Here is a 144179-nt window from a genome sequence, read left to right on the forward strand (position 1 = left end):
TGTCATTGCAACAGGAGCCAAATATAGCTCAGTAGGTAACTTTTAAGTGACTCAAGTTGAATTCACTATACAGCATTAAGGACTGGGGCATTATGATGCAGGATTATTAGAAAACAAGAAATAATGAGAACAAAACTTTTCAAGTGTTTATACCCTAAGTACACTATAACCAACAGGCTACATAGCCCCTAGGCCTATGGGTTTCTGATTATGTGACCCACCAGTGAAAAAAACAAAAATAATCTTGAAATTCCCAGTAAGTGCTGATGGCCTAAACACCATTGAGAAGTAATACAAGTAAGTAGGGCCCTCATCCTCACTCTTTCTTCACCAAAGTTCTGGGTTGTTGGCCTGGACAAGCCCCAGGAGGAAGCATGCACCGCCATGGTGGGCCCCTCTTCCCTTGGTGGATCTGGAATGAAGGCTCAGGGCAGAGCCTTCTTCTCAATGGACACCAGAGGCAGAGCTGAGCTGGAAAATTCAAGCAGGTACACCCTTTCCAGGTCGAAGAAGAAAAACAGCAATTTGGCAACAAAAAAATTAGAAAAGTTTCAGAGTAAGGAACAGAGAAATCGAAGACAGCCAAGAAAGAATGCTTAGAGGCCCTGTGTGAAGGGGCCAATATGGCATATATGCGCCCATCTTAAGGGGCTACTGTGGTTACCCCATCTTAACGTTTTTGTAGTGGAAGGCATTACTCACATGTTTGCGGTGATACTGGCGTAAACAAACCTACTGCCCTGCCAGTTATTAAAGGTATAGCACATTTAATTATGTATAGTACATAATACTTGATAATAAATTCCTGAAACGGGTTGATGTGTTTACTATATTATTTTTATCATTATTTTAGAGAGTACTCTTTGCATTTACTAAAAATAAGTTTGCTATAAAACAGTATGCTGTGTGATGTCAGTAGTAGCCCCATACATCTTCTGTTCACCGAGTCTCTCTTGAGCATCATCTTCTCTTGCGCTTGATTTAATCTCTTGTTGTTTTGTACAGTAACATGTTGTACAGGCTAGTAGTTTCGGAGTGAGAGCCTATCCCATACAGCCTAGCTGCCTAGCAGGCTGTATCTTCCTGGTGTGTGTTAGTAGTGCACTCTATGATGTGCTCACAATGATGAAATATCTCATGACACATTTCTCAGAGTGTATCCCCATCACTAAGCTGCACATGATTGTATTAGTATATACAGGCGTAGAGTATTTAGGGCATGGTTCCAGACCACTGCAATAAAGTGAGCCCATATCTTTTACTGGTGGGAAGCCATGCCCTCAATTTATATATTTTAAAAATGCAACATTATTACAATCAAGTGAAGTACAATAAAATGAGGTATGCCTTATGTTACATTTATATTTACTAAAAATATCTGCATACCTACATATTTGCCATTTTCCTCAATAAATGGCAGCAAAGATTAAGAAGTCTAGGCAAGCATGAAAATATGTATAATGCAATGTCCAATTTTAAGAGCGTGAAATATCAGGCTAAATGTAATTTTAAGTAAAACATGTATCTATTCCTATGTCACAGACTTCAAGAAAAAATATAAATGAAATGGTTTTCTGTTGCTGTGTTGAGGCTTAGTTTATTGTTAAATTGATTAAATGATGCTGTGTCAGGCATGGTATTATACAGGACTGTTCCCATGCACTGAGAGAGAAAAAAAAGTGTTCTCTTTATTTCCTATCATTGAAGTCAACTTTGAAGTCCTTCCCACCTGCATTTCCTCTAAGTCTGAGGCAGGAGGGAAGGAGCCTGAACAAGCCTGCTAGTTAAAAGTCACACAGTCTCCTCTGTTTAAGCAGCCTGTAAGTTAATTATCACATCTCTTCAAAAGCCACCTTCCCATCAGAGCAATTTACCCCTCTCCTTCTGCCTCTTTAAGAAATGCTTACATGTCATCAGGTGATGGGGGAGGCCCCTGATCCCATCCAGGAACTCCTCTGGGTCTGACTAATCCCCAGGTGAAGAACTTCTCTAACTTGGTCTAGATATTAGCACCAGGTGCCATTGTGGAGTGCTGGCCCTGCCTCCTGGTTCTTCTGGGGGACTGTGGAGTTCTCTGTGCTGGAGTGTCTGCTCAGCGTGTACCTGGATCAGTGCTAGGGGGCCACACACAGGAGGGCTGACTCTCAGCTTCTAGGGCTGCAGATCCTCTGAGTTCCAGGCATGTTCACTTTCAGTCCCTGCTTGAAATCTTTACCAAATAGCCTCTGACAGAGGGTCCCTCCACTCCTTACCCTGCAACCCATAGCGGGCAAGATACACCGAGTGGCCAGATTATTATGATCTCTGAACACATAACAATCTGGTTACTCAGTGTATATCCTATATAATAAAAGGCTAATATGCAAATTGTCCTCTCAACCAGGAGTTAAACCAGCAGGTAAGTGGGCCAACTGCCCATGACCCCTCCTTCTGGCCAGGCTGGTCTGACCCAACCTATGCATGAATTCAAAACCAGGCAGATTATTATGCATTCAGAGATCATAATTATCTGGCCACTCAGTGTAGATCTCATGACTATGCACCTGCCCCTGGAATGCCTGGCTACCTTCCTTCCATGGAGGCAGAGAAGGAAGATGAAACAGTCAATCAGGACCCTCCACCCCAGTCCCACTTGCTTTCATTCTATTCTACAGCTGTTCTCCCACAATGGAAAAAAAAGAAGCATTCAGCCGGATATCTTTGAAAGGTCAGCAAACATCTCCTGGATATTTTCATACTCGTCCCTCATGTCTTTCTCCAAAACTTGCCTTTCAAATTATTTCCTTGCTATGTATTCAAGATAGAGAACTTTGAACTCCAAAGCCAGTTAATTGCCATTTTATTCTTGACTTTTGATGCTCAGACTGGTCTCCACCATGGTAGGTCAGCATTGCTTAGAAGCTCATCAAAACACAGATCCTCTGGCCTCCATAGACCTTCTAAATCAAAATCTTTCTTTGAGTAAGACCGCCTCTCCTCCTCCCAACTCCTCCCCCCATTCCCGTTGACTTGTGTGCACAGTAAAGTTTAAGTAGCATTAGTTTAGAACAAAACTCTTCAGTCCTTTCCCCCAGGTTCACTTTCACAGTTGATGGATTTAAAGAGAATGTGATTTACAAGGGCATTAAAAAGGCACTGGTTTAATATCCATACTAATAAAATGGTAATATGCTAATTAGACCAGATGACTTCCAGAGGACCTTCTGGATGTACTTCCTGACAAAGCAACCTACCCACAGTCCTGGGCAATAGCAACTGCAACTGCAGTCCAGGAAGGGGAGGGAAACCCAGATTCTGGTTGCCTATGCCTGGCTGGAGGAGGGAATCCTGGGTTCTGGATTTTGGGCTGAGGCAGAGGCGGTTAGGGGCAATCAGGCCAGCAGGGAAGAAGATAGGGGTGATCAGGCTGACAGGGGAACAGTTAGGGGTGATCAGGCAGGCAGGCAGGCAAGTGGTTAGGAACTAGGGGGGCCAGATTGCAAGAGGCATGTCCCACTGCCAGTTTAAGCCCAAAGGGATTGGGCCTAAACCAGCATTCAGACATCCCCCAAGGGGCCCCAGATTGGAGAGGGTGCAGGCCAGGCTGAGGGTCCCAGCCACCCCTGTGCACAAATTTTGTGCACCAGACCTCTAGTTTTCAATAATAACGTTTACTCCTAGTCAATATTAATAGGTGTGTATCTTTGTAAAAACAAAAATTAAAATTAAAAACCCCTGGGGAGAACCAAATCCTTTCCATGCCCTGACAAACTGTAACTGGTTTATGGGAGGAATTCTCAGAGCCTTTCAGCTTGCATTCCCTATGTCTCTGAAAACCAGGTTGTGGGCCAAAGCCTCTGTCCTCCCACAATATCATATCACCTTTCCAACCTCTGATGATAAAAACAGGTTCTGTTCCTGAGGCTCAATGACATTAACAACTCACTCAGGATCACCAGTCTCCCAAGAGGCAGAGCTGGGGACAGGGCTGAATCATTCAAGTCTATTTTCAATATCTTTTCCAAGTTGTTTAAAAGAAAAATGCCAGTAAAAAGCCTGTTTCTTTGATTTTAGAAATAACCACAAAAATAAGGAAAATGCTTGCCTTGAGTTAGAACAATTCAGTTCTTCTGTGTAACCTTCTTTGAGAGAATAGAATGTGCCTCTAAGATATCAACCTAAAACATTAGGATTCCCACACTCCCATAATGAAGAGGAAGAGGAGGGAGAGAAAGAAGAGGGGAAATAACTAAGTACCCAGTTTTATTGGAGGAAGCATCAACCACCCTCAACATAAACATATACTTGCCATCCTGGGACTCTCAGAACTCTACAAAGGGATTTTCTCAGGCACCATGCAGCCTGTGTGGTAAGTGAGACCACTTCAAAATTCAGTGACAATCTATTCAGCTGTTTCCACAACATGCAATAACCATTGTATAGAGAAATTTTATTGTGTGTTTATAGGTCATAATTAATACACCCAGCAGGCTTACTATGAGCCATCATTGGGTACATGCCAGGCATGAGGTCTACGATGCTTAGAGAAAGGAATAACCATTATCTTCTTCAATAAATTAGGAAATTGAGTCTTGGGAAGGCTAAGTAACCTAACCAAAGATACCCACCTCTTAAGTGGCAGAAACAGAAACTGAAATCAGGGTCTTTATTCTTTAGCACTACCATCCATCAACTTAATCTTCTCAACCAATGAAAACCTTTGGTCTAGACTGCCTGTTAGACTGGATGATGAACCTCAGGGAGAAGCAATCACTGGCAGGGTCCTAAAGGAAAAGAATGATCAGCATGGGGGTGATGAAGGACCTGTGGAAGTAGAGAGGCAGGAATCCCCAGGCATCAAAGGTAATGACTAACTGAGAAAGTCCTGCCTACATGTTGACACAGTTGCAGAGAAAAGGTGGTGCTGATGACTAAGGCTAAATAGCAAAGCTGAGGTTTTTCCCAGACCCCATTCCAGCTCCTTTTCATACAACCCTTTGAGAAACAGAGATTTCAATTCATGCTAGTGGTGTGCCTTTATCTTTTCTTGAAAGTTTTTAAGTAAACTCAAACATAGCTATTTGAGGTACTGGAATACTACAGTTTTAGTACAGACAATGCACCATTTTGTTGTTGTTAGTCATCACACAAAGATATTTTCCCATTATTTTTTTTTAGAGAGAGACAGAGAGAAACATCAATATGAGAGACACATCTATTGGTTGCCTCCCACATGCACCCCTAAGGGGCCAGAGATAAAAACTGCAACTTAAGCATGTGCCCTTGACCAGAAATTGAACATGTGACCCTTTAGTGTTCAGGCTGGTACTCTAACCACTGGCCAGAGCCAGACCATTGAACATTTTAATGTAGAATTTCCTACCAATTTGATGGCCAAAGTTTCCCTCCCCAGTCCATTTTCCAGCACATTTTCCCACAAAATATGAAAAGCAGTGATTCATGCAATTGCCTACATAAAACCAAGAAAGGAAACTCTAGGAATGAGAATGTCCCCTGCTAAAAAGATTGTTTCATAAAAGGAATCATCCCCACCACCCACCTCTCAGCAACTGCACACACATCCTGCTGGCCACTCAATTCACCCTTTGCCTGCCTTCCCAAGACTAGTCAAAATGGAGGCCTCCATTCTGATGCCTATGGTTGGCTGCTATTGAGCACTGATGTCCAATCACTATGCTTGGAGAACACAGACCCTGCAACAGACACCAGCCATTGGGATGAATACCAATATTTCTGCAAAGACCCCTGGAGAATTCAATATGAGGGTTGTTCTTCTGAACGCTCCTTTAAACATGCAAATCCCTTCAGCACTGCTGTACTGCTGATTGAATAGAATATGAATCGAAGGCTCAGCCTTTTCTGTTATGCTCAGACCATAAAGTATGTAATGTTTCGTGGTGTGTGTGTGTGTGTGTGTGTGTGTGTGTGTGTGTGTGTGTGACAGAGAGAGAGAGAGAGAGAGAGAGAGAGAGAGAGAGAGAGAGAGAGAGAGATTTTGTAACCAAGGAACAAAGGCCTTTTGTATTATTCAGTACTGTTCCAAATAAGACTAGGAAATGAGAAGTAGTCCTTCAGATGTTATCTAGATTCAAAAATCTAGATAACATCCAGATGATTAATGTCTAGAACATAAAATTCAATTATAGGAAGACTATTGGGATGGTGATAAAAAAAAATAAAGAGAGGGTGGAAATTCCAGATAAATTCTGAAGGATCTTGTGATTGATTTAAGGTCCCATTAACTGCATAGGACTCTAATCAAAGGCTTTTTGTTAAACGTAAATCTGAAATTTAGGGAATGAGAGTTTAATATAGGATGGGAGAAAATCCATCCGTACTTTGTAGAAATTGTCCTGAAAATGGGATGTCCTTCCTCACACATGTTGGGAATTATCACAGTTCAGGTATTTGCACAAAAGTGCTAAGGGTCAAATTATAAGAACTTTTCCTCTGTAATCTACACTCTATTTGAGCCCCCAGTGAGTTGTACTTTCCGGCCTCCAGTAGCAGCTAGAGATTCAGCATTTACTATGAGGATTTTCCATGGAGATATAATTTTATCATGTGTCCCCTTTCACTACAAATGATTCATCTCACCAGGAAGCAAGGCAATAGTTTACCTTCTATTTAATAGGGAACAAAGTTCAACATTACTCAATATTTCAGCTGACTCTTTCACACTGAGTGCTGGAAATGCATAGTTTTAGAAATTTCTGCTCAAACTGGATATTTCCATCCACCTTCCTTCAAGTAACACAAAGGACTTATGGTTCAATGAGTATTGTGGGGGAGACAGAAGGACTCTAAATCCCATTAACTCTCTAGTTGACATGGACCTCGCTGTTCCTAGATGTTATCTCTAAAAGGTGGGAAATAACATTACTAAATTCTGAGGTATTTTCCTGAATAGTTCATTTACTATTTCTAGAGAGAGTTGGCAAAATATAACTTTTGGCGAATGCAGGTGATTCAAATTTGAAAGGTTGATTCTATCTTGTAGATGATGGAGGGGAATCATGGCCTCTCCACATGTGGGAATGCAATTCTGGGGTCCAAGGCATGTGATAACTATTAACATTATTATAGAGCTACTTGTCTCTTTCCTCCACATCACTCATTCTTAAATATATTATTGGAGAGCTAAAGCAAAGTCACATCTAAAGCTCACAACAATTATGTGATACTCATTATCTTTGCTTTATCATCAAAGGGCTGAAGCTCATGGGGCATTAGGCCTCTAAGCTCTTGCCATTAGAAAATGGAGACACTAGAACTTAAACAAAAGATATCAGAGCCCTAAATATGTCCCCTAACCCCAATTTCCATCTTCTAATTTGTGTTTGAGATGTTTTCTGGCAGAAGAATTCTACCCTTCCCACCCAGGATTAGTAAGGCCTAGAGAAATAATACTTCCCAACAGTAGCTGTCAGTCAACAACTGACAGGAACCAGTGGATAAATACCTCAGCTCCTTCCCCATTTAATAGGAATATTTCTGAGGTGCAAGCTCTACTTTTCCTCCTGAGGCCCCAGCAGGTGAAGACTTGGTTGCCTATGGTAGAAACTAATTTGATGACCTGTCCTTTGGTAGCTGCTTTCCATTCCTGGAGAAACTTCCCAACCTTTTCAGTGCAAGTGATCCAAATTCCCAGCTTGCACTCAAATCCTTGGAGGTACTTCTGAGGAAGCCCAAACTAAGACACAGACCTTTTGAAACCCAGGTCTATGTTTTCCTTTTGAGTCCAGATAGAAAGAAATTAGGGGAAATTCCTGGTGAGTGGAATGAGGAAGTAGGAGGAGACTTCACAGGGTGATAAGTTTCTAGGTCCTCTGACTAGGGCCTCTAAGTATGATCAAAAGAAACAGTTTAGGGCAGAAAACTCCCCTGGTGGTCACATAAGTGAATAATAGCAAGAACTGGCTAAAACCAGATCAAACCAAGGTGGAGGAAAAAACTGTCCAGAGAAGAATCTGAAACCTCATTATACCATCATTATAATAAAAACTGACACTACAAGTATATAGAAGAGGAGCCAAGGGAGATGAAGGCCATGACACTTAAGCACCCCCTTAAGGCCCTACTTCTGGGGAGCTCACCTGAGATACTGACAATAGTAGATTGACGAAAGAACAGTGAAATTTTGCAATGCCATGAAAAATAAGGTCATTCTGCATGTGTCAACATGGGAAGATCTCAAAAACAAATTAAAATATAATATGAATATATGTGAAAAATTGTGTTGATGAAAAAGAATACCACTGAGCAGTGCTATTGGAAATATTCCCCTCTGCCAACCCCCAGACACCCCTGCACTGCTGTTTGTTATCTACCTGACTTCTGTGTTTCTAACCAGTGAGAAAATTGGCTGCTGATCATGGGGACCTCTGCTCTCACTTGCCAACTTACCTGGTCCCATGGAATAGGGGAGGATTTTCCATCTCTGAAAACAAGGTTCCTATTTTCTTATAGAACAGATGGTTACATTAGTCATCTTAAGAGTATGAGATCTTCAAGTTACCTTAAAGAAATCCAAGCAGTTGTTTGCTTGCTTGTTTTTGTTTTGTCTGTTTGGTTGTTTATCTAATGTGTGAAACTTGGAAAATGTTCCCGAAGGTGATCTGAAGCAGCCATTGGGGGAAGAGGGCAGGCTGCCTCTCACAGCGAAGGGTCCTTCTGTTGAAGGAAGCTTCTGTGGGATTTGGGACTTGGAGGAAATCACTTGGGTGGGAGGTGGCTTTATGAGTGAGAGAGAAGAGGAGTATAGAGACTATTAAGAGAATAGAATGGGAATCAGAAAGAAAAATCTATAATATTGGAAAGCACAAAATGGGGAGTTGCAAAATTATTGGAAATCTGAGGCTTTCTGGACCAACTGACTTCAGGAAGAGAACAGAAAAAAAAAATAAAAAAGGAGAGATGGTTTTAGCATGTAGTAAAGGGTTTAGAAAGAATTCAGAGCAGGGAGAGGTTGGGGGTTATTATCAGTATAAAAAATGAAATGCTGAATTTAGCCTTCAATGGAAGGAAAGGCCATGGAGTTGAAGCCATGTCTAGTTCTTGGCTAAGAAAAGTCACAAGTGGGTAGAACACATTTGCTAATCCTGGAGCAGTCCCTGGCCCAGAGCTCAGTGCAGCTCTCATATCACGCAAAGAGAGGAGAATGGTCTTTTCAAATATGTGGTGTCATTTTGAGCAAGTTTAGTTGTCTTTTAGGAGGGTTGTTTTGGTTAGAGCTGAGAGGAAATATAAAATGTAGGACTAGAGTGCATGTCTCTGTGCAAAGCATTGAGATCTTCCTCTGCCATGCTGAGAAACTGCCCAGGATGCAGGGGAGGAAAAGCAACCTTGATCAGATGTATGCCAGGTGCCTCAACCCATTCTGTCCTCACCCAGTCCAGGGAGGTGGCTCCTGCTATTACCCTGGGTAACAGATGAGAAATTTAGAGCTGCTTTGCAGGAGAGCTAAAGAGCCCTTAGTCCCCAGCATACCTGGTCTTTTGGGCTTTTTAGATGAGAGCTCAGAATAAAGGATGCATTTTCCCTCCTGATGCAGATAGACACACTTTTATAATGGAAACAGATTTTTCTAAACTGCACAAGCCTTTTTATGCGAGATGCACTGGTTCTCTCCCTTTCCTTTATTTAGTAATCTACACTAATAAAAAAGGAAAATGCTAATTGACCGTACCTTTGTCACACCCACAGCCAATCAGAGCAAGTATGCAAATTAACCCAAACAAGATGGTAGTTAATTTGCATAAGCTGATGGAAGGAGTAAAGACTGACATGGCATAGAAGGAAGAGGGAGGGAAAGTGGAAAGCAACGCAGCTGTTGGAGGGAAAGCGCGGGCGGGGCATGCAGCCACAGCAGCCGGCAGGGCAGGAGAGGTGGGGGGTGGGAGCAGTGCAGTGGCAGGAGGGAAGCCCACTGGACATCCTGTTCTTGCAGGAATCTTCCTGCATCGGGCCCCTAGTAGTTTTAATAAAGTACTAGGAAATTGCAGCCACACCATATTAATGAGACATCAATTGAAGTTTGAAAAACACTCAACTAAGATTTGATATAATCTGATGTTACTCCTCCAAAACCAGTCCTTGCAAGTAAACTATGAGGTTTGTTTTTTTGTTTTTTTTAAATATATTTTATTGATTTTTTACAGAGAGGAAGGGAGAGAGATAGAGAGCTAGAAACGTAGATGAGAGAGAAACATCGACCAGCTGCCTCTTGCACACCCCCTACTGGGGATTTGCCCGCAACCAATGTACATGCCCTTGACCGGAATCAAACCTGGGACCTTTCAGTCCGCAGACTGACGCTATACCACTGAGCCAAACTTGTTTTGGCTAAACTATGAGTTTTTAAATCAAAGTCCTATGGCTCCAGGGGTTTGAGGGCATGAGTTGGGGGGGGGGGGGGGATGCAATGGGGAGATAAGGAGACATTTGTAATACCTTAATCAATAAAGAAAAAGGTAAAAATAAAAATCCTATGGCATCTTTCCTCTATTCCTCCATTCACCCATCCATCCATCCACCAATAAATAGCTATTAGTATGCAGAAGTTGAACTAAGTTTGTGGACTGGGGTCCCATTGCAGCAATTGATGCTGTCTCATTAATCTTCAGCTCCCAAAATGAAAAACAAAAAACAAAAACAAAACAAAACAAAACAAAACAAAACAAAACAAAACACTGGAATGATTGGGCCATGCAAAAATCAGTAAATGGCAGGCATACACCATAGAAACACCCAGCAGAGCAATTATAGATGGCTCTAGAGCTAACATCTTTGAGCATAAACCATGCCCCTTCAACAATAAAACCTTCCTTCAGACAACCAGTCACAAAGAAAAAGAAAACGCAAATAAAAGATAAGAGAAGCAGTCACTGTAGCATTCTGAGGTGTCAGTATTAAAAGCCTCATACAGCATTAAAAAAATGGATGGGGAAACGAAGAAAACTGAAACCACACCATCCGTCCACACAGCACTCTCACTTCTTTCTCGCTTCTGAATTTGTGTGAGTCCTGCTAACCGTGACCACAGGCTGCTTAAAATTACACCATTTACCTTATTTAATTTTCTCCTGCAGTCATAAATATTAATTAAGCTCAACCACAGAGAGGCTGTATTTCAATCCATTCACCGCCTGAGGACCATGAGCAATTAAGAACCACAGCAATTTAAGTACTATCTGGTTCTATAAGAGTGCCCTGTGACATCCACTTATTTATTTTTAAAATAGGTCAGATTTATTAAATCCTAGTGGTTTCTTTTCCTACCTAACTTCTCCTGCCTTGTGAGTGTTCTCAATTTGATTCTTCTCTTGCAAATATGATGTATGCTCCTCCAGAGGAATTGCTCATTTCTCTCTAAAACAAGATGCCTCAACTCGTATATTTTGATTAATAGGGTCCAGAAATATTTTTTGTGCAGTCCATTAGCTAGCTATTCAGTGGAAAGAACATACTGTACAATGTTTGCTTATTTACTGTTATTTAATGACAAAACCATTAGCAGCAATTGTAAAAATGAGGGATATAGGAAGTGGAAAATGAAAGACTTCTCCCAACTTCTTCCTCCCAGTTTCTGGGGTTTAGTTTGTGAACAGCTTTGTGTGTGACCTTCAGGTATTTTCTATGCATGCACAAATAGTCAGAGCTTATTTTTATAAAAATCAAATTGCTCATATATGCAACTAACCCTTCATCATGAAATGAATATCCTTTCTATATTATTCCATCTATAATAATAAAAGCATAATATGCAAATTGACCAAAGGGCTGAACAGCAGACCATCTGGACAACCTTCCGGATGATCTTCTGGACGAAGCTGGTGCTGCAAAGACCAAGCCCCTTGCATGAATTTCATGCATTGGGCTTCTAGTAGAGATTTATATAATTCTTTATAACAGCTGTGCAACATTCCACAATAAAGTTGGGTTATTGTTTATTTTTTAAGTTTTTTGATAATTTTTAGTCTTGCAATTACAGTTGACATACAGTATTACTTAGTTTCAGGTCTACAACCCAGTATTAGAAATTCATATAACTTAGAAAGTGATCACCCATCTGGCACCATACAGTTATTACAACATTATTGATTACATTCTCTATGCTGTACTTTGCATCCCTATTACTATTCCCTAAGTACCAATTTGATTTCTTAATTCCTTCACTTTTATCACCCACTAGAGGCCCAGTGCACAAATTAATGCAATGGTGGGGTCCCTCCACCTGGCCAGTGATCTAGGCCAATTAGTGCCATCTTGCCTAGTCCTGATAAGAGTTGATCAAGGCCAGTGGCCCAGATGGGACCAAGGGAGGGTCAGGGAGGACTCCAGGGCATGTCCAGCCCTGTCTTACCCAGTCCTGATCAGCCAGACCTCAGCAGCAACCTAACCTACCAGTCAGATCATCTGCCCCCTGGTGGTCAATGCATATCATAGCAAGCAGTTGAGCAGCCAAGCAGCCTTAGCATATCATTAGCATATTATGCTTTTATTGGTTGAACAGATGACTAGAAGACTGGACACTTAGCATATTAGGCTTTTATTATATAGGATCGCCCCCTAAACCTCCTCTCATCTGGCAACTGTCAAAATGTTCTCTGTATCTATGAGTCCGGTTCTGTTCTGCTTGATAATTTGTTTTTTAGATTCCATGTATAAGTGAAATCATATAGCATTTGTCTTTCTCTGACTTGTTTCACTCAGCACAGTACCTCTAAGTCCATCCATGTTTGTGCAAATGGCAAGATTTCATTCTTACTTATGGCCAAGTTATATTATAATTCATAATAATAATTCATCTATTATTCATGAACACTTAGGTTGCTTCCATACCTTGACTATGTAAATAATGCTGCAATGAACATATGGATATATATGTCTTTTCTATTTAGTGTTTGGGGTTTCCTTGGATAATACACAAAGTAGAATTTGTGGGTCCTTTGTCTCTTGTTATATCCTTTGTTTTAAGATCTATTTGGAGGAACATTTGAGATCTTACTACCTGGCATATGTCCTCAGTTTGGCTCAAATAAACTCTTAAAAAAATTTTTTTAAAAAGTCTATTTCATCTGTTGTAAGTATTGCCACCCAAACTTTTCTTAAATTCTCATTGTCATGAAATATCTTTTTCCATCCCTTTATTTGAATGTGTGTGTGTCTATTACTCTGAACATATATAAGGGTCATGTTTTCTTATCCCTTCAGACATCCTATGTTTTTTATTAGAGCATTTAATTTATTTTCACTTAAAGTAATTGTTAATAGATATATATTTATTGCCATTTTATTATTCATATTTTTTATCCTTTTTTCTATTTTCTTCTTAAAGATCCTTTACCATGTCTTTTAATATTAGTATGATGGTGATAACTTCTTTAGGTTTTTTTTGTCTGGGGAAATTTATTTGTCCTTTGATTCTAAATGATAATTTTGCTGGGTAAAGTAATCTTGGTTGTAGGTCATTGCTTTTCATCACTTTAAATATTATGTGTCAATTCTGGCCTGCAAAGTTTCTGTTGAGAGATCAGCTGATAGTCCTTATAGATAACTAACTACTTTGTTCTTGCTGCTTTTAAGATTATCTCTTTGTCTTTAACCTTTGGCATTTGATTACAATGTGTCTTTGTATGGGCCTCTTTGGGTTTAACTTATTTGGGACTTGTCTTTGCTTCCTGGGCTTGTACATCTATTTCCTTCTCCAGGTTAGGAGAGTTTTCTGTCATTTTTCCAACTAGGTTTTCAATCCCTCATTCTCTCTCTTCTCTTTCTGCCACCTCTATAAGTGTGAATATTGGTACACTTTAAATTGTCCCAAAGGCTCCTTATATTATCCTCATTTTTCTGGGTTCTTTTTTTCATTTTGCTGTTCTGATTGGGTGTTGTCTGCCATCTTGTCTTTCAAATCGTTCATTTGATCCTCTTCTTTACTGTTGGTTCCTTGTAATGTATTCTGCATTTTAGTTATTGTATTCTTCATTTTCAAGTGGCTCCTTTTTTGTTTTCCATCTCCATTTTTATGTTTTCTGCCTCTTTGTAGAAGTTCTCACTAAATTCATCTACTCTTCCCCTAAGTTCATTGAGCATCATGATAACCATTGTTTTGGATTCTGCATCTGATAGGTGGCTTGTTTCCATTTTGTTTAGTTATTTTTCTGGAATTTTGTTCTGTTCTTTCATTTAGGACATGTTTCTTTGTCTCCTCATTTTGGCTGCCTCTCTGTGTTTGTTTCTATGTATTAAGTAAGCTGCTATGTCTTCCAGTCTTTGTAGAATGCCTTTTATAGTAGGTATCCTGTGGAGCTCAGTGACAACTTCTTTGATCACTGAAGCTGTGTGCTTCAGGTGCTCTCTCATGAGGGCTATGCATTGTCAATCTCCTGTTGTACAATAGTTGAGCCTTGCTTGCTGTTGGCACATCAATGGGAGGGATTTACCCCCAAGCTGATAGCCTTTGAGGACTGGCTGCTTACATGGTATAAGAGATACTATGCAGGGCTGACTCCATGGAGCATGACTCACTTCAATAGGTCTCCAGGGCATGCAGAGTCTGCCTCTTGAGTGTGTTGCTCATAGAGGTGAATGGACAGTGTTCTAGTGTGGTCTTGAAACTGTATACCAGGTGCACTGGCTCTGAGGTTTCCCAGGAGCTCAGGCCAAGATCAGCTGCCACCTATGCCCTGCCATGGGTGACCTGGCACAAGCTACAAAGCTACTTGTACTGGTCTTGGAGGTGCCTGAGAGAGGCCATGCTGCAAACCAAGGCTGGCTGCTGCTACTGTCAGGATTGGGCCACTTAGCAAGAGGTATGGGATATGGCAAGGCCAGATGTTACTTGTTTGGGGTTTGTAAATCTTTGAGAGATTTTTTTTAAAAAGTCCACAGCATGAGCCAAGACAGGGCTTTTATATGAAAAAGCTACTGGAAGCGGCATAGGTGGGCCTACAAGTTAGGTGTAGTGTAGTCTGCAGGTTGATGGAGACTCAGATATGCAGCTGCCTGTACCTGCAGGAGGAGGTCTCAACAAAGGAACAATGGCCTCTGCCAGCATTTCTGCCTGGGAGAAAGCTATTCCTCCAGCTCTTGCCCTAAAGAGACAATTCAGACAATTCAGTTCCTCCCATTATGTATCATTGCACGTTTGGAGCTGCTGCCCTTTTCGAACACCAGGCACTCAGCAGCCTTCTGTCTCCTCAGCCACACTCCCTGCTGAGTCACCAGAACTTCTGGCAGTTTTCACAGCCAGAAGTTCTGGTGACTTCTCTTCAGGACACTGGACCCCTAAGAATGGGAGCCCAGTGTGAGGATGGAACTCCTCAATCCTCCAGGGAGCCCTCCACAGCTGAGCTATCTCTCCCCATTTCTGCCACATGTGGGGGTGGGGCAAGCTTTTTCCTCATTGCTGCCCCTCCTATCAGTTTTTAGGTAGCTTCTTCTGTATACCCTTAATTATAGGACTTCTGTTCAACCAGGTTTCAGACAGTTCCAAACCATGATTGTTCTGCAGTTTAGTTATAAATTTGATATTGGGTTATTATTTATTTAACCATACACTTCATGAACTTGGGCATATTGTTGATAAACTACACATATACATCCCGACCACAGTGGCTCAGTGATTGAGTGTCAACGTATGAACCAGAAAGTCAGGGTTCTATTCTTTGTCAGGTTGTGGGTTCAATCCCCAGTGTGGGGCACTGCAGGAGGCAGCAGAGCAATGATTCTCTCTCATCATTGATGTATCTATCTCTCTCCCACCCTCTTCCTCTCCAAAATAAATAAAAATATATTTTAAAAACTTTTAAATAAATAAGCTACACACATACACACACACACACACACACACACACACACACACACCATACCAATAATTGAAAACTTCCTGTGAGTATGTTCTTTTCTCCTCTTCTGATGTCTTCTCCATCTCACTAAAGGAATGTCTGTTGGGAAGGAAGAGAATTTAAGACAGAAACAGGTCAATATTTGGGTTAGAGAACTTGGACTGGACTTGAAGGGCTGAGTGACCTGAGGAAGGCCCCATTCCTGTGGCAACAAAGAGAACAAGCTCCCAGATGGGAAAGACTGGTTTGAAGCATCAAGTCTGAGGCTGCTTTTAGCTCCTTCCACAACTTCTCTTTATTTCCCAAGATCCAAGACACCAGGGGGGCAGGGAACTCCAGGAGTGAACATAAAGAAAAATGTTCTGTATTTCTAAATGCAACATGCTAAAAAGGAGAACAAAAATGAAAGAAACAGGGAAGTAGAGACAGGATTTCTCTTTCCACTTTCTATGTAATTCTAAGGATTGGGAAGTAGATCTCAGGTCTGAGACACAGAACTCCCACCAGGACCAGATGTTCCTCTTCATTAGCATTTAATTAGCACTTTATTCTGAAGACTTAGAGGAATGAATTTACGAAGTTTTGTTCTTAAATGTAAAAGCTAAAATCGGGATTTTGAAAGGTATAGACTTATTAAGCAGCTTAATACAATCTCTTCATCAGCTTTCTTATCCCCAATCCACATTGCTTTAACATCAAACATGGATTAAGTACTTGGGCCAAAATTCTCATTGTGTTTACATTAATTCTTCATGTGCTTATATAAATATGGTAGAAAGAAGAAGAATTTGCCCACAGGAACAAAAAAATGTTCCCAACCTTTCAGCAATTCCTACCTGATAAAAAGGAACTCTTTTCAGAAGGCATGCCTTACAAGTAGGATAAGATGATCTTAGCACTAATTATTAGTGCGTATTGCAAATAGAATAACCTTTAAGAAAACAACCTAAGGTTTTAAATTCTTCTCACCTTTGAGATACAAATTTTAATTCTTAAATGTTTCCTGTTATGTATATTGGAAGATATTTGGGTGACAAAGCAAGGGAAAAGGTGTGTTTCTCAATGGGGGTGGGGGTGGGGTAACTTGGGTATTGTCTGTGGGTTGTCTTCATGAGCCGGTCATGTTATTTTTTTTATGTGTTGGTAGGCAGTGCCACTTCGACATCAGGTCAAATTCTCGGGTGGGGGGAGGGGAGGGGTACCATTCCCACTGGCTATCACAAGAGGCCCAGGTCTTTCCCAGGAGGAGGACATACAAACCCCACTCAAAACTCAATCAAAACTCAATAAACAGGCATCTCCTTGTCACTTTCTCTTCTTTTTTATCTTTCTATTTTGCTTCTTAAAATGCACATTAGGGTCAAGAGGTTGGAAATGTTTAGGACCAGTCAGTCCTGTCTTTTCTTTTTCAGAACGAGCCCAGCGTCAGAGGTTCACAGAAAGGCAGGATAAACTGGGTTCCCTGAGGCCTCTGCCTTGAGGAGAAAAGTTAAGGGGGGCTCGGTGGACCTTAGATGGCACAGTGTGATTGCTGAAACTTTGATTAGACCGTCTTCCATGCTGGAAAATGTCAGCTTCCATATTGCAAACTAATAATTGCTATAATCCCCTCCTCCCCAGGCAACCATGGGTGTTAAGGTCCCTGTTTAGGAAAAATGCAGCCCAGGAAAAGAGGTATAGTGGGTGCTGGGGGAGCTAACTATTTGTGGCGGGGTTGGGGGAGAACTTTGCTTGGAGTGACTTTACCCCACTACTTGGGCTTCTGGCAGAGATGGATTCTGAGTCCTGGGGGCTGGGAAGGTGGATCCTGGCATCCTGGCAGTGGGGAGAGTTAGTGTGGCTGGTGGGAATGAGAGGAGAGAACTGTCAGCAGATGACGAATTTAACACTGTTCATTTTATCAAATCACATCTCAACACCAGCTCCAGACAAGATGAGAGAAACAGTATTTTAAGGCAGGGCTAGTCCACCTGTGGTCCAAAACCTCAGGCAGCAGTAGTGACTAGGAAGCTTGTTAGAATGCAAACTCCTGACCACCTCCCCAGACCTGCTGGATCTGAATCTGCATTTTAACAAGATCCCCAGGGAGTTCCTATGCACATACAGATTGGAGGGGTGGTCCCAGGCCTGATTGGTTACCTCAGTCCCAGTGAGTCACTGTTGCTGTGTAGTATGCTACCCCTGCCTGTAAAATAAAGCTCTGGGATTTTCCCAGAAACTCTAGGATTCTTCCTTTGAAATTACTTTTGGAAGTAAAGTTGACTAAGGGTGAATACAGACACCTACATTAGAAACACTTGAGCGCGCCCTGTGTGCCAAGTCCGGAGTTCTCACACAGGCAGCACAGGGTTCTCCAGCCAACACCCACCACCAGCAGGAGCACTTCCCTGCTATTTCCTCCTTCTTTTAAAAGCTAGAACCCCTAACTCCCCTTTGGTGAAAAACTGATACTCTAGCTAGGCTACAAGTGGTAGTGGGACAGGATTTGCGTACCTAGTGCTCCTGCGTGACTGACTACACTCTGGCCAGACTTATTCTGCTGATGTCACGCTGACTGCTTCAAAGGACTGAGACCTTGATTTTCCTATCAATTCTAAGTCAACACAGGCAGAAAACTTCTTGGGTTTTAATGCATCCCCGCCAGCAGATAGTCTACTTCTGAAGGTTGAAATGCAGATTCCTTTTGAGATGGGATTTTGACACTTGAAAATTCCTGAATCGTGGCTGAAAAGAAACATGAAAACAGGGAAAAACAAGTTCTGCTGGAACCTGTGGCAGAAAGAAGGGAGGAAGTGGAAGAAGGAAACCATCTCTCTATGCTCATGGCTTTGCCTACCTTATTCAAAGCTGTGTTTCCACTACCTGGAATATAGTAAATACTCATTAAAACAGTGGCTGAATGGACCAGAAAGATATAAACTTGTCTTCATTATCACTTCGTAATGTTAGTGCAAGCTATACGTTATTCTTTTATGTTTACAAAGAGCCCTCAGCCTCATCACTTTGAAATGGAAACAAGAAGCAAACAACTGCTTCATACTCTTAAGATTCAAAATCCAAGTCTGGCTAAACTTTCTGATCCCCACATCTGTCATATGCTTCAACCTTTCATGCTTATTAAAAGTGTGTTTATCCAAGTAAGTAATCAGAGTCTAATGAAGCCACATCTGAACCCTCTCCCTGACTAAGGTAAAGGCTTCCTCAGAAGCAATGCTGGGAGCCTGATTCTCCAGGTCTGTGACTGACTCACCATGGGCTCCTGTTCTTAATGAAGTTCAGTGCTTGCCTTTTCAGCAGGAATAACTGAGACTTCCTCCAAGAATAACATCCAAATGTATGAAATAGCTCACAGGGCCACAAATGCAGATGCATCTAATTTAGGCATCCCTCAAAGGGCCATTTATTCTCATTCACATTGAGTGCTATTATGGCTCCTAAAAGTTGCTGTTTCTTTATTTTTATCTCTTCCAATTATTTTAATTACCTGTTATAATAGTCCCACATACCAGAAATATGCTTAAAAACTCAAGAATGGTGGACAGAATGTCAAATATATACCAGAAATATTTGTCAAACCCTGGACCCGAGTGGGCACAGTACCAGCCTCCCCACAGGCCCACACAGATGAAGTAGAGTCAACCCAACCAAGAGAAAACCCATAAAAGGTGAACAATCCATAACTGCACCCAACCTTCCAAACAGCTATCCAGTTCTACATCCACAGAGAATAATCCACGTGCCAAATTCCTCCTCACAGTATCTTGAGGACAGAGTCTCCCTTTTTTCCTGTACCATGTTAAGAAATCACTATCTGTTGTTGGCATGAATATATCACTTTCTTTTCTTCCTCAACTCAAGAAAGAGTAGAGTTGTCCTAGCTGGTTTGGCTTAGTGGATGGAGTGTCAGTCTGTGGACTGAAGGGTCCTGGGTTTGATTCCGATCAAAGGCAAATGCCGGGGTTGTGGCTTGATCCCTGGTCGGGGCCTGCAGGAGGCAGCCAATCAATGATTCTCTCTCATCTAAAATCAATATATATATATATATATAAGAAAGAGTAGAGTTCATTTTCTGACATAAGTAAGGAAAAATCACTGATTTGTTTTTCGGAAGTCAAATTCTTGGTCTGTTGAATGGTGGCTTCACTGATCTTCTTTCAAGTGTAAGAACTGAACAAAAATCTGTACAAGTTATTTTTGCTCAAGTTTCCATGTCATCAGGTCTAATATTTTAATTACACATTTCTCCATAAAATAATAAACATGTAACAATAAAGCATGTTAGTTTATTATATATCACTATACATTACCACTATACTGCTCAAAAAAAAAAAAAACAAGTAGATTGAAGATATAATTCTACCACCAAAAACAATTAGGGCAGTTAGTATTGTGTTGATTTTACATTTATATTGATTATCAAATTTTATTATTGCTAATTTCCCATCTTTCCCTGTGAATCTTGCCCAGAAGAGCTAGAATGTACGTAGGTGCATTGTGCACTAAATTTGCAATGTTGGTCCTGGCCCATGTGGCTCAGTTGGTTGAGCTTTGTTCTAGACACCAAGAGGTCCAGGCTCCATTCCCTGTCAGGGCACATGCCCGGGTTTTGAGACCCCATTCCTGGAAGTAGGGGGGATTCCCTCTCCCTCCCTCTTTCTAAAATGAATAAAAACATATATTTTTTAAAATCTTGTTTCCCCCACACACACTTTTATCAGCACTTTCCTATATTTTTGCAGAAGACTGAGACCTGCTGAGTCTTTGCTAACCTCACTCTGACAGGCAGCTCTTAGCTCACCTTTTCAGTTGTTCTCTTCATAAACAACTAGTGTTTGGCCAGCCAAGAACTATGAAAGCCAGAAAAAGAGTATCTGAGGGTGTGCTCAAGTAGACTCCTTTTAATTGTCTGATTTTTTAAAAACAGAATTTCAGAAATAACAACCCATCCACAGAACGTGAAAGATTGATTATAACCTTTGAAAGAATTCTCTCTCTCTCCCTCTCTCTCTCTCTCTCTCTCTCTCTCTATCTGTGTGTGTGTGTGTGTGTGTGTGTGTGTGTGTGTGTGTGTGTGACCTGGGATGGAGGTGTGCGTTATTTCTGATTTTTGCCCCGAGAAAAGCTTATTTGAAAGTGAAATGTATATTTTAACAAGACTTTTTCTGTCTCCTCCTGTTAACCTCACCTGCAGACCTGCCTGATCATGCCCTAAAGCCAGGCCTGCCCTGGGTATGAATTCTCTGAATGGCTTCAGGGGCTGAAGTATTGATCAATGGAATGCAGCTTTCCGCACATCTGATATCTGACTGGTTATTGCGCAGAGAAGTTCTGTTTATTGATGCCCCCTTCCCCGGACTAGTTTCCTATTCCAGAGGGCTATGAGCGGAAGGACCTGGGATGCAGGACCATAACGTCCTCTTCTCAGGAACACAGAGGAGACCCAGATTTGTGCCCAAGTCAAACCCGCTGGTACAGCGTCCAGAATAAAAACAGCGCGTTAACCCCAAGTACAGTCATCATCAGTTATAAGGCAGCTTTATTCATAGCCTAGGAAAGGAAAAGAAGGGGAACACTGGCCAACGAAAGCTTTGTGGGTCTCAGTCCTACTAGGTGGGTTTCAACTGAAGGGGACCGGGGAAAATATCTGTTTTCAGCCACAGTTTTCGTTTTCCTGGAGAGAAGCTCCTGGAGCAATTTACAGCATTCCAGCCCAGGCCGCTGTGCCAGACGCTCTGAATAAACCTTCACAGAGCCACCGAAGCTGCCGGGAAAGACCTGCTTGTGTAGGGAGGTGTGTAGGGAGGTGGCTCCTCCAAAGACTCGGGCGCTGGGGAAGGAAAGGAGCCCTAAGCTGGGTGCAAGTCCGGGATTCCTGCAAAGCCACTGGGTCTGGGTTCCCAGCAGTTCGCCTCTCCCTACCCCACCCCAGCCTTGAGGCCCAGCGGGGAGAGGGTCCCGGACTCAAGGCAGTGCCTGGACCCAACGGGGCCCTAGGAGCCTTCGGAGGCGGGAGGAGGCCGGTTTCAGTTTGTGCAGAACTTGGGGGACTCGGAAGAAATGCCAACCTACTGGAGGCGTGTTCCGGGAGACTGTGAGAGGCTGGAGCCCCGGGTTTTGGGGTGAGGAGCGCGCGGGTAAATGAGGTGCTCTGGGCGGTCTCAAGGGCCGTGCAGCCGACAGGGGGCGCGCTGTCACTGCGGACGTCGGTGCGGAGCGCTCCCAGGTGCCCATGGAGGCCCGCAAGGAAGGATGGGGGAACTTTTAAGGGTCGCACTTTTAAAAAGGTAGCTCCCTTCCCTCCCGTGGACCTCCTCTCCCCGCCCTGGTCGCTCCTTTTACTCCAGGAATAATTTCTAGACCTAGATTTAGACCAGGAGCCAAAAGAGAAAAGGACTGGACTCTGCTATACATGTGCGCACCAGAGTATTATTCTTTTTAGTTTTCATTTTCATACACACTAGAAAGCTGTCTGTTTGTCGTTGCTTCGTGGGATTTATCTATTTGGCATCTTTTCCCCCTTCTACTGAATGTGAGAAGCACCAGTAGGAAGGAGGGAGGGAACTTAAGGTGGTGTGTGCGCGCACCTTTCTGCCTTAGGTCTGCCTGCGCATAAAGTTTTAAAAAGCAGGCAACTGTGCCCGCCCGTGAGTACCCTTCTTTCCCAAGTCCTGGGAACTCTGTGATAGATGCTGGTGCTCTGGTCCCGGTGCCTCCCCTTTGCACACCTACACTACCTGTGCATATACTCACTCCCAGGGGACACTGCCCTGCTGGGAGCCCTCAGCGCTCTGCATGGCTCCGGGGAGACATAGACTTTGGCTTTGGGGGAATCCTGCCTAGGAACTTGCTCAAAGTGCTCATTAATGCCCTAGGTATCAGTGCGTCAACTCGTCCTGGCTTTTCAGCTCTAAGAAGGCAGCCAAGGGGCTCCATCTTTGGTTCAAAGCGATGCTGGGCCGGCCTAGAGACCCGGGGTACAGGGAGGGCTGGAAGTAACCTGCACCCCCTTGCCTTCTACTCTGACCCTCAGGGTCCTTCCCTTCCCTGTGTTCACCCCCCTGCCTGCCACTCACTTGTCTTCTGCCACCACCTTTACCCACAGCTTCGGAGAAGTGAGCCAGGTGCCCCTAATTTCTAGATTTGCCTCTGTCTTCGAGGTGGTGGTCTCAGGCTGGGATCCACAGGCCCAGGATGGGTTTTTAGAACCAAGAAAGGGCATCCACATCTGAACATCTGCAGTCTGGGCTCACTGGGGTTTAGGGGCCATTGCAGGGCAGGTGATCCTTTGCACCCAGAAGCTGGAGCGGATATTAAAAGGGAGTCTATGGTTGCTGGGGTTTCCAATTCTTACAAAACAGACCCCTCGGGAAAGCGGAAAGGACAGAGACCCTCCTGAAGGGACTCCACGCGCTGCCTGCTATTGATTCTTTTATTCCTTTCTCTCTCCTCCCGCTTCACTCCCAGCCCACCTCCCGCCCTGTTTGTTTTAGTTACGAAATTCTGTGGTCACCTCCGTTGTGACTGAAAAGTAACCTTGAAACAGGGCGTCCTGAATGTCAGAGACAAATTGCAGCCTCCCAACCGTCGGCTGCAGCTGGCGGGGCCGCGCGCGCGCTGCGCCCGGGACGGCGTTCCTCCCGCCGGCCGCCCCCCTGCGGGTCGCCGGAGGCCGGGCTCCGGGCGGGGAGGCGGGGAGCCTGGGCGGCCGGCCCGCCGCGCCCCGCGCCTGCCTTCCGGGCCGCTCGGCGTCTTAACTGTAACGGGGAGGGGCCTCCGGGGAGCCGCGGCGGGCGAGCTGAAGGTGTGTACACAGTTTTTCTAAATGCGACGGCGCTTTGCAAATTGGCTCGGTCGCCGCCGCCTTGTTGTTTTGACAGGGAACGGACGCCGAGGGCGAAGAAACCGGGATACATGGATAAATGCGGCTTTTATAGGCTCTGCGGGGGAAAACGGGGCGCCCAGGCCGCGCGCGCCCTCCGACCGGCCGGAGCCTTAGGAGCCAGGCGCTATGGGACGGGGAGGGGGTCGGAGCCCCGGGCCTCTCCGGGGATGGCTTCCCCCCAAGAGCTCTCCTCCCGCGGTCGCTCGGGGTGAACTCGGAAGGAAGGGGGCCGATCTGGGGAGCCCTGGCGCCCACTCACTCGCCTGGATCGCGGGTCCCGGCCCTGCACGGGCAGTGGGGCGCGGCGGGCTGTGGCCGCCGGGGGGCCGTGGCCGCCGCGGGGCAGGTGCGGGGCGCTGGCCGCGCTCCCTCTCACCTAGGTGTGAGCTGATTATTCAAATGCGCTGCCCGGGGTCTGGGGATTGGAGGCCCGCGCCCCGCGCCGCGCTATATCACCAGCCGCCCACGTCACTGCGGCACTTGTCCGCGGCTCCGCGGTCCACACCTCCGCCTGCTCCTCCTCCCCCTCCTCCTCCTCCTCCTCCTCCTCCTCCTCCTCCTCCTCCTCCTCCTCCTCCTCTCTCCACCCCCACCCGCCCCCGCGCCACGCTTCCCGCCGCCGCCCCGCAGCTCCGCACTGCCAGCCTCGGGCTCCGCCGGGCAGCCCGCGAGCGAGCGCGAAGGCGGCCTCCGGGCGCCGGGCGGCGGGCTCTGCGGGCCCCCGGGCTCCTCCGGGCGGGCCCCCTCCGACCCTCAGCCCCCTCCTCGGGCCACTCATCTCCCCCCTCCCGCCCCCCCTTCCCGCCCACTTCCAACTACCGCCTCCGGCCAGCCCTGGGAGAGAGAGAGAGAAAGAGAGAGAGAGAGAGAGAGAGAGAGAGAGAGAGAGAGAGAGAGAGAGAGAGAGAGAGAGAGAGAGAGAGAGAGAGAGAGAGAGAGAGAGAGAGAAGCCCAGAGAGAGGGAGCAAAAGAGAGGGAGGGAGGGGACAGTGCCTTCGCTGAGTTTTTTTTTTTTTTTTTTAAGAGGGTGGGGGTGGGGGGTGATTGCCGGTCGTTTGTTGTGGCTGTTAAATTTTAAACTGCCATGCACTCGGCTTCCAGTATGCTGGGAGCGGTGAAGATGGAAGGGCACGAGCCGTCCGACTGGAGCAGCTACTATGCGGAGCCGGAGGTAGGCACCCGCCTTTTCCGGGGGGACGCGGGGCGGCGGCGGCCGCCGCTCTCTCTTCCCAGACCTGGGACCGCTCTCCCCGCCTGCACCCGCACCCCCACCCACCCCACCCGCCGCCGCCGCTCCGGGCAGCCACCTTGTCCACCCTCCTTCCACTCAAACGGGTCTCTTTTTTATACGACACACTGTTAGCCTTGAGATAATATTAACTTTGTGATCAAATATTGACTTGCGGCGCCTCCAAATCCTCTTCGTGGCCGCGCCACGCACTCTCCTAACAGAGTTCTGTTTGGCGGCGCGCGGCTGGGGAGGGGGGAGAGCTCGGCGGCCGCAAGAGGGGGTGGGGAGCTAGAGGGGAGACGGTGGCCGCGAGTTGGGGTCCCCCCCCCCAGGTGGAGACGAAGAGTTAAAGACGGGAGGACAAAGAGAAAGTTTGTGGCTGCATACCTCGGCCAGCCGCCCCTAGTTCAGTTTGCCGTGCCCACCCCCGCCCCCCATCCTTTCATTCAATGCGGCCGGCCGGTCCCCCACTCCGCTCAGGGTTCCCCTGGGGCCCAGAATGGGCTTCCGAGAGGAGAGCCGGACCCAGAGGGACTTGGGACAGTCCTCTCCGGACGCCACCCATGTCGCCCTGCGCGGGGTCCCACAGGTGGCCCGCTATGGCCTTGGCGGCTTCTCACTGCGCTGTCCAGAGTTGGGGAGACTCTGGGCAGGGCAGAGATTTTGAGGCGCCTAGCTCGGGGTGCACCGGGGAACCCTTGTTTTAGAATCCCGAGCCCGGTGGTGGAGAGAAGGGCTGGGAGCTAGGCACACTCAGAGCAGCAGCTATCCTCTGAACAACCCTTCCAAGGCGATCAGGGCACTCTCTGCGGGAACCGGGTGCGGGGTGCTGGAGGGGGACAAAGTGGGGTACCAGGGATGGGCTCCCCAGAGGGTCCGAGCTCAACCGGTGGGTGGCTGGGAGGTCAGGGTGCTAACGCGTGTGCCCCCGCCCGGTCTGTCTGTCCCCCTCGCAGGGCTACTCCTCGGTGAGCAACATGAACGCCGGCCTGGGCATGAACGGCATGAACACCTACATGAGCATGTCGGCGGCCGCCATGGGCAGCGGTTCGGGCAACATGAGCGCCGGCTCCATGAACATGTCGTCGTACGTGGGAGCCGCGGGCATGAGCCCGTCCCTGGCCGGCATGTCCCCGGGGGCGGGCGCCATGGCCGGCATGGGCGGCTCGGCGGCCGGGGCGGCGGGCGTGGCGGGCATGGGCGCGCACCTGAGCCCCAGCCTGAGCCCGCTCGGGGGGCAGGCTGCGGGCGCCATGGGCGGCCTGGGCCCCTATGCCAACATGAACTCCATGAGCCCCATGTACGGGCAGGCGGGCCTGGGCCGCGCCGCGCGGGACCCCAAGACCTACCGGCGCAGCTACACGCACGCCAAGCCGCCCTACTCCTACATCTCGCTCATCACCATGGCCATCCAGCAGAGCCCCAACAAGATGCTCACGCTGAGCGAGATCTACCAGTGGATCATGGACCTCTTCCCCTTCTACCGGCAGAACCAGCAGCGCTGGCAGAACTCCATCCGCCACTCGCTCTCCTTCAATGACTGCTTCCTCAAGGTGCCCCGCTCGCCCGACAAGCCGGGCAAGGGCTCCTTCTGGACCCTGCACCCCGACTCGGGCAACATGTTCGAGAACGGCTGCTACCTGCGCCGCCAGAAGCGCTTCAAGTGCGAGAAGCAGCTGGCCCTGAAGGAGGCCGGGGGCGCCGCCGCCGCGGGCGGGGGCAAGAAGGTGGCCTCCGGGGCGCAGGCCTCGCAGGGGCAGCTCGGGGAGGCCTCCGGGCCGGCCTCTGAGACTCCGGGAGGCACCGACTCGCCCCACTCGAGCTCCTCTCCGTGCCAGGAGCACAAGCGAGGGGGCCTGGGCGAGCTGAAGGGGACGCAAGCCGCGGCGCTGAGCCCCCCGGAGCAGGAGCCTTCGCCTGGGCAGCAGCAGCAGCAGGCCGCCGCCGCGCACCTGCTGGGTCCGCCCCACCACCCTGGCCTGCCCCCAGAGGCGCACCTGAAGCCCGAGCACCACTACGCCTTCAACCACCCCTTCTCCATCAACAACCTCATGTCCTCCGAGCAGCAGCACCACCACAGCCACCACCACCACCACCAGCCCCACAAAATGGACCTCAAGGCCTATGAACAGGTGATGCACTACCCGGGCTACGGGTCCTCGATGCCGGGGAGCCTGGCCATGGGCCCCATCACGAACAAAGCGGGCCTGGAAGCCTCGCCCCTGGCAGCGGACACCTCCTATTACCAGGGGGTGTACTCCCGGCCCATTATGAACTCCTCTTAAGAGGGCTGCGGTGGTCCAGGCTGGCCCAGACAAGAGAGAGAAAGTGGGGGGCGTGGGGGGAGACTTTGAGGTAGGGGTGTTGGAGAGATGCAAGGGAGAAGACACCCAAGACACTCCCACCCCCAGGGACAGCAGTCTCCCCTCGCCCTCTGCAGCTCTTTCCTCTCAGATGGGCCACCCTGATGAGTATCATTCGTTCTATAGAAGGAGAGAGAGGGGCCAAAAAGATAAAAGTCGAAAAAGACAAAACGAAAAAAAGGCCCCGGTTTCCACTACTGTGTATATGCCTGCTTCCTGAAGCACCCTAGAATTCTGATTTTTGTTCTCACTCTCCTCCATTGCTGTTGTTGCAGGGAAGTCTTACTTTATTTAAAAACAAACAAACAAACAAACAAACAAACCCACACACAAAAAAAACCCTCCATAAAAAAACAAAACAAAAAAAATCCAACGAACTTTTGTGACTCAGTGTAAAATAATGTAGTTTTAACAAAGAACCAGAGAGTTGTGCTATTGTTTAAAAAGAGATAAAAAAAAAATGATGTAAGGGTCTGTTGTTCATGACCAAGGGAGAAAAATGCATTCCTGTTCTCGAAACAGTGAAATCCAGGTCTCGGGTCTGATTAATTTATGCTTTCTGAGTGCTTTATTTATGGCCTATAAATATGTGTTCTGGCTGCAAGGATCATCAGAGTTCCCCAAATCTATATTAAAGTGTTATTGCCGGTTTTATTCCTTGAATCATCAAGATTATTTTTGTCTGCCTGGCTCAAAAAATATTCAGGTCCGGGAATTATTTCAAAGTGGAGGGAGGGAGTTCCTGGCTGGTGGCAGATTTTATTTTATTGGAGGAGGGGTTGTTGCTTTACCAACAGTTTATTACAATTTTCAGAATACTGAATTTGAATGGATTTTACAGAAAGTACACGTGTACCCATTGCCCAGATTTTACAGTTATTTCACTGTTCTTGTTATATTGCTTATCTGCCCACCTATCTAGATGCCATTGGCCAGTTTGGCTTGTAGTCTAAGGGCATTTCAAAGTACATTTCAGACATTAGTGCATTTCCTCTAAGCACTTAAACAAGCACACCATTAAATAGAACACAATATTGTTTATGGTTACTTTGGGAGTTTTCAGTTTATCTTTACACACAATGAAACGCAGGCCCCAGGTCGACCATTCCACGGGTTTGATGAAGGTTTATCTTTCAAGCCCGGAGCAATCCACGTATCTTGATTTTCCACCTGAGCCATGTGAAGGTTCAATGTTGCTGACATCTCTTGGGCTCTAGTGCAGGCTTCTCTGGGAAGAAGCCTGGATTTTACCTGTTTTGCTGCATTTCCTATATTAGCTCCCTAGACCCTTTAAGGAAGTGAGCCCAGGTGGAATTTGCAGATTCCTGGTGCAGGAGTTGCCCTTGTCATGGCTGCATCTCTGTGTTATCCCTTACCTTCCTGTGAAATCAGAGCTCTGCCTACCCCCCACCTCCCTATCCCAGCCTCCTCCTTCATTAGGTGTTGTGCACAGCACTGGTAGACCTAGCTGAAGCCCGGGACCAGTGAGGGGTCTGGGGAAACAGATGCCTTTCTCTTGGGATTGGTTACAAAGGGAATGCTCAGTGTGATGCTCCAAGCCTCCTTTTGTATTGGGCCCTGGCTGGGTGGCTCAGTTGGTGGAGCATCCAGTACCTCTGAGAGGTTGCAGGTTCCATTCCCAGTCAGGGCACATACCTAGGTTATGGGGCCAATCACCAGTGTGGGTGTGAATAGGAAGCAACTGATGGATGTTTCTCTTTCACATTGATGTTTCCCTCCTCCTCCTCTCTCTAAAGTCAGTAAAAACATAACCTGGGTGAGGGATTTAAAAAAATAAAATTAGGTGCATTTAGAGTGAGGCCGAGATAAGGAGGAGTCTGGCTGGGCTTGCCAAGTGACAGTGGCCGGTGGAGAGACCCCAGCCTGCACATCCTCCTCTCAACACCCTAACACAGCATTCAGTTAGCGGGATTTGGCAAGCTAAGATTGCCGGGCACAGAGGATGAGGGTTTTGGGTTTTTTTTGTTTTGTTTTGTTTTGTTTGTGAGCCTAAAAGGAAAATCCAAACTTATAAAGAAATACCCAGAATAAATTCTTACAATCTCTCCCCACAGACACCCTAAATCAATGGCCAATCATAGTGGGTACCCTGGAGGTGAAGCACAAAGGCACCCCCCACTCTTCTACCCCCGCACCGCCCTCCCCAACTTGGCTTTGCCCAGGGCACCTACAGGCCTGCAAGCTGGCATGGGAGGTCAGGAGCCAGTGTCTCTGAGGGCCCCGCGGACTGGGGGCCAGCCGGAGCACCGCTTAGCCAGCTTGTGGGTAAGAAACGCAGGTTTCCAAGACCAGGACTTTTTCTGAAGCCCAGGATCCCACTTCTCGGACTATAATCTTAGGGCTTCCTGACCATCTAAATGTGGAGCGTCCCAGCTTCGGCCCAACCTTGGAGAACTGCCTCTCCTTGCACTCTCTGCTACCTTGAGAGGTCTCTGTCACCTCCAGTCCAGGCCTTCCCACCGCTGAGGGAGTTCGCCCTGGCCTCCTCCACCCTCTCCCGCCTCGGAATCCCGGTTTTAAACGTGCCTCATTGTCCCCAGGAGCACAGGGAAGAGAAGAGACATCGGGGCGGGGTAGCCGTGGTATCCGGAGGCAGAATCCAGTTATCAGGGCCGTCTCTCCCCCTGGCCAGGACACACACATCGCGGGCCGGGCCTGAAATGTGTTTCATTATCACATAAAAGGCTCCTGTGGCGAAGGAGCGGAGGGGCCGGGCGGGAGGCCGAGTGGGGGACAATGGGGGCTGAAAGCGCTGCCCTAACATGCTATGTTTCCTATCGCACGCCCATTGTGCGAGGGTCGTTTTAAACTACTTAGAGCGCCCCCACGCCCCCTCCCCTACTGATCCCGGCTGATGAGATAGAGTTCTGTCCCCATACTTAAAAAGCAGATCGGGAGTGGGCGCTTTCGGAGTCTCAGCGCTTCTCTCGTTCCTTTCACACCCCACCCGCTCCGGCCACCGCCTCCTTCCCCCGTCCAGGTTCCCAGCTTGCTAGCTCCCAGCTCGCCCTCCGCCTGCCTCCCCCCAACTCTAAATAGTGCAGGGTGCAGCGATTCTTTTTTCCTACCCCCCCCACCTCTTCTTTCTTTCCTCCCTCTCCCCGCTCCCCCCCCCCCCCCCCCGCCCACTGCACCGACCGAACGCCAGATTTAAGCAACCGTGATCTGTGAATAAACAAAGTCAGTAAACAACCGCAAAAAACACTCTAGATCCGAATTCCAGGAGGGTAAACTTTCCGTGCCACGTCAGACTTCAGCAAATTTGCACAGATATTATATTGCCTCTCCCCCCCAACCCCACCCCGGCCTATATTATTCTTTTTCTCTCTCTCTCTCTCCAGGATCCCATTGTACTTAACTGAATTTTATAACGCTGATCGATATCTTGGTAAAATATTCATTTTTAAACTAGCGGGCAGTGAAATCTTTGCTTTGTGTGCTAAAGTCAACAGTCGCCGGGTTTGAGCTCAAATAAATGCGGGGATGCCTGGGCTGGGAGCAGTCGGCCGCTGCCCTCCGCGCGCCGGACGCCCCGCCGCCCGCCCGCAGCCCGAGCCCAGCAGGTAGGCAGCGCGCCCGTCGGGGGCCGCGCCCCGGGTCCTCCGCGCGTTCGACCCCCCCCCCCCCCACACACACACCCCACTCCTAGCGGCGTGTCTCCCTCCTTTCCCCCCCCACCCCTTAGTACTCATCCCTTCTGAGACCTCCGATCCCAGGGAAGGAGGGTGAGGATGGGAGGGGAAGGCAGTGGGAAACTAAATCCGTAGACCCAGGAGTTTGTAAGGTGGCCTTGGGGGGCGGGGGGTGTTTTTTCCGGGTTTTTCTAAGAATGCACGGTGCGGGAGGATGAGGAGTGGAAGGGTTGCAAACTCGGACTACATCGGGGCTCTGAGCTCAGGTCGGTGTGGCCCCAGGCTCTGGGAAGCCAAGGCCGGCCCCCGCCGCGCCCTGGGGTCTGTTTCCCAAGGACAGTGGGAAGGTGAGGGCGGGGTAGCCCCTTGGCCTCAGAGTCAGGGTGGGGGGCAGAGGAAAGGGGCGTCCTGGTAGTGAGGTGGTGGCGGAGACAGGGGCTGGAGAGCAGCGATGGAGGCTGAAGAGTAGCGACACCCTCCCCAGCGCGCCAGAGTTCGAATCCAGCCCGGGCGTCTCCCCAGAAGCCCCGGGGCCTGGGCTGTGGCTGGGGTCAAAACCCAGAAGCAGAGGGGAGGAGCGATGTCTCTGCCAGCAGCCGGACCTTTTTGTTCCGAGATCTGGAGCCGCAGCGGCCTTTACGCACAGGCGCGCGGCGAGCGCCTGGGAATCTGGAGCGTTGCGAGTCCGGTCCTGGAAGAAAAGGCAGAAACTCACGGCGGGGCCATTGGCCACCCCACTGTCCCCGTACAGGGCTGGGCAGGGGCGCGCTGCGGTGCCTAGGGAAGCGAGTTTTAAGGATCAAATAGAATTGATCGCATCTTTATGGCAATCCTCACCCCCCCTTCCCTGGGATCGGAGTTCTCAGGAAACCAGGAGTTCGTTCAAATGCTGCCAGTTGAAACCCTCCGTTTCCAGGGAACAGAAAAAGGTGTCCTTCCTCTGGGGTCTCACGGGGTATCCCCTCGGGAGATTTATTTTTAAAAGCAACGTATCGGGCCTTGTAAGAGGCCCAGGCAGGCGCGCGTACTCTGGACACCTCGCCAGTGAGAAGCGCTAGGCACCAGCCCACAGACATTGTCCTCCACCCCAATTGGGAAGCCCTCCTGCTCTGTGCCAGAATCCCCAGATCTGGAAGGCAAACGGGCAGAAATCGATCCCGGTCATGGACAGCGTCAGTGATGCGGGCCCTGTCTTGGGTGGCAATCTTGGCCCCCCCCCCCTCCTTCCCTTTGTCCAGCTGAGTTGCTCGCCCCGCTGCCCTCCGAATCCGGTCTGGCTCACGTGGCTGGTTATCTGCGCTGAGCACCGGGGAAAGTCTGCAGGACACCGGGCCAGGCTAATGGTTTTTAAATAATTGATGCCTCCCCATTTGGCTGGTAATGCGGGGCCTCGAATTCGTCAATTACTTGTCATTAGCCGCGTGTGCTCCGTGGCCTTCCCGGGTCCTTGGATGGCGCCAGGTCACCTACCTAGCTTAACCGCAGCCCAGTGAAATGTGCGGGCTTGGGAGAGCCAGGTGGGAGCAGCCACGACCCTTCTTTCCTTGGGGCGAGTTTGGAAAGAAAGCCCCTCGCTGAAAAGATGTCATCTTCCAAAGGGACGATTTAAACGCTTCATCTTTTGTGACCCGCCTATTGCCTTTTCCCGGCTTTAAAAAGAGAAGCCGGTTCTCATTTTGGGGGAGCGGGGGCTTTTAATGTGGAGATGGGGAGAAGGGAAGAGAGAGATGGGGTTTATTAGGGCAGGGGTAGGGCTGTTTGCTCAAGACGGTACCTGAAGACACCTGAGGTAATGGTTTTGTTTGGGATAGTGCCTCCTAGATGCCTGGATAATATCTTCTGGAATGTGTAGGTTGGGACTGTCCCGGAAAGCAGCAGGAGGGGATGTAGGAAAGGGAAGCTTCGCTGAAACCGCACCCATCCTTGGACTGGCATTGCAGAACAGTCCGTGCTGGCTATTGCCCACAGACTTGTAGGCAGCGAGTCCTGCCACACAGAAGACCCCGCCCCAACACCCACATTAGAGCCCCGAATCCCAACCTGTTGTCCCTGCTGTAGCAGAACAATATTTTGAAATGTCTTTGCTGGGTGAGAGAAGCTGAAGACACTAGCACCATGGCAACCCAGGGCAGCCAAGGATTTGTGGAGTGAAATTAAAAAAAAAAAAAAATTCCTGAAAGCTTGCAGCTCCAGGTGATTACAGTTCTGCTTCTTCTTTCCCATCAAAGTGCTCTTTTCCCAGTCGATAAATATCGGAGGGTCTCAGAACCCTCTATGCCCCATTGTGAGCCCAAACAATGTGCAGGGTCCACAGCTCTGCTTTCTGCAAAGGCATGTCTGGTCCCCGTTTTACAACAGACTTCAAATCACAGTGTCTTATAGCCTCTACCCCCAGGGACTGGCTTTCCTCTGAGCAGAGGAGACACAAAGATATTGGAGATGGATCCAAAGATTGTGGGGCAGTTGGGGAACGGGTTTTAAAATCGAATGGAGAGAGACTGCCTGAAACTTGCCTGTGTGCTTGGCCGGCCCTGGTGCCTGGGCCTTTGGTGTCACTCTCACATCCTTTCTAGGGCATGTCACAGTGAGTGGGATTTTTTTTTTTAATTTCTTTTTGATGAGGTGCTCCGGATATGGAGAGGAAGTTACAGGCACCTCCAGAGATGCGCAAACAAAGATCGCACGGAGTCCATAATTCCATGGGGTAGTTGCAGGTCCTCAGGGAGGCTCTGCGGGGTCCCAGCTCCTGCTCCCTCTGACAAAGCTCCCAGGGAGTGCCCTACCTCTGAGCGCTTCAGGGGTTGCCACGGAAGCCTAAATCCTGGGGCATCTTCCCCATTCTCTTCACAGCCTTCCTGCCCACTCTCTTATCCTTTTTCTCCTTTCTTCTTTAAAACAATCATGTGTGTACCCCACCCCCGCCCCCTCCTGCCATTGTATTTGCTGATGACCTAACACGCTCACACCAAAAGCCACACACAGAAAACCAACAACGTGGGATGGGAGGAGAGACCAATTATGATGGAGGCTAACAAGCCCGGAACACCCAAGTTGAAGCTGGCTGTCTCCTGGGAGACTGATGGAGGCTTATTTTACAAGCTGTCATTCCACCCTGGTCCCTATTGCCAGACTGGAGGTGGTTTCTATGCTCCCCTCCCCCTGAATCCTCGGGGCTTATCCCCTGCAGCAGCAGCTGCCACCACAGCCCCTTTCATGCACAGGTAGAGAGGACAGGGGTGTTTCACACGCACATCTTCAATGCAGTGTGCGTATTATTATTATTAATATTATTACATTAGTGGCTGTTTGTCAGAGAGCTCCAAGCTCACTGCCAACAAGATATGGACTGGTCAGTTGTCACTGTCACACTCGCCCTCCCTCTCTGCCAGGTTCCCCTGAAAAGGCATTGACTTTTCCTTTACACTACTCTTTCCCCTCTCTCTCTCTCTCTCTCTCTCTCTCTCTCTCTCTCTCTCTCTCTCTCTCTCTCAACTTATAGCTGGGAATGCTAAAAGAACCAACCCAAATTAAGTTGCATTCACTCATTCATTCATTCACACTGAATTAGAGTTCTCACGTTCTCATTAAGGCAAGTGCCTAAGATGTGCTCTCCCCTGAAGCTGGCTGGGCGCCATGCCAGCAATATCATACCTATATTTTTAAACTTAAAAACATCAAATTTAACCGAAAGGGAACAGCCATATGCATGTGAAGAAAACATACTGGCATTATGCATATTGCAATTTTGCAAGGAGAATTGTTTGCTGTGTTTTTGTTCTACCTGCTCAAGCGGTTTCACTTCTATTTGATAAAATGATTGAGGACTAGATTATTTTCATAGGCAAATTAGCTTTTCCTTTATTTCATTTATCTGAAAAGAATAAAACAGGCTTTAAGAATAAGCAGGAAGGTTTCAGGTCAGGGCTGGTAATAACCCCAGCAAATTAAAATAGCATCAGATGCAAGTCAATTTTGACTTGCTGTTTCCTTAGAAATATGATCTTAATTAATTATTTCTCCTTTCACAAAAGCAGACCTGGTTGTATAATGAGTTGTGTTGGAAAGTTTTTGTTCACATCAAGAAAAGCATGTTTCCTAATTTGAAGACATAAATGTTAAAAGCTTTAATCTGCAAAATGTGATCTTGGGAAGTGTTCAGAGGAGAGGGTTTGTGAGGGGCTAAGGCATGATGTAGATGGCTGGAGAACCAGGAAGAAAACATAATGATCATGTGACATTTTTAAATTTTATTTTTTATTTTTTGTGAAGGAACAGGGTAAAGTGTTAGCCAGAGCAGGATTTGGGTCATAGGGATCTCTGTATGGAGGGTGAGGCATCTTTAGAAAAGAAATCAGGAGATCAATATGTGCATACTCTGGTATGAAATATGTAGCCCTATACTCAAGCTTTCTGCTTGCTATGTGTTCAAAAACCCAGTTTAAGAAATTTAAAATAAAAGAGACCAGTTCCACTCTATAGTTTCAATTTAGTCTGCAACTCTCAACTCCATTAAACTGGGCTGTTCACACATAGAAGTTCTAACTTCAAAGACGTGCTGGTTGAGAAAATCCACCCTCTACCCAGATAAGTGAGTCTATTTCTCAGCAAAACTTTGCCTTTTACTGTACCAGTTTAGTGTTTCTTAACTTGAATTCTCCCTTTTCCTTCATCACAACTATATTTAATCCAACCGCCACAGAGTGGGGTAACCTGTAACATGCAGGTTGTCTCAGGAACATGACCTCATTTAAGCTTCCCCATGCCCCACAGGTAGAAGTCAGAATTGTGGGTGATGGGCCTGGCTGAGAGAGAAATTAGGGCACCTGTTTCAATTCCAGCACTGAACTCAAGTCTTTCAGCTCCGTGCCCTTACAATTTCTTTGACTTCGTATCACCTTGAACACAGATCTCTCTGCTTCATCTTCTGTAGGAAGCATGTCTTCACCAGGAACCCCAGTTTCAAAGTGAGCTGCTTTTGGTACAGAGTGAAGCCGGAAATGTTAGAGGAAGGCTGGATAGAAACAGGAAGATCTCAAGAAGAGTGAGGCTTGGGTACTCTTCCTCAAAGGATGGGGGAAATCCCACCCACTAAATGAGAAGGCAATAAGGTGGGTTACCACTGGGATCAGGCTGAGATTTTATTTTCTCTTTTGCAGCAAAACAGTTAGAATTCCCACGTGACCTTGGTCCCTCAAAGCTGGCCAGAGGTTCAGTCAGGCCTGAGCCAGCCACGTTTCCCCATTGAAACTTCCAGAGCCAGCTGGTGAGTGCTAGAAGGAGGAGACAGCTCTTGTATTGTGATTAGCAAGAGAAAATGCCAGAGAAGAGAAAAAAGTCAGGGGCAGAAACAATGGGCTGACCTATGGGCTTAAAACAATACCAATAGCCAAATTATCTCTTGAGAGGCAGCTTGTCAGCCTTATTCCTTACTGGGGATTCTGAAGCAGGCCTAGGAATGTCCTGAGACTCTTGCTTCTGACCTCCCCCTGACCCGCACCTGGTGGCCTGGCAGCACAGGTGACAGCACAGCTGGAATGCACACACCACCCACAGCAGGGCTTCTGTGCTTCCTTGCCCCTACCCCAGCTGCAAGAACAGCAAGACCCCAGACCCCACAGCATGCCTCCCTCCCACGTTATATAAATGCAGATCTGTACAAACACCTGCCTCGGAGGTTTGCCCATGAATAGGAGGCTGGCTAGACCGCCTGCCCAGTTCTATGACAGAGGGAGGATGTGACCCAGCACTCAGTAGGCCTGCAGTCTGGGAGAACAGCACCATCTAGTTGAGTGCACAGGAGCACATGGGTGTCCAACCCAAAGATGGCTGACACCTGCTTGCACCAGGCCCTGGGGACTGGGGCTGATTGAGCACTGGCTGTCCTGACAACAGGGTCTCAGGTTGGACATGGAGGGCTCCTTTCCCCACCCCCTAACATTTTTAATGTAAAGTCCCCGGACTGTCTGTTTTTAGTGGTATGGGGCTTTCTTCAGACTTAGCATGTTCCATTTGGGGATTTCAGGGGAGGCTCTGGACAACTGGATTTTAAGACCAGCTCCACACACAATGGTGTCTAAGATATGGAGAGGACCAACTCTTGAAAGTGAATGGGGCTCTCGATGAAACCAAACTCCCCATTTCAAACTGGATAATTGAGGCATTAGACTAATGCGGGGGGAATACACTGAGAATGACAGTTACCCAAACTCAGACCAGGCTCTGAGACTTCTGAATACTGCAAGAGAAGGGGAGAATGTAATTTTAGGACTATTTATGGGGGTAGGTGAGGGGGAAGCAGGTATCCAATCTATATTTTGCCTGCTCTCCATTTTAATTACCACTCCCCTCCCACCAGCAGAGTTTGCCAATTAAAGGCCAATCTCTCTTGATTTCTTTGCTTTAAAAGGACATTTCGATTCACCCAGGCAGACAATTAAATCCCCCTCTCGCCTCTCCCTTCCCAGAGCTCAGGAACAAGATGCCTCCCTATCTCTTGCCAGCATTGAGCAGTGGGAAGGAGTTGATCTCAGGTGCTAACCTGCAGTTATCAGAATGCCAGACTCATTTAGAGAGCTCAACTCAGGAACCCCAGGCGATCTTTTCATTGATTGTGGAAAGAGCTGTTTAGATTTCACCCTTGCTCAGTAAACAACTAAAAGTAACTGCCGGATTTCTGCCTTGCATTCAGTGAAATCTCTCTCTCTCTCTCTCTCTCTCTCTCTCTCTCTCTCTCTCTCTCTCTCTCTCTCCCCCCCCTCCACTCCTTCCCTTCTGTGTTTCTTTTATAACACCCTAAGCTGACCACCCCATCCTCAGGCTTTTGGGGGATGCTACCCCTTCCTCTGAGGACTCAGGTCTCTCCCAAGAACATAGCCTCCCAGTTTTCTAAATCTCTAGGGAACATTTTTGAGAAAGTGTTGACCCTTTGGCTCCTTCCCCTGTCACCTCCAAAAGTTCCCACCTGGCTAAAATACATGCCAAAGACTTCTCCTTCATTCCTCCCCCGCTTCTCTTCCCTCACAGAGGCCACCATTCCTGGTTGGTCTGTGAAGAGTCCTTGGCAGCTCTGACCCAGCTGAACGAATAGGGGAAGGGGGCAAATTTGTCAACTGCAACGAAGGAGCGCTGCTTCTGCCCTCCGGTCCTGGATACGGCTCTCTTTGGGAAATTAAATTGGCAAGCTTACACTGATGATCAAACTTTTAAGGTTTTTAATAAGACCCCCATGTTACTCCTCAATTCTGAGTAAGAGAAAAAGGGGAAAGATGTTTCCTCTTGTATACAATTTGCAGTTCTCTGAATCGACCTTTCTTTAAATTGCGCTCCTTCATCTAGCTGCAGCTCCAGGAATAGGTTTGCTCTGAGGGGATCCTGTGGAACGGGCACACGGTGCCATCTATTTGTGCAAAATAAATAGACATAATTGCCAGCCATCATGGCAGTATAAAAGATTAGTACAAATCCTAATCAACAATTCTTTCAAATTCATCAATTCTTTAAAAACGATTTGATAAATGATAAAGAACAGTTTTTCTGAAGACATTTGACACTATCAGCCTGCAAGGAGTGTTTTTTTTTTAATTAAGGACTTCTTTTTTTTAAAGTTTGTATGATTTCAAACGGAATTTTTTTCTTGTTTGTTTAAATGCCCTACACATGATAAAGAAATATTTTTGAAGTTAGCTCACTCAACTTAAAATACAGTTTTCTTACATTTGTCAGTCTCAAGCAAAAAGCCTTTTAAATGTCCCACAAATCTAATTTCTGGATCTGTTCTTTCTAAGATACCAAAACTATAACATCTTTTCTTTTTTTAAAACCGCTATCTTGTTCATGAGCTATCCAATTGGGAAAAAAAACAAAAAAAACAAAAACAAAAAAACCTAAAATGCAAAACACGGATTTCTTAAGATTTAAAATAAAAATATCTTCCACAGTATCTTGTTCCATAATAAGAAACATGAGCAAATATTTTTTTTTTTAAAAAAAAGGAGAGTCCCTGAAATTAGATTGCTAATTTATTATATGAGGATTCCTGGACAAATCAATAAAGTATGTCATTTCTTTGCTCTTTGCCTGTTTCTAGGACAATTATGTGAGATAGAACATGCATTGGGAGTTCCAGTAGATTTATTATATGACATCTACCTGCACATTTGATGAGGCTCACATATGTCTTTGCACTGTGTGTAGCCCCTATGGCGTGTCCTGAGAAATCGAAAGAATGACAAATGGCCGTCCAAGCCAGTTACAGGCTTGCGGGTAGCTGCTCACTTGCGGGTCACAGTATCCTGACGTGGTTGTTACTGACTGCTTTTTTTCCATATCCGCTTTGATGTGACTAAAGCTAATTACCCAATCTCACCTCATATTTGTCTCTACATTCTGTATTTGGTCAAATAGCTCACTGGCCCTAATTAAACCTCTCCTTACAAAGACTATGTCTCGGTATTTCTCAGTGTTTGCCTTTCTAAGTATGAAATTTACCTGAAAAAACATTTCTGGGGGAAGCGAATATATTGATCATTTTTGGATTGCTGGAAATATTTCATTATATATTTATAAGTGTTTCTGGGTGAAATAGAATAAATTCTGCATAGCATAGGACTTGGTTTTTTTTTGTTTTTGTTTTTGTTTTTTTTTTTACCTCCTCTCTGCGCAGTGTTTGTGCGGGTCTCCCCACACCTGGGCTGTTCAGCTATTTTGTAATAGTTCACCACCTCCGGAGCCCCATCAGAGCCACGCTAAATTCTGAACAATAATTCAGGAGCAACCTGCAGACATTGGTGGGACGTGGGGTGTAACCTCCCAGGGCACAAGCGGCATGCTATTTGGTGCAAGGGACGAAAAGCACGACCCAAGAGTGTTTACATGTGTATCCAACCATGAAATTGAATATTATCAAAGTTGGAAAAAATGCAAATCAAATTAAAACCAGGGAAAATTGTCTTTGGAATTACTGCGGCCTGGAGCCCCCAAGTGTTTGCTGAAATGGAAGCACTTAGAGAATGGAAAGCCCCTCAATTGGCTCCTCGCTGTTCCCGGACCCCTAGGTATGAAATTTGTGCATTAATTCCACCATTGAGGCTCAGACATCAGTCACATTGGAAAATAACCTTTTTCCTAAAGTTAAATGGCTCCCTTTAGTGTTACTAAAGCCAGCCCTGAAGGGCACCGCTTTCCTCGCTGGGGAGTGAGCCCCAAGCCGGTGGCTGCCAGTGGCGAGGACGCCCGGCCAAGCCGCGCTCTGCAGCCGGGAAGGGCGGGCGGGCGGCGGTGGTGATGCGGGCCCGGCCTCCCGGCCCCTACCCCGGCCGCTCCGCCCGCGGGCAGCTGGGCCCCGGATCCGCGGAGCAGCGGCCGAGCCTGCGAGCCTTCTTCGCGCGTCCTTCGGCTCCCGGATGTGGGAGATGCTCGAACCCGAAAACCTGAAAGGTGCCCATGGGGGCGCTTTGCGTCGGTGCCCCTGGGATGGGGGCGCTTTGCCTCGCTCCCCTCGATGCTCTCTCGCTAACAGCATTTTCCGGAGACCTGGTGGAGGGGACCGAAAAGGGGAAGTGCCAGATATATATAATAGAGGAAAAAGAGAGATAATTATAAAAAAGCAAGAAGCAGGCCAGCGATCCTCTTACCTTTTCCGAGTTCTAAAGCCCTGGGAACAGACCCAGTGCACCGGCCAATCCCACCCTCAGCCACCTGGGCATCGCAAACTCCATTCCCGGCCGCCCTGCACCCTTCTCCTCCCCCCCCCCCCCCGCCCCCTCCTGCCTGGCGCACCCAGGCGCCTCCCGAGTCCGGTTTCTTCTGGCAGGTGCCCGGGTCGGGGGTGGTCCGCCCGGTCCCGGTGGCGGTGGCGGCGTCTGGAAAAGCAGGTGGACCCGCGCTCCGCGGTGACCGGGTCTGCGGTCAAGGGTGGGTGCGGGGACCCAAGCAGCCACGCCCACCCGCCTTCACCAGAACGGAGGGGGATGCCGGAGACTCCGAGGCAGGGCCTTGGAACAACTTTCATCTCATCCTGTGGCTTGTGAGGATTTCCAGTTAACCCCCCCAGCCCGCTCTCCCGCTGATTCCAACACCCATCTACCCCATCCCACCCAACACCCATCTGCCCCATCCCACCCAGCACCCATCTGCCCCATCCCAGCCTAGGAGCCGAGTGCCAGGCCAGGGATCACCAAAGGCAAACCGGCTCTTACTCCTCTGGGGAGGGGAGTAAGAGCCGGTTTGGGGCCTCTTGAGTCACTGCATCTTCCGTCCTAGCCTCCTCCTCAGTCATACTTTTTGGGGAAGCCCCAGTCTCAGAAACGCAATGATGAGTCCAGTCCAGCCAGCCAGGATAAAAAAGGGGTGGGGAGTAGCTGAGGCGGATTTTTCTTGGAAACCCATACTTCCTTCACAGAAACCCCTGGATAACACCCATGCTCATCAGCGTGTATAATGTGCTTATAAGCGGCAGTTGCGTTTTTGGAGATTCGGGACCCTCTTTCCAAGGAGAGTTGCAGGGGACGTGTCTATAGTTGCTAATTTCCAAACCAAGCAGAGGAAACACGCACCAGTTCACATGAAATATTATTATTTGCCTCGCAAATTGTCAGTGATTTGCCCCCAGGGACCCACAATTTTCCCAAGCCTGTTAACGGGTGACAATGAATGAGTGCCTGGAGTAATTTAATTTTCCTGTCACACTAAATAGAGCTACATTGTAAACCTTAGATCTACTCCTCCTGATAGGGTCGCCCTGTTTTTTCATTTGCACCATAAAGACCCCCAAAAGGGACACTGTATTGTGACCTGTACTCTTGAATTATTCAAGAACTTAATGACATTTTCCATGTTAAAAAGGGAACTAACTGCCATTGATGTAAAGCATGTGACCTTCTTTGGGTGCCCAGTATGAGAACGTAACCATCTGTACTCCATGCAGACCTCCAGCAAAAACTGGGGAAAGATGTAAACACAAATGAGCTCAAAATGGACACCGGAATCAGGCATATTTAATTCCACCCCAAGCCATGACGTATATTTCCACCAAGTTCTCTTACCTGCCCTAAAATCGGCAAAAAAATCTCACATCAACCCAGGCCTGTTTTTTTGGACATGACATGATTTTTTAGCTAGGACAGGAACATTTAAATTTTTGAAAGCTGGTATCCTTTTATTAAAGTGAAATTACTTTGTGCAATGTCAAGCAAAACATGTAATAATGTGCTTCTCTCTCTCTCTCTCTCTCTCTCTCTCTCTCTCTCTCTCTCTCATTAATTTAATTACTTTCTTACTCAATAGAAAAAAAAGAAAAGAAACTTATACTCTAAGGAATTTGCACCTCAGTATTTGCTATTTGAATTAGTGTTGAGTTTCAAGGAAAACCGGCATTGAAATACTTCAGTGCCAGAATTCTCGTTCTTCAAATTACTTGAAAATGAGTGCTTATCTTTTTCTCAAAATAAAAACACTGCCAGTGTATTATTTCCTACTGTTCTTTCACTCTTTCTCCAGCTCCTAGAGGAAACCAAAAGGAGAGAAAAAAATGGGCTTCTGATAATGCATTTTGGTTTTCATAAACTCACAGTTCAGAGTACAAAGATGCTTTTTCCTGATTTATCCCAGTAAGTCTACAGATAATATTAACCATTTTAAAAGTGTGAGTGAATTGGGAAGTAAAACACTTTTTCTGTGCTGGACTACAGACACTTCTTTAGAACATTTCAGTGATGTTTGTGACAAGAAATCATCATTTTGATAGTTCCTTTTAAAATGACACCCTCAATAAAGACTTCCTGGTTTCACTGAGAACTTTCCTCTCTGTGAATTCACATCTCTATCTTGTAGAATTTCTGGAAAAGAATTTAAAGTACATTTGAATCAAGTTCATCTAACTTGATTCTAATGACTCCTACTTCATAGCAACATATTTGACTCCATAGGACTGCTGCTGTCGCAACCTAGAGTCATGCGCAGAATGCCTGACATCCATCTGTGCAAGTGCATTAAATCCTATTTTAAAGAAGATTCTCATAAAACCATTACTACCCAAGTTGTGTAATAGAACAACTGCTTTTATGTTTAAAAAAAGAATCCTGTTTTCCTCCTGATAATATGTGGTCTTTGTGTATAGCAACATGGCAAGGATAACACAGTTTTTCTTGTTGAACAATAAAGGGCATGCTTAATAAGTATATTTGAAAACATTTTCAAATCAAGAAAAATTAGGATATATATTGAATGAGAGGTGATCTACCTTCATGTGTGATTCCTGTGATGAAAGCAACACTTTATAGGTCAAATGTTAATTTAGTTTTAGAGATTTTTCATTTAGTTCTTCACATTAAAAAATGTTTAAACAATTGGAAGACAAAGAAGAACTTACGTCTTTCATAGCATGTCTATACTCTCTCTAGCATCCTATAGTTGATAATTCCCCCCCCACACCCCCCACGGTGACAGAATGCATTCAAAATGAAAATTTCATTCACCTTTCAGATTGTCATCATCAATGAGTTAAATTATTTTTCTTTTCATCTTAAACAACTCTCTTGAGCCAGGGCCACTTGAAGGAGATTTTAAATCCTGTGAAAAGTGTGTGGCATGTTTAGGGCACAGCAAATCCCTCTCCTGACCCTATTTCTATATCTCACCCTCTTCTGAGTGGATTTCTGTGTTGACAAGTCAGAGACCCAAGAGGAGGAATTTTATCTTACTGAGCTCAAGTGGCTGATTTCAGAGGAGTGTGCAGGAGATTTTGATTTAACGCTCTGTGTCATCCAGATTTCCTTCCTACCTACCAGCCCTCCAAAAACAAACACCAAAAACACCAAAAACCCAACTTTGGAAAACATTCCTATTTGGCCTCAATACATCCACCACAGAGGGCATGGATGACATTTTAGTTATTCATCTATAAAATGGGTTCTTTATTTCTTCATTAAGCCTGGGATGAAGGAACATGTTGGGGTATTTTTTTTTTTTTGGGGGGGGGGAGGTGAGTCTCTCATATTGGTGGAGATCAAGAGTGCTCTGTAATTGGTTATTTGGATTTTTAAAAATATATTTTTATTGATTTCAGAGAGGAAGGGATAGGGAGAGAGAGAAATGTTAATGATGAGAGAGAATCATTGATTGGCTGCTTCCTACACACCTCCTACTGGGGATCGAACCCACAACCCAGGCATGTGCCCTCTGCAAGAACCAAAGCTGGGATTCTTCAGTCCACAGTAGGATACTCTATCCACTGAACCAAACCTGCTAGGGCTATAATTGGTTATTTTTAAAGATTCTGAGCACACACTAGAAGGCAAGAGTGAGGCAATTATTGAGGAGGAAATGAGTTAGCTTATGATACCTAGGGAGATAAGTATGACCAGGCCTGCTTGCGTGATTCAGATACAATTCCAGTTTCCCAGGCTCTAGTAGATGCTCAACAACTGCAGGATGCCAACAGCCTGAGAGTATTGTCTTAGCCCAGCCAACAGGACCAATAGGTGCATATTTGCACCCTCATTCCCGAGTTTGTTTACACTCCTCATCTCCTCCTTTAAAGATTTTAACTGCTGATATATGTTTTTTTAAAATGTCAAAGCTAGCAAACATTAATGATAACTTCCTGCTTTATTCTATTTATCTGACTATATTTACTGGACTTCTGACTGTCCATTTTCTTCCCCTGACATTCTTCCTAAGAATACCTTTAAAAATGTTCAGTTTCTTCCGTTTAATAAATATTTATTTTATAAACATGGATTGCAATCCGACGCTGAGTCAGAATTCTGCTCGTCAATGGAGCTTTGTCCCTGACTGAGAAGATGGTGTTGATGTTACTCAGCAATGACATTTGCGGGGCACAAGCAAGTGTGTCTGTGGAAAGTAGAAACACCCTCTTCTGGTGCATTCTCCTTCCTCATGGAGCTTGGGGCACAACACTCCTACAGGACTATCTGGATGATGGGCAAATTTAATGAGTTATCATACTGGTTCTCTAGTGCTCCGAGTAAGTGTTTGGACAATGGTGAAATTTAACCACGGATAAAATATACTTTCAGTTCAGGGAGGCTCAGTACTCTTGGCATAGAAGGCATCAATTTGTAATGAAAATATAGGGACTTCTCAAAACGTTCCAGCAGTTCACTTTTCAAACATGATTCTAATTCCTGTTTTACTTTCCTTGACTGCAGTCGTATGTTTCTCTAGATTTGCTTATTCGCAGCTACTGGGACAAAAAGATGAGATGGAGGAAGGACATTTGTTTCCCTGAGCCTCACATGACCGAAAGTGCATAAGTGAGTTTCTCCCCATGCAGAACTTTGACCATCACCTAAAGGTCCCCTAAAGGCCACACCTTGCTTTCAGATTGTTTTAGGATGCTTTCTTCAAAATTTCCCATGAGGAATATGACACAAAACAGGTGATGGTCCAAAATGGATAGAGCTCTTGTGATAAGGGAAAAGAGAGCATGAAAATAAAAAGATTTATAGATTTATACCAACCTTCCAGAGCAACTACCATTAGGACTTATCAACACAAAGATATTACAATACAAGTGCTGATTTGTCCTATTGGACAAATGGAACTTGTGACAGTCAAGTTGCCCAAGAAGACATTTGGAGTTACTAAAACTTGTTATGAATAAATAATGGTCAGTGAACAAATTTTATAAATCATTGAGCGACTGGCCTAAGACATCATTACTTTTCAACGACCAGAAAAAGCTCACAAATTCAGTGATTGTTTTTTTTGGGAAAGGCAGTTGGCACCCATCCTCTGTGGGCCTTTCGTTGGTGGCCCATAGAGCACAGGAAATGAGACTGTGACTCACAGAAAGGAGAGCAGTGGCCAGAGTGTCAAGAGGCCCCAGGAGGCCCCCAGGCCAGCAGAGTGGGCACTTTCCCTGGAATCCCTGAACCTGGCAGGCACGTGAGCAGCCCAGGGCACCCTGGTCACTGCCTCTGCCATCTGCCCCCAGGGCTCACACATGTGGTACAGACAGTGCCACATCCCAAGAGGAAGGGGGCCACTAGACTGGAGTACGGCTCATGTGGACTCCACGTTGTAGAGAGAGTTGAACTGTTCCTAATACCATCTCTGATTAGTGGGGTGAGGAAGGGCGTGCAAAGGATGAAACTCAACTCATTTATAGTAAAAATGTCAACCCCAAGGCACGCGGCCCACCTCTCTTTCCCTTTTGAAGACTGAGTGTCCTTCACATGCTGGCCATTTGCTGCTGTCAGGGTGGGGGTGGCACTGACATAATGTGATTTTTCAGTGTGCTTTGTCTCTGTGGAGCGGCTTCGAAGGCCCTGGAAGTGCTCAGCCTTAAATCCATGTTAATAGAGGAAGTTTTTTTTTGTTTTGTTTTTTGTAGGTGGGGAGGTTTGGTTGAGAGGAACATTGACCCAGACTGCACTCTGGGTAAACTAGGGCAAAAGACCCGATATCATCTGAGGGTACTTATTAACCACTGCTCATTTGTGGGATCAATATTTCCAGCCAAAGCAGTCAACACTCAAGATACACCACTCTGTCTCCCTCCCTCTCTCTACTTTTTATTTCCTTGACACACAATTTATTTTATAAACGCATCTGCTGGAGAAGAAAAGGCAGTCCGAGGGACTGTGTCTTTTATCTCCGGGATATGCAAAGCACATTTATTTCCAGCTTTTATCTCCGGAATTGTATGTTGATCCCATACATATAGATTGATTTTGTTCAGGTAGATAATGAAAAGTCAAGTGGAAAATTACACAATGGCACTCACGATCCTGGTCTTATATCGGTATATAAATTGGTTTATTATTTCATTTTAAATAGGCACTTTTTTTTTTTTTTGTACCAGGATCACTTCCAATTGCATCATGTTCTCAGCCTCACTGCGTTTTCTTTTGGGGGGAGAAGATGGGAAAGGGACTAGAGGCAGCTGATTTCTTCCGCTCCCTTTGCTAATTGCATTGGCTAAATGAGCTTTCACAGAGCAATGTCCTCGCGGCTTTCTGTACCTCAGCTCATTTCAGGGGTCACACTTGCGGTTTCTATAACTCTGCTACCCTCCAGGGCCCGAACAAAGATGTTCATCATACGGGTCTCATTACATAGGTGAAAATTTTTACACCCAGGCAATTCTAAATTTTGTCTCAATGACTGAAAGAAGCGAGCTGGGCAACTCCCGCCACCCCCCCCTTCAACCCCCACCCCCACCCCCAAATACCAAGAGGCCAAGGGTGAGAGGGTGATTGCCGGATAAAGGCCACCACTGAGGGACAGATTGAAGCCAGAATCCTGGAGGAAGTGTTATTAATAAACATCTTCTGGACATTTGGTAGCCTGTGGAGCTTGCTCCAGCTTAAAGCAATTAATTCAGGACACTGACATCAACTCTCCAGGTCTTTGACAGCTTGGAGCCGAAATAAAAATGCTAGTTCTCCGGGGAAAGGAAGAGGCTGGCTGGCTCTTTTCTGGACTGTTTGCTTATAGGCCCAGAGAGCAACCTTCCTTGCAGAATGAAATGCAAGGGCACAAACAATGTACCAGGGAAAGAATAGAAGATGGGAATGAACAGTTTGAACTATTTGCTCAACAGAAGGGCACCACAATGCCGGGGCAGCGGTTTTCCCAGGCATCCACCATCCCTGCTTTGGGTCTTTTGTTGTCTCCTGTCTCCTTCGGCCAGATAAGAGCACAGCTGCAGCATGGCAGCTAAGGAAGGCTGCACTGATCCCCCTAAATCTCGGGGTGTCTTTACTGTAACAGGTTAGCCTCCTCTCCCTTTTATTTTACAAGGTGATGGTGAGGGGGAGAATGGAGAGGGCAGGGGGAGCAAAGGCTGTAACATTGCCTGTGTCTCCTTTCTGATCTTTTTTTTCTGACTGTGACCAGACACATCTCCGCGGAGCATGTAAATGTAAGGGTCCAGTGATTTGTACTGTTCTCCAAGCCAAAATGGTGCCTTTTGGCAAATGGCAGGGAAGGAGGTGTGTGGGTGTGTAATGTAGGAAAGCGTGGAGGGGGTCGAGGCAGAATGTTCGGTTTAAATAACCAGGCTTTTCTGGCAGCGGGAAAGAGGGAAATATTTTGAATTGGCTGTTTAAAAACTTTTCAGGGGAGATTTGTCATTTTTAAAAACCATTTTGGGATTCTCTGTTCCACACTCATTTTGTTCAGAATCCTAATAAGTAGAGGTTGCTGGATTGAGTAAAAAGGAGATGAACTGGAGATAGGACATAAAATACACTTTTGTCATTGCCACAATTTGCACCTCTAATCAGAGTAAATGTCACCTAAAGTATAATCAAGGTGATCTTTCACATTTGCTCTTTTAAAGTCAGAGCCTATTGTAAATGCCATTAGGGAAAATAGATGTAATAATAACATAAAAATAAGCGCCGAGTACCATTATCATTACGTTGATTTTAAAGTCAAAATCGAATACAGATTCTCACTGTAGGGCGTTCCAATTCAGTGGGTTTTGCCATCAATGTTGGTTTTGGGAGACAGGCTACAAATGCTTAATTCTGTTGTAATAGGTCTGTTTAGCCTGAATAGTTTTACAAGTTGAAAAGGCAAAAAGTTTAACACCAAAGAAAATGAATGGTTTAGTACTATGATTGCATTAAACATTCACAGGCCAGAAGCCCACCTGGAAATACGAGGTTCCAATGCTGTGGGTTTGCTTGTTTGTTATTTTGTTTTCACATTGACAAAACGCCCAGAAAAACAAAACACAACAAAACACCACATATATATTTTCTGCTGGGTGGTCAGGAGGAAGGACCAGGGAGCTGAAGGCCTCCCAGGGGGACTCTGCTCTGAGAGGAGCCGCTCTCTTGAGCACCTGTCAGTCTGGCTCGGAGGCTCCGCACTCTCCGCTCAGAAACGGCTGTGTGTCTCCTATGGAGGGAATAGGGCTTTCTCTGTAGAGAAATACCCACACGACGACGTGTCCCATGCTGGGTTTAAGACGTCATGTAAAATGTCCCAGTGGCCATAGACCAGTAGAGCTGCTAGGCAATGTTAAGGGCTATATGAAATTTAGTCAAAACTGTGTGTGTGTGTGTGTGTGATGCAGGGAGAGGGAATGGAATAGGAGGGAAGAGTTCTCTTTAGACATTTGCAAGTGTTTGATGGCACCATGAAAAAAAAAGGATCCTATAAAATATATAATTTTTGCTATGATTTTGCATCAACTTGTATGGATAGATGATAATCTCTTTTTCTACAAGGACTGTAATCAAATGATCAAGTATAAGTTCTGCATTTTCTTTGCAAGCACACATTTTAAAACTTTGTATTTAGTGCAGATGTGTTCTTATTTACACAATAAAGGGCAAACACCCTTTAATTCCCAACTAGGTGCTTAGACTAAATGCATTCCAGCTTTGTGAAAACTGAGGTCAAGACGAGGAAATGGGAGTCTGTTTGGGTAAATGTGCTTTCTCTCTCTCTCTCTCTCTTACTCTCCACATAAAGAAAAACTTGTCCAGGAAAAATTTTCCAGCATGACATTTTAAGTGTGATCTGAGAACCATGTTAATTATTGTGGCTAACTCAGAAAAATGACTTTCTTCCTTTTGAGATCATGGGTTTCCCCATGAAAGAATTTTTTTTTTATTGCCAATTTTTGCAAAGAATGAACATGCGAGTGGTATGCAGTATTACAGCTGCCCGTGTGGGGAGGCCTGCAAGGAAAGAGTGCCACGGCAAAGGGCAAATGCACAAACACAAATAATGAATCGAGTTTGAAGGACTGCGGTCAGAGGCAAGGAGCAAGTGATACTGATCTTATGTGAGACTGGCTTGGTCATCACACCAGCTGCCACAAGGTTTGATTAATGAGGCATTAAGGAGATCGAGTGACACTTACAGCTAGTTACTTATGGTGCTAATTTCAAAACACTTTGCGATAGACAAAGAGACTGCTCATAAAGCAAAGTAATTTGTGGTGTGTTCCTGGGTGCATGCATTTAGCGAAGCAAATATAGTTATGCAGAATTTAAATTAAGGTTGACACTAAGGTAAACAGAGCCCAAGAACCACTGTCCAATAATTTGATGAGGACACGGGTTTTAATCAAGCCTCTTCCACTAAAATAGCAATTTAAATCCCCATCGCTTAAACTGGATAAAATACTTAAGCCATGCAGGTTGGGGGCGGGAGAGCGTTGGATAGAAATTTACTAGAAAGGGAGAAAGAAACACAATATCTCTGGGGATACTGTGACTATATTTTGACCCAACAGAAGGATATCCATGTTGATTTAAATATCAGGTTGATTTCAAGGCCAGATTTTTGGGAATTTGAAGGCATTTGCCGTGTATCTCTTCTGTTGTGAAGTGTTAGCATTTAACACATGCTGGTAATACTGATCTCAGGATAAAAATGATCCCCGTAATGAGAAAATGGAGACTCAAAGCTGATTGGGAGGCCCCAGAGTATTTGATTTATCAAAAGGAGAAATATTACAACCCCACCCACAAATGATTTCTATTTAAACTGAAAATTTCCAAATTGGCTGGAGGTGGTGGGCTTGTGACAGGTCTGGTTAACCATCCTGAGGGTTAGCTTTTGCAGGAGGTCCACGCACTCATATGTAGCCTTTCCCCGGTTTGCTAGTTTATTTTCCTTACTAAAAGATCAGTGGGGGAGAAGGGAGAGGGTCAGCCCAGCATTAACATTAATTAAAATGCCAGCAGCCCAGGTTTCAGGGCCTGCGAGGCCTTATGTATGGGAAACAAAACAAAACAAAACAAAACAAAACAAAACAAAATAGCAACTTATTCTGTCGCTGCTTTTGGAAGCAAAAACAAGTGAAGGCTGGTACATATTTCTAGGATCATCCTGACTCTAATGTTGGCCAAGGAATAGAAAGGTGAGAGCATCCTAAATTCTCTGAATTGTGATCTGACTGCCCCAGATTACATTCATCATGTAAAGGAAAGGGATTTGTACAAAGATGTGTGTTTTTAATACATATTCCAAAGAAAGGACCAAAAATCATTTAAAAAATAGCATTAACCATGTGTATGCCATAAGTATCTGTAAACACAAGCAGCAGACTTTTTTAAATTCAATTCAAAACATTGTGGCAGTTAATTGGTTTAAACATAAAGTGCTCTGAAAATGCTCCTAGCAATCATAAAACTTCATGGTCAGCCACATTGTGGAACTTAATCAAGAGTAAAAGAGGAGGGGAAAACTGGAGATGGTCACATTTTGAAGAAGGAATGACTGCACATTTTTCGTGTTCCCAGCATCACCGGCAGGATAACGTGCCTTACCTGCACAGAAATTGAACCTGATGTGGTTAAATCATGTTCCTGAGGTCATGCAAGCAGAGAGGGCAGGGCCACCCCGCTTTGATTCCGGAGCCCCTGGTCTCTGTCCTCTTAGGAAAGAGCCCACTTCCTTTCCCTGTGGCACTTTTCCCTGTGCAGTGGTTGGGAAGACTCCATTCTAGCTCTGCTACCTGAGGGAGAGCAAGAGAGCTCAAACTCCTTGCCTCCGAGTATGTCTAAGAGAAGGGAACATTTGAAGACCGTATTCCTCAGAATTAGAGAAAATGAACTGAAATTGCATCAGTGTGAGCCAGGCCTTCAATAATAGGGATCCTGGAAATACTGAGTCCACATTTCTCCCTGTGTCAAAAAAAACAGACTTTTTTTTGGCACCCTAACCTCAGGGTGAGAGGAGAGAGGAGGGGCATCCTTGGAGTCAGTTGGGAGGTGGCTGAGGCTCACACACTGGACAGGCAGCCCACAGGCTCTTTCTTCTCTTGGCTGCACCACCGGCAGCAGAAAGTGCATGGAGAGGGTGTGATGGGGAGAGAAATATACAAGGCAGACTTGGCATATCAGAGTGTCTTCCAGAATAATGGAAAGAAATAAAAAACAACTTATGAAATAATAACTTTGGGGCCTCCAGTGTTTGGGAGTGCTTTGGACTCCTCTTGGGCCCTGTCTTCCAGCCTCACATCATCTCTGATGCCTGCTGTGGCTGTGAAGAGCCATCCCTGAGGGCTGTGGTGCACCTGGGATTGATACAATGCTGACTTACGTCTGTGGGAGTGAGCGCCCTGTGAGTGCTGGCCAGAGTCTGGCAAAGTTACTGCTCATGGCAGTTCCCAATCCCTGTGGGCAGCGGTATGTGTTGCCCCTTGAAAGACACTTCTCATAGGAATTCTGCTCCGCTCTTCAGGAGCTCCTATTGGGCTGGATCCCTTGTTGCCCAAGGCAGTGACCAGTCCATTGGTGCTTTCCCGAGCTGGCTTTTCCTCTTTGTTGCCTCATCTTCTTCACCTTCCTGTGGTCCTCTTCCTGGAATCCACATGCACACACATTCCCATTTCCAGCTGAGAAAGTTATCCTCTGTGCATCTCCAAGTGCTCTCTGGTCCTTCCCATCAGTCCATGTTTGAGGAGCAATGTAGGAGAACCACTTAGCCCTACCCCTTATTTTAGCATTGTGATCACAATTCTAGAGACCTCATGCCTCTGAGACTGCATGTCATATGTTCTCAACTGCATCTGATTCTTTCCTGCTCTGACACACTGGTGCACAATTGACTTGAGGGTTGCATTTAATCCTTTGCTGTCCTGTGATGTGGGTAAAGGCATTGGCATGTCAACTTGTCTCTTTTGGCCTTAGGATCTCTCTCTCTCTCTCTCTCTCTCTCTCTCTCTCTCTCTCTCTCTCTCTCTCTCTCTCTCTCTCTCTCTCTCAAATGAAACCATTTCAAAGACTATTTAAAAAAAAACAACTGCTTCTCAGAGTTTCCTGGAAATGAATGATGCCAGTGTGGTGATGTGTTTTGGACTCATTTCTCGTTATAGAAACCTGGGGTGGAATAGGATGTGAGCAAAGCCAATAAGTGGTCAGTAGTCAGCTCTTCAAATTCACTAAAAAGCCCTCACATTCTTTTCTTGCTCTGTGAAAGAAACCCAAACCTGTTTCACCTGCCCTACCCCTAGATTTGGAGTCTCAGTGCAAATCCCAACATCAACAAGGTTGCTATGGTTTTTTATGATTATCTCAAGAATTTGTCTCAAGTGAGGCTCAAGTACTGCCAGGGGAAGGTGCAGGGATCCCAACCTGCTAGCCCAATGCTCTCACCTGTTTTTCTTCCTTCCTGTTTCCTGCACTGCCAAGGCCTCCTTCTGACATACAGAACCTCCTTTCTTACAAGAGCCAGGATCTTTTTCCTGGTAACTCTGGGCTCAGGGACCTCCTCTGATTTCTTCTTAAGTGGAGAAGAGATGACTATTTCCTTCTCATAACCTGTAAAGCATTCTCTGTTCATAGGAAATACAGATTCCTTTCACACCAGACCACCAGAACTCCTTGCAAAGAACCCTTAGCCCCTCAGCAGCAGGCACACCACTGAGAGGGTCTGGTTGCCTGGCTCTTTCCAGGCACCAGCAGTCCCACCTAGTCATCCTGATTGACACCTGATTCTCTGTGCCTTGTGGGCAGCATCTGTAGTTGAGTCTCTTTTTAAGGAAGTACCTGGGAGTGAGGAGACCTTGCCCTGCACCAACATAGATAGGAATGGGTTGGTAAATAGGTTTTTCTGGTCTGAGAATGTCTACTGATAAATAGGTTTAGTGACTAGCTGGAAGGTTCGCCACTGAAATCCTAACCCACTGAGGTCGCCATCCTTTATTCTAATGCACTGCTTCTAATAAGCATTTTGGAGGCCAGTTCCAGGATAGGATAGTTTTTCTCAGATTTTTATTCTTAGCTTTTCCCACCTGTTTCCCTCCTCATCTTCAGGGCTCAGGTCCGGGCTCCCAGGTGGCTCATGCCTAGTTTGTCAGTCTTCAAGCTTTCATCCCCCAGGCTCTGCCATGCACAGGATCATTACCAACATTGACTGTACCGGAGAGCTCACAATTTAACTTATTCTATAGAATTCTTTATATGTGCAGAGTGTTGGCAGCTCCCCAATGTATTTACTTAACCAATTCACAACACAGGAAATGAAGCATTTGGGTATTTTTCAGATAAATAGGTTAATATTTTATTTCCTTAATGTGCTACTTGGCACATGGCTCAGATTTTTAGACTATTCCCTAACAGTGGGACTCCTGTTATTTATTAGCAGTTTGTTTTTTTTTAAAAAAAGAAATATAATGATAAAAGAGTGGATTCTGATGAGTTAGGACATTTCTGGGGTTAGCTGAGTACACTGATTATTTGAAAAGTTAAGAGTAACACCAGGTGAGAGGTTCATTGGCCTAAACCAGCAGGGCATTTTTCATGTTCTTGTGAAATTTCCAAATCACATTCTTATATTACTTGAGAGTTGGTTGGTCAAGCTACTAACAATATCTCAACTCTCCCTTTCTTTAATTATTTACCAAATCCTGTTAATTCTTCTTTCGTAATATTGTATTTATCACCACTTTCCATTTTCTTTGCCAGTATAGGTCCTTTATTTCTGACAAGGAAAATCAGCTTCTAGCACCACCTGTGTTACTATCAGTAGTTGGTTTTTAGAAATCTGTTATCAATGCTCACGGAGGGGTCAGTTTGTACCAGTTGCTTTCTGATCAATTACCTTTGTACTTTTCATTAGGCATTCCATACATGTTTTATTTTAAGAATATGTTTTTATTGATTTCTGAGAGAGAAGAAGGAGAGGGACAGAGAGACAGACATCATTGAAAAAGAAACATTGATTGGCTGCCTCCTGTATACCCTCTTTTAGGGATAAAGCCCACAACCTGGGCATGTGCCCTGACCAAGAATCAAGCTGACAACCTTTTGGTGCATGGGACCACAATCAACTGAGCAACACTGGCCATTGAAACAATACCTATTTCAATGACAGACCACATTCTGAACATGGCTTTCATTTTAGATAAATTAGCTATAGTTTGTCATGGATATGAACACATAATTTTAAACTTTAAGAACACATAATTTTAAACTTTAAGAACTGATGTTTTATATGTGTTGTCCTACATATCTATAGAGTCTTGAATATTCTTCTAATCGAACTAGATTAGATTTTCTGTAAGAAAGTGAGAAGTTGTATTTTCCTGCCAACATAGTGAAAGGAAGTAGAAATTCACAATAGGAAAATGGGCTAGATGGCCACACACATCAATCTGAATTTCACCGAAAGAGAAGTCACAGATATTTGCCTCTTCTGATGTGATAAAGCAGGAAACATGCATTTTTGACAAAAATCAAACATGAACATCATCATGGATCTAACTCCTAGCTAATAGAAAATACAAATGGTGAAGGAACCCATAAGTGGCAACATATCAGTAATGTCAGTGAAATCCAGATGGTTGGAAATAGGACATATTACCTGCTTTTCAACAAATAATTCTCAAAAAAAGGAGGAATAATTTATAGAATAAAAAAAGATGGAAAATGTATGTTAGTCAAATGCCATGTGTGGACTTTGCATGAATCTTGATTTTAATTAAAGCACCATCTCCCAGTAGTATGAAATAATTGGGGAAATTTAAATACTTATGAGGTATTCAGAAATTACTATTAACTTTTTAGATGTATCAAGAGCATGTGGCTATACTTTTAAAAGTCTGTGTTTTGTAGAGTAGCTTTCAAGAAATTATTAAAGAAAGGTGATTTAATATATAGAATAAACTTTCAAATAAACTAGCTGAGGGACACAGTGGGTAGGGTAAAGATCAATCTGGATTGGCCATAGGCTGGTAATTGTGGGAGCTAACTGATGTGATTTACTATTCTCTCTATGTTTGAAAATTTCCAAAATACAAGGTGAAAATATTGGGGGTCACAATATTGAGATAAATGGGATTCTGGAGGGCTATATTCCTGCCACATGCTCTTCTTCTAAACCCCTCCTTAATTTCCCACCTAGTGGTGACTGCTGACCTAGTTAAAGAAGTCCTCTGTAGGCGATGCTGAAACTGACTTTCTACCTGGGTTCTTCCCAACTCTCTGATGCTTTGTTTGCTAACAGAGCACTTACAAAAGTTCAACTCTGAGTCACAAACCCAATGACCACCTCTCTGTGACCATGGCAGTGAGAGACATCCTTCATCAGCCTCTCCTACTTGAAAGGCCTATGATGATGCAGCTACTGATTTTCTTCTAAGGCTGCAATCATGTTCTAAACTGTGCATCCTCCTTCTAGCCCTCCATGGAAGCTGCTTTGTGGGTCCAGGGATCAGCATCAGCTCTCTGTTCTTTCTGTTAACAATCCCAGCTGAGAGGCTTTGTCTGCTTTAAATAAAGCCCTCACTTTTGTGTGGAGTACCCTCCACTCAGCATCTATCCTTGCCTCCTTCCTGAGCATTTTTGTCTCATTTCATTGGCTGGTTGCCAGACATCCCTACCTGGAAGTTCTGTTATTTCTTCATATCCAATATTTCTACAAAATGAATTCCTTCTCTTACTGCCCTCTCCCATATTTCCTGAGGCACCATATTTACTGTCAGCTCTTCTTTCATAATAGATAGTCTCTTACATTGATCCTCTTTTTCCATCCTCACCTCCAACACTCATGCCCTTCAGGCCCTTCTCTCTTACCTTCTTGCTGAGTTTCCTAGCATCCTTTACTCTGTGGACTGGCATCTAGAAAGTGTCCCTGAACTACTCTGCTTTGGTGCTCACCCCTCCAGGGCCATCAGAGAGTGTTTTGTTTTTTTGTTTTTTGCAAGATGATATTCTTAACTTATTTTTTCACCATCCTCTATCTGATCTCAAACTACTCTTCCAGTCTTATTTCTCACCACACAAGTTCCACACTAACCTCCTCATTGACAACATCTTTCACCCAATTTCTGAAGCTCTCCAGTTCCTCCCTCAATGTTTCAAGATCCAGCTCACTGGAACTCATGGGTAGGGACTCCATTGATAGTTTGCCTCACCTGGCCTTCACTTTGTACATAGTGGAAATATGACTCTGAGCCAACTAGGTCTTTAAGGTGTGTGGCCTTCAACCAGCATTCAAACTCTCTTGTGCATTTTAAAATGGAGATAAACCCAACTCAAATGCCCACCCTGTCAGGGTAAGCTGAGCACTGTGCTGAGCCATTGGAACCCATAACAATTAACTTGGTATTTTCACCCACAGTTTTTTTCCCCTCTCTTCATGAGAATATGAACTTTTAAGATTGAGTCATTTACCTCATGGCTCTCAGTACTTAGCACAGTGTTGAGAACTGAAAGTGTTCAGTAAGGGTTGTTGAGTAAATTAATCATTTATAATTTTCTTCCCTCCCCCTAGTCCTGATGCCTGCATGCCTGAGCATGTGTCAGCAAGTTTGCTAGGAGGTGCCACTTTCAAACACTCTTCCATTTTTTTTTTCAATAAGTGTACTTGTCTAATTGTGTACTTGCAATTTTTGTTTTAAAAATATCACTGACTAGGATGCACTTTTGGTTTTCATGAACTGGAACTTTCTAGATGATGTCCCTCACTGGCATAAGCAACTTGGAGTGAGTGATGGGCCCACAGGAAGGACTGGGTGGGTGCATGCTGGGAAGATGTGTATCTATTACATATAATAACCCAGCTTGAGTTTTCTCCCTACTTCTCCAACACATTTCATGTAACCTGCCTTGTCTTTTGCAAATATGCTCTGAAAGATAATTTATAAACATACTTTTTTTGTATATCTTCGAAACATTAAAATTGAAAGAAAAAATTATTACAATAGATTTTCATTTATTAAACATATTTGGACACTTGAGCTATGTCAGCAACTGTTCTGTGAATTGGGGGGGTCACAAGTTTAAGAATTATATTGTCCCCCAAAGAGTTCCTACTCGATGGAGAGACAGACAAACCCACATAAAGTGATTTCAGCTCCTCAGTGGTTTAAGAACAACATCTTTGAAAGCAGAATATGCTGTTTTTCGAGGGCTGCTGTGACAAAGTACTGCAAACTGAATGGCTTAAAATAGCATCAATTTATCATTTCACAGTTCTGGAGGCTAGAAGTTTAAATCAAGATGATGGTGTGGTTGGTTCCTCGGAAGGCTATGAGAGAGACTCTTTTCCATGCTTCTCTCCAAACTTCTGGTAGTTTGCTGGGAGACTTTGGCTCATAAATGCATCACTCCAGTCTTCATGCCTTTATCTCATTGTGTTTCTATCCCTTTACATTATGTTCCCTCTGTGCATGTCTGTCTCTCTGACCAAATTTCCCCGTTCCCTAAGGACACCAATCATACTAGTTCAAAGCCTTCCTTAATGATTTCATTTTTACTTGATTATCTTTGTAAAAATTGTTTCCAAATAAGGTCACATTCTGAGGCACTAGTGCTTAGAACTTCAATATTTCTGTTTCAAAGGGGACACAATTCAACCCAAAATATACAGGAAAGGGGGAAAAAAAGACAAGTTCCAAGTTCTGTACCAGGCTGTGTTACCCTTGAGCATTTCCTTAAACCTTTAAAGTATAGAATCAGGATGTGAACATCTTCCTTGCAAGGCTGTTTTGATGATCAACTTAGTTAAAAAGATGGTGCCCTTAGCAACTTGTTTGGCATACAATATGTATTCAATAAAAAATAACTACTATTGTTATAAAATCTACATGGCATATGTAATACATATGCCAATTCCATTATATATTTTAACTTAATTTTTCTTAATTAAAATATTGTGACTGAGGCTATAGCATGATTTTTTTGGAATACAATTTTTATATTATTAACAAGGCATAGGATGAGCATAGACAGAAAATAAATTAGAAATTTTAATAGATTTCTCAATTTTCTTATCTAGCTATCTGTTTGTCTCTTTGTCTGTCTATTCATGTTCCTCAAAACAAGCCAATTTGTTGTATGATGGAGATGGCAAAGATGGAGATATCACATTTCCTCACCTTCTAAAGTTTATAGACTGGAAGGAAGGTAGAAATATATAAACCCATAGTTTTAATTATGATAAGAAATGTGTTAGAGTAGAGGGATGAATGGATGCATGAGAAAGCCAAATGGAGGCATTTAGCTCAATCTGGAGGCTCTAGAAAGACTGCTCTTGCCTTTTAAAGAGTAAGACTTACCCTGTATGAGAAATAGATGGCACTCTCCATGATCTAGGTGCTTGAAGAGGCACCACCAATGTTGAAATCCCAAGCAATTCAGTATCATCACAACAGTCACAGTAGCTGATATTTATTGAACACATGTTATGTTCCAGGCATCATACTGAATTCTTTACATATATATATATTTTAAATTTAAACTTTGCAAAAACCTCTGAGAAATCCTCATTCTCATTTTATAGAAGAGGGAGCCAACCATGGCTTGCTGTAGCTTACCTGGCAGACCCTTCTTTTAAATACCCCACAAACTGAGTGTCAAGCTTGAGGAAATATCTCAGAGAGAGAGAATCAAAGCTGCCAGCAGGGATGTGATTTCAGGGTGAAAGGTTAGGATCAGCTCTGGGGGGAATCAGTGATAGGTGTTCAACTGGGAATAATGCTAACTGTGAACCCAGATGCTTCTGTGGGAAGGATAGACTATAGGGGCAAGCATGGAGCTGAAGAAAGAATGCGGGAGCCTCTTAAAGTTGTCCTGAGGACTTCCTGGGGTTCTCAGTCTTGGGTCTCCCTCAGAAACTGTCTTTATGAACTACCATCAGAGATGTCTCAGGGGACAGGCAGCCATGGGATGAAGACTTGTACACACAAGTACAATGGGAGCCCTAAGTTATGAATCTTATTTGATAAAACAAGCAAACAACATACACACACACACACACACACACACACACACACACACACACACCACAAATGCTTTATTGAATACCTGCCAGGAACAGGGTAGTAAGGAGGGAGGAGCAAGATTCTTCTAATTTTTACACCATTTAATCCTGACAGGGACCCTCTTTCTCCTTAACAGGTCAGAAAACCAAGGCTCTGCAGAGTTGATATCCCTGTCAGAGACCTTGTGATTTAAGTGGAATGGCCTCCTTTCCAGTGTAGGTCACATTGACCTAAAAGACTGCACTGGACCCAGCTGTTCTTTAGTCCATCCAGTGAGGAGTGAAGCACAAGTATGGCCCAGAAAGCCCAGGGACTGAATGCAGGGCCTTTTTGCTGCACGACACCACCACCCCATGATTCCATGGGAGTAAAGATGAGGCGGTGGGCAGTGCACAGAGTCCATCTTGCTTCCAATTTTTCAGGAAAAAGAATGGATTTCAGTCATAATAAATTTCTGCCATTTTAAAGATTTTGATCTACTAATGCAGTTTTGCTAATCGTTTTACCTAACAGTTTTAACAAAACTTGCAAGAGACTTTCACAATCTATTTTAATTATAAAAGCTTGTCTTAAACCCTTAAAATTCTAGTTGTCTCAGAAGGGAGGTGCCAGAGGAATGAGCAAAGCACAATTAAAGAATGTGGGACAAACGTGTCTAACTTGTTGGAGAGTTAGAGGTGGTTGTGAAGGACGAGTAGGAGCTTTGTAGGGAAAGGAGCTTAGAGGAAGACTATTCCAGGCAGAGAACCTGTATGCCATCTCTTAGCCATGAATTTACTGCTCATGTCAATGGCATTAACTTCTCTTACTGAATCGGGTGGGGTGTTAGACTGCTTTATCTGTCTTGCCCTCTGCTGTGTCCACAATGTCAAGAGCAGTGCCTGGCACAGAGTAGTCAGTCACTCAGTAAATACTTGTGATGTTGAACAAATGGCATCACTCTGCCCAGCAGTGACTGGCTAAAGGAAAGGTCATTTTCTGGCTTATTTCACTTAGCACAATGTTCTCCAGTTCCATCCATGCTGTGGCAAATGGCAAGAATTCCTTTTTCTTTTTTGTACAGCAGTGTAGTATTCCATTGTGTAGTCAGGGGTCTTCAAACTACGGCCCGCGGGCCACATGCGGCCCGCAGAGGAGTCTGATCCTGCCCGCCAGGTTTTTTGGGCAGTGAGCGCAGCTGAGGTGTTACAGTAGGAATTAGTAGTTCATATAGTCAGGCCCTCCAGCTCTCTGAGGGACTGTGATCTGGCCCCCACTTTAAAAAGTTTGAAGACCCCTGGGATGTACCAATAAGTTAAATAAGCCAGTCAGTGAAAGATAAATACCACATGATCTCACTCATTTGTGGAATATAAAGAACATTATAAACATTTGAACAAAAATAGATACAGAGGCAAAGAAGCATCAGACAGTCTGTCAAACTACAGCAGGAAGGCAGGGAAGGGTTAGGGAAAGGGTCCAAATGACTTTATGCATGCATATAAGCATAACCAATGGATGCAAGACACCGTGAGGGAGAGGTGAGGGCAAGTGCTGGGAGGGGGGTAGGAGATGCTGCGGGTTGGGGGAGGAGAGATCAATGGGGGGGGGGAGGAGACATATGTACTACTATTTGTAATACTTAAATAATAAAATAAAAAATAAATAAAGGTCATTTTTACTCTCTTGGTTCTCATACTGTCAGTCTGTTGCAACACCTTCTCTTCTCTTTCTGCTCCCATCCCGTTAGCAGGTATCTCATTACTAAACTAGTGCAGTGTTCCCATCAATAATCTTTTCACTTCATGTATGTGAGCACTCCCTTTATCCTACCCAGTTAGAATATTTTCTTCCTCTGCTCAAAAAACCATCAGTGCTGAGAACAAATATATCTCAGCTTTCAAGACATGACAATATATATGAGCACTCTTCTTTTTCATGTGAGCTTTTTCAGAGCTTATGTCTTTTTTTAAGCTCTATGCTGCAGCAAAATGAAAATATTTCCTGTTTCCATGACATGGTCTCTATTTCCCTCACCTTTAAACTTCTCCTTCATGTGGTTTCCAGGATGTGGAAGCTCTCTCCCTGCTTTCAAGTACACCTGTTGTGAGATCTATTCATCACCCAAAGGCGAACTTGGGCACCACTACCTCCATGAGTCCTTTCTGATCAAGCCTTTCTAAAACTTTGCATTTTTGTGATATACTTGGAATTTTATTCTCTGTACCAATATTTCTACCCCAGATCCTTGAATAGCATAGAAATTCTACTATATTTGTGGGATTGAACTAAGCACCAGTTATGTACCAAGTCCATCATGAGATGCAAGAGTTACCATCTGAGGATGATTCAAGAGAAAGCATGAGGAATTACTTTGTATGCACATTTGAGGTATATTATATAAAGTTGATGATAAAGATGATGATAGTGTAATGATGGTGATGATGGTGAATGTGCAGATTATTCACATTTCTTCTCCAAATCTACTCTCCACCTTTTTCATCCTGCTCTTTCCCCTGGGAGGCTGACCTCGTGACTGTGTCAGCCAGGCTCCTTTGCCTTTTGGTTCCTGGTCTTTTCAGCCAATAGGAAATATATTATTGAGAGACCAGAGAGTGAGAGGAGAGACAGTTTGGGCATTTATGCCTCTAGGTCTCTTTGCTGGGCCTCTCTTTGCCGTGGTTGCATTTGGAATGTCACAATCTCTTTCAGCTAAACCCTCCTGTATAGTTAGATTCCCATAGCCAGTCCTCACCTTGCCCCTTCAGCACTAGGAAGATAATGTCTCCTGACTCTTCATTGTTACCAGTCCCAGAGTATGTTACTAACAAATTCCTGCAATCCTGCCATAACCACCTTTACAAAACTCTCACAGCTTTCACTTTTCAGTGGGGCATCTGCATTTCTTACCGAGACCAGCAATGACCAGTGAAGATGGTGGTGGTGGTGAAAGTGGTTGTGGTGTTTTTCTCCCAGCTCGTAGTCTGAGAATCCTAATACAGTAGGTTCTTGGGTTACATTGGAGATCCATTCCTACGGAGCGACATAATGCAATTTTTGCCTTAAATTGGAACCCACCTACATAAATACCTACGCCACTCACAGGGAGCACATACACAGAAGTAATGAAGTGAAACAATAAAAAGAATTTAAAAGAAAGATAATTTCTGATCTTTACTTGAGATAAATAAATAATAAACATAAAGCACACATGTACATATGTCGAAATGATGAAACTTTTTAAAAATAAATACTGTAAATGGGAGATGGAGATGTAACCATGAAACGATGTAAGTTGAGTCCAACATAACCCGAGGACTGCCTGTATGTAACTCAATGTAGAGAGGCTGGAGAATTGTGCAGAGACTAGCAAGGTGCTCACTGTATTAGTTATCTATTATTACTGTGTTATAAGTTATCCAAACTTAGTGGCTTAAAACAATAATAATAATTTATTATTTCTTATTATTTTTTGCAAGTCAGAAATTTCACTAGATACAGCAGGATAGCTCATTTCTTTTTTAAAAAATATATTTTTATTTATTTCAGAGAGGAAGGGAGAGGGAGAGAGAGATAGAAACATCAATGATGAGAGAGAATCATTAATCAGCTGCCTCCCACATGTCCCACATTGGGGATCGAGCCTGCAACCCAGGCATGTGGCATGTGCCTTGACTGGGAATCAAACCCTGACTTCCTAGTTCATAGGTTGATGCTCAGCTGCTGAACTATGCTGTCCAGGGAGGATAGCTCATTTCTGCTCCATCATGTCTAGAGCTTTCTGTAGAAAGCTGAAGACTTATTCACTTACATGTCTAACAGTTGGTCCTGGCTCTTGGCTGGGGAACTATTTGGGGCTGTCTGCTGGAACATACACATGTGGCCTCTCTATGTGGCCTAGGCTTCATCACTATATTGTGGCTAAAGTCCAAAGATAAGCATTTAGAGACACAGAGAGAATGAGCCATACTGTCATTTACAGTGGAGTCTTAGAAGCCATGCACTGGCACTTCCACTCTGTTCTGCAGGTGGAGATAGCTATAAAGCTCCATCTAGATTCAGGAGGAGGGAATGTAGGCCCAGCTCCCAGAGGAGGAGTGTTGATGTCTATGATTTATTGTTGGCTGTATGATGTGGACTAAAATGATGTAAGCCACTTCTAGAACTACACACAATGCTCCATGTGTTACCCACTCTTTTTTTTCCCCATGCAGTGGCAGCAGTGCAAAATACACATTGAAGATGATAATGACACTAAATCAAGGGACCTGGATCTCCGAGTCATCACTTGGAGGAGCACCAAGCAATCCATATTGATCTTTGTGAGTGTGATAGTTAAGCTTTTCATGTGTTAATTCTCTAAGATCTGGTCATTGCTATAGGAATTTTATCCCTTTCTCCAAACTTTGTCTGAGCCAATGTATTTCTATTCCTGTATTAATAGCACATCTAACAGGATGATAAATCTGTGATGAAAACTAGACACCAGAATTAATTCTGCTTCCTTATAATCTATGCACCTACTCCCACTGTAAGTAGTACTGAGCAGCAAAATGATCATGAAAGAGAAGAGTAAAGTCATGGGACTGCCCAGGTCTTGACCAACAGGATCACTGACTCTATCCAAGAAGACCCTGATCACATCAAACAGTGGAAAAGGGAAAATGTTGAGATAACTTCGGTAAATATTCATTCCTTCTTTGGAGGATCTTGGGGAAAATGGAGATTGTGTTGGAAATGATTGGCAGGCAGGTGTCTGCAGGGGGCCTTCCCACACCAGAGAAGACATTGCCTGAAGGAGGAAGTGTACATGATGTTTGTCCCAATAAAAAGCCTGGGGGAAAGAACTGTAAGGTGATATTTAGAACTGATGCTTTTATAAGGATCCCGCTTATAGGCTTATAGAGGATTATTTCTGGGCTTGAAAAACCACATTTCCATTCTTCCCCCACCCACATTCTGTAATTAAGCAAGGCTCCTAGCATTAAATGTATGTGTAAAGTGACATGCTTAAAAGATACATTTTTAAAAGGTTTTATTTGGAAAGAATTTTGACAATAATAATAAGTTCAATAGTAGGAAAATAATACAGATAATAATTTCAAAAAATAATATTTTTTTCCTAAACTGAGAGAAAGTTGCACACATCCTAGCTCTTTACTCCTAAATTTTTTTTTTCTATTTGCTCTTAAATATTTCAGTGTATATTTTCTAGGAGTAAAGATATTTTTACATATCCATAGTACAACAATCAACCTCAGTAAATTTAACATTGACAATATTTTATCTAATCCACCATCAGTATTCAGATTATATTATTGAGTCAATGATATACATTTAGCATTTCGCCCCCTAACATATGTTTTTAGTCTCCATTATCTCCTTTAACCTGGAACAGTTATATAACCTTTCTTTGTACTTTTGATATTATATTTTTGAATGATACAGTTCCATATTTTTCTTTTTCCTGTTTCCTCATGATTAGATTCAGGCTGTGTATCCCTGCAAGTGTATGTTTAAGATTTTAGGGGACTGATCAACTGTTTTCTAAAGTTGCCATGGCCATTTTCACTTTCATAGCAATGTATGAGAGTTCTGTGTCTTGATATTGCCAGCATTTTCTTAAAAGAAATCTTAATATGGGCATCTTTTCATATGATTATTTGTCCATATATCTTATGTGATGAAGTGTCTGTTCAAATTTTTTTTGTTGGATTTTTCCTTTTATTGAATTAGAAAGTTTTCTAAAGTATTCTGGGTAAGTTCTTTATCTGATATGTGTTTTGTAAATATTGTCCCAGTTGGTTGGCTTGTCTTCTCATTTGTTAACAGTGACTTTTTAAGAATAGATTTCCATTTTGGTAAAGTTCAATTTATCAACTTTTCTTCATGTGTTGTATTTTTGGTATTATATGTAAGAAATATTTATCTAATCCAAGATCACAAAGATTTTCTGCTATGTTTAATTTCAAATTTAGGTTTATAGTCTATTTTTAATTTATTTTGATATATGGCATAAAGTACAGATTGGAGCTGTGTATATTTTCCATGGTTAATTTTTAATTTGTTATTAAATTAACTGCAAAGGAGTTATTAAGTCAAAGAGACATCTTACCAATGATAGAGTCTTTAACTAAAAGAAGTACAAGAAATATAATACTAATGCTGCCTGGCTTAGTTTTAACAAGCCAGGCAGCATTAGTACTTAGAGTCAAGGTAGACTGCATGCTCATCTAATATCGCTAGTGTGTCTTGACTGCTAAATAGGTTGACAAGGTGGCATCCAGGTCAAAGGAGGTACTAATCCCATTATTTTCCATGCTGGACAAGCTATTTTGAATTGAAGTTAAGTTTTGTGTGATTTTTTTTTTTTACACTGACAAAAAGAAAGAAGGATGAGAATAATCTTATTAGGTTTGGCCTATATGAGTGGGGTCAGGAAGGTGTGAGGACACTGAAGGGCTGGACATCATTTCTGAGGAGCAATGAAGAGTCTGTTCTTTGGAAAGGCAGCCCAGGGTTAAAAATCACACTTTGACATCAGCCAAACTGTTCTTATTTTTTATTTTGTTAAAATATATTTTAGTGAGAGGAAGAGAGAGGGATAGAGAGTTAGAAATATTGATGAATGAGAAACATCAATCAGCTGCCTCTTGCACACCCCCTACTGGGGATGTGTCCACAACCAAGGTACATGCCCTTGACTGAAATTGAACCTGGGACCCTTCAGTCCACAGGCTTACGCTCTATCCACCGAGCCAAACCGGTTTCAGCCAAACTGTTTTTAAATCTCAATCCTTTATCACTCTGACTGTAGAACTTTAAGTGACTTACTTAACCTCTCTGAATTAGTTGTTGTTGTTGTTGTTTTCATTCTCACAAAATATAGGCAAGAAAAACCCTTATCTCATAGTTTTTTGTGTTTTTTTATTTAGCCTTTTATTTATTTTTAAAATATATTTTATTGATTTTTTTACAGAGAGGAAGGGAGAGGGGTAGAGAGTTAGAAACATCGATGAGAGAGAAACATCAGTCAGCTGCCTCCTGCACACCCCCCACTGGGTATGTGCCTGCAACCAAAATACATGCCCTTGACTAGAATCAAACCTGGGACCCTTGAGTCCACAGGCTGATGCTGTAGCCACTGAGACAAATCAGTTAGGGCCTATCTCATAGTTTTTGTCATGAGCAATTAAAAAAAGATAATCCATGTTAAATGTTTAATTCAATGCCTGGAGTTTTGTATGTGCTTAAAAAATGCTAGCTGTTTTATTTGTTTGTTTTGTTTTGCTGTTTATTATTTTTCCACTGAAGTTTTAATCATTGAGTTTCTACTTTGTATCAGGCATTGGGGGCATCAAAATGAGATAATTCCTTAAGAAGCTTAGCCTTGTAGAATTGGAAATTGGACCAATAGAGGCAGGCTATTAGGAACTAAATTTGGCTGTTTACATAAGAGCTATCTTATGTGCTTGTGTGTGCATGTGTGTTTGTGTGCTGTGTGAAGTATGACTGAGGATGTGTACATTTATCATGGTGGAATTTTTGTTTTCCTTTATAGAGATAGTAAGCCAAGGAGGCATCTTTGAGATGATGGAATCTTCAGATTGATAGAAATATGATAAATGAAAGGTTAATGAGCCATCTGAGTCAGCCTGGGGGTAAAAGGTCAACCATAGTTTTCCAGAGGGCTGACCCTTGAATTAAGACCTAAAGGAATCAGCCAACCTGGTGTAGGGTGGGGCAGGGCACATAGAAGGTGGTCCACACTGAGCAGTCAGCCAGCTTTCTAGAGCACAGTGGCCAAGAGCATGGGTTATGGAGGTAGATAGACCTGATTTTGACATTTCTGGGCAAATGACTTAATTTCTTTGAACCTCATTTTCTTCACTTGTGAGGCAAGAATTTGTATACCCCACATACTTATACGGATGGCAGGACAATTGTGTAGCTCCTAGTGAAAAACCAATAGGCTTAACTGTTTTTCTAATTATCTTCATAACTCAAGTGATCTAAATCGTCTGGAGCAGAGGATGAAGCAAGGAATGGTGGAGTAGCCTTGAGAGGCAGCAGGGGCAGAAGATAAATGGGCTGGGTTGTAGGTTAAGGAAGGTAGATGTTATCTCTGAGACAATGATTAGCCAGGGAAGAGTCTTAAGCAAATAGTACAATTTTTTTTTAAAAAAAGCACTTGGGCACTAGACAGGACAATAAATTGCAGGAGGTCTGATTGCAGGCAGGGAGCTTGGTGAAATCCAAGCAGGAAATGAAGCCTGCAGCAACCAAAGCCATGCAAGGGGATAAAGAGTAGAGGGCAGAGTGGGCAGCATTCAAGAGGCAGCACCAGAGGCTTGGTTGGCTGTCAATGGTGAAGTGAGATCTGGAGGTGTGCATGACTTCCAGGCATCTGACTTACATGAGACAGGAGAAGATGGGATGGAACAAATTTGGAGGGAAAGAAAATGTGTTCACATTCATCTTGTGGTAGCTGTGGTCCATCACATGGAGAAGCTCTGTGGGCAGTAATAGTTAGGTCTAGAGCCTAAAGGAAGGATCTTCCCTGGAGAAGCTGACATGGGGGGTGTCAACAGAATCTTCAGTGATGACTGATGTTAAGCAACAGCCAAATAGCCTATGTTTACATGCCTTCTCTGACTGATTGACCTTGAACACATTGTTTAAGCATTCTGACCTAAGTTTCCTTTATTTGTTTAGGGCAAAACTGTTATGGCACATAATATAACACATCCATATAATATTATTCTCATTTTGCAGCTGAGCAAGCTGAGTCCCAGAGAGGTTGAAAGATTTGCTCAAAGTCACACCATTGGGTAGCAGGTTCTTTGTGGGAGCTAGATTCCAGTTCTGCAGGTGGCAGGCATCTCTCTGGGTAGCTCTCCAAGCATCAGGCCTGGAGAATGACTTTAAGTCCTTTAGAAGTGCTTTGTTCTTTCCTTCCTGCACCCACTGGCCTTTGTTCCTGGCTGAGCTAATTTGGCTCAGGGGTTAATTAACACACTCCAAAGTTAAGGAGAACAATGACAGGAGTACTGGTATTCCCTCTACCTGGCTTTTCATTTTTAGGAGGTGGGATGTGGGGGATGGGAGGACTTGCATTCATACCCTCTCTTCTAAGCTGTTTCCTCAGTCACACGATGTGCTCAAATTCTGTCTCTTCCTAAACCCAGCTTCTGGTGCTGTGACATCTTTAGTAAGTTCATGGGTTTACCTGGTGACCACCAGAACCCATTTGTGAGAAAGCTGAAGTTTTTGGTTTTTTTCTTTCTTCTTTTTTCCTGGAAAGTAATCTGCCTCTATCTGCAAGGACAGAGAAGGCCAGGGGACACCAACCAGGGTTTACCAGATAACCCATGATAACATATTTGACCTCATAATGTTCCCTAAAGTTCTGTGGTGGTGCTCTGGCTTGCCAAAGCTCAGAAACATGCACAGAAGCTGTCAAGTTTGTGCTACAAGCTTTGTGCTACACTTATATAAATCCTCAATTTGTAAAAAGGTCTATTGTGATCTCTACAGATTGGGGCAAGGTTTCTTACTAATCCAGCCTCTGAAGGTTACCAGGCCTGTTTATTTCTGGATTCTTGGTCGCAGGAAAGGCTCTTAGAGAGTTTTCAGAATCCCTTCTTCTTCTTCTTCTTCTTCTTCTTCTTCTTCTTCTTCTTCTTCTTCTTCTTCTTTTCTAACCTTGAGATTCAGAAAGGCTAATAAATTAATCTGAGCTCAGTAAGGGGTAACTAAGACCATACTTTTCATAATTTTTAGCAGAACCCTAGCTAACCTTGGTGCGCTGACATCACAGATATACTGAATGGATGTAAGGATTAAGACAAAGCCACATGGGGTGAGTCTGCCTGTTGTCCCACCTCCTATTCTTCCCTCACCTCACATCTCTAGTGTTTACCTGGAGGATGGTTTCTCTGTAATTAACTCACATTGAATGACCAGAGTCAATGTACCCATGCTCCTAGAAGGAAATAAATTATAGACTGTGAAGTCATAAAGTTGGTTGGGATCCTCAATTTTCCACTCATGAGCTACTGGCCCCATCCTGTGACCTTTTTGTACCTCAGTTTCCTCATTTGTAAATGAGGATAACAGAACCTATTTACAGGGTTATCCTGAGATTCAATGAATTACTATGTGTAAAATACTTAAAACAATGATTTATTATTATCTCTACCTTTCAAAAAGAGATGGGTAATGGTATAAATCTAAGAACATTGCTCAATGAGAGTAAAAACTATGAAGCTGCGGATTTCTGGGTGGTTTATGGTTTAAGATAATTTCAAAGTGCTTTGTTCTATAGTTGACTAATGGTGAATCTTGTATTCTGTGTTCTGTTTTGTTTTTCTTCCCCTATTGCCATGTTTTCTAAATGCTTTGATTCTCTAAGGTGATAGTCAACTGATATTATTGACCAATCAATGTTATCAGGCATTTTTTAAATAGTAAGAATAACCGACTATTATATAGGAACTTAAAATATAAAAATGCTTCTCTTTATGTGGCATTCAATCTGTAGACAACACCAGTGGCCCTACCTCCTAGCTTTGTGTAATTTTCTTCCCTTGAGTAATATGCTTCTGACAAATCGAATATGGGCGTGATGAGGGTATGGTTCTTTCATGATTACAAAAGATTGGAACTTATTCTTGCTAGCAATCTCTCCCTCTTAATGCTTTGATGGTGCACACTACCATGTTGGAGAGGCCCACATGGTAAGGAAATGAGTAGTAACCTCTGGCCAATAGCCAGATAGGAACTGAGGTCCTCATGTAACTAAATCCCACCAAAAACCACTAATGTGAGCTTAGAAATAGGTTCTTTTCCAGTGGGGCTTTCAGTTGAATACCCAGTTCTGACCAACATCTCAAATGCAGTCTTATGAGAGATCTCAAAGCTGAGAATCCAGCTAAGTTATGCCCGGTGTTCTACCAACAGAAACTGTGAAATAATAAATGAGTGTTAAGTCACTCGGTTTTAGGATAATTCATTATACAGTAAGAAGCAAACACCAGATTATCTGATTTCATTCTTGCATCATTTCTCAGAGAGGCCAAGTAACTACGGCCCAATCACACAGCTAGAAAGTTGTAGACCCAGCACTTGACCCCATTCACAGTTGCTTTTCTGAAAAGAACATAGGGCCCCAGAGTGTTTCTTAAGATTTCTTTTAGGCACTTTAGCTCTGATTTTCCAAAATGACACCCCTGCTTTCATTGTCTGGTGTGGGAAAAGAGCTAATGATCGCTGATCACCAATTCTGCTAGGAACTTTGCACATGTCACCACACCCAATCCTCCAAGTGTGGTAAGGTGGGTGTCACTGTACCCAATGCACTGGGTTCCCCAAGGTGGGTTTTTCAGACACAGATCCCTCCAGGTACTCTGTGAGCAGTGTTCCATGGCCCAATATTTTGGGGAAATACTGTATGTCTCCCTTGGAAACTCACTCTGCATGTGAGTCCATTAAAGGTTCAGAGGAGTTACAGCAAGGAAACCTACTTAATATTTTCTTACATTATGGATCTTAGTTCTATCAGACTACACAAACTTATCCTCTCATAACTCTCATCTCAAGGAATAGTCCACAAAAATACACTTTTGAGATGCTGATTTACAGGCAGTTTTGACACACATTTTTTTCAATCATACCTCATAAGAACTTTGTAATTACAAAATGGCATTTTCCATTTTACAGATGAGAAAACAGAATCAGGGAGTTGTGAAATCATCATCAAATAGTGTTTGCCCAGGAATGGTGGCTGAGCTCTGCAACATTTGTGATTTAATCTTTCCTCGGTCTCCCCTCCTTTCTTTTTTTTAATTTATCCTAAGGTCACAAGACATATTTAAAAATATATATTTAAAATAAATTGTTCTGTGACCTGGCTGCACCATAGCACATTCCCTTGCATTTTTGGATTCTCATCACCTTTTCTGAATTCTTGTCATCTATCAGGTCCCTGAATGTCTGTGTCTCTCCTGTCCCCTTTAGCATCTCTTCCTGGGGGGTTACCTCAGTCACAGAACTGCAGCTTAGCCCTGAACAGAGGTGATATTCAAGCCTAGCCCCTTCCCCAGACCCCTGCCTGGATCTTAGATCCTTATGTACAATTCTTCTTCAATAATCCTCCAGATAGATACTCTATCAGTGCCTCAGGTTCAAGTTAAATTAATCACCCCTTGCATTCCCATCTTTAAGCCTTTTCTTTCTTTTGTGTGTCCTTTCTAAGCTGAGTGACATTGATTCAGGAACCTGGGAAGACATCTATATTCCTACCTCCTGATGAGTTACATTCAAGTCTTAACAATCCCACATTCCTCACTCCTCTGTTGGCCTCCTGTGACCACTATCTTCTCATCACCACCCATCCTCCCAACTGCTTCCCTCTATGGATATCTTTCATACATGCAAATCTGATCCTATAGGCTTTGTTCAGCACCTTAGAAAGGGGCTCTATTATCTCCACAATCAAGTTCTTCAATATCTGTATAAAAAATGCTTTCATTCACCTTCCCAGGGATTCCATGAACTTCCTGCTTTACTTAAAATCTTCTACTCCTCAACTTGGACTCAGATTATATTCCTGGCCACATATACTTCTTTCTTAAAATACTGCTTGACAAATGATCAACTGCTGACAAGTAAAACATTCTGCCTTAGAGTAGTTTGGGAGGTAATACCTAGCGTGTATCAAGCATTTTTAGAAATGTTCCTACTTCTTAATTCTGTAAAATCCCACCTCTGAGAATTCTGGCTTGTGAAACAATATATATAAGAGCCTAAGTGATCCTTATGATGGAAGGACCAGAATGACCAGTTGCTAAGATGCTCACTGACCATCAAAGGGCAGACACTCAATGCAGGAGCTGTCCCCAGCCCGCAGCCAATGGGGCCTGTTGGCCAACCTCCTGGTCTCTCCCCTATCATCTAATCAGGGCCAGAGCCCTAAGCTGGCATGAGGAACCAGGAGTGGGTAGTGGCGTATGTGGCACCTTTCCCACGGAGGCCAAAGGCCAGCTTCCTCCTGGTGGCCGGTGGCCAACCTTCCAGGTCCCTCCCCTTTTTCTCCCCTGGCCAGTAGGCCCTGATCAGCCTGCTGCTTACCAGCAGCAGTGGTTGTTGGCTCCTCCCCTCAGCTGGCAGGCCCCGATTGCCTGATCAAGTAGGGCTCCAGGCTGGGATGGTTAACCAGGGATAGGTGCGTGGTGGTGGACCCAGACTGTGAGGGAAGGAGGACGCAGGGGTGTGGGGAACCTGATTCGCCCTGATCCCTGGCCAGAGCTAGGGACACAACCTGTGCACATATTTTGTGCATCAGGCCTCTAGTGTAATATATGAAACATGCTTAGACCTAGAGATGTCCATCACAATGTTATTCCTAAAGAATGGTATAAAAATAAGGTAATAGTCAAGTTGATTATGAAATATCCACCACACAAAATACACTCATATGGCAAATATAAAAATTATGTAGCAACTTTGTACCTGCTTTAAATTTAAGCAACAGGAACACAAGGAGGCAAATTGTTATATGTTATATTATTGAAATTGTTAAATATGTGGTGGAAGTGTGATGAAAAAGCATGCAAAGCACCACTGGTTATGGGGCTTTGAGTTACACAAAGATGTTATTATTTTTGATTAAGAAAAAAAATGTACAGGTTTATGTTGCTTTTATATTGAAAAAGAAATATTTTTATTTAATGTCACTCAGAGATTTTGAAATAAATAAAGGAGGACTTTTATTCACTGAACCGTTAAACTGAAAAACAATGCTGAAAAGCCCATATTGAAGCAGCAAACTTCCAAAACACCTGAAAAAGTTCCCTAGCCTTTCTATCCAAAGCTTATGCTTCATGACACCTGTCACTGTATGAGAGACAGCCTTGGGGTGGGCGTGGGGGTTAGGACTGAAGGCTCTGGAGTAAGACTGCCTATGTGTCTCAGTTTCCTTCTTTATAAAAAGCACATTCTAATAGGACCCATGTCATAGTGCAGTTATGAAGATTAAATCAGATAATTTAGGGAAAGTCCATAGAATAGTGTTTGACAAGGAGTAACACTCAACAAACATTGGTTTTAACAGCAACAACAATGATAACATGGCTATGCCTATGTGGATTCTCTGTGGATCCCTTGAGGGTATCTTTATTTATATTTACCACCTTAGTTCCTTATATAGGGAAAGGTCTTTAAGCAATATTGTTGCTAAGTCATTGAGCTAAAAAAAAAAAAAAAAAAAAAAAGAATGTAACGTTCTCCAAAATAAAATGAGCACCTAGGACCCTTCCCCAGAAGGGCTGGCGCCAGAGCTGAATCTCTGGGACTCTGAGGCCTCTGGCAACCCAGGAGCAGGGTAGGGTCAGAATTCCAGGTCTGCAAGCTTCACAGAGTGCACAGCGCCCTGCTGCTCTTGGATTCTGACCTCTCAGCCTTGCTCAGTTGGCCTGGTTGGGAAACCAGGAGCTTTAGATGTGCTCTTCTGAGATGTGACCCTGACTTCTGCTGCCTAAGAACAAAGGGCAATTATGGCTCTTTTGTGAGAGGCAGTTTAAGTGGAAGCAAAGGGCTGATTCACCAAAGGCTGACCTGATCACTGGATCAATTTCTAAAATAAATAGCCTGCCCATACCCACCTTCCCTGTTGATAACAACTCAACCTTTGCCTGGAGGTCTCCAGCTCGTCCTGACACAGTTCTTCAGGGATTATGTTGATCTTTAGTCATTTTGGAACATCTTGTCCCCACTCCCAAATCTATGATCTCCAACATAAACTTCATGCTCTGAGAAAATGGGCTCTGTGAACCCAACTTCAAAGCTTGGCCATGTGGATGTAACAATGGACTTGAACCAGACCTAAGGAGGGCTGCCCAACAGGCACTCCTTAACTTGGCAACTACTGTGTTCCAAGTCATTTCTGAGTCCACAGCTGAACAATGCATTTGGCAACCCAATGAGGTCTTCTTTCAAAGCAAAGTTATTCTTGCCAGCAGTGCTAAGTAGATGGCCTTTGGTATAAAACGATTTATTTTTTTTTTCAAAATTAAAGAATTACACTAAGTGAAAATAATAAAAAATATTTTTTTCTTTGAAAAAAAAATGTCATATAATCACACCAAAGGTAACATTTGCATAAACAAAAGAGAGTTTTCCTTTAATCCCGCCTCATTATCAAGTCATCAGCATCTTTTTAAGTACCTCTACTTCTGGTCTATTTGTTTTCCTTTTTAACATAATTATAATAAGTATTAAAAAATTTGCCTCTCTGTTGCTTGTTTTACTTAGCATTATAATAGGCATAAAGTTGCGCATCATCTTTTTACCTAATGTTTTAATGGCTGTAGAGACTTCCCTAAGAGTAATGTGCCATACAAAATGAAAACTTGTTTTGGAGGAATATTGTGCTATTATAAATAAGACTGTTATGAGATTTCTTAAAAAATTGTTTTGCATTTTGATAAAACTGCCATTTTTTCTCTCCTCTAAAATGAAGATTCTAAATTTGCTGCAGTATAAGAATGTGGTTTTGGCAGAAAACCTGTTTGGCTCAGTGGTAGAGCGTCGGTCTGTGGACTGAAAGGTCCCAGGTTCGATTCTGGTCAAGGGCATGTACTTTGATTGCGTGCGGGCACATCCCCGGTAGGGGGTGTGCAAGAGGCAGCTGATCGATGACTCTCTCTCATCAATGTTTCTAGCTCTCTACCTCTCTCCCTTCTTCCTCTCTCTAAAATATCAATAAAATATATATTTTTTTAAAAAGAATGTGGTTTTTTGCCAGGACCGGTTTGGTTCAGTGGATAGAGTGTCGGCTTGGGGACTGAAAGGTCCAGGGTTCGATTCCGGTCAAGGGCATGTACCTTGGTTGTGGGCACATCCCCAGTAGGGGGTGTGCAAGAGGCAGCTGATCAATGACTCTCTCTCATCGATGTTTCTAACTCTCTATCTCTCTCCCTTCCTCTCTGTATAAAATCAATAAAAAATATATTTAAAAAAAAAAGAATGTGGTTTTGGACTAAGGCAATTATAAAATCTTCCAATAATTTATTATGAAATATTTCAAGCATACAGTAAAGTTGAAAGAATTTAATATGCTGATTTAGGGTGACTTTTGAGCACAAATATATGTCTTTGAAGATGCTGAGCAGTAATTGTGCATATATGTTGGATTGTCTCCATTTAAAGAAGAATCCAGGAAGAATATGGATGGTTCGGGAGGCAAAGGGTTCACTCTGGAAAAGCAACTCCCAACACCATTCTCTTCAAGAGTGCTGAGGACTAGCAAAGACAAAAGTCCTTGCACACAATTCAGAGGTGGATTTCCCCCATTACTGGTAGCTCCTTCAGAACAGAGCTCAGTGCTCCAGAGTTCAATTTCTCACCTTGGGGATGTAGGCAGTGCTCAAGAATGCAACCAGAGGAGGGATCTCTGCCCTCGCTCTGACATGGTTTCTGAGATCTGAAGCAGGAAAAATTGTCATTGAATCTCACAGGCTGCACTCCCCCAACTTCCTTTTCTTTACTGCTCCATAAAAGCAAGTCAACTGTCTCTATTCCTGCTAATAACACATTTAGCAAGCACCGAGTCAACTGCCAACACTTCTTGTTTCATTCTATGGATGCCGAAACTGAGGGTGGGAAAGATTAAATGGTGTGATTTTGAAGAAATCAACTCATCTTGGAAGCTATCTAGCCAGGACTAGTACTCACTCCTCTTGACTCCGAAGTCCTGTTTTTTGTTTGTTTGTTTTTCAACCTGGCCCTGGTTTCCACTTTGCACATATGAGAAGCTGTGCTTATGTAAGTTGGCACTCCTCCAGCCTTGTGTCATTTTGGACTCTGGGGCCACTCTCCTTTTGTGTAAACAGAGGTGTCCTGGTCACAGCAAACCGTTGTTAGTGTGGAGACACATACCAGAAGTCAGAACCAAAAGTCACGAGGGCTCACAGAGATGGCTGCCCTCAGGACATGAGGTCTGGGAGATGGCTTTCTATAACTGGGCAGCTTTCCCTCCAGAAAAATGCCTTCTGTCCTGTGCATATTTCACAATAGCCAACTTTAGGTTTGTTTCTTCTTTTTTTTTTTCTTTTTAGCCTCCAGAAAAGCAGGTATTCATATGAAGAATAAAGAGTGAGTGTTGGAAAACTGTTGGGAAGACCTTTTCTAATGGGGCCATCTGCTTGCCCTTTGAAAAAAATCAATGAATTCGATTTTTAGACAGCCAGTTCCGCGTAAGCTTGAAAATATTCATTGGAATACCATGGGTGAACAAAGTCCACCCTTCCAAACCTCATCAATTTCTCTTAGTTTGGTCAGATGCTGTCAGGTCTAGGGAAGTTTGGTGGTGAAAATCACACGCAGGAAGGAGCTTGCATGAACCAGCAGTGCCTTCATTGCAAATAGGACAGTGTTCTAAGCGGAGGACATTTTTTTTTTAAAGACAACATGACTCTTCTCAGAAACAAATACAAATTCTGTAACAAAACCTATCAGACTAGTAGAAATACAGTGGAGATGCCTTCATAATTTGAAACTTTATAACTTGTAATATTTTGTCCCAAGATTAATGATAAAAAGCTACCCATAGCCCTAGCTGGTTTGGCTCAATGGATAGACCATGAGCCCTCGGACTTAATGGTCCCAAGTTCAATTTGGCCAAGGGCACATGCCTGGGTTGCAGGCTCGATCTCCAGTATAGGGGGGTTTGCAGGAGGCAAACAATCAGTGATTCTCTCTCATCATGTTTCTATCTCTTTCTCCCTACCCCTTCCTCTCTGAAATTAATAAAAAAAATATTTTTTAAAAAAACAACTACCCATAAACGATTGGTTATGAAATTCATTGCCAAATTGGCCTCCTTTTGCGGCTGGTTCGTGGGGAAGTACAATCGATTTTGATGAACTAGAGAGAAGTGAACCTGGGATGCTGGAGAACTGGGAAGGATTCTGTTGAAGGCACATATCTTGGAGGCCCACAAATTTCAGCTTCTCCGAAGAGAGTGGTGTGCAATTTCACTCTTCAAGAGGAAGGGTTCAAGTCCCCTAAGTACCAGTCTAGCTCTCTTCACCTTGTGACTTGTTAACCTCTTCCTTCAGCTAGTAGCTTCGACTTTATTTCACCCCATCATTGGCCCAGACTTGCCAATGGGATATCAGCATTATTCTGATGAGAATTTTATTTCATCACAAGGATTATAGGCAAATTGCATACTAGCTTTCTGTTTACCATGAGATCTCTGGCAGAGGGAAATAAAACCAGATAATCTAGGGAAGGGGGAAGGGCACTGACTTTTATGGCACCCCTCCTGAATCCAGATGCTTTACATAGATTATCTCAGATAAATTCATCATAGGCAATACTGACAAAGAAAGAGAGACTTACGGAGGATTTAGAAAGTTATCTAAGATCTCAAGATTCGAGTGTAAAAGCAGGCAGACACAGGGCCAAAGTCTAAAATCTTTCCACCCTCAAAGCACCAGCTTTAAAGGCAGAATACCTGTAACCCTTAGATTAACTTCTGAGGTCTGCAGACCAGCAAGGGAAAGAGTGGTAACATAGTGTCTTGGAGATGGGAAGAGCTCATGAGAGATCTTGGAAGCCTAGCATAAACCAGATTCTCAATAACTCAAGGGCATTTTTCCTTCACCAGACTGCAGCTTCCTCTTGCTCAAACAGGAAGCACAGTCTGACAGTGAGTACAACAGGAGCCTTGCCTTCTGTCAGGGCTGCAGCATGAAGTTCTCATTTTGAACGATCCAAGCCCTCACCTAGCTATCAAGGTATGTAGGGCTGACTTGTTGCCGTCAGCTTGGACCAGGGAATGGCCAGATGGCATCCAGGCTGATTCTGTGCCTCTGGCTGACTAATCCGCCCAGGTACAAGAGTAAACAGAAAGCTGGGGGACACCATATGTCCCTGACTCATCGTGCTTGCCAGAATCACCATAATTCCACATGGCATATGCTTTCCTGGGCTAAGGAAGGGGATAGTTAGAGGAAATATATCTTGAAATTGAAGGCTGAATGATTAAAAACGTAAAGACATATAGAGGGAGTGTGCATCTGTTAGTCATATCCTAAGTGATGTTTATTTTTTAAATGTGCTTTGCTTCACATTGTTCAACTTTGTTCCCTTCTTCCAGCACTTTCCATTGCAGGCCCTTGGGGACATGGATTGAATGGAAGTGTTGGATTCCTATTCTTTGATTACCAGTCTGGAATTTCACCTTAAATTGAAAATGAAGTTGACTGTAGTTTAAAGACTATCCTGTTGAGATTGGGACATGGCATCCCCATAGAGTGCCAGATTCTTTTAACCCCTTCAGAGCCTCCCACTTTTCTTGTTCCTCCTACGCGCAGCAGAACCTGAAGAAGAAGGTAGGAGATAAGAGTTGTGAGTCAGCTGTGCAGGGGCTGAGAAAATTGAAATGCTCCTCAGGATGGTCACTTAGCACTCATTAGGAAGACAATGGCTCATGAAGCTTCTTCTATCACCTCAGCTTCTTAATTAACAATGAGTTAATTAACTATGAGTTAGTCAAGACCAGTGTTTCAAGTGAAGGTTATGGAAGCATTGAGCTGTAGGAGTCAGACATGTCAAATTCGATTTTTTTTTTTTTGTGTGTGTGTGTGTGTGTTGTTTTTTTTTTTAAGGGGAATGAGATAATCCATATAAAGTCTAGAGCTCAAGGCCTCTCTGGTCTAGTGCATTTCTTGAAAGACAGAATCCAGTGGGGGCTCTAGTGTTTGAATCATGTGGTGTGGGCCCCCAGAGGTGGATGTCTGTCTCACATACTGTATTTCAAGCCATTGCCTACATACTGTAATCAGAGCCATAGGAAGCTTAACAATTATCCACAGTTGGGATAACAGTGAAAGTCACTCTAGACCAAATCTTTAATACTATCAAGAGCTATTCAGCATTCATGGCATTTCTTACTTCCCTATCACATCTGATCCTGAAAAAATTGTGAGATGGGTCTGATTGCCAGTGAGGAAGTTGAGACTTTGGAAGGCTAAACAGCGCATTTAAGGGCCCACTGTTATTGGACAGAGATCAAATTTGAACTTGAAGATAGTTCCAAAGCTCTACTCATTGTCTTTAGAAGATGCTCTTAGACATATGGAATTTTATGAATATAGACTGGGTATTCAATGTGTATTCTTAAATACTTTGAAAACTCCTGCTCTAGGGCAGCAGCTCATAATAAGGTTGTACAGAGAAGGCCATCAGGAAAACATACAGGCATGTTTACCTCCACTAGTTACTCCATTTTCAAGTCTCCTCCTGTGCTACTGGTTCCTGCTGAAAGGACATAATATTTCCTCAAATTTCTCTCTCTCTCTCTCTCTCTCTCTCTCTCTCTCTCTCTCTCTCTCTCTCTCTCTCTGTGTGTGTGTGTGTGTGTGTGTTTCCTATAATCAAGTCTGTAGCTTTTCTTTTAAAGCCAAAATTCCAACTTAATTTTAGGAATGCTCATAACTCTGGTCCATGATAGAGATTGTTATTTATTCTTTAGAAAGCTGGACTCAATCAATGGAACACCTACTCCTTAAATAGAATAAAGTTGCCTTTAAGAAGCAAAATTTTCCTGGGGTGGGAATGGCTGGGGGGGGGGGGGGCGGAGAGGAGACAATTGGGGGAAAAAAAGACACATGTAAAACTTTATAGACAGAAAAAAGTAGAAAGAAAGAAAAAAGAAACAAATCTTAGAAAAATATCCCTTAGGAATAAAATTCCATTAAAAATATAATAAAATTTATAGGAATAAAATTCTCTTCCAATAGAAAGTTGGAGTTTCCAATAAAGTGAAACTTTATCAAGAGAAGAGAGTTTGTGCACAAATTCAATCCAGACTCACCAGCATAGAAGTACTGGGGAGAGGTTCACATTAATAACTTACAAATGGAGGTGTCTTCACTGCAAAAGAGAGATATTTGGAAAAGACTTATGCTAGTATTAACCAACTGCATTGAAGTCCTGCCTGACTTCTTGGAATTTCCCATTTGTAGTCTCTGTGGCTACAGTGGCATTTCCACTTGTACATCTCCCTCAAGAGAAGCCCTTTAGCTTACAGTGCCTCCAAGTATCATCTGGGCACTTACCTTTTCATTCACACACACAAGGTACCCAGACTTCCTCCTTGCATCACCTTTCTTTTTGAATCAATGGCACCCTGAGAATCTATGAATAAATACCCAGCTCCACAGGTGGAACAATTCTGATGTATACCCTTTGCATCTTCCAGAGGGCCTAGCAGCTGTGACAACATCCCTCCCCCGATAGCAGTAACCTGTACAAGTCAAGGTTTGTGACTTTTCTTTTCTGTCTTGCTTCCCTTCTTCTCTACATTTTTACAAGGTCACCTTCCAATATGCTTTCTGAAAATTAATCCTGATTGTCAGCGTTTAGGGAATCCAAATTAAGCAAACTCGCCATACTTAAATAATTTTTCTTTCCCTTCGGCTTTGTCCATCTCAGTTTATGAAAACACCTCAACAACCCCCAAATCAGAAACCAGGGGAGTATTCTTTATTCTCTTTCCTCCACATTGGAAACTCCAACTTTCAATTGGTCACTGATTCTTATGAATTAAACCCCAAATCTTTCCAATCAGTCCTTCCTTAATTTCCAATTCTTTCTAGTTAAAACCCTCAATAAAACCATGGGCAATTTTATCAGCTTTCTAACTCTTCTCCATATTTAAAATATATCCTCTCTCCTATCAATTCTTTATAGAGTACAGGACTTATCAGTTGAAAACACACATTTGACCATGTAGTATTCTGTAGAAGCTTCTGATTTCTCACCATTACCTAGAGAAGACTCAGGCTCTGCACATATTCTCACATATTCTCATGATCAGGCCCCTACTCTGTCTCTTCTCATACTCGGGCTACCCACCATCCACTCTACTTGCAAATCCCCAAATAACCCACCTTCTTTATCAACACTGGGCTTTGCACATGCTATTTCTTAACCATAGGATACCTTTTTAATACTTTGGGTCTGATGAATTTGTATACATGTCCAAATAACCTAATTGGAACCTGGCAGACAAGTTAGAATGACCATTCTTTTTCCTTTCGCACAGGTACTAGCATACGAAGTGCTGTGTATTTTTCATATGCATGTGTCTTTCTTGCCATGCTGCTCAGGGTTCCTTTAGTTCAAAAAGCTTTTGGATTTCTATATTTCTTGCATATGCTGCCTAATACAAAAAGTGGGTGTTTGATACCTGCATACTTCTTTTACCATAGGTAGCTAAGTATTAATAAAGGAAGAGAGCAAAAGGAATCAAACATTATTAAGCATAATCAACTAGGGAGCATAGTCTTGCTTCATTAGGAAGTTACAGCTTCATACATTTCCCAGGGCATCCTCTGCCCCCAGACCTAATTTCCCCCAAGTGAAGCAGGCAGGAAAGATCCCTACAAGGGGAGAAACAGAGCACCAGGAGAAATTCCTCTGCTGGGCACATGTGCAGTGAGTACTAAAATGGCAACTACAAAGGCCTGTCTCTCTAGCCTGGGAAAAGGATTGGACTGGATAAGGGACACAGAATCCAGAAAGAGCTGAAAACGGATTGGTTAGAGGGTAGGCCCAGTGCAAGCCCACAGAAGTTTGAAAAGTTGATTGGTTTGTTTGAAGAAGCACATGGTGTGTTCCAAGCCCAAAATAATATAATCAGCCTAACAAAGAAACTGCCTCTCTCTCTCTCTTTCTCTCTCTCTCTCTCTCTCTCTCTCTCTCTCTCTCTCTCTCTCTCTCTCTCTCTCTCTCCTCTCTCTCTCTCTCTCTCTTTTCCCCATTTGCCTCCCTCTGTAACACATGCTCATCCCGTTTTCTCACATGTCCTCTTCGTAGCAGCCACATGTATTTAGCGACTCCATGCTGTGCAACACAACACAAGCCAGAGCACAACTGGGGACAGACTGCACCAGCCAGATGTGGACAGACATGGACTGAACCAATAGCACAAAATGCCTGAACACTGGCTCTATTTCTGGGCCTAATAATAATATCGCATCTCTGTCCCTCATGGCAGGAGGGACAGAGATGAGATATTGGGAACCTGGGGACAGCCTTCTGTTTTCACCCAAATAAATATTACCGTCCCACAACCTCCTATACCTGGGTCCCTGGAATGCTCTTCTTGTGACTCTGGGAAAGAGCATCAGTTCCACTGGCAAGACCTCCAAGTGCTTACGTCAAAAGCTGGGCATCATTTTTGACTTTCCTTTCTTTTACACAGCACATATTCAATGCATCAAGATAGTGCAACCTCAAAAGTACATCTAGAGTCCGGCCACTTCCTACCACCCCCACTGTTACCATGTGCTCCTGCATTATTGTTGGAGCCTCCTCACTGGTTCCCTTGTTGTTACTTTTTCCTGTCTGCAGCTTATTTTCAACAAAGCAGGAAGTCGTCCTCAAAAGCTGTACAGTGATTTAAGCCACATCCCACCTGCACACTACCAATGACATTCCATTTCACTGAGATTAATGTAAAAATTCCTACATGCTCAGCCCCATTACCCCACTAAGATCATCTCCCTCCCCATCCTGCTCATCTGCTCCAGTCCCACCAGCCTCCAGTCCACTTAGTATGGTTAATACCCTCACTTCCTCCACGTTGCTGCACCAATATTACCTTCTTAATGAAAATACCAAGTTTACAATGGTATTTGCCCACGTATCCCACACTCCTTGCCTTTCTCTTTATTTCCATAGCACCCATTGGCTTTGAGCATGCACCGAAATTCAATAATTTCTTATTTTTATTGCTTACCATATGTCTTTGCTCACAAGGACATAACCTCATTGTTGCAGGGAACTGGTGAGTGCTGGGAGCAGTGCCTAGCATGCAGAATGTGGTCATTTGCTTTTTGCATGTGAATAAGTTAAAGAGTGGGTATAATTTCTTTCAAATGACTTGAGTATCATGGTAGCTGACTAAGAAGCCATTGCAAATGGCATGCCTCAGAAGCATGGTCCCTTGTTAAAATGCCCTTTTAATTGAACAAATAATATTTGTTAATAATACTATTAACAAATACTATTTGATAAGTACAGCATGAACTCTAATATATAATTAATCTGAAAAAAAGAAGTAGGCAAAATTAATTTAAATATTTTATTTATTCTAATATATCCAAACATTATGCAATCAATATAAAATTATTAATGAGATTTTTACTTGTTTTTGCATATTAAATCATCAAAATCTAATGTTTTATACTCACAGCACATCTCTGTTTGGACCCACAACCTTTGAAGTATTTCATAGTTATTTAAGATTTGGAGACAGTGATTGACTGTCAGTAATTGCAATGGCAGAAAGGAAAGCATGCATCAGGGGGTCTACTGTACTTGATTCAGATACTGGAAAACTTTTACTACATTCGGAACCACTTGGGTATGTGAATCTGCTCTTTCAATTGCAAAATGAAATCTAAATACAGAGCAACTGTATCTGAAGTGAATTTAACATTTGTATAGAGATGCATTCTAAGTGTAAAGTTCACCCCAGATTTCTAGTACTTAATACAGAAGAAGAATGCAAAATATTTTATTACTTTTATATTGCTTATATGTTGAAATTATGCTATTTTGGATGTATTGGTTTCAATAAAATATATAATTAAAATTAATTTCACCTGTGTGTTTTTATTTTGTTTATGTGGTTTCTAGAAAACAATTATATACTTATATTTAATAGCCACACATATTATATATTGAATATATACCCACAGAGTATTCATTTTAAGTTTTCACAGAACAAAGGAAACTTCAATAAATATCAGTTAATCCACATGTACAGGTTGTATTCTCTGATCATAATGAAATAAAATAAAATTAGTAACAACAATAAGAAAACTTTAAACAACTCCTCAACCCATTGAAAAATTAATTTTAACATATACTATATAGTCACTGGGGTTAAGAGGATATTTTAAAATTACAAACTATTTAAAAATGAAAGTGACAAATATCAACATTTGTGCCACATAGCTAAAGTAGCATTTAAAGTTTTGCATAATTTTGAATACATATAATAGTAAGCAAGGCATATTGAAAACCAAAGATCAATGAGCATAACTAAACACATAAGGGAAAAAAAAGAAAATAATAATATAATAAAACCAAAACAATAAGAAGGACATAAGAGAGTTCAGATGGGAAATCAATGAAACAGCCCAAATCTCTACTAAAATGAGATTCTTTAAAAAAATTTTATCTTAGAGAGAGGAAGGAAGAGAAGAAAGAGAGAGAAAGAGAGAAACATAGATTTGTTGCCTACTGTATGTGCCCTGACTGGGGATTAAACCTGCAACCTGGCTATGTGCTCTTACAGCAATCAAACCCGCCACCTTTTGGTGTACTGGATGATGCTTCAAACAACCAAAAAGATTGGCTAAAATCAATTCTTTGAAAAGTGGCATGACAAAGGTGGACATAAAATTCTGTACACTCATACACTTTAAAACTAGATTAAATGGACAATGGCACAAGAACAATAGTAGTCTTTGACTAAAAGAATCAAAGAAAAGGAGCTGATATGAATCAAAGAAATCACTCCCACTCCCCAATCATGCCTGTTAGCACTGGCAGCACCACCTAGCCTTCTGGGATCTGCATATATGGTCCACACTGCATATGAAACATACATTGTGGGTATTTATACGAGTTTGGGAGCCAGAACACAGACAGAGGAGCAGTGTGAAATAATAATATAAAGTAAATTAATAGAGGAGCCATGTGTGAATGTGATGTGCCTGAGTATTATTATTATTTCAACTAGAGGACCTGTGCACAACATTTATGCACGGGGGGAGGGGATGTCCCTTAGCCTGGACTGTGCCCTTTCATAGTCTGGGACCCCTTGGGGGATGTCCAACTGGCGGCTTAGGCCCGCTCCCTGGCAGTTGGACATTCCCAAGGGGTCGTTAGCTCTGCTACAGAGGCTGCTGAGATCACCAGCTGTGAGCCCAGCTACTGGCTGAGCAGTGCTCCCCCTGTGGGAGCACACTGACCACCAGGGGGGGCAGCTCTTGCATTGAGCATCTGCCCCCTGGTGGTCATTGTGCATCATAGTGACTGGTCATTCTGCTGTTTGGTCGAGTTGCATATTAGCTTTTTGTTATAGAGGATTCTTTGCACTTGAGGAGATATATATAACATTCCTTTCAAATAATTTTTGGCAACCTTCATGGCCAATGCTTTTATCCTTCTTGAATTAAAAAAAATATATATGGTAATGCAATATTTGAGTGTGTTACTTCACAATGGTTTCTCCTGTTTTGTAGTTTCCAATTGCAAAGCTCTTTAGAATTGAAATGGCTTCTAATTCCCCAGGATATATTCTCAGTGCCTAGATGTTTACTAAATCAGTAGTGCTTAGCTGCTACTGATTAATTCTACATGATAATACCTGATGCTAAGTAGAGATACTGAAGCCTAAATGTGGGAGAGAAAGAGAGAGAGGTGTTAAGGGAGGGATACATTTTTTTTTTTTTGGCTTCTTTGCTTCTGTAGATGCAATAAAAACAAAATTTAGGGTTTATCTGCTGGGCACAACCTCTTAATTTCATAGCTGGAAATTAATTTAGGCAGTGGATACTGGGGTGAGCCATGCACTGCCTATAAAAGAGGATAGAGGCACCTGAATGGTCTGAAATAACCTATTGATCAAGATATCGCTTTTTCCTAAGACATCCAGGTAATGGCCATACTACCTTTTGCATTGGGCCTGTAGGCCCCCTCTGCATCAGCTCTATGCCCTCTTCCTTTGTCTGCAGAGGAGAGGGCAGCAGGTTGGAGTCCCAGACTCAGTTGACCTCCGGGTATGTTTCCATTGGTCGCAAGGGCCAGGCTGAGCTTGATTTGCTTTAGTACATAAAGATAAGAAGCTAAGGGCCCCTTCCAAAAGCAAACAAGTTTAATTTGCACCACCACCTCGCTGTGATTCAGCGGATGGAATTTATGAGGATGTTAACCCTTTCCCACAAAAATAGCAAACGAATCCAGTCCTAATAGGAAACGTAAATCCACAGCAGACTCTTTGAAACTTCACTGAGAAGGCTGCCCCCCTCCAGACTGGCCCCCAGAAGGAAGAGTACAGAGGGGCCCAGATCTTTTAAGGAGAAGCGACTCTAACTACCGGCAAAACAAGTCTTTGCATGTGCCAAGTCCTGCTGACCCCTCTCAGCAGCGGGAATTCAGACAAAACTCCAGGAATGCTTTGCGGGGCAGCTATGGTGCATTCAAAGCAGAAAAACAGCCTTAATCTTTGCAAAACCAACAAAGATAAGCAATAGCTTTAGCTGGGTTGAAATTAGCCAATGCGCTGCTACACAATGTCCTTGGGACTATTATCCTGGCTCTGACCGCCGAATGGCACTGCTCAAGTATGCTGGCAATGTTTAACAAACCATCTGTCTTGTACCTGTTCCCGCTGAACAGGAGCCTTTGTCTGAGCCGGGGCCCCATCCAGTATGTCTGCTGTCTGCTAGGCAGCCAGGGGAATCTCCTCGCCGGGTTGTATTAATTTCACAGGTCTCTTGATGATGGTTGGTCCTCCACAGAGCGGCTGCTGCTGGAACCTCAGTTTTGAAGAGGGGTGTGTGGACCTGTCTCAGTCAATCTATTACTTCACGCATCACCATGTGTGTAAAAGCCTTCCTAACTTATTTGATTCCCCCCACCCTCCTGATTTTTCTTTGACCAGGAATTTCAACATTCATTCAAAAGTAACTCTTGATGATTTTATTTTTTATCTTGGCTATTTGTTCTTACATTAGAACCCTCTCACTCATATATATATATATATATATATATATATTTTATTTTTCAGTAAAATATTTTGTGCTTAAATATTATACTTTCAGGCGTTTGCTGATTGGTACATAAGTATTAGGCTAAATCATTTGAACATAATTCTTTCATGGGTCTAAACCAGTCAGATATTGGCATTTTCATATGGTTCACCATATGTTCAAGTATATATATTTCCTTGTAAAATTGCCCATTTTGTTTTACAGCACAGGTATGAGAAGATAACTAATCCAACTCATGGTTTTCATTTTGTAAAGAAAATATTGACAAAGCAAAATGTTCTTTTCAGGACTTATTTCTCCTGCTCTGCCTTCCCCTGCTCAGAAGTAAAATGTTCCCATCTTCTTTTTTCCAGATGTCACAATATTCATATAATTATGACCATCAGGCACACCTTCACATTGGCAATGGAGGGAATCCCCTCAGAAGTCAGAGCCATCCTTGAAACTCACCCACCAGGCCCTTACACCAGCAGACAGGAGACCGAGGCCTGGACCACAGTCACCGCCCAGCTTCCCTATCCCTGCCTCTCACTTGGACTCTCCAGACAAGAGATTCTTATCTATCAAAGGGAACACATTTGATGAGACAAGCACTGGGTTAGATGCATAGGGGACTCAAAATGCATAGAATATAAAGTTGGGAATATCTCTGTGTTTATAGTTCTTTGAATATAGGTTTATAGTTGTGTATACATAAAATACATAGTTAATAAAGTTATTGCAATGACCTATTGCATGTCTCTTTCCATACTCACAACCCTAAACCTACTTCTGCCTGCCCCTGATTGTGTCTGCTTCTGCAGTCTACTATAGCAGCTTTGGTTACATTTACTTCATCATTATCATTCTCACAGGCACAACCTCAGCACAGTTTTGTCTTCAGAGCAGATATATCTAAAAAAGGCATTCAAATACCTACGTTGTCTTTTCAGAAGAAAATTGGAAAACAAGACAGTCACCATTAACACAGCAGCACAACAAATTTTGTCCTTACATTTAAAATTTCAGTGAAGCAGGAAGGAAAGCAGAGATAGGGGGTGGGGAATCTCTTAAGATTTTAACTCTCAGAGTTTCTAGGAAAAGGGAAACCAATGTGGGACTGTTCTGCCCAATTAGTGGCCCCATTGGAGGCCGGAGGAAAGAGAGATTTCTTCATATTTTTAATCTCATCTTTCAATTTCCATATACATAATATGTTTTGTAAGATAATCTAATATTAAATTCATGTTGTATTAACACACTTTATTTTTTAATTTTTAATTATTTGATTGATTTTAGAAAGAGAAGAAGGGAGGAGGTAGAGAGAGAGATAGAGAAACATCAAATTTTTTGTTCCACTTATTCATGTCTTTATTTGTTGACTAGAGGCCTGCCTGATGCACAAAGCTTGTGCAAGAGGCTTGGCCCTTGCAGCTGCAGCCCTGGCAGCCCTGGCTTCATCTGGAAGGACATCCAGTCTAATTAGCATATTATGCTTTTATTATTATAGATTCTTGTATGTGCCCTGAACAGAGTTCAAACTGCACCCTCGTATACTAGACAATGCTCTAACCAACTGAGCTGCCTGGCCAGGGTATATTAATACGTTTAATTATAATATATGTTGTTTATTAAATAATCATATAACTTTTATAATATGTAAACATCAATACAGTTATAGATAAATAATTATAGGTAATTTATTCATGAATATATTCATTCATCTGACATCTGGACTGCTCCCAACTCTTGGCTATAGTGAACAATACTGCTATGAACATGGGTGTACATGTGTTGTTTGAATTCCTGTTTTCAGTTCTTTTGGAGAGGAATTCCTGTGTAGTATAGTAATTCTATGGTAAATTTTTTGAGGAACCACCAGACTGGCTCCATAGAAGCCACATCTTTCTTCTTGCCCATCAGCATGTATAAGTTCCAATTTCTTACCTCTACCTCAAAATTTATACTCCTTTTTCTAAAAAAAAAAAACACCCAAAAACGTATGGCCCATCCAGTGGGTGTGAAGTGGTATCTCATTGTGCTTTTAATTTGCACATTCCAGGGGTCAATCTTTGTTCATAGGACTTTTAGATTGAACATCAGGGATAAGGGTATGCATGCACTCTCTGCTAATTGTCAGGCACAATCTCTGGGTCCACAGACTCTCCTGACATCTCTTGAAAGCTACCATATGCTGCAAGTTCTGATACCTCAATGGGGTCCTTCTTCCTAAAGATATGATTGCTAGGGGGCAGGAGGGTAGGAGGGTCAGGTGTGTATCTGATAGTAAGGAAAATAAAAAAGGGATCTTAACTTCAGGCCGAGAGAGTAAGACCCTGAGTCCAGAGACCGGGAATGGCCAGGCTTTGGGAAGTCAGAGGAAAGAGCATATTTCCAGGTAGATGATCCCATAGTGGGCCGGATTCCTGAAGCCTTAACTGAACCAGAGAGGCACACAGTGTGTCCTGAGTCTCCAGGTCAGGGGGACATCCTGATGCAAGAGCAGGCAGGAAGTCACAGAACACAACAAGATATTGAGTATGAAAGGAGCAGGTGGGATGTGTAGGGTCAAGACAGGGATCTTGGGGTCCAAAATACATGGGCAGATTTACAAAAAAACAAATCCCAGAGCAATCCCTGCCTGTGAGCCTGCAACCATTCCTCCTCTGCCTTGAGTTTGATGGTGGTTCTCATCTTGGTTACATATTAGAATCAGCTGAGGAGCTTTAAAGACTCCCGATGGGCAGGCCAATGAAATCAGGCTCATTTGTGTGTGAGACCCAGCGTCAGTACCTTAATGCTCTCCTGGTGATTCCAAAGAACAGCCAAGCATAAGGCAAGTAGAATTTTAAGTTTAAAATAGTAGATTCAAAAAGTAGACTTCATTAGATTGCTGTTTTTATTATAAAACAAGCAAAGGCACACTCTAGAAGTTTTGAATGAAATGAAGATGTTGACAGAAGAGGCCACCTGGAGCCTTCTGGCCTTCTGGCTGCCGTAGATGGGGCTTCCTTTTTGGAATGGTGCATGAGGGCTGGCAGCCAGAGCAGGACTGCGCTGTTGAGGACACACAGGATGCGATGTATTTTCAGGGTTCCCAGAGCTGTGGCAGGGCCGGTGAAGGCTGCACTCAATAAATGTGTGTAGGATCAGTGAATGGAAGCAGGAAGGCATGAATTCATGAAAAGCAGTTTGAGACACGGTCCCTGCCCTCTAGGAACTTACAAAAGGGCAGTTGAATAGGCATTACAATGACAATAATTGGATGGCAATAATAGTTACTGCATCAGTGACTCTGTGTGTCTGTGCACGCAGCCCTGCAGCCAGGGAAACCAGGGGAGAGTTTCTGAAAACTCTGTTTGGTAGCTATGGCTTCTCTTATCTTTATTAATGTCCTGCAAGGCACTGACACACTGCCCTGTCTTGATAAAACAGGTAAACAGGAGCGGAGCAAAACCCAATAAAGCAGATTGCCAGTGGCACCCAGGGCCCACCTGGGTGGTCACAGAGAGGTCAGCGAGGGAGGAGGAAACTCTGCCTCTCCAATGGGAGTTACTTTGTTGATTGTTTGCTTCTTTTCTTGTTTGCTAGAAGTTTCTTAAGTTCCCTAGCCTGCAGATAAATGAAGTTGATAAGCCAAGAGCTTCTTGCCAATTACAGCTTCCTCCTCTGAAATGGTAGGTGTGATGCAAAGAACACTTATAGGCCATGAGGGAGCTGAGGGCTTGTCTTGTTGTCGATGATCCTCTAGCACATGTGTCAAACACAAGGCCCGCGGGCCAAATCCAGCCCGCCAGGCCTTGCAATGTGGCCCGCACCGCGCTGTCATCACTGCAGTCCACTGTCAGTTTATGACATTGTCAGTTTATGACTGTTCAGTAAACCATTTGGCCCGCGATTTAGGCTGGATTTTAGATTTTGGCCCCTTCTCTGATTGAGTTCGACACCCCTACATGGCCTTAAAAATGTCCATAATTTCCCTGACTACAAAGCAGGCAGCAGTTTTTGTTCTGCTTTCCTTGAGTGGTACAAATTCAGCAAGACAGAGTTACTGATCCAAAAGGCACTTTTACTCCTTAGGTGTTTTTTTTAGAGCCTGGTAATTATAGGGCTAAGGGCCCCCCAGACCCCTCAGGCACAGAGTAGACCGCAGGCTGGGTATACTGACTAGCTGGGCTGCAGTCATGACCACTGCTGCCTCTTCTATGCTGAGGAATGTAGGCAGCCACCAGTCACCAGTAGGTACTAGGTTTCTACAAGAACACTAAAGCCCTAACCGGTTTGGCTCAGTGGATAGAGCAATGGCCTGAGGGCTAAAGGGTCCCAGGTTCGATTCCTGTCAAGGGCATGTACTTTGGTTGTGGGCACATCCCCTGAAGGGGGTGATTGATGTTTCTCTCTAATCGATGTTTCTAACTCTCTATCCTTTTCCCTTCCTCTCTGTAAAAAGAAAAAAATCAATAAAATATATGTATATATTTTTTTTAAAGAACCATTTACAACTTTATTAGCCACTACTGCTATTTTAATTTTTCCTCTTTTCCATCTATTACTCCCAGATACTCTTCTTTTCTGTTCAGAGAGGAAAATGGCCCTTTTCCCTCATGGCTCATTTCCCTTTTTAAAATTTGTTTGTTTGTTTTTAAAACCCAGATTAAAATTGTGTTTGGGTGGCTTTAAGTGGGCTGGCAAGTTGGTGATGAAACTGAGGTGAGGACCTTGAACCTGCCTGCCAGACGAGGTCCCTTCCATGGAAAAGCATTGCTGAATTGTTTACTCTGAGCCTGCACAGTGGCTGTCACCCTGTGCTGTAGAGATCTGGTGTTGGGCTGGCAGGAGCTGGATTGCAACTAGCTTGTCTCTATGCCATTTGAAAAGCTGGTATCTCAATTAGCTTTGAAAATTTAAATTTTATACCAGTTTAAGATTTTATTTATTTTTCTATGTACTTTTATTTCAAAAACGAGTTTAGAAATCCTGACATGTTTCTGAACTTCTTGAGAGGAAAGAAGCAGTAGATTAAAATAGAAATCTTATTGGACCTAGAAAGAGAAGATAATATACTTAACTTAGCTCTGCTGATAAATTGGGCCATGACTTACTAATTCCTCTCTTTGGGCCTCATTTTTCTCATCTGTAGAATGGAAAGGTTGGACTGTTCCTGAGTACTTAAACTAATAATGATAATAATGCTCCTGGAGATATCCAATATGGCAAATAAGGTGGGAGTGCACTGACTTCCTCCAGTGATCACATAAAAATTATTAAAAAATTGTAGAAAAATAAACCTAGGAAAATGATGAACAACATAAATTGATGAACAGAAACAGACCTGGAGACAGAGAAGCAGCGATCAGACTGTCAAACCTCAGAGGGAAGGTCGGGGAGGGTGGGAGCAAGGGACTTGTGTGCATGCATATAAGCCTAACCAGTGGGCATGGACAACAGGGGGGTGGGCATACATGGGGAGGGGTTTGGGATGGGAATGGGGGGATGAGGATAATTATTTGATACCATAATCAATAAAGAAATAAAAAAAGAAAAATTAACCTAGATGATCATCTGAAGACTAAATAGAAGTCTTATATACAGATATACAGAAGAAGCCATGCAAAATAGGCTGGCTTTGCTCCCACATTGAGAATCAGAAGGAATATCTCAGTTACAGAGGGCCCCTTGAAGAGCGAGTTGGTCTCAACAGTGCTGGGAAGAGGATTCCACAAAGCACCTGGCTGTGAAAACCAGTAGGGATTCCATTTGCCTGGGTGAGACAGAGGCTGTTAGAAGCCCAGCATCCTCTTAAAGGGACAGCTCATTCTCACTAGCAATCACTCAACCTGGGCTTCAGGGGAGGAATGGCAGCTCTAAGGAAGCTGGAGACATACATAGGGAGACTAAATTGTGTGACATTAGGGAGAGGGCTAGAGGGACAACCACCAATACCCTATGCTAAATTCCACTCTCATACCACCAATGGATGCCATCTTTCTTGCGTTGAGCATTCTCCCACCATGGTATCAACCTGGAGAGATGAACCAGCCCTACTATCCCAACTCCCTTTGGTCCTACCTACCCAGCTTGCAAAAGCCTGTGGGCTTTGCCGTGGAGACCAACCTGAGCCCCTCATTGCATTATTTTATAAAGTATTCTCAAGGAGTAATGAACAAGCTCAGAGGATGCCAGAGAAACACAGGGAGAGACTGAGTTGTGTGGTTTTAGAGTGAGGGCCATTTCTCACATGCTCAATGGGTGTCAACATTACTGTTCTGAGATTTCCCTCTACATGGACAAGTCTTATTCTTTCTATCCTGAAGAAATACCTTGGCTAACCTCTGAGACTTCACTCCACTGCAAAAGTCTGATGGCCTCAAGTGGATGGTGGCTGACCTCTGTGCACCCAGAGACTTCAACTGGTGCCAAGTTTGAATCTGTATAAACCAAATGGACACCACTCTTCCTGAGTACCTGCCTCATTCAATTTGTGTACTGTGTGAGGCTCTTTCAGTATAATGGGCAGATGGCAAGCGATGATGTGTCTCAGGGTAGTTTGGCATTTTGCTAATGTGCCCTAAGTCTAGTTTTGATGATTATCTGAAGACTAACTGAATAGAAGTTTTATAGCTACAGATGTACAGAAGAAGATATTGTTCCAAATTGCTTCCAAAACATTCATATCATAGGGTACCATAGGGTATTGTAGAAGATAACTGAGATATTTCTTCTAATTCTCAATGTGGGAACAAAGCCAGTCTATTTTGCATCTTGGCCCTTCCTATCAGTCTTTGACATGGCTTCTTCTGTATATCTGTAGTTATAAGACTTTTATTCAGTTAGTCTTCAGATGATCATCTAGGTTAATTTTTCTCCATATGCATTTTGAGAGAGTCCCAAGCAAGACGAACTCAAAGGAGCCCACATTAAGACAGAGAGACTTGTAAAAGCAGCATGAGAAATACAGATAGTTACCTATAAAACAACTCCCCCGAGAGTGTCAGCTGATTTCTAAACAGAGACTTCTCAGGCCAGAAGGGATTGAAAAAAAAAAAATCAAAGTAATGAAAAGCAGGGACTTACCACCAAGACTAATCGAACCATCAAGGCTAATATTTAAATTTGAAGGTGAAATAAAAGGCTTTGCAGATAATAAAAAGATGAAGAAGTTCATCATCACAAAACCAATATTACTGAAAATGGTAAAGGGACTTCTTTAAAGAAGAAAGAAAATTTAAAAAATAGGAACATAGCCGATACTGGTTTGGCTCAGTGGATAGAGCGTCGGCCTGTGGACTCAAGGGTCTCAGGTTCGATTCCGGTCAAGGGCATGTACCTTGGTTGCGGGCATATCCTCAGTAGGGGGTGTGTAAGAGGCAGCTGATCAATTACTCTCTCTCATCGATGTTTCTAACTATCTTTCTCCCTTCTTCTCTGTAAAAAATCAATAATATATATATATATTTAAAAATAGGAACATAAATATAAATAATAAAATATAATAAATACCTATCAGGAATCACTTCAATATTAAATGAATTAAAGACTTCAATCAAAAGAAATACGGGTAGCTGAATGGATAAAAATCAAGATTCATGGATGTTATCTATAAGATGCAAAGTCACATGCAAACTGAAAATTAAAAGATGAAAAAAAGAAATGTAAACAAAAAGCTGGGTTAGCAATATCAGACAAAATGTACTTTATTTATTTTATCCTTACCTGAGGATATGTTTATTAATTTTAGAGAGAGGAAGGAAGAGATGGGGGGAAGAGAAACATCAATGTGAGAGAGAAACATTGATCAATTGCCTCCCACATATACCTTGACCAGGGATCAAGCACACAATCTAGGTATTTGCTCTGATTAGGAATAAAAACAGAAACCTTTTGGTGTACAGGATGACACTCCACCCAACTGAGTGACTTGGTCAAGGCAGACAAAATACACTTTAAAACAAAGGCTACAATTAGAAACAAACAAGGACATTACATAATGATAAAGAGAATATAACACTTTTAATCCTTTATGCACTCAACATAGGAGCACCTAAAAATGTAAAGCAAATATTAATGGACATAAAGGGAGAGATTGACAATAATACAGTCAGAGTAGAGGTCTTTAATACCTCATGACATCAATGGGTAGGTCTTCCAGATGGCCATTAGACATACGAAAAGATGCTCAGTGTCACTCATTATCAGAGAAATATGAATGAAAACCACAATGAGATATCATTTCACTCCTGTTATTGAATAGATTGGCTATCATCAATAAATCAACAAACAAGTGCTGGATAGGATGTGGAGAAAAGGGAATCCTCATGCACAGTTAGTGGAAATGTAAGCTGGTGCAGCTACTATGGAAAACATCATGGACAGTCCTCAAGAAATTAAAAAGGAAACTGCCTTATAACCCAGCAATTCCACTTTTGAGGATATAGAAAAAAAAATTGGAAAGGATATGTGCACCCTCATGTTCATTGTAGCATTATTTACAATAGCCAAGATATGGAAGCAACCCAGTGCCCAAGACCAACAAACAAGTAGATAAAAAAGCTGTGCTACATATGTACAATGGAATATTACCTGGCCATACAAATGAATGTATTTTTACCATTTTCAACAAAGTGGATGATACCATCTAAATTATAAGTGAAATAAGTGAGACAAAAAGGTAAATACCATACAATGTCACATATAACTGAAATCTAAAAAACAAAGTAAACAAAACAGAAACAGACTCATTCCTAGGTACAGAGAAGAGACTGAAGGGAAGGTAATTGGTGGGTTGGGTGAAAAAGGTGAAGGTCATAGAAGTTTAAATTCAAAATGTCAAAATAGTCACTCAGTATAGGGAATATAGTCAATAATATTGTAATAACTATGTATGGTGCCAGGTGGGTACTGGAAATATCTTGGTGATCACTTTGTAAAGAGTATGATTGTCTAACCACTATGCTGTCCACATAAAACTAACACAAAATAATATTGAATGTCAAGTGTAATTGAAAAATAACATTTTTTAAAATGCTCCTTTTCAAAGAAATTATTATTCACAGACCTTGATGAATACAAGCCAAAACACAGAGATTTTTATTAGTTTAATAACTAGCTGGCATACTAGTTCGTACTTTATATTATATATATAACATTTGCTCATTATAAGGAATAAATATGGTTATTTTATGGCTAACATATAAACTTAGCTTTTATTATATAAAAAGTTAAATTTGGGGTCTTAGACCACAATCGCAAATCATGTCAGCTTCGGCAAACAATTTTGAAAAACAATGTTATTGGTTTCACAGTCTGTATAAAGTTTGATTTGCAGCACGGAGGGAGCAGTTTACTGATCTTTTCAAAGATCCATCTGCCCGCAATCTCAGTGTTCCTCAGAGTCAAGGAGTGGACAGCAGAAGCTGTAGTCTGTAGTTGCCCCTAGCTGTAGTCTGTCTTCATGTGGTGGGTGTCCAGGGTGCTCCACCTTAGTGGAGTGTGTATCCTAGTTGCATCTTCAGTTTCAAAATTATTTCTAGACTATATAAATAGTGATAGGGAAAAAGAATCCAAGCAAATGTTTTCTGGCCCCCAAAACATATACCAGGAAGGCAAAATAAACAAAATTTTTAAACCTCAGTAGTTGGTCTAGACAGCAAACATCTATATAGAAAAAGGAAAATATTTTAAAATATATTTTATTGACTTTTTACAGAGAGGAAGAGAGAGGGATAGAGAGTTAGAAACATTGATGAGAAAGAATCATCAATCAGCCACCTCTTACACACCCCCCACTGGGGATGTGCCCGCAACCAAGGTACATACATGCCCTTGACTGGAATCAAACCCAGGACCCCTCAGTCTGCAGGCCAACGCTCTATCCACTGAGCCAAAACGGTTTCAGTGAAAAATGACAATATTTTAACACTGTACTTTACAGTATCTGTGAAGCATTAAGACAATAAACTGTTGGCTTCTTTTTTATATTTTTAAAAATTTATATGTTGTCTAAAGTTTTACATATGTCTCCTTTTTCCTCCATTGATGCCTTCCCCCAGCCAGCCATTCCCACCCTGGGCAAGCTCCCACCACCCCAGTGTCAGTGTCCATTGGTTGGTTTCTTTTTAAATCCTGCATTCAGTAGGATAATGTAATGCAGTCCTGTGGGTCCACTTCTGATAGGAGACCCTCAGAGTCTTCAACAAATCAGTGCAGAATCAATTCCATTTTCTATCCCTTTCCTCTAGACTCTCAGTCTCTGCCCTCATGCTACTAGGAAAAGAAACCTTTTATCATATAGCTTGGTTGGGCATTCTCACCCAAGATGACCAGAATCATGTGGTTGGTCCCAAGAACGCTCTGCTCACTGATATTGCCACTTTCTTGCCCCCTGTAATGCCTACTTGCAACACTTTTGTTTTCTGTCATTGGAACAGAGGGCATCATCTGGTTTTGAGACTATGAATGGCATTACATCATATGTGCACTTAACACCCAGGCAGGTTGTGCTTATGGTCAGCTGCCATCCCATAGGCGAGAGGAACTGCAAACTCTGCTGCTCCCTTAGCTTTCCTTCCCATGTGGTCCTGCCTTCTCTATTGATCTTATTGCCCTCTACTCTCATGTACAAGGTTGGGCAAACCAAACTCTTGTTTTCCCAAATATGTGGTACCCCTCCTCACATTCTGTGTCTCCCCTGGTGTCATTCTCTTGTTCTGAGGCTCCTTTCCAGGCATTGGTAACTACTCTCCTTTAAGAACTTTGTCTACACCCCACATGACATCTGTTCTCAGCAACACTCACACTGCCCTGTGAGGGCCACCTTGTGGCTTTATCCCACTGGACACCTTTGGATGTCTCTTTAGTCATCACATCAAGCAGATACAGGACAATCAATTGTTGGTTGTTAAATTCAAAATGGGAATTTCAAAGGCTGCCTTAGTTTCCTGAAAGCTTTGAGTAAAGGTTTCCTCATGTTGCTGCTCCCACTCCCACTCTACTACATAACAAAGGAGAAGAATGACTTCTTTGTTCTCTGGGGCAAACTTTTAAAAATCTTGCTTGGCCTGCCCCCTATAAAAGGCTTATCTTCACTGCTGGTAGGAAACATTTTTATTCCTTCCTGTTTGCTGTTCCTTGTTCCTCAAGTCCCCTCAATGTAGGTCCCTCCCTGGCACCCGGTAAGGTCACCTACGAGTGTTGGAGCCCATCTGTCATCTGACACACTATCTTTATAGCCAGGAAAGGTTGGGTGTGGTCACCCAGACTCTGGTGTTGCTTCTAGCAGCACCCCACTAATCGACCTCCTTACCTCCCAGGTGAGGTATCTTCTTGATCATTTGATTTTGCAGCTCCGTTCTTTTCCCATTGGCTATCTTTTTTCAATACTTTATATTTAGAGTTAATTTATGTAATTATTATTTTAGAATTTTGCACCATCCTTTGATATTTACTAAGACCTGCACAGGTGTCAGAAATCATCACTGGCTGTGGGAAGTGGCTGATTTGGGCTTCAGTCATCAGTTGTTTTGTCATGGTTGATCACCTTGAAGGTTTCAGAAAATAAGGTGATGAGATATGTCTTTGCTGTCTCGTGAAAGGATTCCTGCATTCCGAAAAATGTTGTGACAACTCAAGATAATGGTTTCTATTATAGAAGCTTTTCTGGTTTGTGTGGCTCAGTTGGTTGAGTGTAATCCCATCCACCAAAAAGTTAAAGGTTTGATTCCCCAAGTCAAGCTGGGGTTTCAGGCTCCATCCTCAGGACGGGGTGTGCAGGAGGCAGCCCATCAATCTTTTGCTTTTACAATGATGTTTTTCTCTATCTCCCTCTCCCTTCCTCTCTCTCTAAAAATAAACTTTAAAAATCTTTAAAAAATAAAATATTGCGGCAAATTATTATTTTTTAATACTCCTGGTTTCCCATAATATTCTTTTCTCTCTTTCCATTTTATGGTCATGGGGATCCTGAGGTAAGAGTGCCTCAGGAATGTTGCAGAAGACCAGAAGCAGGGATAGAGTGAATCTTAGTGTCAAAAGATGTTGGAAGATTAGAGGAGCATCACTAGCCAGTCCACATAAGAAGACAAACACCACTCTGATCACAAAGGAAACACTTTCATGTCAAGGTCTTAGAGAAAGGCCAACTTTTGTAGGTAGACAAGACAGCTATTGGTATAGGACAAAGATGTTACACTGAAGTGATTAAAATTTTCTAGAATTGCTCTGGGTTTCCTTCAGTAGCAAGGATGACCCTTTTAGGTATTAGGACTATCATGTGGAAGGGAAGGCAGAAGGTTAGCTAGGGCTGCATGAAGGTCACCATTGAGCTGCAAAAGGCTGTAGAATTTGGTCAAAAATGCATCTTCAGCTTTACTTTCTCTGCTGTTCTCACAGGAAATCTATTGACAAGAGAGGAAGCTGGGATGGGTACTGAGAAAGGGATTCAGGTCTGTGGGCTGTTCCAGATGAAAGCTACTATTTGTAGAGGAAATATGTTCTTAGAAGCAACTAACCCATTGGATAGCTAATTTTTTTGGCGGGGGTGTAGGGGGGTCCTTGATATAAAAAAAGGAAAGAAAAAAGCTTTGCCTGTGAAAACAGCATTAGCAAAACATCTGCTGTGCAGGCAGAGAGCTCCCGGTCCCTGGTAGAGGTGGGGGACAAGAAGGTCAGTAAACAAGATCTGAAGCAGGTGTGTTCCAAGCAGCCCGTGTTGTCTCTTGTCTCTGCCCACACCACCCAGGTTCTAAATGAGGACAAGTAGGCCACGTGGGAAAGGCAGCTGCTGCTATCAAGAGCGTAAGGTGCCCATCAGATTACCCAAGCATAACACCTGTGACCTTGCTCTAAGAAGAGAAAGGTTATGAACCATCATCATTGGGAGCTTTCTGCAGCTGAGGACACAATATGGCAAGATGAGTGGCTGGGGGGCTGCCTATTTGCAGGCAGGTGTTTCTTGGAAATCCTCTCAGCGTTTCATTACCAGAGCCATCTGCCTGTGAAATCATTACTCATTCTAGGGAGAGTGTCTGAGGCTTTAACTCTACTTGCGTGACCAACAACTATATGTTCCTCTTTGGGATAAAGGCACTTCCACTGCGTCATGCCTGGGACATTTAGTCAGTGGAAGAATAACTACAACAGCTGAGAAAAATAACAAAAATGGTTTCTGATACTTGTGGAGAGGTTTTCATATTCCAAAACAATCATATCCATTACCCCATTTCACAGCACCCTTATTCAGTTGCCATCATTGCCATCACTGAACAGATGAGAAGCGGAGGCTCAGAGATGTACACTGAGCTCATGTGTGGAGTGGTCCAGAGGACTGGCCCCAGAGTTAGAGCTCCACGCAGCTCCCATTGTAGCTGCGTAATGCTGAGCAGTCCTCATCTCAGTCTGTTTCCTCGTCTGTTGAATGGAAATGATAGTTATACCTATTTCATGAAGTTTTTGAGCTTTAAGAATTAAGTGTAAAGTTGGCACCGTTAAGAGCTCAGTAAGTAAATGTTAGCAGTTTCTATTCTCAGTATCTCCTTCATGCTTCCCTATCAGGTTTTCCAAGGTCACTGAGGTCTCCATTGTCACCTCTACCTCTTCTTACTTGTATGAACCTATGCTAAGGCAGTCTTAATTCTGACCTTTCTCCATAATGAATTGCTGCATCCTGCAGCCTTTGGGAGTTACTTCTATTGCATCTCTTACAACAAACCAACCAGCATCACCTCCATGATACTGGACTGGGATCCTTCCCATCCCCTTGCTCCTGGGCTCTGCACTGTCCATGATATATTTCACCTCAGGGCATGCTTTCACTTTACCACCTTATAAAACCAGAGAATGACAATGTTGGGTAATTTACCAATGGGAGCTAAATAATGAGGGAATTTAAACCCATTTAGTGCAGTCTGGTCTTCAGAATGAACCTGAATATTAACAGTTCATTCAGAATAGTGTTGTCTTAGTGGGCTACTATAACTAAATATCACAGACTAGGTGATTTAAATAACACACACACACACACTGTAAGATTACATATATATATATATATATATATATATATATATATATATATATATATATAGTCTTACAGTTCTGAAGGCCAAAAAGTCCAATGTCAGTGTTCAGAGACTGTGTCAGATGAGACCTCTCTTCTTAGCATTGAGTATCCTCACTTGGCAGAGAGACATAGAGACAGAAGGACAGAGAAAGCAAGCAAGCTCTCTGATATGGACACTAATCCCATCATGAGGACCCCACCCTCATAGCCTTATCTAAAACTACTTCTCTACCAAAGACCTAGCTCTTAAATATAATCACTTTGGGACTTGGAGCTTCAACATATGAATTTTAGGGGAACATAAATAAACAATTAGTCCATTACAAATGAGGATCATTTTGTTTTAATTCAGGATATGGAACAGAGTCTGGGAGGTATCACTCAGTGGTTGAGCATCGACCTATGAACCAGGAGGTCATGGTTCAATTATCAGTCAGGGCACATGACCAGATTGTGGGCTTGATTCCTGGTAAGGGGCATGCAGGAGGCAGCCAATCAATTATTGTCATCATTGATGTTTCTCTCTCTCCCTTTCCCTTCCTCTCTAAAATCAATAAAAAAATATATAAAAAATATGGAACAGAGCCCATGAGCTTGTTGTTCTAAGCATTCTATTCACTGGGGCAGAGAGAGAAACACTCTGTATATGTCTAGAGACTGTGGAAGAACCTCTCTCTTTGTCCTGGATTCTCAATGATTGATCTTGAGGAAGTAACCTAGCACATTCTAAATAGACGCAAAACTTGGTTCCTGTACAAACCAAACAGTGCCATTTATTTATGTTCTTCCAAAGCAATCATGAAATTCTCCCCTCACTCATATAAAAGTCTCCAAAAAGTCTTGTGTAGAAGAAAAAGATTTTGCCATCATGGCTCAGAGATTGTGATCACTAAGCAGGGAGGGAAGTTTACCAATGGGAGGGAACAAACTACTTCCAATGACTGTTCCCTGTGATTATGTAAAGAAAACCTTCAAAAGTAAAGTTGAATGAATGTTTCTATGAACACCCACATGTGCACCACACAGATTTTGTAGTTCTTAAAAATTTCCCTTTAGTTACTTTCTCACACACCTCTCTACCTATCTGTCATCTTTCCTCATGTATTTTAAAATAAGTTTTACACAACCAGGCATTTCATCCCTAGCCACAATAGCATGTATTTTATTATGACTAGAGTTCAATATTTGCTTGCAGTTTTTTAAGGTAAAAAATGACATGTAGTGAAATCACTAATCTTTCTTTCACCAGCCACTGAATTTTGATAAATATAGACATTTCTGTAAGCCAACTCCCTACCAAGATTGAACATTCCTATCATCCCAGAAAGTTCTCTCCTGTTCCTTCCTTTCTATTTTGCTTTGCCTTTTCTCCCAAGGCTGCTGCTGTTCCTAAAGTTTTTAGCATAGGTTAGTTTTTCATGGTTTAGAACATTATGAAACTGGAACCATACAATAGATAGGCTTTAGAGCCTGCTTCCTCTCAGCCAGCATAGTGTTTTTGAGATTCGTCTGTGTTGCTACATGTATCATCAGTTCATCATTTTTCATTGCTGAGTAGTACTCCATTGTATGGATGTACCACAGTTTCTCCCTTTACCTATTGATAGACACTTGGATTGTTTCCAGTTTGATGTTATAAATCGATGAATGGTTTAAGGTTTATCCTAAGAGTGTATCACAGGTAAACTTTTAAATTTAGATGTGCATGAAATTATCCAGAATGTATATTTTATATTTGAAACATTGTTCTAAGGCTGAAGAACTGCTTGGCCTAAGGCTGTGCCCTTTTCCAAGGGCATCTCCTAACATATGCCTGATTAACATGGCGATAAAGATTAGCCTCTTATTCCCAACCAATTGGGAAATATCCTGAAGGTCAACCCTGTCCCATAACTTTCCATGGGGACTGTTAAAGCTTTTCTGAGATTCCCTCTGCCCAATCTGCTTCCTTTCTTTCCCTCTTTCAAGTGTATATCTCAGTTCCTAATACATGTCTTGTTAGTTTCCATTTCAGCAATACTTCCTACAGAACTCAACCTGCAACATCTGTGTAGTCAAATTATCCTTAAAATCACATCAGCAGGGCCTCACTGGAGACTGACATTACTCCTTTCAGTGGGTCCCAGGGACCAGCATTCCCTTCAGTCACTATAGATAACAGGTATTCAGTTGGACTGGAGCAACGACTTGCATTTAGGGACTATTGTGTAAGCAAACAGATCTTCTTAAAATGCAAGGGTGAGATACTTATATCCTGAGAGTTACACAGGCCTGGGGAAGGTTATCGGAAAAACAAAGGTCCCTTTTCCCCTCACTGGGGTGTGTAGTGCATGGGGTTAAACATTGAGGTGAGTGCCTGCACTTTTGACATAGTCTCCCTCCTTCCTGTGCTGAGCACACCACTGAATTTGCTGGAATTTCTTGCCACTCCACAGAAAGAACAACTTTTCTTGACTCTTTTTTTCTTGTGTTCTAGATTGCGTCCTGGGGAAAAAAGCAGACCTAGAGAAAACCACTGTTTTAAGAGCCTTAGGTTGTTAGAGTCAGATATGGGGCATCCCAAATGCAGGTGTTTCTGTGTTTCCCAGATAGATGTTATTCCCAATTTCATGTAAATTTAGGATGTGTACAGTGCAATCAGAATAACTTTCCCTCTTTCTGGAAAGCAGTTATTAAATTGTTATTATATCTTTGAATTGTATTTAAAGCTGAGAAATATGGTGAGGAAAATATATAAAACTGAGGAGGTGGGGCAGAGATTTTAGTCCCTTGGAGCAATTCCGCCATAGGTCCTTACATTTTAGCAGGTCACAGGATTCCCCTGAACTTGTTAAAACACAGATCACTGGACCTCACTGTAAGAGTTCCTAAAAGAGTAGGTCTGAAAGGTAGAGTCTGAAAATTTGCATTTCTAGTAAGCTCCTAGGTGATGTTGGTGCTGCTGATCTAGGCTGCACACAAAGAATCACTGATTCGTCATGAGCTACCGCAAGGGCATGGCTTCATTGAAAGAAATGTGTGAAAATGACTGTGCAAACAGAGAGATGTAAGGAGTTTAAACACGCTAAGAACATGAATGGATAAATGCACTTATTCCACTTCCTTGTTCTTCATTCTAGGATGACCACAGCCAACCCAAATGAGCTCCTGGGAAGATGAGCTCCAACAAGGAGCCATATGGCCCACATGACCACATGCAAATCCTCTGCAATGGAACCTCCCAAAGCTGATGAGGGCCTTCTTACACTTTTAGAGTAAATCCTGAAGCCTCAAGGTCTTTTTAAGCCTGTCACTCCAAGCTAGAATATACTTGTATTGCAAGTAGAAGGCATGAAAGAGAACTGTGGTTGGTCTTAGAGCAACCTTCTTATCTTATTATCCAATGTTTAGATGTTTCCATGACTAGGGCTCTGCCTTCAAGTTGTGTTGACCTCAACTGGCCCCAACCATGAGCCTCCTTTTTCTTCCCTCCATTGTGCCTCAGGGAAGTCTGTTGTAGCTGATGCTGTACATGTCCTGTCCATATATGCTTAGTCCATCAGAGGTCACTTGGAATCAGTTCTCCCACATATCAATGCCTCCTCTGTGCAGGGTATTCTTGGAACTGAGGAGTGTGCTCCTCAATGTGTGGGTGGTCAGAGTGTTGGAGAGTTTCCACCTCCAGGAAGGACCTTCAAACAATGAAAGACAGGAGTTGTCAGGTTCCTTTCCCATTAGTGGGACAATTCTGGGGTGGGTTCTGTGCAGTTTCTCTGTGCGTGTCCCTACAGGGTTAAGCTCCAGTCATCCACAGCGGTTTGTGAGCATAATCTGTCCTCCTTTCCCTATCTCACTTCTCCTTTCACTTACTCTGTTTCCTGGGCTCACATCCCAAACACACACACACACACACACACACACACACACACACACGCATTCTTGACTTAGGGGCTGCTCTTGGGATATCCTAAACTAAGACACTAAGACTTCTGTTGTCCCACCAGGAAATAAGACTGAACAACACAGATCCAATCTTTCCAGTTTAACCATTCAAGGAGACTGTCAATATTAATTACAATCAATACATCATTATCATTACATCAACTTAGCCTCCACTATCTGCCTTGAATGTGCATTTAATTACCAGTTAAATCTTAAGGAGTAAATAAGATAATTTTGCCCCCAAAATAACAATGTTTTTTACTTATGTCCTTTGTGTACACTGAAATACATTTGGATTTGTACTTAACCAACAGCTTTGCCCCCTTTAAAGCTAAAGATTGTATTCTACAGCCACTGCACAGGTAGGGAACAAAGATGGATTTTTTTTTATTGTAGAGTCAACTGTAAGTTTAAACACAAAGCTGTGGTTGACAAACCCGTGAAGAGATGGACAATGTAGGGGATATAGTTTTGTTCTGCTCCCTGAATGAAGAGCATTTTAAAAAGCAAAGGCTGATCCTGCCACAGACCCTGCTCATTCTATTAACTGATGACATTATTTGAATTGGAAGCCTTCCACATTCTAACACCCAGAGGTTCTGAAATCACCGGCTTTTTCTGCCTGTGGAGAGTTTTCAGATCTGGGGTAAAGTCTACCAGAATGTAAAGATTTAGGCATTTCATTCCGTGGCACTTGAATGCGACACCCACTTTCTCCTGCTGCTGTGTTGTATGTGGTGTGAGTCTTGTTTTCTGAGCTGCTTCTCAATGGCAGGGAACATAATGGCTTTTTTATTCCCTCCAGAACTAAGTTTGTGGAGTCCATAGTATGAACTCGTAAACTTGAGAGAAGTTAAATAATTTCCTTAAGAATAAAACCAGGCTGCAGGGCACAGGATGCAATAACAAGCAGCTAGTCTATCCCAAAACACTGGTTGCACAATCTAATCCTCCTGGGATTCTAATTATCTGTCTATTGTTACAGTTCCAAGATGATAAAGCAAGTTGGTCAACTTTCACTTCCTCATCTGTTAAAAAAAAATAAAAAGATGCAGTAAGATCTGTCATCATCTAGTATGCCCTAGATGTTGTAAAGACCAACCGGATAAAATCTTTAAAGGCATTTTGACTCTGCCCAATGGGAGGGATATAAACACATGGTAGTGCCAGGATTTGTTTTAAATATGTTTTTGTCAATTATATTTTGATCAGCTGCCTCCTGAGACACCCCACTGGGGATCGAACCCCAAATCCTGGCATGTGTCCTGACTGGGAATCGAACCTGCGACCTGTTAGAACATGGGACAGGACACTGCTCAACTGAGCAGAGTGGCCAGGCAGTAGTGCCATGTTTCCAGTGTAATGTTTTTACTGATAATGTCCTCAAGCACAATCAACAGTCAGCAAACTGTCGTGTACTCAGCTCCTAGAAAAAAGCTCCGGCCTTTAATGGCGGAAAGGTTTAAAATCTCTGTCTCTTTATAAGCCAGGCTTCAAAGATGTGCTTTTTAATTCATTTGTTTTGAACTCTTCATACAGGACAATGGGACATTCATGGTTTATATCTTAACAGCCAGCTTATGTTTTCAAGGGACTGGCAGGAAGTTGGCTGCACAAACCCAAAGGATATTTTGCAAAGCTGGAGGCTAAAGCATAGGTTCGGGGGGTTTGGGATCTTGTTCCTAGGAGGGAGGCAGCTTCACAGAGGGAGATAAGTGGAGAGGTAGCAAGAAGTTTTCATGTGGCTCCCATTTGCCCTACCTCCAATCTGCTGACACACAAGCTACTTACTCTGAGGGCTTTCCATTAAAAAAAAAAAAAAAAAAAAAAAAAAAAAAAAAAAAAAAAGCTGTCAGGGACACCTGCCTATTAGTTCCTGAGATGGAAATTTCATAATATACCCGTGGGTGATTCTCTAGGGTAAGTTTTGAAGTTTTGAGAACATAATACTCCATTGCTGTTATACCAAGGTAGTCCCTTCCTGGTCCACATTAAAACAAACAAAGCCAGCCCTAACTGGTTTGGCTTAGTGGATAGAGCGTCGCCTGTGTAGTGAAGGGTCCTGGGTTCGATTCCAGCCAAGGGCACATGCGTGGGTTGCAGGCTCCATTCCCAGTAGGAGGAGTGCAGGGGGCAGCTGATCATTGATTCTCTCTCATCATTGATGTTTCTATCTCTCTCATTCTCCATTCCTCTCTGAAATCTATCTATCTATCTATCTATCTATCTATCTATCTATCTATCTATCTATTTATCTATCTAACAAACAAACAAACAAACAAAGCCAGATTCAGTTAGCTTTTTTTCTGGTTGGGGGAAAGATAACACACGGGGAAGGAAGGGTTAGGGTTTCCTAATTACATCTCCTAGCCTTGCTGTGCTGGACTGTGGCAGAAAACATGCAGAAACACCCAGGACTCTAGCTGGGTAGGTGGAGGCCCAGAGGGGGTGGGGCACAACTTGGGGCTAGGTGGTGAGTTCAGAGGGCAGGATCCGGGTGGAGGGCAGTGCCCAGGTCCAGATCAGGCTCTGCGGGCACTAGGCTGCGAGGGAGCCAGCGGCTCATTGGTACCTGGCTGTGACTGCAGCCGCCCAATGGCAAACACTGGCTATCAAAGCCCTGTCAGCACTCCTGAATGGGACAAAGAAAAGGCGCATTAATGATTAACTCTGCTAAAAGCTCTGGCTTTTGTATTCCCATGCTGCCTGGCCTATCTGGCTGCCATGTGACCAGCCCAGGCCATTTTCTCGCAGATTGGGGAAAGCTAGTGAGCAAACACAGGTGGTTCCTAGTCAGCCTGCTGTCAGGGACAACCGTGGCCAGCACCAGCTATGCCTGGCAAAATTAGCTGCTCTGTTTGTCTCCAGTTTTGCTTCCTGGTGCTCTTACTTTCTAAGTCGCATGCCACTTTGCGCTCATTTCTAATTGTTCAAAAGAGGTGCAAAAAGTGGCGGGAAGCCCCCACGCAAAAATGAGAAAGGGGGACACAGCATCGTGTTCTTTGAACCCTGTGGTGACATGTGGCAACCAAACGCAAAGCCCCGGTGAACTGACTCAAACCTTTCAGGTCTTTAACTCCCAGCAGGAGCAAATGTATTCTTTTCAGAGGGATGATTTTAGCGATCCTGATCAGCAAGCTGCAACAATGACCTTATAGCCAGAGTGGACCCCACTAGGCACCCGTGCCCCAGGGCCTGGTGTGGCCCCACTCTATGTAATAGCCATCGCACTTTTGCCCACCTTCCAAGCAGTGCGAGGAGAGGATGACCTTGCCTAGTCCTGGGTTAGAGTCAAGTTCCCTCTAGTGGCATTATTTGTTTAAATGCATTTCTTTTTTCTTGGCCTCCATCAGTCAGACTTTCTTTTTTCCTGTTCAAATATTTAGATGTGTGTGTGACTGCATGCTGCTTCAACTGTTCCCTATCACACCAGCAGCCATAAAGCACAGATTATCAGTGCGAGGCGATAAAGGCCCTTTGAGTCAATACCAGCAATGAACAGAACATGAAATAAAGTTATAAAAAGAAGACAGCGTACATTTCTACAAAGAGTGTACCGGTTTGCAGATACTCAAGCAATTAGCTACAATGAGGAAGACATTGCACCCGAACTAACACCACCGCTGAAATGAGTACTGAAGTGTGATATTTAAATGCCGCATTCTGCTGGCTTCCCAGTTAAAGGGAAAACAAACAAACAAACAATCCCACAACCCTGTGAGGTCTTTACACTCGAATGTATTCCAGAGTTGGTGAATGTCTACTCAAACACAGCTGCAGGGTATGGGGTGCTGCTTTCCTCATCCAGTTGATGCTGCCACTGAATAAATGGTAGTAGCTTCCAGCCCAAAACCCCCCTGGCCAAGCTACTGCAACCTATTAGTGTGCATGTTGGGGGCTTGGGGCGGATTATTCTGCATGCTTCCCTATGGGGTCTAAGCTCTGAGTTTTTTGATGGAGATGGTGTGGCTAGAGGCCCCAGCTGCAGGGGAGACTTCGTTACCCCTGAGTACAGGCGCCATTGTGGACTTCAGACCCCAAATGATTTTAGGGAGTCATTTACTATTTTTCAGCTGATAAATAATCGGGTTACTCTTTCAAATGCTTACAGATAGATGATATTGCTGTTGCCTAAATTATTGGTCTGCAAACTGTGGCTTGCGAGCCACATGCAGCTCTTTGGCCCCTTGAGTGTGGCTTTCCCACAAAATACCATGGCCTGAGTGAGTCTATTTTGAAGAAGTAGACTTAGAAGTTTAAGTTTAAAAAATTTGGCTCTCAAAAGAATTTTCAATCGTTGTACTGTTGACATTTGGCTCTATTGACTAATGAGTTTGCCGACCAATGTCTTAGAACATACAAATCATAGTTAAATAAAAGCACTTTGGCAGCCAAACCAGAAATACATGATTATGAGGAGCATGATCATGACACTGGCATTGAGGACCTTCTTAGGAAGATGAACTGAAAAATCAGCTATTCATATATCCCCAAGGGCTTTTCTTCCTCTTTAAGTTATTTAATAATATAAAAAGATAGAATTGCACTTCTTAAGTTTTTTAAAGTTACCAATATGGATCAAATACCCCATCGTACCCACTGGAAAAAAATGCATCTGTGGCTTAAATAATGATTACCGATTGATTTTTGTCAGAAAACTGTCCTTTCACATGCCTATTAGAGTTCTCAAGTTAGTTATTTTTGAAAATCCAATACATGCATATGGTACACACTTTGAAATAACAACAAGAAACAAAACACATATAAATAATAATAATATCTACCCTTTATATGATGCATACTATGTGCCAGGCACTCTAAGCACTTTTCATATACTTACAGTACTACTCTTGTCCTCACAGTGAACTATAAGATATACGCTGTTTACAGAGAGGTTAAGTAACTTGCCTAAGGTCACACAGTCAGTCTCAGGGCTGGGAATAAAATCCAGACAATCTAGTTCTCCACAAAGATAAAAGTTAGTCTTCCTTCCCTTTCTGTGCCTCAGTCTTGAATATTCACCAGGATATCTTTTTCTATTTAATGGTTAAATCTGAAATGAAAGAAACATCAATTGAACCATCAACTGTTAGTGTATACATTTTCTATATATACATTCATATACATATACAGGATATCCCCAAAAAGGTGAACACACTTCGTCTGTAGATTCTATTACTTTTTGAAAATGAAATGTATTTTAATAAACACTGTCTTTATAGTTCCTTTGTAATTATTCAAAGTGTGTATACATTTTTGGGGGCACTCTATTATTATTTTAAAACACAAACTGTAGGCATTTAGGGTTCAAATCAGCTAGAAAGTTTCAGAGAAACTGTGCAGAATATGCCTCAGAATCATCCTACTAAGAATGAGAAGTTGGGTATTGATCTACTAAACTCCTGTTCTGTTGGATCAATGGCTACTTCTATGATGCTAGCAGCTCAAGAAATTTCAGCCTGATCCACATGCACCTAAACATGCTGCTTATGCTGTGCTGGAGAATTCCTTCAGGCAAAGAGAGGGTGAAAGCCTCATGTGTGTTTGGATCCTTTGACAGGTGACCCCTGGGGTGGGACAACAGGGTGGGGCAGGGGTGTTGGCAGGGTGTAGTACAAGTTCCTAAACCATTTGAACAAAAGAAGAGCTTAATCTTTCAAGTGACTGTTCTGAAGAATTCTACAATCACTTAAATAAATGTGTTCTGCTTAGTTTCAATAAATAAATAAAATGATTCTTTCATTCTCATACCCTGAAGTCTAGGCAACCTTGGATCAAATATGATACCTGTGGTAGAGGAGTAACTAATATGTCAATGGCAAGATGTCTATAGTCTGGAAATTGGTTTCTGACCAGTGAATACTCATGGCAATGACCTTCTCAAGGTAGGGTTTTACATTATTTTATGTCTTCACATACCAGGATCATCTTGTACTATAAACTTTGTAAGTTTGTTCAGTGAATGGGTCAGTGAATTTAGAAATGAACAAAGGTTTGAGTTAAAAAAATATATATATATTTTTATATATATATAAAAATATATATATATATAAAAATATATATATATATATATAACAGATGTCTAAAATCAGTACTAGGAATAAAAGGACAAGAGAATCATGTGGAATGTGAAAGAGAGTGGAAATCCAGGACTAAGAAGGATGATACCTTCACCTACAGACCTTACTAGCAGTTTCACCATTTTGAACGAGGTCATATTGAGAAAGCAGATCTCAGTAGCTATAACAGAAATGGATCTTTCCCTTCTTTCAACTCTAAGTATATTCAAATTTATAATTAATTAGGAAAAAGTGAAGACATTATTTATTGTTTTCATCAGCAATTAAAATAAATTATTGAACTGCATAATTAGATAAAACAGATATGAAATCTCAGATCTCAGGCTAAAACCTATTTGTACACAAACCTTTCTTTTTTTTTCAAATTTTGAATGATTTGGCAAAATATTAAAAATTTTTAGTGTTTATCTATATTAAAAAAGGAAAATGATCTCAAACCAATAATCTAAAGGATAGCAAACTAACTAAAGCAATCAAAATGAAGAAAAAAATAGAATTACAGCAAAGATAGATAAAATACAGAATAGGAAAACAGTAGAGAAAAGGAGCAAAATCTAAAATTGGTTCTATGAAAAGATCAACAAAATAGATAAACTTTCAGCTAGGGAGACCAACAAAAAGAGAGAACGGAACACCATCAACCCACAGGAACTGTTTAACATCTATAGAACACTCTACCAACAATCGTAGAATACACATTATTTTCAACTGGTCATGGAACATAAAGCAATTTTGACCATCTCCTGAGCCATAAAACAAATATGAAAATCTTTTGATATCAGAGCATGTCACAATGGAATAAAAGTAGAAGCCGGTAACAGGAAAATAACAAACAACTTTCCAAACACTTAGAAACTAAACATACTTCTCAATAATACATGAGTAAAGAGCAAGTCTCAAGTAATAGAAAAAAAAAATTGAACTGAATAAAAATACAATACATCAACATTTGTGATAGACAGATAAAGCAGTGCTGAGAGGAACATTTATAGCATTAAACATTTATATTATAAAAGAACCTCAAATCAATAATATAACTTACCACTTCAAAACTTACAAAAAGAAAAGAAAAGAAGTCCAAAGTAAGCAGAATGGAGAAACTAATAAAGATAAGAAATCAATGAAATGTAAAACAGAAAACAATATAGAAAATCAATGAAACAAACAGTGGATTATTTGAAAAGATCAATAAAACAGATAAACCTCTAGCAAGATTGACAATAAAAAAAATGGAGGCACAAATTACTAATATTTGGAGTGAAACAAGTGATAGCACTGCAGACCATGAAAACACTGAAAGGGTAATAAAGAAATAAATACCAAAGACTTGGCATACATAAACTTGGCAAATAAAATAGAAACTTAAAAAAAATACAAACTACCACAATTCACTTAATATGAAATAGATAATTTGAATAGCCCTATAACTGAAGAAGATTAAATTTGCAATTTCATAATCCACCCGCCAAACATCTCCAGTTCCAGATGGTTTTAGTGAAGAGTGCTGTGCTACCAATATGTATGCAAATAAATATATAAAGAATAATTAACACAAATCCTATATACAATCTCTTCCAGATAATAGAAGAGAGAAAAAACTTCCTAATTCATTTTGTGAGGCTAATATTACCCTGATACCAAAACCAGACAAAGACATTTCCAAAAGAAAACTACAGACCAATATCCCTCATGAATACAGACAAAAAATATCTTTAATAAAATGTACAGTAATGTGTAAAATTAATCATAAATCATGACCAAATAGGGTTTATTCCAGAGATGCAAGATTTTTACATCAATCAATGTACTTCACCATATTAACAGCTTATAGAAGAAAAAGCCCACATGACCAAATGAATCTACACAGAAAAAGTACTTTACAAAATTCAATATGCATTTATGATAATAACTCTCAGAAAAATAAGAATAGAGAAGCACATCCTTAACTTGATAAAAACCATTTATAGAAATCTACATCTAACATTAATTATACTTAATGGTGAAATGCTGAATGCTTTCCCCTAAGATTTAATATAAAATAAGGATGTCCACTTTTACAACTTTTACTCAACATTCTGCTAAAACTTCTAGCATGTGCAATGAGGCAAGAAAAGCAAATGAAATGCACAAATAAATAAATAAATAAATAAAATGGTCTCAATTTGCAGATGTACTATTATCTACATAGAAAAGTCCCAGGTGTCCTGGCCCTTGTGGTTCAGTTGGTTAAGCATTATTCTATGCAACAAGAGGTCATGGCACAAGCCTGGTTTGTGGGCTTGTTCCCCAATAGGGGGTATGCAGGAGGCAGCCAATGCATGTTTCTCTCTCTCTTCCTTTTTCTCTAAAATCAATAAAAACTTTTTTTTTTTAAAAGCTCAAGGAATCTACAAAACATTTTTCTATAACACGTTTGCTGGATACAAGATAAGTGAACAAATTTATATATATATATATATATATATATAAATTTATATAATTAAAATATACTATTTAAAATTGTTAGAAAAAATGCTTAGGTATAAATGTAACCAAACATATGCATGCCTTGTATTCTGACCACCACATAATGCTGATGACACTGATGAAGATCTAAATAAATGGTGAATACAAATGTGTTTGTGGATTGGAAGACTCAACATGGTAAATATGTCATTTCTCCCAAAATTCACAAACAAATTTAATAAAATTTCTACCAAAATTTCAGCAAGATTTTTGTAGATATAAGCAAGATTATTCTAAAGTTAAATGGAAAGGCAAAGGGGCTAAAATAGCTTAAACAATTTTGAAAAAGAAAAATAAAGTGGGAGGAATCAATTTATTGGATTTCAAGACTTATTTGCAACTATAGTAATCAAGACTGCGTGGAATTGGCAGAGGGATAAAAGACATAGATCAATGGGACAGAATAGAGAACCTGCACATGGTCTCACACAAATATGCTCAAAAAGATTTTGACAAAGTTGCAAAAGTCATTCAATAGAGGAAAGATAGCCTTTTCAACAAACAGTACTGAAGTAAGTGGACACCCATAGGCAAAATATAAACCTTGATCAATATCTCTAACATTAGACAAAAATTTACTCAAAATGGGTTGTGTGTGGGTATAAATGTTAATGTAAAGCTATAAAACTTTTAAAAGAAAAGATAAGATTAAATCTTAAGGGTATAGGATGAGGCAAAGCCTTCTTAGACTTTGCACAAAAAGCATGATCAATAAAAGAAAATTTGGTCATTGTCAAAATTAAAAACTATTGGGGAGGGCAGCAGAAGACCCATTAAAAGGATGAAACAACAAACTACTGGCTGGGAGAAATAATTGCAAATCACTTATCCAAAGACTAGTCTATAAAATATGGAAAGACCTTTCAAAACACAACCAAACAATCTTATTAAAAAATGGGCATAAAGAGACATTTCATGGAAGAGGAAAAACAGATTGCAAATAAGTACATGGAAATTAATTAGGAATTAGGAAAATCATTAGCCATTAGAGAAATGTAAATCAAAACCACAGCTAGGAATAGTGATAATACCAAAACACTGCCTAGGATGCAGAGAACCTGAATCATTCTTAGATTTCTGGTGGGAGGGTAAAATTCCAGTCACTCTGGAAAAAAAAAAATTCAGCAGTTTCTTTAAAAAAGAAATGTGCTACTACCATATGACCCAGGAATTACACTCCTGAAGACTGAACACTCATTCTATATAATAAAAGTCTAATATGCTAAGTTTCTGTCTGTTCATTTGACCGTTCAACCAGTTGCTATGACATGCACTGATTACCAGGAGACAGTTGCACTGACTGGTAGGTTAGCTTGCTGCTGGGGTCTGGTCGATTGGGACTGGGTGAGATGGGCTGGACATGCCCTGGAGCCCTCCTGTGGTCCCTCCTCAGCTCAGAGCTCTGATCATACACCAGTGGGGTCCCTCGGTCAGGCCTGTGGGGATTGGGCCTAAACCAGCAGTCAGACATCCCTAAGGCATCCCAGATTGCAAGAGGGTGCAGGCCAGGCCAAGAGACCTCAGTCCTCCAGTGTTCACATAAAAATCTATGCATAGATATTTATGGCAGCTTTATTCATAACAGCCAAACCTAAAACAACCCAGATATCCTTTAATGAGTGAATTGTTAACTATAATGTAGTGCATTCATACACCGAAATGCTATTCAGAAATAAAAAAGGAAGAAAATATTGATACATGCAATGATCTGGATGAATTTCAGAGAATTTTCTGAAGGAAAAAAAAATTCAGTCTTCCAAGATTGCATAGTATATAACTCCATATATAGAACATTCTTAAAATGACAAATTGTAGAAGTGAAGAACAGAATAGTCATTTTTTTCCCCAGGGATTAAAGAGAGGGCAAGATGGGAAAGACATGGATTTGGACAAAAATGGACAACATGAGGGATCCTTGTAGTGATGGAAATACTTTATATCTTGACTATATCAATGTCAATATCCTTACAATAATTTTATAAGGCTTTATCTTTGGCTAAAGGGTACACAGAATGTCTGTATTATTTCTTACAATTTTATCATATAAGCATCTACAATGATCTCATTACCTAAAAATAAAGGTTAAAAGAGATTTTAGAAAGTTTTTAAAAAGGACAACTTTTAAATTTGTAGTTTAAACATTTTTATATGTTATATTTTTATTTGCAAAACAACAACAACAAAAATGAAGAAACAATTGCTGTCACTGATCCTAATGTCACACACTGGCTCTATATGGACTCAGTGGTGTAGACCCAATGCTTCTTTTTCATTTTAGCTCCCTTAAAAGACAGATTCCAAGGTTCTCTCCAGAACTGAGAGAAAGAGAGCAATATAGAAACAAGTTTACTGTCAGAACAATTTGTTTTACAAACAACATGTTAGGGTAGGTTAGTCACAGTACATAATTATCCACAAATCAACCTCTTTATACTATGTTTAACTGATAAAAATACCCTTCTAGGAATGCATAATTATGATTTTAAAATATAGATTTTTTAATTCTCCACTTGTATAGATTTAAAACGCACATTATTAGCTTATAAGAATGGTTTATTAATAAAAACAAAAGATTACAGAAAGAGTTGGTGGGGAATCAATCCATTTATTTATAATTTGTACTTCATCCACTTCTAGATAAGAATTGAGGCAGTCTCATATATTAAAGCACTCATAGACCATAGTTACTCATTAATGTCTTTCATAAATGGTAAATCAAGCCAATATTTCTGATTTCTCTCTAGCCCTGCTTTCCCACACTTGGCAAAAAAACACATAAAAACAAAACAAAACAAAAAAACAAAGCAAAACTTCAGGAAATGCAAGGTTTATTTACAGCTTATTTTCCAGGTCATGAATAATGTAGACATTCTTAGCAGGGCTTTTGCACTTGAGCAATGTCACTTTCTAAAGCCCTATACATCCTACCGGGGACTCCACATCTCATTCTGTCATAGTCATTGTGTTCCTTGATCGGCTCCCCTTGGAAAAGCATCACAGATGCACAAACCAGCTCTGGAGGATGGTGACTGGCCTCTCCTTGGCAGGGGGGTCCCTCACCTTCCTGAAGCCCACAGGGATTCATAGGTTTGAGTGCCCAGGGGAGCCTGTTTCTTTTGTGGAAGTGTAAGGAGGGAAGTGATACGGTGTTAAACAATACACCTGGTGATAAATGTTTATCTTGAGCAGAAAGCAAATAAAGGCAGGTTAGCCAGCCCTTTATTGCTTTCAGCCTGATAATCAGATCCACTGTCAGCAGCTGGAATCATTTCCAGATCATGTGGCTTAAAAGTTTAATAGCTATTTATTTATTTATTTATTTATTTATTTATTGCCAGAATGCTGAGGAAAGGTAGGAAAAAATTTGCAAAGTACAGTATTTGTTTACTCTAAAATTTTTACAAATATGTAGTTTTATTTTTTCAAAGGCATAGAACCAATATTAGAAAACACGGTTGTGTGACAGTAAGCCCCCAAACAGCCACTTGCATGGCGTGGAGGTGGGGATTTAATGATCGGGATTCTCGAGGAAAGACCTCTTGTTTATATCCTTTGGGCCACTTGCTCTAGCAGTGACTCAAACTTACAGGATTCCTCTGGAGGGCTGGCTGAAACAGCTCTGAGTCTGGATCTCAGAGCTATTGATTTAGTAAATCTAGGTTGGGGCCACAGAATTCACATTTCTGACAAGTTTTCTGCTGATGCTTCTACCGGAGGGACCCTGCTTTGAGAACCCACCTGTTATTCTCAGGTCTTTCAGCTGGCCAGATGTTCTCATGAAATCTCCATGTTTTCCTGAGTCGAAAACAATTGCTGGGCCTGGAGGCAACTAAAGGTGAGAGAATAATCCAGCAACTGGAGTGGCCACACAAGGTCAGACACTGAGCTCTGACAGGTCCACACTGCGGCAGCGAGGCCAGGAGCCAAAGGAAAGGTGGCCACCACCAGAAAAATAGGAGGCTTCAACACAGTGGGGCTGTTTTGAACATTTCCTTTGAAAATCCCCTGAACTTCTCAGGGTTCAATAAGAAAACCAAAACATGTCCTTGACCATTTGGGCAAGTAAATTCTACTTCAGTCTGGGGTATACAAGAAGTATTCTGGAAAGCATTGAAAAGCTGGTCAAACCAGATTAGATTATTAATCCAATAAACCTGAGAAGCAGAGATGGCTCTCCTCATGTTAGAGGGGTGGAAACTGACTCAGCCAGCACCCCGCTGCCTGGATATGGCAGAGCAGAGATGGAACACAGGTAGCCAGATTCCAGCTCTCTTGCACATTCTTTCTAAAGATCATAATGACCCAGTGGGCACCTACTCCCACGAAGAGGATTCCTGGAGTACCCAGAAGGATTCCCAGGATGGGAGAGGAGAGCTGAGCAGAGCCCATCTCTATCAAAAGCAGAGAGATGCTTACTGACGGGCATGGTGGGCTGAGAACCGCCCTATAGAACAGTTAACAAGTGCAAAAAATATGACTGGAGAGTGATCTAATATAGAGTTCAGCTGGTTGTTTGATTCGCTCCTCCCCTGGGGAAGCAGCCTCTGAGATGAAGACTAGTGTACACAGGTTTATTGTGAAATGTTTTTGAAGGAGTTGGCTTGGGGATAAAGCAGGACAGGCAAGCATGTGTGTGGGGGGGGCGGTGAGGGGGGGTGGAGAGGTGGGGGAGGGGGAGTATCTGTGATATAGGCCCAGGGAAGCCTCAGACAACCGTTGAGAGTTCTGTAGATAAGACGACCCTTCAGCACTGACCCAGGCTGTGGGAGAAAGCAGGGTTCATATGGATGAACCATGGATGTGAGGGGGCTTTCTGCCCCTGAAGCAATACAATTACTCATTACAAAGCCACAGGTTGGTTTCACATGCTCCAAAATAACGTCGTGCAACATTACAATTAGAGTTGACCTCAGGTTTAACTCGCACTCTGGAATAAGCAGGAAAAAAAAAAAAATCAATAAATATATTCTCAAGAGAGGATTAAAAATTTCTGGAAAAAAATTCCATGTTCTTTAGGTTTTAATAAAATGTGCAAGAATGTGAAAGTAGACAGAATGGAAGAGAAGTCTAGCTGACCTTGCTTTGGAACTTGCTAGGTTGAGATCCCAGTCTGCCTTACCTCTTACGAGCTGTAGTGAATACGGCTCATACTTCTTGCAGACCACCTTGGCCACCTTCTTTCCTTTGGTGCTTCTGCTTTTACAGCCCACACCTGCGACTCTTCTTTCACAGCCTGCTTTTGTGCAGGAGACACTTTACCCATAGAACAGAGAGAGCCAGAAATGCCTGGGAGTGCCACACACATCCCTTCAGTAGCCCAGAGACAGCCAACAAAATGCGAGGGAGGATGAACTTCACTTCCTGTCGGAGGAAACTGAGGGTTGACTTAGACCCCAGAGTGGCCCTGCCACATTAGAATGAAGGTGCGCTCTCTTGCCGCTCCCTGGTGGTCTAGTGGTTAGAATGAAGGTGCGCTCTCTGAAACTTTTCCTGAAATTCCATCCTTGCTGTCTTTTCTCTTTCCTATCCTGCTCCCCAAACTCCCTTACACTTTTCTTCGATGAGCACTTCCTGAATACATTACTTGCTCGCAACTCCTTATGTATGGTCTGTTCCTGGGGATCTCACCTTAGGCAGTAGCTATGTGATGTTAGGCAAGCTACTTCTTTGTTTCCTCTTCTGCCAACTGCAGGGAATGACTCTTTGTTTCTTGTGGCTGTTTTGAGGTTTAAACAAGATCATGTGTGTAGGTAGCCCTTAGCCAGCGTTTGGCGTGCATTTGGAGCTCAATCAATGTTCTCCCAAAGGGGTGCTGGCCCAGGAAGGCATGCTCTGGTTCCGTCCATGTCTGCCTCAGCTCCGTTCTCTTCCCATGAAAGTACACGTGGCATCTGGTGAAGTCCATTCAACTGCATTTTGTTCCTGTCCCTCCCTGGGTCATGAGTGCCTCATGGCAGAGAACACAGAGTTTAAACCTAGACTGTTCCAGATTTAGCACTGAACGTCCTGTTTTGGGTAAATCAGGATGGTTGTAACCCTAGTCCTCTCTCCTTTATAATCATATCTTACCATCTAAGCATACTGCTGTAAGGTAAATGCTCAATAAAAGCTTGATGAATGGGAATGAGTACACATGACACTTCATGGCACACCTTTTGATCTGTGTGTGTGTGTGTGTGTGTGTGTGTGTGTGTGTGTGTGTTTAAATGTTTTGGGAGCCCAGTGGAATGAGAAGGGTCCTTAAAACTGGAAGAGGGAGGCAGAAAAGGGGAGTTCAGAGAAAGATGTAACTACAGGAGATGGCACAGAGGACAGACTCACCCCCACCCTGCCTTGCTGGCTTTAAAAATAGATGGACAATGCTGTGGACCAGGGAACTTGGGTTACCTCTAGGAGCTTTTCACAGCCCACACCTGTGACTCTTCTTTAATAGCCTGTTTTTGTGCAGGAGTCAAACAAATTTATCCTAAGAAAATGCCCCTCCCCCAGTCTCCAGAATGGAGAACAACTCTGCCACACCTTGATGGTAGGCCTGTGAGATCAGTGCTGGACCCCTAACTCACAGAGATGTCAGGAAAGAAATGTGCCTTGTAAGCCACTGATTTGTTCCAGTTGCCCTAGAAAGTGAATACAGACCCTTTTCAGATTCCGCTGAAAGTTACACATATTTTTTGAAAAGAAAACAATGCATTCAATTTTAGGATTTCATAGATGATAGACTCCAGGTGAAGAATATCATTCAAGAGCTATGTTCCAGGTAGGAAACAAGACACGGAGAACTTTTAAGACTAAACATTGCTGGCCTCAGAACACGTGATCCCTGCCACGCACTACAGTTTCAAAATGCAAGAGTCTGGAGTGAATGCCACAGACCATGTGTTGAGGTGCCCTGGTGCAGCATCAGAGTGCCAACACTGCACTGGGCACTGTGGGGCTAACAAAGAGGGAAAAGGTAGGGTTTTTCATGGTCTGACACACCAGTAGTAACTGGAGCAGCAGGAGTACTGACTTCTGCCCAGAGTGGGCAAGTGGGAGACAGATTCGGGTGGAGGAGGTGTGAGAAGTCTTGAACAGGGTCATGGGGTGTTGCAGGCACAGACCACAGTTGGTGAGCAGGCCTAGAGTAGGAAAGAAATGAGAACTTACATAAATATCCTGTGAATGGGACTGCTGTTTAATATACACGAATGCCATAAAATGTAAGTAGAAATCCAAGAAGATGATACTCTTGCGATGCTAATGTGTGTGGAAGGTTCACTTACCCTGAGTGTGGTTCTTCCAGGAAACACAGATTTACTCGCTGCATCTGGTACATCACATCCTGTTACCTCCTTGTCACACTGTAATTGTGACTGCAGACGCTTTTAGCTGTTTCTCTCACCTGCCTTTTCTGATTGACTTTAAACTGTTTTAAACAAATGAAGAGCCCCATAATGTGGGGTCTTTTGAAGAAGCCTCCTAGGCCTATGGTAAATTTTACAATTGACCCACTTTGAATAGAGCATAGTACCCTCAGGTTGTTGATTTGAAGGAACTAATAACACCCATTTTAGTACACAAGTTTTCCCTCCACTTAAAAGCAGAACACATTACTGTAGCTGTGAAATATAATAAATAAAATAAGTAAAACTACTTTGCAAATTGCTTAGCAGCTTCACAAATACCAACTCTGTGACAGGCATTTATGCTTCTTAAAGTTAAATTTGTTTTTACTTTTTAGTTTCTTCAGAAAATTTTTTAAAAATATATTCTTATTGATTTTTGAGAAGAAGGGAGAAGAGAAAGAGAAACATCAATGATGAGAGGAAAATTATTTTATTTTTAAATATATTTTATTAATTTTTAACAGAGAGGAAAAGAGAGGGATAGAGAGTTAGAAACATCAATGAGAGAGAATCATCAATCAGCTGCCTCTTGCACCACCCCTACTGGGGATGTGCCCGCAACCAAGGTACATGCTCTTGACCGTAATCAAACCTGTGACCTTTCAGTCCGCAGGCTGACGCTCTATCCACTGAGCCAAACCAGTCTCAGCGAGAAGAAAATTATTGATCGGCTGCCTCCTGCATGCCCCTCACTGAGGATCAGGCTCACAAAGCAGGCATGTACCATGATTGGGTATCGAACTGTGACCTCCTGGTTCATAGGTTGATGCTGAACCACTGAGCCACACTCGCTGGGCATTCAGAAAATATTTTTATATACCTAAAAGTTTTTCCAAAAATTTCTACCAGAGCAAGGTGTTACCTTATAGTTTTTACTGATGCTTTCTCCTGGGGAGATTTTGGATAATCGTTAAGTGGTTTTGTGTCAGCTGATGTGGTGACATATTTCCTAGTGATCCCTGCGAAACCTGCATGTAGCTCCTAGAAGGTGAGTCAGGTGATGTGTGTCCTCACCAAGAGAGGACAATTGTACAACCCATCAGGTCTGCCCAACTCTCCCAGCCCCTTGTTCTCCAGGGTACAGACCTGGCCAGGCACACCCTGGGAGAAGAGGCCATGTGGAGTGCCAGGAGCAGGTCTGGCGCACCTGGGAAGAAACACAGGTAAACTTTGCATTGTGTCTGAAAGAGTTTATTATCTACTGTTCATTCGGTGCCCAAGATGAAAGTCCATGTACAAGTGACAAAGTGTGAAGAAGGTATTCCTAGTGATGGCGAGGAAATGGGAGAAGCAGAACAGGTGGGGCGGGGAAGCCAAGCAAGTGTGTGAGCTCAAAATTGTGCAGAAGGTACCTTTGGCCTGACCCTGCAGAGATTCTGGAGCCTAATGTGTGCCTCAGAGTTTCCCCCTCCCAAGACAAGGTGGCTGTGGTTTAACACTGCTGATCCACAGCTAAGGCCTGCCCTGGGGGTAGGGGAGGGAGGATGGGGCTGTAAATTCCCAGGCCCTTCTGCTGTCTGCATGAGGTGAGCAAAGGGCTCCTGGGAGCTGAAGGTAAATCCCCAAAGGAGAGCCTTGATGCTGGCATTATTCCTTGGAGATAAACACATGGATCCTCTTCAGTTCCTTGCATCTTGTATTCCAGACATTATCCTGGGGCTGTGTGCACACACAGTGTCAACTCCTGGGAATTCAAATCAATGCACACCTCTGAGTATCTTGTCTCCCTACCTTGCCTGTAAACACCAATGCAGAGTAAAATAACAAAGAAGGCAATGTTCAACCAAGACAGTGCACTCATCACATCTGGGCCAACCAACCTTCTTGTAATAGTGCAGTATCATGGGCTCCAATTAAGGATACTTGAGCCCTTCACAAACAGAAATATCAGTAAACTTAAACTGCAATTTAAGTTGCTTGATTGGACTTCTTTGTTGCCAAGAATTCCTAGGTCAGGTATGAATTCAGAAGCCAAGATGGGTGTGACTGATGAGTGATGCTGCCAAATGCGAATCAGAGGGCAAGGTGAGTGTGGTCAATTAGTGATATCTGCCAGATGTGCATGCAGAGGGCAAGATTAGTGTGATTTATTAGTAATGTCTGCCAGTTGTAAATTCAGAGAGCAAGATGTGTGTGATGGATTAGTGATGTCCGCCAGGAGCCTGGGAACCGTGAGGGTGGACCCTTGAACCAGAGGGGTTCCATCTTTCTTTCCTCTGTGGTCAAAGCTCCTAGGGGGGCAACTTTATTTAGTCCACGTCTTTAGCTCCACTCGTGGATCACAAAGGCATTTTCTTTTCCTTTTTAAAGTCTCTCCCTCTTCCTTTCTCCCTTCCCTGTTTTATCTCACTTTGGTGCTTTTAGGTTTTTTATTCTACAAACACTTTGCAGTCTTTGTGACATGGACTCATTCAGGACATGTTTACAGTACTTAATGACATCTCCCTGAGAAATAATGAGAATGCCTTTAAAGGTTGTCCTCCTCTGGCGCACGCAGGGGGATGGATCACCAGGCCTGTAAGGAAGCCGAGAGTTCGGGGGAGGGGGGAGGAGTTGGGGGGGGAGGAAATCGACTTAATTTCTTTTCACCACATGGAATGGAGTGTCTGGATGATATGACCTAAATGCATGGCCTAAAAACCAATTAATTCTGAATTGTGAATTTGTGAGCGCATCAAACTGTGTGTGGAATTCTTGATAAGGCAGACAATAGGCCTACCTGGCTTATTTGCAAAATGTGAAGACTTTTCCACATAACTATACCTAATGGTTCGTTATTAAAGTGCAGCCTCAATTATATTGCACCGCTGCTTCAAGACCTGTAGTGGCTCCCTGTGATTTCCCATTGAAATTCAAGCCCTTGCCCTGGCTTGTCCAGACCTCAGCAGCAACAGCCTCCCTGTCTAAGGTTGCATTCCCCCTCCGGGTCCTCTAATGCTGCTCTCAGAGTGGACCTTTGGGTCCATGGACTCAACACAGATAGTCGTTTCCTTCAAATGAGATGCATGTCACAGTTGATATGCATGTCACAGTCAGATAACGAGTTTTTGCCACAGAATTAAGAACACGCCCAGTTCTCTTTCCCTAATGGCCTGTGAAATCCCCCTGCTGTGCATTTATTTATTCTACATCCTCCACCTGTTAAATTAACTATAATTTTATTGTATTCAGTTTAATTTATCCAATGTTCACTGAGGCCACTGTACATGTGACAGTGATTTTTTTTTGTGGGAAGCAAAAATTAATCAGACTTAGAACCTTCACTAAATAAGAAAAAGTTGGAAGAGAATAGAAATAACTGGAACACAGAGCCACATGTGGTGATCATCAATAAAACTATCACTAAAACATTCAGAACACACAAGAGAGACCTGGAAGTGTGTATGTAGGGGGATGGTGAACATGTGTGAGTGAATGTTGTGTGGAAGTATCTGAGGTGGCGATGTTTTGTGGTGTTTGAGGTATGTATGTGTGGGTGCATCTTGGTGTATGTGCTATGTGTGTGCTATATGAATGTGTGTGTATGGTTGGTGGTGTGTGTATGAACAGGTTGTGATAGTAATGTGGTGGTAGTATCGATGGTATGTGATACATGTGTGATAGATAAGGTGAATATTTGTGTATGTAGTTTAATTATTGTAGGTGTGTGTGCATATGAGGTATATGTGCTTATGGTGGTATATATGTCCTTGGATATGTGTATTTTATGTATGTGTGGGAAATGTATATGCATTGTGTGCCTAGGACAGTGGTCAGCAAACTGCGGCTCACGTGCCTCTTGTGGCTCTTTGGCCCCTTGAGTGTGACTCTTCCACAAAATACCACCTGTGGGTGCACACATACAGTGCGATTGAAACTTTGTGGCTCATGCGCAAAAGTCGGTTTTTGGCCTGGGTGAGTCTATTTTGAAGAAGTAGCATTAGAACACTCAAGGAGCCAAAGAGCCGCGTGTGGCTCAAGAGCCGTATGTTTGCCAACCACTGGCCTAGGATGTTATAGTGGTGGTGGTAGTGGTATGTGTGGTGGGATATGTATACAGTAAACAGTGTGTGTATGTTGTATGTGTATGTTGTGAATGTTGTATGTGATGTATGTTTTGGGTATATTGTATGTGTGTGTGTGTGGCCAGTGTGAAATATTTTCATGGAGCAAGAAATACAGATGTAGAGATAGGGCTGGGAGCAGGAAAGGTAGAGAGCAAATGAACTGAAACCAGAAGTGGCAGCCTCTGTTTCTTCTACACACTCTGTTGTCCAACAAACTCACGAAGCACTTCTCACTTGTTCTCTATTGTTCAAAAATGAGGGGAAAGTTGGCTTCCAGTTCATGGGCCAAACTGGAGAAACTGCCAGGCTGTGACCTGGCCTTGACCAAGCCGTTGTAGAAAAGGTAAGAAGAAAGAAGAACCAGAGTAAGTGGCCAGAACAGAGTTGTGAGGCTTACCTGTGATGTGGCAGGCTTGTTTGGTTGGTTGGTTGTTGCTGTTGAAATCCCTAGAAAGAACCTTCATTTGCAACTGGTCAGCTCATTTGCAGTCCCTTTGCGCCTGCCTGACCCAAAGCCTGTTCATCTGGGCCCCAGAGGTCAGCCGGCTGAAGGTTGGCTGGACCCTCAGCTAGTCTCATGCCAGGAAAACACTTTTTTTGGGAGAATGGGTGATGGGTCTGGTTTGAGCCTCACTGACCCTTTTCTGCCTCCTCCTCCACCTTCTTTTCTTCTTTTTGGAGAAAAAAAAAATACATTTCAGAGCTTTGCTGAATTTACCCATGAAGACTCAACCAATAAATTCCTAACTTGAAAGATTAAAGACATTTATGTACAATGTACAAAAAGAAAAGTCTTTCTTACATCAGAGTCCTGGTGTTTGAATAGCTTAACCAAACAGAGAATAATGTTTGAAAGACAAGGACTGACACAGACATTTCTTGTTTTCTAAAACTAGGCTCAATTACTCAAAAAAAAAATGTTGCCCGCTTTGTTGTTTTTAAATGCTTTTATCTTTTCTGATTTATGGCGGTTCCCTGTAGAGAAATAGATCTCTCCGTAACCACCTTAGGCAGGTGTATCTCTTTAAGCACAGTCCCCAGGGTTATTTGTCAGCTGCACTCACTCAGAACCAGAAGTGTTCATCATCGTTTTCTTGTGTGACTGAGTCAGCAGGTCTATTTCATCATAGATGCTGAATTATATGTGACAACCAAGGAAAGAATAAAACAAAAATTGGAGGATGATGACCAGGCTCTGAATTCAGAGACAAGGGAAAGAAATTAATATTTATCAAATATCTAATTAGGGGCCAGCAACAGGGCAAAAATATTTTCATTATTTTTCATTCTTGGAAAAATAAAGTGTGACATTGGGCAAGTTACTGAATCTCTCTCTCTTTTTTTAATTTTTTTTAAAAGTTATCTGTAAAAGGTAGATGCATTAAAAATGAACTACCTCGTATAACATCATTAAGTGTTTGTGACTTTTTCTATCATATTTCCCATGCCTACCATGTTGAAACATTTCTTTCAAACTCTTTAATCCCATTACTTAAAAGATGCTTTGAATTTTGTTAAATGAATAAATAAATGCATGGCTAATTTTAAAGAGAAGGGTATGATTGATGAAGCATTGTTGTATGGGAAATATAAATGGCTCTCTCTTTTTAGTTTTGCTATTTTCCTTTAAAATCAGCAAATCACCTGTATCATCTTACATATTATCTACCTGTTTATAAAATTGCAAACCTGAAATATAAGAAAGATCATGGAGTATGAAGACTTGGATTGAGAATTAAAGCAGCAAAGTGCTTTAAAGATGTTATCACCTGATGCAAAAGAGGCTACTCAGGATTCCTCAGGAATCATAAAAAAAAAGGTGACTGTCATCTTCTACTTGGTATAGTCTCTTTTGGCCATTTTCCAGGTGGGTGTTTTGAACTGAGACTCACTAACAAAGTGAAGTAAGTTCTTGGCATCATCAGAGTGAGGAATGGGATACTTGGTCTTGGCAAAGTTGACCAACTCCAACAGCTAAGCTGTCAACTCCCCTGTTTACAGAGCTGCATTTTCAGATTATAATTATTAATGGCTCTGGAATTTCTCTAAGTTTGAGCATCTCTTCTGCAGTTGAGGATCTCTTAAGAATCTCTATACTTTGTCCACATTAGATATAAAAAATGATATATAGAAAACTTTTGCTTGCTCCAGGAAACAGCAGCAGCAATTTGAGGAGATGATAGGTGGGTGGAGAGTGTTGGTCTTTTAATAATTTGAGAATTGGTGGGGAAATAAGTGATGGGATCACTTTAGTGTTTGTAGATAAGCAAACAGATGAAGTGTTTCTCCCTGCAGGGCATGACAGTGGTGTGCTTGGAGCATCATGCCAGTATGCAAAGAGATGCAGATAGTGTCTAACAGACCAATTCTGCTGTGGCTTCAGTTCTTTATTAGTTCTTGCAGAGTAGGGCTGGGACTGCCTTGCTTTGTGTCTGCTCCATTGGGCAGCCTTTGTCTGTATGAGTTGTAAGAGAAATCCTGTGTGAGAGGCAGACACACAGGAATCGTGTCCGTCGGGACTGGTGGTATGGCTGTCCCTCTCTGATCCAGTCATCTGATCATAGAAGTCCATTCCTTAAAAGGAGAGGGGCCGCTTAGGAGAAGGGTTAGTGACTAAGTCTTCACTTCACTGCATGAACTGGGCTGAGCCCATGGAAGAACTTACAGATCAAGGACTAAACTTGGAGTTTGGCTGAACAACTGGTGTGGAAACTTCTCAAAGATTCCTTCAAGATCTTAACTTTTCTGTGATTGGAACAGACAAACAGATCTTGGTAGACCAAAGGTTTCACTTTTTACTATGATGCTACTTTGGGTAAGAACTCAGATTTCAATGGTTCTCAAACGCTTTGATCTTTGAGACTCTTTACATTATTAAAATTATTGAAGTCCCCAAAGAGCTTTTATTCTTGTGGGCTACATCTATTGATGGTGATACTTAGCATATTAGAACTTCAAACTGAGAGAATATAAAAACACATTATTTATTAATTCATCTTGAAATAACAATAATAAGTCCACTAAATGTTAACATGGATACGATTTTTTTTTAAAGTAACAACTATATTTTCTAAACAAAAACATTTAGGGAGAAGAGTGGCATTTCCCAACTTTTTGTGATCTCCTCACTATCTGGCTTAATAAAGACCAGATTCTCATATCTGCTTCTGCATTCAATCTGTTGTGTTATATTATTTGGGTTGAATATTGGGCTGAAGTTATATATTATTTGGGTTGAATATTGGGCTGAAGTTATATTATTGGACTGTTGCTCAGAAAGTAAAAGCTATTTTAATAACCTTTTCAGATAAATGTGGATTTTTAAAAAAATACCACACTAAAGCCTACTAAGTGGTAGTTTTGTTGAGGTTAGTTTCAATGTGTCATATCTATTTTTAATCCTTACCTGAGGATATGAATTTTTTTTGGAGAAGGAGGGAAATGAAAGAGAGAGAGAGATCAATTGGTTGCCTTCCATATCTAATCTGACTCTGGATGGAAATGAAACCCACCCAACCAGTGCAAACTTGTCATATTTTAATGCTTACAGAATTTCCTTACTAAATAAAGGGTAGTTTATTCCATTGTGTTTATTTTGAAGGTTGGGGTTAGTAAGTTCAGTGCTATGCTACAAAGAGAGCCCCTTGATCACTGCTCCGCTCAGTCTCTCCCTCTGCCATTGCAAATTTGGATTTGGTTCAGTGCTGTATTGACTAAAATGACACCTGGAATCAGATGGGAAAGAGCCCAAGCTTTGTTAGCCTTCTCACCTCATTTACCCTATGCTTTATCAGGGCAACAAAGTCTTTCAGAACTGGACTCAGTAATCATGCCAGGTTCCCTAATTCGCAAAGAGTATTGATGCTCAGTAGGAACAGAATGAAGAATCAACCCTTCATTATGTAAAATAAAATGTTCACTGGACAATAATGGAGCACGTGAATAATGCCCAGAAGACATTAAAGGCAACTACAATTGTACAGTAAACACAGTGGCTTTAATGTGAGCTTTCTTTGTGTGCAAAAGAGCTATTCTCTGAGCACCTGCCCAGGACTCTCATTTACAGCAGTCTCCAGCTTTTACCTGGACCCTGTGTCACACAATAGGGACAATTACTATATCCATTCTCTTCCTTTACAGTTTCTCTCCCTCCTGTCTTTGGACAATTGTTTCCCAACCTTCCTGACTGTGTAGATGCATGTGTTACCAACTCCACTATTGTGATTTTTCTGAAGTAACATCATGAAGTTAAAGAAAAATAAATTTATTGATAGCCCATCCATTCTGCCTCAGAACACTGGTGTCTCATTCCATGCACCCATATGCCACAGAAAACAAGCCAACCTGGGCATGCGCAGGCATCTGCTGTCTTCATCTAAGTGGGAGGCTCAGTATAGAGTCACTGGGAAGATTTGACAAATGACTCTTCCAGTTATTTTATCCACCTAGGGTGTACTAGTATGCATTCCCTTCAACATTTAGCAAAGCCCCAGCAGTACCTTCCTAAAGGTATTGAGCAATCTGGCCAGCAAAGCATCTTTTCTTTATCCAAAAATTACACCTCAAAACTTCATTGTAGAATCTTTGTTCTTGCTCTGGTTTGTTTCCAGGAAATAGATCTGTGTTTGTGTGGTTCTAGCTCCTAGGGAACATGCTTGCACTACTCAGAAGAGGGACCTCTGGTAGAGATGTTTTCTGAAAATAGCTAATGAATCTCTGAATGCCTTATCAGCTCTTTGCTGCTGTTGAACTGGTGCAGATTTGCAAGAGACACATTTACCTCAAAATGCGATGAACACGTGTCCATTTACTTTGGGTTCAAGCCAAGAAATTAATCTGTTTTGTTTGCAGGTAAAATAACTGCAAGTTCAGACAAACGAGGATCTATTTTAAGTACTTTTGTCCTTTGAATTTTAAGAGATATGACTTTGTGCTGCTTTGCTTGGGTACTTTAAATGTGGGGAGGCTACTACGCCAGTAGAAGTCTCTGGGGGAAAGAAAGTCCCTTCATCATGGACAGGGCCAAATGCTGAAACACAAAAGGCTTGACTACTAAAAGTCAGAGTTCATTGTCCAGTATGTGCTTGGGTCCATGTGTCCACTGTTTGGGGAATGATTCCTATTGGTATTTAACATCCCCTCCCCACCAGATGTTTTCAGGAAAAACTGCTCATGTTGAGCAATGGGGGTTGGCCTAAATCTGAAAGGTTACTCTGCTGTGCTTTCCTGAGAACAGCCCAATTGTCCCAGAGAGCACTGATCAATATGTGCTCCAAAGGCAGGAACATCCCAATCAGATGGGGAGGCCAGGGTGGATTGAGGCCTGGGGTGGTCTCAGGTCTCACTCCTTACATTTGCTGCTTTATTGAGAGATGTATCTTTTTTAATTTGTTAAAGAAAAGCATTGAACATCTTCTATGTGTTGAGCGAATTTATTGAAAAGATTCCTGACCCAAACCTGTATGTTGTGGGAAGGGGTGGGCCTAGGAGATCAAGGAGCAATCAAGTTGAGTCCTTAATGATGAATGTTAGTTAGCATTGGTATTTAGTTTCTCTAAAAGCAGACTCTGAAACAAGGGTGTGAGGACAGGGTGTTTATTTTGGGAGGTGATGTTGGGAAGCCCCAGGAGCAGGAGAGGGAAACAAGACAGGGAAGGAAAGGAGGCAAAAAAAGGTTTGTTATCCTCAGGTATAATGACTGTGGATAACCAGGGGGCCATGCTGCTGAGGGTCTCAGAGTAGTCCCCCTTGAGGAGAAAAAGGTGGGGTGTTTATGCACCAATAATTTTCTGGAACTCAGACCTGCCCGGTAGGTTTGCATAAGCTCTGAAAGCCTAAGTGTTGCAGGTTATTGGAATTGGAAGATGTCACAGGAGCACATGCAGGAATGGCTACTTGGTGGCCCAAGGCATATGGGTATCTCCTGGAGGGACTCAGGAGACGTGAGCTACAAACCATTCCTGGCAGAGGGAGCAGCCCAGAAACCATGGGCTTAAGGAATGGCAGACGGTTAGCTAAAATGGCAAACGGGTGAAATCTGATTTGGAGGCAGAGCCCCACAGTCTTCCTGGCGATAACTTCCCTCCTGGCAGCTTTCCTAGGCCCCTGGGGAAAGCTGGGGTTGATTTCGGGTAAGAACTCAATCCAGTTTGTCTTTAGCACCTCTCTGTCAGTGGATGTGCATCTGCCTCTGGGTTTATACATATATGTATACCTATCATATCTGAGATTTTTCAGGAGCAAGAGGAACTTGGTTTAAAAAACAGCAGCTGTCTTTTGGTCGAGAGTAAAACAGTACTCTAGCTTCAGATGAAAGGTTGGCATTCCTGACCACGAGGTGCTCTCATTCGCTGATTTTCATTGGCAGAACTCCATGTGCAGGTCAGCCCACTGGCCTCCTGCCTGCCCCTCAGATGGCGCCAGACGGAGGTCCCGCACAGGCCTTTGCTGCTGCTGTTCTTTCTTCAGGAAGATCCTGCCTGGGATCATTCCTCAGTGGCACCTGCTTTTAGGTCTCAGAGAGGGCTCCTCTGACCTGCTGACCTCAAAGAGCCTTTGACCCTATTTTTTCCATAGCATCTATCACTCTCAACATGATATATTCATGTGTTCACTTGTTTCTTTTCTGTCTTTTTTCCTTTAGCAGAGTCTTTGCCTTGTTCACCATTATATCCCCAGCACTTGGGACACATTGCTAAATAACTGAATGTTTAAGTGAAAGCATAAATGAATGAATGAATGAATGAATGAACAAATTAATGAATAAATATAATTTCTAGGGCAGTATTTGCCACAGAGAGAATTCAGTGAAGTGAAACATTTTAGTCCATTGGATTAAAAGGAGAAACTAGTGTGAAGTCCACCACAGAAACCTCTTATGGATTGAACATTTATCTTCCTATAGATAACTATTTTCTTTCATTTGTTTTTTCCCCCCTGAGTTAATAACGTATTAATTTTCTTTTCTGTTGTCATTTTCCTTTCTCTCTCTCTCTCTTTTGTTCTGGACTGCTCAGGGCTCCCTCCCTACAGTAACTGTCAGGACAAGAAACACTGGGGCAGCGATGATTGATGCCAGGTGACTCCCAATGATTTTTTGTGCCTGTGTTTATTTAGCAGGCTTAAGTTTCACTTAATCCCAAGCAAAGGTCCAGGATGCAGACTGAGATCCACAGCCATGAAAAGGGCCTGGAGGCTGGGCATGCTTTGGTAAGCATTGAGATTTTAGATTCTCATTTAAATGGGTCAGGCTGGGCCCACCCAAGGGGCCTGCTTCTTTCTCCTCTAACAGATCTGGTAAAACTCTTTTACCAAACATTAATCTGCTGTTGGCCCAGTGAGCTCAGCACTGCAGACAGCTTCCTGCCCTGGAAAACCTGGCATGTCCTCTCATCTTTCACAGGGTTGCCTGGAGGGACCCCAACATGTTCCCTTGACTTAAAGAGGTGGATGATCAAATTGACATCCCATCACATGTACTTATATATTCTATCACATGTATAGGTATTTATTTATATACTAGAGGCCTGGTGCACGAAAATTCAGGCACTGAAGGGGGGGTCCCTCAGCCTGGTTTACCCCCTCTCACAGTCCAGGAGCCCTAAGGGGCGGAAGCAACCTGATGATCAGGGGAAGGAGATGTCCCATCACACCTCTGCTGCTGCCACTGCCAACAGTGCAAGCCTGGGCCAGCCCTGGTTACCTGAACCTCGGGAGACCCTGGGCAGCTGGCAACTGATATCTGAGGCTTGCCTGTGCCTCAGGCAGGCCCTGGGTGGCTGGGGGGCTGAGGGAACTGGAGGACTCCAGAGGCAGGTGCACAGAGTGGCCAGACCCACCTGGGGTGAGCCCTGCCTTGCTGCATACCTGCCACCCCAGCAGGGTGAGGGGATTGGGCACCACCAACTTGTGGCTGTGGGCGCCACCATCTTTGAGGTTGTGGCAGTCAATTAGCATATTCCCTCTTTATTAGATAGGGTTATTTCTATCTATCTATCTATCTATCTATCTATTTATTTTTATTTTTTAATGTTTAATTTCTCTTAGTTTTTAAATAAATAAGTGTATCCACACCAGGTGACAGTGTAAATTACAAGGCCCTGTCACTGGGACTCTGACACCTGGACCATGGTGGTAACCTCCTGGAAGTTTTCAAAAGAAGACATGTCATCTAAACGTGCAAAATATTTTTTTATTGCTAAGTGTTGACAATTAACTTGATTTAAAAAATCATATACAGGCTAAAGGACAAGTGAGCGGGCTTCCAGCCCCTGACCTGGGAAAGCCTGCCATGTGATCTGTCCATGTAATTTTGTTTTAAATATATCTTTTTCCCCCCATTTTGTTTTTAATTAAAAAAAACAAAAACCTTATTGTAGAAAACGTTTCTTGTGGGAAATACAGGTAGATGAGAATAGAATTTTACAATTTCCTGTAAGTCTCCCCATTTGGGGAAAACCACTCTAACCATCTTAATATCTGAGGCTCCAATCTTACACTGACTATTGATGTGACATGTCACTGTACTAGTACATGCCTCGTTGTGAATTCTGGTTGGACTCCTGTAGAAAGTGTCTGATGGGGGCATTTGGAGAAGAAATTGCCCTAAGCCGTGTTAAGGGTGGATGGCAAAATCATCGAGGGCACAAGAGGACAGGTATGCGAGGACTTCGGCAGATGGAACACATCTGATTTCACCCTGTTCACTGACTTCCTTCGGACTGATATCAGGCTTCCTTTGGCCCTGTGCGTACAAAAAGAGTCTCAGGTTTGATTCCTGGTCAACTGTATATACTTCAATTGGGGTTCCATCCCTGGCCATGGTTAGGTCGCATATGAGAGGCAACCAATTTATGTGTCTCTCACATCTCTCTCTCTCTCTCTCTCTCTCTCTCTCTCTCTCTCTCTCTCTCTCTCTCTTTCTCTCTCTTTCTCCCCCTCCCTTCTTCTCCCTCTCTTCCATTCTCTCTAAAAAATCAATGGAAAAAATGTCATCTGGTAAGAGTAAATATAAAAATTAAATAAATATTCACCTGTGCACATCCTATATCATAAAAGCCTAATATGCTAAGTGCCCAGTCATCTGGTAGGCCATTCAACCAATCAAAGCGTAATATGCTAATGATTTGCTAAGGCTGCTCAACCTCTCACTATGATGTGCAGTGACCATCATGGGGCAGACAGTCGACCGGTAGGTTAACTTGCTGCTGGGGTCCAGCTGATCAGGACTGAGTGAGACAGGCCGGACTTGCCCTGGAGCCCTCCCGAAGTTCCTCCCTGGCTGGGCAACCTCCTGCATCCCTCCCAGGCCCTGATCATGCACCAGTGGGGTCCCTTGGCCTGGCCTGCATCCTCTCACAATCCAGGCTGAGAAACACCCTCGCCCCCCAAAAGAGACCCAATCTCATGCACAAAGCCAAGGCCAAATGCACTGCGACTTGTTCCAAATAGCTCTACATTAGAACAGGCTAAAAGGGACCCAGCTTTTTAACTGACACCATAAGGGGCAATCGGGAGCCTCTGCAAGAGCTCAGAGAGAGAGGGATGCTCCTTAAGCTCCCAGGCCAGGAGGGCGCTGCATTTCATTGCCCTGACAATGGTGTCAATACACAGCTTCTCTAACTCACTCAACTACAGAAACAAAGGAGGAGTTTTCTTGGAAGGATGTTAAGGGTGCCCCCGCCCTGTTCTTGTGTATTTCCCCAACTGCAAACTAAGCGAAAGGAACAGAGAGAGATGTGGGTTCATTTCTTCATGCACTAAAATTAGAAATGAGGTGGCTGGAATGAAAGTATTTTCTTTTTCTCCTGTGCAGAAAACTATATTTTATTGATTTTTTTTTTTTTGCAGAGAGGGAAAGAGAGGGATAGAGAGTTAGAAACATAGATGAGAGAGAAACATCGATCAGCTGCCTCCTGCACACCTCCTACCGAGGATGCGCCCGCAACCAAGGTACATGCCCTTGACCGGAATCGAACCTGGGCCTTTCAATCTGCAGGCCAACACTCCATCCACTGAGCCAAACTGGGTTCAGCTCTATTTCTTAGTCATCCCTTTCTTCTCGACAGTTTATCAACCAGAAAATCAAAGCCTGTGTCCATTATATTACTAGAAATTCCCTCCTAGAAACATGTCTTTTCTCCAAGTTTCCTTTTTTTCTTTAACTAAAAATTAGGAGGGCTCCACAATGTGTGAGAATAATTGCCAAAACTCCAAGTATTTATTAGGAGGGCAAGCTGCTGGCGACAGCATCTGACACCGCCCTTGGCGGGCAGGATCCCCGTTCTTCCTGGTAATGGGTGGATGGAGAGAGAACTGTTGAACTGTTTACTACTTCAAGACACTTTCAAAGGTAACAAATGTACAAATAGCACAGAAAAAAAGAGCCTTCCATAAGGTGGCTTAGAGTCAGGATAGAAAACTCAAACAATTTTAGCCTCCAAAAGTCAACATTAGACACCCTTCTACTAAGGACCTACAAACAAACAGAGTTACTCTGTACACACATTAGCAAACGCCACTCCATGTGCGGTGACTTTCACCTTGCAGGGTCACAGGTTCACGCACGCCTCTGCACAGGACCAGCGGGTTTCAGAACCCACCGGCTCTGTCTCCCGAGAATGTCCAGTTTTGGGGCTTTTGTAGCTGGCTTGTCTGGGGCAGAGGAGGGCAGAGGAGAAACTCCAATTCAGATGGGAGCTGGGGAGCACTGGGCCCTCAAAGCAAGCCATCCTCAAGTGTGTGCACCATTTGTCTCCCATCTCCTCACAGTCCGGCGAGACAGTGTGACAGACAGATGCCTCTCATGCCCAGACATCCCACGTCCCACATAATTAGAAAGCAGAGGGTTACCCTTTTTAAAAGTAAGTCATTAATAAGAGAAGAAAAATTCATCATCTTCACCTCCTACTCAGGCCCAGAAAAGCCAGTTTTTGGCTTTCTTTCCAAGCATTGAATAATATGAATAAGAAAATAAATTTGCATACTAGTTTCTTTTTTTGTCTATTTTATGAGGGATGCAATCCCCTGCTATTTAAAGATGGCCCTATTTTAGTAAGCCAAGTCTTTGCTTAGTATAAATAAGGCTCCTTGGTCTCTCAGATATTTAGCTAGAAACAAGAGACTGAGTGATTTCAGTGGATATTCAGGGATATTCAGTTTTCCACCCCAACATTAAGAGTAGTCTACACACTCGTATGTGTAGGGCTTACTGGGCCTCACAGTTCCTCCCAAATAGTACCTCCCAAGGGCTGCACACATGGAAAATGACTAAAAAGGCATGCCTGAAAAACTGCTCTCCCTCAGATTTCATGTGATCATCCACACTCTTTATACAATCAACACCATTGTTAACTGAGTTTTCACGTTTGAAAAATGAAGTCACTCTTTGCATAGCATATCAAGCGGAAGTAAAACAAGGAATTGGCCACAGGTCCTTTTTAGCCCATTCCTTTCAATGTAATTATGCGAAGAGGCAACGTTTGATATTGCCATCAATAGCCTGTAGCCCTTTTCTAAAGCTGGGTCTTGGCTCCCATTGATTTTTATGGCGAGCTGCACAAACTTAGTGATGCATGTTAGAGTTTCATGCCACAAAGAGGAGAAGATGACTTCAATAAGAGGTGCATATCAGCTTTTAGAAACCACACAGAGAAAGCAATGCATGTCTTCAGATTATTTTAACGGACTCAAAAACAATGATAACTCATAAAATGTGGGAGAGAAAAACATAAACCTTAGTTTTTGCAATGACAACTCGGCATGCTCAATATCACTGGAAGGATGCTTCTCAAAGATGTTTTTTGCACTTGAATATATTTTCCCAGGAAATTCTGGGGAAAGGAATGCCTCAAAAAAAAAAAAAAAAAAAAAAAAAAAAAAAAAAGCCTCCTAATTGTAGTTGGCTTAATACTGCTGCAAGAAAGTCAATAGCATGCCTAGCTCAGGTGGCCTTGAGCTGCTCCCTCCCAGTGTCTGATAAAGCTAGACTCTTCCCGGATCAAGGTATTAAGGTTTGGGTTATTTGTATTGATTTTATGTGCTGCTATGCTGCCGCACCAGTCATGCTCATATCTCTGATTCACAAATTCCTCTTTAAAATGTCACTACAGCTTTTTCCTCTGCCATCCATCAATACTGTGGCCAGAGGAGCTGGTTGTTAACCCTGAGGGCAGTGGTTTTATTTGATGCACCCCGGGCCCCACAGATCCCCACTTTTTACAGATATCAACAATGGGGGGAGTGGCTTCAGGGAATAGTCAGTAAGGTTCTTTACAAACCCCCTACCCCCAAACAAACAAACAAACAAACAAATAAATAAAAAATAAAGGGGAGGCATATTTTCAGACATTTTTCTCTGACATTCAGAATTTTCTGAAAACCCTTGTAAATGGATAGGCCCTCTAGTGGTTCCCAAGTGTGTATGGGGAAAAAAATAAATAAATAACAGAAGGCCTCATCAGACAATATTTGACATCATTTGCAAGCACAGCCATGCCCACAAACATGTGTATGCAAGGGGATGTCCATACCTGAACACAGTTGTTACTGCCTAACCCCATTCAATTCTACTTGTAAATCTTAAAGAAACTTTGTCTTAGGTGCTGATAATTTGGGAACAATAAAGATGTTCCCTGGAAGTTCTACACTAAGTCTTTCTCAACAAAATACATAAAACTGAGCCATCTAATAAGTTTAAACACACATTCCTCCTTCTTTGAGTGGAGTATAAATAACTGGCTTCACTGGAAGCCAAACAGAAATCTACACACAGGCCCAGGCACTACTGTATTTATCAGTCTACGGTGATCCTTTAACAAACATGCAGTGGGGTAAAAATAAAACACATGTTTTCCCTTATTTCTCCGCAAGCGCTTACTTAAGGTTTTATTATATTTGGCCATGGGACATTCAGTAAACTTGCTGATGATATCAAAGAATTATTTTACAAACAGTAAAAGTTACACTATTGACACCTCCAAATTCTGGAGTATTTACATTGTGTTAGGTGCACACTTGCTCAGGGAGATTAACAAACATTACTAGAAAGGCTGTGGCCAAATCCACCCTGGTTGTTTATAAAACCTTTACAACTCATCAGCTTCCACTAACACACTGGCACTGTTCAATTACCATCAGTTTTAGAGAGCCTTAGCAAAACATCCAGTGCCCATGTAAATAGACAAATCTGAAAACTAGCTGGTCTGTTGGCTTACATACTGTAGGTAATGTTTTCTTTTGCTCAAATTTGTTCTGGAAACTAATCACGCTCTGATAAAGCCATCTGCAAATATGAGAAAGATTGACACCCACATGTCAAAGTTTACACAGCCTGACCAAGTGTACATATAGTACAGATGATGTAAGGGCTCCGCTGTGCAGAGCTTCCCCGGGGCCATGTTGGAATGGAACTTGGAGGATAAGAATGCAGGCTCCACGGTCCATGTTAAAGCAAAACCAGCCAGGTTTCTGGACAAGCTAAAACTCTTGCAAAAGAATGGGTGCTTTCCTCACTGTTCATCATGGAACCTCAACTTCATTCTCCTGATAGCATCAGCCTAGGACTATAAGATGACTACCACTCAGTTAATTCCAAACACAATTGCTTTTCTACACATCACCAAAGCTTTATCTTTATCCAGAAAGTGATAGTACCATCGTCCACCTATTAGAAAAGATAGCATTAAATATTAATAAGAGTAACACTAGGAAATGGTATTTGTCTCATAGTTCATAGGTTGGCAACTCTAATGATCTAATTTACATGAGGAACTTAACACATAGATTTGTCCACCCACACTCAAAGTCCAGTCTAAAAACCTGAATCCAAAGCAGATGGAGCCTGGATGTGATTGAATGCAATGATGAATTGAGCCTTCATTTATCATCATCAATGAACTTATTTAATTTAGATACATCTAGCACAATGCTCTTTTAGTAGGTGATTGTACCTATCTCTAGGCAGTAAACCTAATGGCTCTACTGTGTAGGCCTGATCTCCCTCTTTGGTAACAATGAGAAATCAACAGCCATAAGGAAGGAGTTGATTTTAGCAAACACGTTTTGGCTCCTGATACTCACTCCTTATTAAGAGCTCAGAAATCTTGTCTAAACTTTCATTCTAGAAACTTTTTCTAGTGATCAAGAAGAAATTCCTTTATTTATTACCGTGTTTCCCTGAAAATAAGACATCCTCCGAAAATAAGACCTAGTGCATGGAAAAATAAGACATCCCCTGAAAATAAGACCTAGTTCATCTTTGGGAGTAAAAATTAATATAAGACACTGTCTTATTTTCGGGGAAACAGGGTATTACTAGAATATAAACTGCTATTTAAAAATGTGGCAATATTTGTTTCTCTCTAGACTTCTGACAATTCTTATGATTCATGTTTGCTATTTTAATTACCAAATATAGCTCTGCCAGTTCTTTTCATTTCTATTTCGAAGTCTGGATAATTTCTTAGAATGCCATCAATTTTGGATTTTGATTCTTTTTCATATTTCCAATTATAAGATTATTATTCTAGATAGACTATTAGATTTATAACCAGTAATGGGCTCATCAGGTCCTTGTTTAACTTAACTTTAAATACAACAAAATAAAGCCTTCTGAGAGTCCTCACAATTTTTGTCTTTGAAAGCATCAATATTATTTAGTCTTCTGATGTCCTTGAAACTCTCCTGTAATGGTGACATACTTCTACCTTTACCTCTGTCCATCTTTTGGAAATTGTAATGATATACGCTCAACAGAAATATCTTTGTTTATCACATTCAATTGGTTAGATGCCTTTAAAAAAAAAACAACAAATCTATATATGCCAACATTTTCCAAGTTAAGTTTTATAATACAAAACTATATGTGTTACCTAATTGCAAATTTAAATAAATAATACATATACCCAATTAACTGTCCTTGTTATTTAAAATGCTTATTCTATTCCCCCAAAAAGGATTTTAGCATTTCCCAAGGACTTTTCAAGGGCACACACTTTATATTTATGAAGGCATATGCCCAACCATTTGAGCTGTCTTTGATCATACATTATGACTTTTTAAAAAAAAAATATTTTTATTGATTTTTTTACAGAGAGGAAGGGAGAGAGATAGAGAGCTAGAAACATCGATGAGAGAGAAACATCGACCAGCTGCCTCTTGCACACCCCCTACCAGGGATGTGCCCTCAACCAATGTACATGCCCTTGACCGGAATCGAACCCGGGACCTTTCAGTCCGCAGGCCGACGCTCTACCACTGAGCCAAACCGGTTTCAGCTGATCATACATTATGACTTTTAAACCTAATTACCTCTTTTGTGCTTTACTATGCGCATTGATGTGAAATGTGTAACAATTTTATGATGATTCTTGTCAAACATAACTTAGCTCATAAAATTTAATTCCCAATTTCCTCCTGCCAAAGGTAAGTGATCTTTGCCCCTGGTGGATAATTGGATCGTGGAGTTAGGTGACAGCTTAACAGTTACCAGGTAATATTGCCTTAGAGGAGATGGTTAAGGGTAAGATGATTACTCTTGCTTCTGAGGGGAAGAGGGAAAAGCAAAATGGCAAAAACTTATATTTGTTGAATCCTATCCTGTGCCACACAGCTCCAGGTGCCTCTTCTCGCATCCATTCTCCTCTTGCCTTCCAATTTATTTTTATAATGTTGGTATGAGCTAAACCACACCAGGCCTCAAACCTTGGGATAAGGGATTGGTCTGTGTACAAAGAATTTTTAGAAACCATTAGAGGATATTAAGAAAGGAGAATCAATTAAAGAAATAAGGATATAACTGAGGTAGGTATAAGACACTATAGCTTCCCTACCCATCCAGGCCCTTATCAATTTAGTGAATGCCCTCCACTCCCAACTGCCCATCACTGAATCCCTTTGCTTGAGGGTTTTGGTTGCTGGAGTCAGCTCTTCCCAAAGGTGGTACTGACTGGAATTGCAGGAAAATTAATATCCCCGAGGGATCCTTTAATCAATAACTGAAGTGGAGGTAGATGCACATCACAGCCTACAAACTCTTGGTTGGGTTGACTCAGACATGTTTCAACACTGGCACATAGGAGTCCCCAGCTAAATTTTTTCTCTGTGTCTTTGTTTTCGTTGCTTCATTGCCACTCATCTTCTTTCTGTTGGCCATAATGGTTCAGTTCACCTGTATGTTCCCAAGCTTAGCCCAATTCTGGAACCACTGACACCAAAGCAATTTAAAAAATTGCAATTATAGCTCCATATCACAAAAAGTTTGCATTTTTCAACTGTCTTCAGATCAACAAGTGAGGAACACCTAGATGCAAGAGTAGATTCTCAATAAGTATTACCTGGATGAATGAACAAATGAATGCATTTAATCCTTCTAACAATCTAAAGATGATGAAATAGGATCAGATGGATTCAGTAGTATGCCTAAGTCTCAGCTAATATCAGGTAAAAGTTGATGATATCATAGCTATACTGTATAGGTATCTTAAGATCCCATGTAAGTACCATGTTAAAGTCTCTTGCTAGGTGAAGATGCACACTGAGGAGTTATGCTGCCCAAATGTAGAGAGGTAAGGGAGGATATGCTTGTCAACTGCATCCTGAAGCAATTTTCCCTTTTCAGATGTGTTTACCGCCAGGGTATTTCTTTATAGGTTTTATTTATCTGTGGATTTTCTTTGAAGGAAGGCAGCCAGAGGATGTTTTTTAGAAGCCGAGGTGAAAATTAGTAAGATGCTTTGACATGGCACCTTTCATAACATTGAAAAATGATCAGTAGACTCGCTCTCAAGGATAAGGAATTTGCATTTGGCTTGCATTGTGCAAACAGGGCTTTTGTTGATTTATCAACAAGACTTCACTTGGGGTTTTGGATTGGATTTCAGAGGTTGGCACCTACGCTCTAAAAAATCTAAACAGAAGGAGAAAATAAATCACCAACTGGCACTTAAAAGCAAAGATTTATACCAAATTTAATGAACTTCCTGTCTTGCTGAGCATGAGGAAAATGTCATGTTTACCTCAATGCTCTCTGCTCCTGGCAGCGGATGTGCGAGTTGGAAGGAATGCAGAAGTGGGTCATACTCACCCAACTGGATCTCAGAAAACTCATGATCGAGAGAGCACTCTGCAAGTACTCAGGCCTTCATGGTGCCCAGCCCTTGCTACTAACCCTACTCAGGGTGAATCTAAGGAGACATGTCTGTCAACTCATACTGTCTACTTGGATTCCCCAAGAAGGTCAAAATCAGGGATTCAAGTGCAAATTGTTTATTTATGGGATGGTCCCAGGAAACAGAGTAGGGAAAGTGAGACAAGAAGGCAGTTCATAAAAGGGCAGTCATCAAGCCAGTTACCACTGTGATCAAAGGAGCTTAATCCTCCCTGTCCCCTCTCTTACCATTCATCCAGTCAACTTGAATTTCTATATTCTACCTTATTCATTTCTATTCTCCACCCTTTCCATGACCTTAGCTTTAAGCCTCACTATGGAGTCACATGGACTGGTTTAGGAGCCCCTACATTCACCTGCAAGCCCATCCTGCATCAAGTCATCCTTCAAAAGTGCCAATCTGATTGTTTTCGTCCTCTGCTGATGTCTTCAGTAAAATCATCAGCCAGCAGTCTTGTTCAAAGGGCTCCAAGGAACTCTGCTTCCTTGCCACACTTTTTCCTTATTTTAGTCAGTAGGACCATCATTCAACAAGATATTCAAACCGAGACCTGAAGACATTGCTGGCCCCACCTTGTACCTTATTTACTCACCTCATTGGCAAGACCAGAAGCTCTACCTCCAAACTATGACTGTCCCCATTCACTCCTCTTCAGCTCCTAACTGTCTCCCTGTTTCCAGTCTTCTTTCATCTTCGATACGTTATCCACACAGTCACAGAATAAAGTTAAAAAAATTGGATCACATCTCTCCTCTGTTACAAAGTTCTGCGGGATTCTTACAGTGTTTTGAGTCAAATCTAACCTTCTTAAAATGGCTGTTTTGACTCTTATATGATCTTGTTCCATTCTGCTGTTGACCTTCACTTCTTGACAAGTGGATATATTATATAAATTCTGAGGTGATATAATATGATGCACATTGCACCCACCCATAGTGCTCTGGACACACTGGCTTCTTGCTCCTCCAAAATGGAGAACTTGTTCTGGTCTTTGGAATTTTTCCAAGATTTTCATTCTGAAAAGTTTTGCCCACCCTTCCCCAACCCAACACCATCTCCATCTCATGGCCAACAACATCCGAATTACCCATTTTTCATCATGTGAGGTCGGTCCTTCCTGTATATTACATCTAATTCCCCTTCCTGGGCTACTAAGTAATGCTGCTTATTTTTGAAGATGCTATTATCCGATATTAAGTTGTTCTTGTATTGTTTACTTATTTATCGACTACTTCCTGCTAAGTAATCCAAGTTTCTCAAAGATAGAACACCTATTTTGTTCTCAGCTACACCTAGAATTAGGTCTGGTGTAAGTTTGAAACATGAAAATATGTGTTGGATAAACGAATGAATGTTATTATCAAACTATTAAAATTTACCAATTTGAATTTCCCCCTTGATTATTACTGAAATCATACCCCTTCATACTTTTATTAATAATGATTTCCCCCTTTTTTATAACTATCCTGGTGGCATCCTTTTCTTACCTTTTTAATACTTGTTTTTCTTTTAGCTCCTAGT

General features: G+C 42.6%; 1 protein-coding gene and 1 long non-coding RNA gene across 3 annotated transcripts; both read left to right on the forward strand.

The window, feature by feature from the left end:
- The first annotated feature begins 24744 nt into the window (after positions 1–24744).
- Positions 24745–27647, forward strand: FOXA2 (forkhead box A2). The gene is made up of 2 exons (XM_084887387.1): positions 24745–24901; positions 25918–27647. The coding sequence occupies exons 1-2, from the start codon at positions 24815–24817 to the stop codon at positions 27244–27246; spliced, it is 1416 nt and encodes a 471-aa protein (XP_084743513.1). The 5' UTR covers positions 24745–24814; the 3' UTR covers positions 27247–27647.
- Positions 27648–30821: 3174 nt separating this feature from the next.
- LOC311624338 lies at positions 30822–88249 on the forward strand. Of its 2 annotated transcripts, XR_014795293.1 has the most exons (3): positions 30822–30908; positions 63873–63980; positions 87875–88249. It is a non-coding gene; the product is annotated as an uncharacterized lncRNA (long non-coding RNA). The 2 variants fall into 2 exon arrangements; XR_014795294.1 differs by lacking the exons at positions 30822–30908; positions 63873–63980 and adding an exon at positions 84110–87350.
- The last annotated feature ends 55930 nt before the right edge of the window (positions 88250–144179 follow it).

This window comes from Pipistrellus hanaki, assembly GCF_964339955.1.
Source record: "Pipistrellus hanaki genome assembly, chromosome: 6".
Taxonomy (NCBI): domain Eukaryota; kingdom Metazoa; phylum Chordata; class Mammalia; order Chiroptera; family Vespertilionidae; genus Pipistrellus; species Pipistrellus hanaki.

Coding starts and splice junctions, on each gene's coding strand:
- FOXA2 (XM_084887387.1), top strand. CDS start 24,815: ATGCACTCGGCTTCCAGTATGCTGGGAGCGGTGAAGATGGAAGGGCAC. Junction 24,902..25,917: donor GCTACTATGCGGAGCCGGAG/GTAGGCACCCGC, acceptor TCCCCCTCGCAG/GGCTACTCCTCGGTGAGCAA.